This window comes from Vulpes vulpes, chromosome 1 (assembly GCF_048418805.1).
Source record: "Vulpes vulpes isolate BD-2025 chromosome 1, VulVul3, whole genome shotgun sequence".
In the NCBI taxonomy this organism is placed as follows: domain Eukaryota; kingdom Metazoa; phylum Chordata; class Mammalia; order Carnivora; family Canidae; genus Vulpes; species Vulpes vulpes.
The window spans coordinates 112981229-113125407 of NC_132780.1; the positions used below are offsets into that span (position 1 = coordinate 112981229).

Below are 144179 nucleotides of genomic sequence, written 5' to 3' on the forward strand. Positions count from 1 at the left end.
AAGGAAATCTGTTTAACCCAGTATTTTCTAAACCTAGCCTGACCACAGCATTCCCCAGTTTTAGCCCAAATAGGCCATGGTTTTCATTTATTCACTTTCAAAATTCTATCATATTAATTAGCACTACTTTTCACTAATTTTTATTAGCTATTATGATGGGGTTACTCTATGCAGAGCACTCACCTAAACACAGACAATACGAAGAGGGAGAAGGCATGAAGCCTAAACTCAGTTGCAATAAATAAAGGGAGAGAGAAGATGCATGATAACACTGCAAACTGCAGAGTCAGACTAGAGTTTAAACTTCAGCTCTGCCACTTAAGAATTTTGCAACCTTGCACTCAATACTTAAATGATTTTTATATTAATGTCTTCATCTGTAAAATAAGGGTAGTAATGTGTACTTCATATCATTGTTGTAAGGATTATGTATTGTGTATCACATATTTAATACAGTATATACTACATAGTAGTGTTCAATAAATGGCACCGATAATGACAATAAAATGGAGAAAGAGGACAAGAGAAAGAGGGCAATTGGATGGAGGCAAAGGGATAACATAACAGATTTTGTTAAAGGCCAAATTAATTATGTAGGTGTTCTGATCAACTGTGAGAAAGATCAACTAAGATGGATGAAATAAATTAACCCAAAAAACCAACTTAGAAGTTATGCAGAAATTTGTGGTTGTATTAACAGTCTGCCATCTGTATCTTTTCCTGTTTGAATGCAAAAGCTAATGCTAATAATATTCAATTGCTACAATGTTTACATTTATTATCATATAATTTGTGATATGATGTGACTCTTGAAATAATCAGGCACTGAAATTTAATTTCTATTACATAGATGAAGAAGCTCCAGAGAAGAAAATAGCCAGTCAGAAACACAGAATCTCCTAGTTCCTGACATGGATTTACCCATTAGACTTCACTAATTCGAGGATCTCCTTCTAGCCCCAGAACACAGGTACATTACTATACTTGATTCTCTTATCTATGGACAAAATGGCATGACTTTCAATCCATTTGGTAATATAATTTGCTTTAAAGCATTACAACTAATTAGCTTTGTAAATAGTAAGAATATCTACAGGGGTCAGCAAATGTTTTCTATAAAGATCTAGATAGTAAATATTTTAAGCTTTGCAGGCCATATGGTCTCTGTCACAAATACTGAACTCTGCCATTTTAGCAAAAGAGCACACACGCACATGCACATACACTTACACATACACACACCACAAGCTGTTGTTATCATCTTAAGCTTTTAAAAAATGGTTTAACTGCCCAATGCCTTTATTTCTTTCAAGGAATATGTTGTTGATATATTGTTGCATTTTTGAAGTTAATGAATATTCACTGCCCCTATGACTACATGAATGCTCTTCCTTGTTTTAATTTCAGTTGTTTTATTATAATACATCTAAGAAAGCTTTATATATATATATATATTAGTCCTTCCTGGATTTACTAAACTTCTTACACTGTGGATTGATGTCTTTCATTAGTTTTGGAAAATTCTTGGCTATTCTTTCATCAAAAATTGCTTCTTTCCATTTTCTTTTTATCTCTTCTTCACCTAGGATTCTACTTACACCTATGTTGGACCTTTTCACATATCCTATAGTCTTTTACCTTTTCTTTTGTGTTTTCTACCTTTCAATCCCTCTTTAAGTTTGATACTTTTTCTGGTCCTGTATTTCTGTTTTCTAAAACTCTTTTCTTTTATACCAAATGTACAGTTATATCACTTTTTAAATATCAGTGCCCAATAATAATAATAAACTGATAATCTGTGGATCTATTTATGTTGTTTTTCTCTATAGATTTTCAGTCTATTCATTCTTCCTTTCCAGACTGCATGGCTATTTTGAATAAATAATAGAAGAAGAGAGAAAATGGAATAATGTAGGGACTTTGGGGTTTTTATCTTTTTTCAAAGGGAATTTAATCGTTTTCTGAAAGGCATATTATTTTTTTGAAAGGCATATTATGATCTAAAACTATGGACAATATAGATTAAGACTCAGAGATATGTTAGCCAAACAAAACACAAGCCAAGTTAATTATATACTAACTCCCTAGCCATCACTAGATGAGGTTGCTTTGGGAGATTTGAATATTCAGAGCTCACAGTTTCCCCACACATGAGACAAATGCATTCCCTCAGGAAGACAAAGACTCTCAGGCAGAAAGCCATATATATATATCTTCAACATGTAGAAGTAAGTGGACTGGGTAATTGGTGTCACAACAAAGGTGTATGCTATGACTTCTTCCTAAGATCTTGGGTCCTCAAGTTCTTTTTGTTTAGAACCTACTTCCTTCCTGGACTTTCAAAAGTGTATTGTTTTCTTATGTCTTATGTTATCTATTCATGTATTTATTCCTACTTTATTTATTTATTTATTTATTTATTTTTTATATTCCTACTTTAATAATTTTCTTGGTAGGAAAGAAAAAAATGCAGCCACAATAACCAGAAGTAGAAGCCAGGTATTCCTTTTGTGCTTAATTTAAAATAGAAACAGTGAAACAGAAGCTTTAGGATACCACGAGATGTGTCCATGATGCCTTCTATAAAGTAATCCTCAAAACACTATATTTGAGGCTCAAAAAAAAATGAAAAATTGGAGAAAATTCCAAATACTTTGAAATCAGCTAGCACACTTCTAGGTAGCACATGGGCTAGGGAAGGAATCAAGAAGGAAATTGGAAAGCGGTTTGAGTCAAATAAGAATGAAGATGAATTAAAATTCGTAGAATGCAGGGATGGCTGGGTGGCTCAGCAGTTGAGTGTCTGCCTTTAGCTCACGTCATGAACCCAGGGTCCTAGGATCAAGTCCCACACTGGGCTTCCCACAAGGAGAAGCCTGCTTCTCCCTCTGCCTGTGTCTCTGCCTCTCTCTGTGTGTCTCTCATGAATAAATAAATAAAATCTAAAAAAATAAAAATTAGAATGCAGCTAAAGCATTGCTTAGAAGGAAAATTATAGCACCTAATGATTATATAAGAGAAGAGGAAACATTTCAAATCAATCCTTAAGATTAGAAAATTAAAACTTAAAACAAGAAACATCGGAGGATAAGTAAATGAGTAGAAAGCAGAAAAACAATAGAGAGTACCAAAAATATAAACAAACCAAAAACTGCTTTTTTGGAAAGATCAGTAAAACTGACAAATACCAGACTGCCTAAATAGAAAAAAAAAAAATATATATATATATATATATAACTAATATCAGGAATAAGAGAGGTAATATCATTACAGATTCTACATATGCTGAAAAGAAAATCATGAGATTTCACACAACTTTATGCTCATAAATTTAACTTACAAGAAATGGAAAAATTCTTTGAAATAAACATATAAAAAACTAAGCCAAATAGCCTCCTGTCTACTAAATAGATTTATTTTACAGAAAAAAAACTTGTCCACAAAGAAAACTGCACTCAGAAGACCTTATTAATTAATTCTCTAAATAATTAAGAAGGAAATAATAGAAATTCTACAATAAGAACAGAATCATCTGATATCCAACCAAAGACAGTAAAGCGAAGGAAAACTATAAGACCAATATTTTTCATGTGTATAAGTATTTAAATTATTTTTAAAATTTAGTAAATCAAACCCTGCAATATATAAATCATATGCAACTGGGGTTTATCCTGAGAATGCAAAATTGGTTTAACATTTAAAAATTAGTCAGTAAAATTAATCAGATTTAAAGCTAATCAAAGAAAAACCATTTGATCCTTTAATGAAATGCAGAATAAGTATTTGACAACCTCAAACATCCATTCCTAACAAAAACTCCCAGCACAAAAAGAATACAAGGAATCCTCCCCAATTTAGTATGGATATCTACAAAAAACATGCAACTAGGGATACCTGGGTGGCTCAGTTGGTTAAGTGTCTGCCTTTGGCTCAGGCCCCGATCTCATGGTCCTCAGGTCTAGCTGGGTCAGGGTCCATGCTCAGCAGGGAGCTTTCTTCTTCCTCTCCCTCTTCCCATCTCCCCCCAGCCCCACTCATGTTCTCTCTCTCTCTCTCTCAAATAAATAGAAAATAAATAAATAAATAAATAAATAAATAAATAAATAAATAAAATATTTAAAAACAAAAACCATGGAACTAATACCATACTTAATCTTGAAACACTGAATACTTTTCCCCTGTGATGAGGAAAAATAGAAAAATGTTTTTTCTTACCAGTCCTATTCAACACTGTCCTAGCCAGTACAATAAGGCAGAGACAGAAAGGCAAATAGACAGATAGATAACACATATAGATAAATTGCATCCAGGTTGGAAAGCAGAGTAAGATTGTCTTTATTCACAGACAACATGATTGTCTATGCAGAAAATTCTATGGAATGTACAAAAGCACTACGAGAAATAATAAGTGAGTTTATCAAGTTTGCAGAATAAAATGCTATAAAAATCAGTTATTTTCCTACATACTAGTAAAAAATTAGAAATTTCAATTTTAAAATACCATTTACAGTAGTATCAAAAATATATGAAATACTTAAGGATAGATCAAACAAAATATATTTAAGACCTGTTCATTGCAAACTATAATATACTGTTGAGAGAAATTAAAGAAATAAAGGGAACTATACCATGTTCCTGTGTCAAAAAACTGAATGTTTTTATTACCAATATTTTACAAATTGAAGCATAGATGCAACACAATCCCATCCTAAACCCCAACAGCATTTTCTAAGAAACTGACAAGCTAGTTTTAAAATTCATGTGGCAATGCAAAAAAGTAGAGAATAATTAAAATAACTTTAAAAGGACTTTCTGGTATTAAGACTTCTTCAAGTTATATAATCAAGACAGTGCAGAATTGCCATGAAAATAGATCAGTGGAACAAAATAGAGTCCAGAAATAGTCACACTCCTATATAGAAAACTGATTTTTGACAAAGGCAAGATCAATTGAATGGAGAATGAATAGCCTTTCAACAAACAGTGCTTGGATAATTAGATATGCTTATGCCAAAATGAAAACAAACAAGCAAAATAGGACAAAACCAAAAGCAACAGAAAAAACTTTATACCTATACGTAAAAAAACTAAAAAATAAACCTAAGTGCAAAACTTAAAATATAAAACTCTTGAAAGAAGACACAGAAGAAAATGTCTATGAATTTGGATTAGGCTCAGACTTTTTCAAAATGACATTGAAAGTATCATTGACAGAACACAATAATACACAAGTTAGATTTTATCACAATAAAAACTTCTGTTTTCTGGAAGGTGCAGTTAACAGAATGAGAATGTAAGCCACAGACTGGGAGAAAGTATTTGCAAATCCTACATTTGCTAAAGTACTTCTATCCAGAATATATTTATAAAAGCTCCAAACTTAATAATAATAAAACAATGGCTCAATAAAAAATGAACCAAAGATTTGAACAGACACTTCACCAAAGCAAAAAACACATGAAAAGATGCTCATTTTTTCTCTCCTTAACTTGTCATTAAGGAAATACAAATTAAAACCAGAGTAATATACCACTGTTCACTTACTAAATTGGCTAAAATTAAAACACTGACCCTATCAAGTATTGGCAAGCATGTAGAGGAACTGGAGCTATTATATATTACAGTATAAAATTGTTTAATCACTTTGGAAAATAGTTTTGACATTTCTTAAAACCTTGGGCATACACTTAGCATATCATCGTGGCGTTCTAATCCTAGATATGTAACCAAGAGAAATAAAGGACTTTCCATACAGACTTAAGAGTGAATGCTCATGCATTCATGTATCTGTAATTGTAGTTGTAATACTCACGTGTGTATAATTTACAAAAACTAGAAATCGTTCAAATATCTGTCACAGGTGAATAGATGAACAAGGTATTGTATATTGGTACTATGAAATACTAATCAGTGATAAAAAGAGTGAACTGTTTATATATGCAATAACATGGATGAATCTCAATATAATTATACTGAATGACAGAAACAATTCTAAAATAGGCAAATGGAAGATCAGTTGTTGCCTGAAGACAGAGAGATGGGAAGAACGGAAGTAATGACAAAAGGGCATGAGGGAACTTTTGCAGGTGATGAGTAGGTTGGCTATCCTGATTGTACTGGTGGTTTCATGGGCGTATTCATATGTCTAAACTTATAAAATTGAATGTTTTAAATGTGTGTAGTTCACTTTGTACCTATTATCCTTCAATAAAACTGCTTCATGAATGGAATAACAAATGTAATTAACAAATTACATATCATACATATACATATATATATTATACATACACACACGCACCCTAGAATATTATTCAGCTTTGAAATAGATGGACGTTCTGACACATGCTGCAATATGGATGAATCTTGAGGACTTTATGCAAAGAAAAAAAAAAGCCAGTCACAAAAAGATAAATACTGTTTAAATGTACTTATATTAGGTATCTAGAGTAGTCAAATTCATAGAAATAGGAAGTAGAATGATGGTTGCCATGGCTGAGGGGAGAGGGAAATGGGGAGTCATTGCTTAATGGGTAGAGTTTCAGTTTTGTGAAACGAAGGAGTTCTAGAGACCAGTTGTACAACATTGTGAATATATTTAACACTACTGAGCCATATACACTTAGAAATGGTTAAGATAATCAATTTTGTTATGTGTTATTTTGTACCAAAATTTTTAAAAACTGCCTTAAGAAAAGTTGAGGGAGTTCAAGGCATCCATTCACGCATCCTTGGGGACAGATGTGAGGCTCTACCTGCCACACTCACCATGGGTCTGTAGTGAACACCCATGGAGGCATAATGTGAAGTAATCTCATTTAAGGCTGTTGCAGTGGGATAGACTTTTTCTAGACTTTAATATAAGCATTAACAAATGAAGGAAGAATAATTTCTGTGCAAAGAAAACCTTTACAAAAATGTTGCTTGGATGACTTACTATATTTTGTACACAGCCCCATGCAGTCCATTTCATTGTCATATTTATTTGTTGTCTTTCCCAAGATAGAAAAAAAGTTAGTAGGTAGATAGTGAAAGTCAAGAGAGGGATCTTTAGACTCAAAATGGGGGCCTTTACTTTTTACCCAAGATCATACCAAGAACCAAGGTGTATTATGAACTGGACTTTAAATGCTAAAATTTGACAAGGGACAGGATATTGTAGGTGTAGGAAGCAATGGTCAAATCACGGCTTTAAAATAAGAATAGCAAAAAATACAATATTTTTTTCAAATATTCACATTATTAGTTTTCCAGCTTTTCAGATCTCTGCTGAAATGTCATCTCGTCAGGCAGGACTTCTGATGTCACCCTGCATGATGTTTATCCCTAACCCTCTTGCTCTATCACCTTACCCAACTTTGCTTTTTCCTTGGAGCTTTGTCAGCACCTGATTTACATTATGCAATAATGGAGTGTTTGTTTGTTTACCATGTTGCCCGAAGTAAAATGATATCCATGAGTGCAGAGACATTGTCCAGATGTCTTATTCACACAATGTCTTCCTAGGCTAAAACAATGCTTGGCATATAGAACCGACTGAAAAAGTATATATTTGTTGAATGACTAGAGTAGCAAAAATACATTGGATTTGTACATCTCTCTTGTTACCACTGTGCTATGAGGGGGCTTAGGAGCCAATCAATGAACTAAATCCTATCCTGCCATTTCTCACCCCAAACCCAGAGCATCTTATGGGTAACAGACACGATCTAACATGATCATTCGGAGTCAAGCCCATACTTCATTTTTGTTCTTTTTATGTGTTCTCTATCCCAGGCTGATGAAAATGTCCCTTAAAACTCACATCCTAGAAAGATTCCCCATTATAGGCATTCTGGATATTCTTGTAAATAAAAAAAGACATCAGTGGAAAATAATTAAATTTGCATCTCTGGACCAATAGACTTGTTTTAACTTCTATCATAAAAGTAGCTCCTGGAAAAAAAAATCCACTAGGACTTATGCAAGTCACTACAAGGAAACTTCACACTGAATGAAATTCTTAGATAAAATAAAGTCTTCATTAGGATGGCCAGGGAGCTGACAAGGCTCTATAATGCTTAGTGTATAGAAAGAGATATGGTATCTGCTAGGTGGGTTTCCTGAATTATGGCACAAACAGGAACCAAGCACCCTCCCTTTGCCTTTCCTCTGGCCCATCCCCGGGATCTCTCCTCCACTCTGGACAAGCAGGGTGATTGTTCCAGCCTCCAGACTTCCAGGTAGCTTGGAGTTGAAGAACTTATGTGGGTCCCATAAGCATGAGTCTGATAGTGATATCTTGGTCTCATAAAATTTTAATAAAATCTGTGATCACCTCTATAAACCATAGAAGAAGGTAGTCTTGGAGCAACTTCTCATAACTTAGTTGAGTATAAAGCAATTAGAAGGAACGTGTGCTTATACCACTTCACAGCCACACCTCAAAATGTTGCTAACCTGGAATTAACCACAGCTCACCATGCTCAGTCATCCCCTAATATTACAGGTGCCAGAGATTTAAAATTCCTTAAGAGACAACAACAAAAAGGAGGACAGATAAGAACCAATTTGTCGGGGCAAAATGCACCTTCAAATGCAGATATCACAGTGCACAGGAGCCGAAAGGACTAAAATTAATGAGATGCTTATATCCTTGTCCAACTGACAAAAAGAAAGGGAAGTTCTAGAGGTTAAATGCTTCTTCCATTTTCTGAAAGGAGACAGAGTTAGAATAAACTTGTGTCCCCAAACCCCCATTTCAGTACTTTTTCTACAGTTACAAAGAACATTCTGGATTTGTGGTGTTTAAATATTTTCATATTTTGCAGAAGAACCCCTTCCTCAAGTAAATTCCAATTCAAGGCTTGATGTCAGCAACAGAGGGGAGAGCTGGTGACCCAGTAAGAAAACTGGGGAGCTGTACTCCCAGGGCCCCAGCTCTGATTTTCCTATGCACAGTTGAAGATCAGAGGGAACATCTAGGAAAGAATTGTGAAGTTGTTGACATCTGTCTTTAGTGCCTACAGCTCTATTGTTCAATTTTTTCTTTTCTCTCCTCAGAGTCTAGCCTGTCCCTGTTCTAATGACCTGAGCCCCTCCCTCTGCATATTCATATTCTCTCTCTCATTTGCAGCTGAAAGCAGTCATTGGTACATTGCTTTAAAACTTTTCACACCAATATTTACCCAATAACAGTTCAATTTGCTTTCTGTTGGCTTCATTTTCTCTGAAATTGAAGATAGAAGCTCCCCTCCAATTGAACATTTCCAACAATTGGGAACAGGTTGGGGTAAATCATTTAGGCAACAGAGGTCTGAGCTCCTGGGTGAAGGCGAGCTGTCTAACGAGCTTCTGTTACTGGAGGCTTCCTGGGTAGCAATCAAGACATGCTCTATAATATTTTTTCAGCTCTCCCTGCCTGGGTTGTAAAGCTCACTCTACTACTTACTTACTATGCAATGTTAAGTAGATTGCTGAACTGCTCTTAGTATCAATTTTCTAATCTGCCACTTAAGCTTGAGAGTTCTACCTCAGGGGTGCCCGGCTGGCTCAGTGGGTAGAGCGTGAGACTCTTGGTCTCAGGGTCACAAGTTTAAGTCTCCCATGTTGGGGCTAGAATTTACTAAAAATAAAGTAAAACTACATACAAAAAAAAAAAGACTTCTACCTCAGACGCCTGTTAAGAAACATGAAAGGTGATAAAGATTACAGTATATCTTGCAATTGTTAGGGCAGCAAACATTGATTCCATTCTCCACTCCCTTCTCCCCTTTGGGAGAAATTGATGGAGGTGAAATTGGCCGTGACTTCTGATGATTTATTCCTAGCAGCTGATGGAAGGGAAGGTGCCGCCAGCTTTTGGAAGTGAAAACTATTCTTCCCAAAGACTCATCTACCCTGCTAGGCCCTTCCCAGGTCTTCCCAGTATTTGCTCTGCTCCTGCTTTGCCTTCTAGTGCAGAGTGGTTTATTCATTCAACAAATGCATAGTACTGGTTACACACACACACACACACACACACACACACTAAATAAAATACAGGTTCATCCCCCAAGAAATCTATAGTTCAGTTACGATTCTGAATAGAAAAAAGCTACACACTTTTCCCTTAACCACACCTATGTAAAAGTTTCACAAATATATACAGGGTCAGGGGTCAGGGAGCTGTTGATTAGTAGAAGGTCACAGTATGACAGTAGAATTATATCAATAATCACAGATTTGTCTGTAAAAGAGGTAGGTGCATATCATGTTCATCTTAGTTTAATGAACAGCAGCATACAGTTCATCCTGTAAAAAGGACATTTATTCTTATCCTTTTTGTGTTCTAAAATAACTTTTCAGAAATTGAAAAGAAAAAACTATAGTAGATGGAAGCCTGGGACCAATGCAGTGATTTCAGTGTCGAGAATAGACAAATAAAGCTACAAATTTTCCTGTATCGGTCGTACATCACCTGAAAAGAGGGTGCCTATTAGTCTCCTACCTAATACCTTTTCCCCTTCCCTGACTCTGCTTTATTCTGTGAGAAATATTTTCGAGGGGATCCCTGGGTGGCGCAGCGGTTTGGCGCCTGCCTTTGGCCCAGGGCGCGATCCTGGAGACCCGGGATCGAATCCCACGTCGGGCTCCCTGCATGGAGCCTGCTTCTCCCTCTGCCTGTGTCTCTGCCTCTCTCTCTCTCTCACTGTGTGCCTATCATAAATAAATAAAATTAAAAAAAAAAAAAAGAAATATTTTCGAGGTTCTTCTGCCCCCAAGCTTCTGGGTAAACTCAGCCAATTGGAAGGCATTGGCCAAGGACTGAAGGACAGTACAAGCAGGTAAGCTGTCGTGTTTCTCTTCCTTCTCCATAGCATGTGGCGCCTTTGGCAGTGGCTACGTCTCCTCTGTGACAGCATCACCAACTGCATTCCAGTTGCTGTAGGACCACAGTCCACCTCCTTGTCTGGCTAGCAGGTGATGGGAGCTCCCTGCTGCCACTAAACCTCTCCGTTGTCTTGCCATCTGCCTTTTGGCTTCCTAGAGATTCTATCATCTGTGTAACCAATTCCTGATATTAAATTTCTTGTTTGAAATGTTTACAGTGATAGCTGTGTTCCTGTTTTGACTTTGCCTTATACAGAGGGCTCGTCCTAATATAAATAGGCCATACATTCAGATGTGCATTGTGTGTGTTTATATATTGTAGAAACAAAAATTAACTTATATATGATACCCAACATTAACTGGTATACAGTAGCTATTAATGTGAATTGCTTGCAAATTAACTGGTCATGCTATTAGGGGAAATCACATAAAAGGTGATTCAAATATGGAAAATTCATAGTAACTATACATATTTTATGACTTAAAAACCATTTATGCCCTTCACTGTTTTTGACAGTAATACACATTATACATGTATCAGAAAAACAATGTTCAAAGTTTCGTTTGACAAAGTATATAAGCTAAACATAGATATTTCCCTTCATTCTTCATGAATGAAGATAGTAATCTTCTCACTACTTAAATATGTATATATCGCTTGTCATGCAGGAGCTCCCTTCCCACAAAATCCTGGCCCTAACCCTAACCCTACATCTAAGAAGTGGCTTCTGGAACACTCAATAAGAGAAGTTGAGAAGCAGCCTAATTATCCTGGAGAAGACCCCAAACATTTATGAATTGATAGTATTTCTGAAAATTAGTGTGAAGGTAGAGACAGAGAAGGACCAATTGAAATAATAAATACATAAATAAGTAGATAGATAATAAAATGTTATTCATATTTTGTTTGGCAATGGTTGATATTTTCATGGCATTATATCAGCACTCTTTAAGAGTTTATAAAGCAAGTGAGAAAATAAAATTTGCAAAAAGACATCATGATATTTAATAAGATGCACAGTGACTGGAGGGAGTTCATAGCAGTAGAAGCTGGAGAGATCTGGGAAGCTTCAGGAAGGAAGCGATCCTTCAGCTGGGTCTTGGCGAATGGCTGGCAGGTTGATCTCTCCCACATGCTGTTCTCCCCTTTGCACTGAACTACCGTGTTTCTGCTTTTATCGGCCTGATATGCTGAGCTTTTACCTAAGATTTATTATGTATGTAAGAGCAGGTGGATTCTTTGATATGCAACATTCCTGTGAAATACAAACACTCTGAGTCATGGAAACAATTAGAAAATAAAACTTTAAAATACCTTACAATGGAAGAATAGGAAAAGAAGTTAGAGAAACAGTTTTAGCAAAGTGCTTAGAATAAAAAAACCCATATTTTGGGGAGGATTAATCAGTGATACAGTAAAGTAAATGAAGAACATAGGAGGCTGTTACAAGAATTAACATGTGAGATAAAAACACATATGACAGTGGTCACCATGCAAAGAAGCAATGGGCACTTGACACCTAGTAAAGAACACATTTTTACAAAACAATGGAGTCTTGATTAAGAACACGAATAATGCTGGGGCCCCTGGGTGGGGCAGTCGGTTAAATATCCAACTCTTTATTTTGGTTCAGGTCACGATCTCAGGATTTGTGATATCAAGTCCCGCATCGAGTTCTGCATTCAGTGCAGAGTCAGCTGTCCCTCTCCCTGCTCCTCCCGCCACTCTCTCTCTCTCTCTCTCTAAAATAAATTAAAACAAATCTTTCAAGTTTTTCCCTCTGTCTCTGCTCCTCCCCATGCTCACTTGCTGTCTCTAATATATATAAATAATTTTTTTAAAAAAAGAATATAAATAATGCTAACATACATTAATGTTTTAAAAGAAAAGAAAGCTACCACAATCACTCCAAAGTTTCCAGTCAGGACACCTAGAGAAATAGTCACACCACTTACAGAAACAGTTAAGGTAGAACAAGGAAGGGAGTTAGAGAAACGATTGACTTGGTAGGTACATAGACTCTGAGATAACAGCAAATACCCCAATCAAATGCCCAGCAAGATGGGAAATTTCAAGCCTATAAAACCTTCAGACTGGATTGAGTATTTGCCAAAGGTACATTAAACCTAATTAGAGGTATATCACATTCTTGTCCAGCTAATTAGTTTGTCAAATACCTTAGATGGAAGAAAAAATAATTCACATAAAAATGTCCATTTAAAATGGTTTCTAATACACCAATGAGGAGGAAGCTCAAAATTATGATTTATTCATATAATTGAAGGTAATGAAATGATTTTGTTCAGATAAGGTGAAGAAATTTAGGATTTCCAGAGCAGTAGCCAAGTAAGATTTGTTGGCTTCATCCATAATCTTCTACATGGGAGTCTCTTTTGGAGAAAATTTACGCTTCTTCCTCCTAATGCCTTTATAAAAGACTGGAGTTCATTTCACTACTTCCCCTTTGGCAGATTTAATTTTATTTTGTAGTTAACAATAACTAGTTTGGGAATTATACTGTGGTGTCTCTTGGTTTTGAATTTTCATTGAGTCTTTTTATGAAAAATTACAAACTCCTCAGAGGGACCGCTGTGGTTTGTTGCCATGGATAATTGTCTCTAAATAAACTCAGGGTAGTTAAGTGGATATGAACAGATGGAAATAAATTGATGGAAGTTGACTATTGTGCCTCTTGGCTCCTGTTGATTTGTCACCAGCAGCACATCTTTTTGTCTTGTCATGCCTGGCATTTTACGCATTTGAACTTTAACAAAGTCATCCAGATTCCTCCTCAGAGCCTGCATAAAAGTGAGCTCGAGGCTTGAGCCCTCAACCAACCTGACCAGAGCCATGGTAGAAACCAGTGGCCTAATCACAGTTCTTGAAGCCCTACAGAAAGGAAGTTAACCCATATTGGTATAGTTGCCTATCCTTGGCTGTGTTCAACTAACTTCAGTTGGAAATGCAAGCAAACTCTGTTTAGCATCACCATTTCTCCACGTTGACTTTACACACAGGGAACATAAAGCCAGGGGAAAGGAGATGATTCAGCTTAGTGTCTAGTCATTCACTGAACTAATTCCACAACTAGTTATTAAGTGCCAACCTTAAGCTAACGAGTGTTCTGGACACTGGGAAGATCACAGTGACAAGGCACAGGCTCTGCCCCAGTGGATCTCACAACTTAGTAGGGGAGAGAGACAAGTCATCAGGAAATTAAAATGCAACATGATAAGCATAAGGTCAGAGTAATAATATGGGAGCTCATAGGAGGGACACTTAAAGCAGTCTTGGTGAGTGGCAAAATAGTTTCCTAAGGAAGAAACATCTTCATTGTGATTTGAAAGATGAGTAAATGGTCAGGAAAACAACTCTCTGTCAAACTTATTGGCTATCCAATCAAGCCTGGTCCTTGGGTAGTTTCTGTATAAACCAATAAATGTTTCTAACACCATGATAGAAGTTTCAGGAGGATACCAGAGAAATAAAAATACCAAGATTCCTGCCCACAAAAGATGGCAGTTTTGTTGGAGAATATGGAATCAAAGCAATCAGAACCAATAAGGAAATAATTTAGAAGAATATTTAATTACAAACAAAGATACCTGATATAATAATATTGTTGTAGGAGAAATCCTCAGAGTTGTTCAACAGCCTTCGGTAAGACGGTGGAATTAAGCTGAGGCTTGAAAGATGGACAGGTGATACAGCTGAGGCTTTGCATCTTCTCTTTCGGATATCACAAATCTCATCTCAAGTTACAGGTAGGTTCTACTGTAATGTTAATTCTGAAATTTTTTTCAGAACAGGGCGCTTGAAAGGAATTTGGCATTTGTGAACACTGTACATGAAAAATAGCTTTAAGATTGCTTGAAATATAGGGGCACCTGTGTGGCTCAGCGGTTGAGCTTCTGCCTTTGGCTCAGTTCATGATCCCGGGGTCCTGAGATCAAGTCCTGCAAGGGTGCCTGCTTCTCCCTCTGCCTGTGTCTCTGCCTCTCTCTGTGTGTCTCTCATGGATAAATAAATAAAATCTTTTAAAAAATATTGCTTGAAATATCAAATGATGTGGGAAGACCAAGAATTCAGCAGTAAGATTCAGTTGAAAATCACCCAGAGTGGCTGCTGCAGATGGTGAGCTTCCCACATGAAGGGTTGGGCCCTCTGCCGCCCAGTCTCACCCATGATGACTCATGGAGCCAGAGGACACCAGCCACGGCAGCTCCGGCTTGGTTCCTTGGGGTTCTGACCCTCTCTACCTGGGAATATCATTTTAGAATTAAAAAACCATAATATTTAAGTGTTAATATTTTGCTCAATGCATACCAAAACTGAAATAGTATTTTGTGTACTGTTGATCAATTGATCAGTTTTACAGCACCACATGGTTATTTTACAGCTTATTTTGAAAACGAGAAACAAAGAGCTGGAGTGGACAGGTATTATATAATCCACAATGTTTGCAAGTACTATAAGTAAAATATGTTTTGTTATAATATAAAAAGATCTTGGGGATTCCTGGGTGGCTCAGTGGTTTAGGCTTAGTGGTTTAGCACCTGCCTTGGGCCCAGGGCGTAATCCTGGAGTCCCGGGATCGAGTCCCACATTGGGCTCCCCGCATGGAGCCTGGTTTTCCCTCTGCCTGTGTCTCTGCCTCTCTCTCTCTCTCTCTCTGTGTGTGTCTCTCATGAATAAATAAATAAAATCTTTTAGAAAAAAAATATATAAAGATCTTCCGGGGCTGGAAGGACAGCAGAGGCCAGGCACCTGCATGCACCCACTGCCAGGCGGCCCAGGAGGAAGGTCTACTCCTTGGAGGAGGCCACGAAGGAGGAGGCCAAGAGGGAATCCATGAGATTGTCAGTACCTGCTTCTGCAAAAGTGGAAATGAAACCCAAAAAGGCAGCAGGAAAGGTTGAATCTTCAGACAAAAAAGTGCAAAAGGGTAAGGGGATGCAGAGGGCAAACAGGAGGAAGTGACTAACCAAAAAATGAAAAGAGACTTCTCTGCAGAGAATGGAGAAGCTCAAAAGGAGAGTCAGTCTCTGATGAAGCAGAAGAGAAAGAAGCCAAGTCTGACTAACATCCTATTTCATGTCTTATCGGTGCTCCCTGTTTCAGGAATATTTTTATCAACTGTTTTGTAAATGCAAGTTTTAGTAGCTCTAGATACTTTTTTAAGAAGCAGAGAATCCAACCTCATCCCATTGTTTAAGTGTAAATTTTTTTTTTTAAAGAGGTAAAATCATTTGCTGGTTGTTTATTTTGTGGCACAACCAGAAAATTGTAGGATATGGAATACCAGAGGTTTTTGATTGTCTTGGGTGTCAGCTTAACATTCCATAGATGGGGGTAGTTTTTTATCCTGTAACACAAAGCATACTAACTGGCGATTCAGAGCCAGTCGTGCATTTAATATGTCTTGAATATTTTAAATTACTTTTATTCCTGTGTTATTTTTGGTAGATCGTTTCCTAAAGAAAACCACTCCTTGATCTTGGCTCTCCCTGTGAGAATTTCGTGCACTCTGTTACATCTTTGATCGGTGGCCCGCTTTTCCCAGTGACTTTGTTCGTGTGCTGGAAAAGGTTGAAAATTTGAACATGTAGTATATGTGATAATAAATTGTGAATTAGTGGGGCTTAACGCTTGGCAGTATTGATGCTCGATGTCCTGTTAGGGAAGATTTGCCTCCAAATTTTAAGTTAGAAAGTCACTGGACTAACTGTTTAGAAAAGAATCACAGCCACATGGTTCTTTTGATGTAAGCACGGGTGTTAAACATTGTGCACAAATTGAAATCTCTGCGTTCTGATCCTCAGAATGACCAATAACACCTCAATTATGAAAGAAAACAACAACAAAAAGATCTGAAGTTTACTGCGATGCCTGTGAAATTAGCTAAATGAGCCAAGTAAGATGGAAGAGACCATCTATAGAAGAGGTAATATTACTAAATATGTGGGAGAATAATCGGATTTGTTCACGAAAGTAAAAGTAAACTTTGGAATAATTTTAAAAGTATTAGTATTTTTTTTTTTTTGGAAAAAACACATCGCACTACATATTTAGGAAGTATACATTTGTATTGATGGTGGCATTGTAAACATCCCCTTCCAGCTCTACTTTCAAATATCCATGTGGAATCTGACCACTTGCCATAAACCTCTCAGCTACCACCATGGTCCAAGCCACTGCCACCTCTTTCCTGTGATATTATAACCCTTCCTAACTGGTCCCTCTGCCTTTATTCTTACCCCATCACAGCCAATGCAGTAGCAAGACTAATTCTGTTAACAAGTCAATCCATATCATTTCTCTGTTTAAGACTCTCCAGTAGGGGCGCCTGGTGGCTCAGTGGGCTAAGGGGCGGCCTTGGGTTCAGGTCATGATCTCAGGGTCCTGGGACGGAGCCTCTGCATCACATAGGGCCCCTACTCAGCGAGGAGGCTGCTTCTCCCTCTCCCTCTGCCCCTCCCCTGCTGGTGAGCTGTCTCCCTCTCTGTCTCAAATAAATAAATAAATAAATAAATAAATAAATAAATAAATAAAACCTTTAAAAAATAAAAATCAAAATAAATCTCTCCAAGAGCTCCCTATTTCATCTAGAGTTTAAAAATTGAGAGGCCTTACCGAATTTGTCAAAGCCGTAGAAGATCTGGACTCTGTTACCTGTCTAATCTCTCCACTGTTCCATCCACACGGACTGCTTGCTCTTCCCAGGACCAGAACTGTGCTGGGCATGTCTCTGCCCAAGGCCAGCTATTCCCTCACCTTTTCAAGTCTTTGTTCAAATGTCACCTTCTCATAGGACCTCTTAGACCATCCCTATCATGACATCGGCCACCCTCTACATTCTCCAGGCTGTTCCCTGCTTTACTTTTCTTCAATGCACTCATCACTTTCAAGCATCCAACATAATTTTCTCATTTAATTTATTTCCTGTGTTCTTTCCCTGTGGATATAAGCTGGTGAGGGCAGGAATTTCCATCTGTTGATGCCTATATTTTATTGCCTAGAATAGTGCCTGAGATATAGTAGTCATTCCATAAATATTTATTCAGTGATGGGATAAGCTATTTATCTTAGCATTATTTGAAAGAGTGAAAGATTGAAAACCACTTACAGGTTCAACAAAGGATTAGCTAAATGAATAATGATACTTTGCAATAGAATATCAAATGCCCATTACAATAATTATATTAACTGCTTCCTTTGTATAAATGTTTACAGTATGGGAGGGGGGAGCACCTGGGGGCCTCAATCAGTTACGCCTCTAACTCTTGATTTAGGCTCAGGTCATGATCTCAGAGTCTGCACTGTGCATGGAGCCTGCTTAAGATTCTCTCTCTCCCTCTCCCTCTGCCCCTCTCCATATGTTTGCATACAGGTGCCCCCCCCAAATGAGATAAATGTTTATAATAAAATCATTTTAAAAGTAGAAGACAAAACAGTCAGAACAACCACATCAAATTGCCTCTGAATATGTTAATATGATGGGTACATTTTGGGTTTTTAAATAATAATGTCTTAATGACCATGAAATGTTTTAAAGTAAAATTGAGCTGTATTGGAATACTGAAAACAGTACTAGAGTTATATTTTTATCTAGTTGGATTCATTGTCACTTCTTGGAATTTAAAATAATAAAAAATCCAATTATATTCCGTTGACTAAAACTAACAGCTTCATTTCTGAAAGCAGAAAATTAATTGATTTATTCAAAAATACATTGATGAAATAAAACTTCTCTGTCCTGGGATACTGAGTTCAACTACTATGAAGTTTAATTTTACTCTGTAAATTATGAACATAGAGTTTTCCTATTGATACAAAAGTAGGAAGGTGCCATTATGTTGATAGTACATTTACATTCTTTGAATTTAAAGTAGCTTAGGGAAATTCAGGATTTTCAAATATCTTGATGTAAAACCTTATGTAACAAAGCCTGAACATCAACAAGGGAGTTCAGGGCTTTAGAAGAAACACTGCTCATGAGATAAAAGTTCCCAGGATGGAGAAAGGCTGATATATTGCCAGGTAAATTTATGTTTAACACATAGGTGAAGATATTTTTTGGCTTTGTTACAATTACTGCCATATCCTCAATCTTCTCTAAAAGCCTGCAACACCTACAGTCATGTATTAACACCATTGCAGAACCAGGTGCATCCTTGGAACAATGCAGGGCAGAAAATAGAAAACAATCATGGGAGACACACTGGACCTGTGGCTGTACATACTCCTGCACACCTCAGGAAGGTGACCTTTGGCCAGGGAAGACCTGAGGGACCCTGGACCCTCCTCCCATGTGGGCAGAGACAATGCAGGTATGGACACTTCAGTCATACATAGTTCCTTTCTGATCCTCAAGGTTAGATCTTAATATGGTTAATACAAATTCATTAGACATCACACATGGCGGTTAGTTGTTTTTTTTTTAATTTTTATTTACTTATGATAGGCACACAGTGAGAGAGAGAGAGAGAGGCAGAGACACAGGCAGAGGGAAAAGCAGGCTCCATGCACCGGGAGCCCGACGTGGGATTCGATCCCGGATCTCTAGGATCGCGCCCTGGGCCAAAGGCAGGCGCTAAACCGCTGTGCCACCCCAGGATCCCAGCAGTTAGTTTTTTATACACAAAAAAAAGTACAAATAAGTGAGTAATTGCATCACCTGGGTGGCTCGGTTGGTTGAGTGTCAGTCAGACTGATTTTTGGCTCAGTCATGATCTCAGGGTTGTGAGATGTGGCCCTGCATCAGACTCTGCATAGGATGTGGAACCTGCTTGAGATTCTCTCTCTCTCTCTTCCTCTGACCCTTTCCCAACTCTCCTTAACTAGAAAAAAAAATTTTTTAGGTGAGTAATTAATATAATTAAATGAGTGAAAAAATAAATGAGAAAATGAGAAGAAAAGAGGAGGGAACAAAAAGCAAAAAAAAAAAAAAAAAGAAGAAGTAGTACCATCCCTAAATTTGAAAATCAAGAAAAAGAAAATAAATGACTGTAAAATATTGGAATGAAATAGGTAGATAAAAAGGATTTTGGAAAAGGGAAAAATTGAACCAAGCTGGGTGTCTGGGAATGGAAACCAAAGGGAACAAAAGAAAAAGCCCAGGGGCACCTGGTTGGCTCAGTAGGTAAAGCATGCAGCTCTTGATCTCAGGGGTGGGAGTTCAAGCCCCACATTGGGCATAGAGTTTACTTATTAAAAAAAAAAAAGTCTAGTTGTTGGAAGATATCTAGTTCCCCCAACAACAGCATGTCTAGGTTTTCTCAAAATTATGGAGGAATCACACATGCAGAGGGAAGGATGTCTTCAGCCTAGAGGGGATAAGAGAGCTGTCAGTGGGAAGAAAAACATAAAATATTGCTTTTAAAGGTATCCAGTGATACTTGTTCTCTTAACACTCTGTATATTTAGGGTCAATCTTGCTGAAAGAATATTTCACTAATATTATGTTATATGCTGTACAACAAAACACGACTTCATATTTTAAAAATCACATATTACATCTTGAGGCAGATATCAAAGAATTCAACTCTTTTATGAAGGGCATTATTATTTTTCCATTTAAAGGCTAATATTTAAACTGACTAGTTTTAGGGGCACCTGGGTGGCTCAATCAGTTGAGTGCTCAGATCATGATCTCAGAGTCCTGAGATTCAGCCCTGTGTTGGGCTCCATGCCCAGCAAGGGATCTGCTGGAGATTCTCTTTCTCCCTCTGCCCATCCCCTCCCTACTCTAAAATAAATAAGTAAAACTAAAAAATAAAAAACAAAAACAAACAGACTCATTTTAAAGAGGTTACATCCTTTGATGGAGGTTAAAAGTCTTGTTCTAAAAAAAATTCTTGAGATTAGTTGCATAACATTGTGATCATACCTAACCCTGATGAACTATACACTTCAAAATGTCTAAAATGGGGGCACCTGGGTGGCTCAGTGGTTGAGCGTCTGTCTTGGCTCAGGTTGTGATCTCGGAGTCCTGGGATCAAGTCCTGCATCAGGTTCCCCATGGGGAGCCTGCTTCTCCCTCTGCCTCTTTCTCTATGTCTCTCATAAATAAATAAATAAAATCTTTAAAAAGTAAATGTATAAAATAAAACGTTTAAAATGGTACATTCTATTATATATATTTTATAATTTTTTTAAATAAAAAAAAAACTTAGATCCTAGACCAAGATGGTAATGGTTCAGAGAGCAAGCACTTGCTTATACAAATTTATAATAAATTTAAGTTGCAAAATCTAAACACCTCTCCTAAAGCAATGCTTTTACATTTGTAAATACCTTAAAATTAGGCAATATAGGGAATTGTGAATGTAATAAGATAGTTGCCTAGGAGATCAAATTCTCTAAGCCAAAACAGAGCCTGCATCTAGAAGCCACTAACTACTGGTAGCTTGATAAATAAATGTCCACAAGACTTCAAACCTTAAAAATTCTTGGGATCCCTGGGTGGCGCAGGGGTTTGGCGCCTGCCTTTGGCCCAGGGCGCGATCCTGGAGACCCGGGATCGAATCCCACGTCGGGCTCCCGGTGCATGGAGTCTGCTTCTCCCTCTGCCTGTATCTCTGCCTTGTCTCTGCCTCTCTCTCTCTGTATGACTATCATAAATAAATAATAATAAAAAAAATTTTTGAAAAAAAAATTCTTGATTTTTGTGGTTTATCTCTAAGACCCAAATGCTAGAAATTCTGTGCATGCATATCTTGTATTCTACTCTCTATCCCCAGCGCTTTTTATTCCCTTTTTGTTAACCTATAACATCCAGGCATCTCCTACTTCTCTTCTCAAGGACCTAGGCAAGTACCTACAGCTCTTTGCTTCTTTCTGCCTTCGTCAATCATTGGGTCTCAGTTTAATTTCTCTGTTGTTTAAAAACATGTCACCAGTCAAATACTTAATTGGCAAAATGCAGCAGAAGCTTAATTGTGGAGAAAAAAATGATACCCTGAACTTCAGAGCAAATCAGTACGTTATGTGGACTGAACATAGGAAAATTCTCCTTTATAGAGCCCCCCTAGGACAACTGAGGTCTTGATGCTACCTATACACCAGGGCATGAAAAGGTTCAGCACCAATGAGGGAGAATTTCACACCATGAGAGAGGACGTTTGACAGATTTAGACAGAAAATAGGCAACTGTCAGTCCTGTCTCGCTCCCTTTCAGGGAGCCCTGCCCTGACTAGCCCAGGGAGTAGTAATAGATGCACCCATCAGGGAGAGAGCAGAGGCCTCTAATCTGTATCATGTAGATTATAAAGGGCAGGCACTTGCACTTTGTGTTGGTTTTTATGTGATGGAAACATTTAAATTATAAGGACTTATATTTGCCCTATCTCAGCCTTTTAAGAAATACAGGCTCACGAGTATCTCATTTATATATCACTGAGTGTGGTGGTTTGCAAGTGAAAGAAGCAAAATCCAGCCTGGCCCTCTTTATTACAAAAGCTGCCAATTCCAATGTCTAAGAAGGGGCTAAGTGGGGACCACTAACTCTTTTAAAGCATAGAGTGGGAAGTGCCATATGGGGAGAAAGTCTAGGGTCGGCAGATCTTCTGGCTTGCCAGGGGAAGCAGAGATATCTGCATTGTAACATGACATATTCTGACTTTCAAAGGTTGGCAACTAATTCAAATTTTTCAACACTCTGTGAAGGCCAAACTCCAAATAGTCATGGGCTATATTCAGCTTGCGGGTCCTCAAGTGGTGACCTCAGCTTTACATACCAAAGATTGAACAGCCAGAGGAGGGGCTGGGAGGGCGAGATAAGAAAGAAGGAGCTTTGGATATCTGTCCTATGGAATGGAAATTTGGAAAGAGATGCTTAAGGGGAAATTTTAGGAACTCTTCCAGGGTGATGAGTGGTATGACCGCATTGTAAACTGAAACACCTTCAGTGCTTTAAAAACCGGATTTGTACTTCTTTTTCTTTGGGATGTGGTAACATGCTAGTATTGGCTGTAAAGTAAAAGGGAACCAGCCTGGCTATATATGCTTACATTTATAAATGATAAATATTGTATAGCCAAGTTTTTGTGAAAAGATCATATTGGATTTCATGTCAGAGTTTATGATAAAATCACAGCTCTCAGGGATTTAGTGAGGCCTTCAAAGCCATTTAAATGCAGCAGAATGGTGTAATGCATCGCCAGGTTATTACCATTTCCAGCCAGCACCTTAACCCCAATGCAGAGGATAAGTGCAAAAAGATGGACTGAAACAATTCCAAAACACCTGCCGGTTTTCTGATGTCCGCCAGACACACATGTGCATACGTGTGTCACCGAAAAGGTATTTGCAACCAGAGTCTTCAATTTACCTCCAAACAGGGGCAGAAATCTTTATCATCTAATCAAACCACTAGAATAGATTTTTTTAAATAATAAATTTATTTTTTATTGGTGTTCAATTTGCCAACATACAGAATAACACCCAGTGCTCATCCTGTCAAGTGTCCCCCTAGAATAGATTTTAAAATCGGTCCTTAAATAGAGTGTCGTCAGAGAAGGCCACAACTGACACTGTCAGCTAGTTTACTCATTTAAATGCAGTTTTTAAATTTAGTTCTAGCAGTCTCCATAACACTATAAATATTGCTTGTAAAATCTGCAATCTACATCATGTTAAGTGAGAGAATGTAGTTTACAGAGGACAGCTTTGAAGTTAGCAAGACCAAGGTTAGATGGTGACCCTTCTACCTACTCACTGTGTGGCATCAGGTACCTAATTTAACCTACCTAGGAAAGGCATTTCCAGCTCTTTGAGATGGGGATACTACTCCCTACCTGATTAAGTTGTTAAAAATATTAAAATACATCTTAAAGTATCCAGCAGAGTGGAAACAATGAAATGTCTTCTGCCATTTTCTCTTAAAAATTAAGCTATTGCTTAAATCCAGCTTCACTGATTTCTAGAATCAGCTTTGGGTAGCTAGCTGTGAGGGGCTGAGTGTTCCCTAGGGGCAACAGCTAATTCAGGAAGTGAGAGTTAAACGCTAATAAGCTGATCAGAACTAACGGGACCAAGGGGACAAAAATAAAAAGATTGGACTCCAGGGCCTGCACAAGTGAAGATCTCTTAAAAGCTCCAAGCTTCAGGTTAGAACAATGAAGGACCACCCATTAAGTAGGAATGGACCAGAAGTAGATCAATTCTTTTTTTTTTTTTTAATTATTTTATTTATGATAGGCACACAGTGAGAGAGAGAGAGAGAGAGAGGCAGAGACACAGGCAGAGGGAGAAGCAGGCTCCATGCACCAGGAGCCCGACGTGGGATTCGATCCCGGGTCTCCAGGATCGCGCCCTGGGCCAAAGGCAGGCGCTAAACCGCTGCACCACCCAGGGATCCCCCAAGTAGATCAATTCTTGATGTAACTAAAGCCTATCACTGAATTAACTCAATTCCTGAGAATAGGTTAAGAGAATCTTAGCTTTTTATTATTCCAAACAGATTTTTTTTTTTGTGGATAGATAGATGATGATGATAGATAGATAGATAGATAGATAGATAGATGATAGATAGATAATCTCCTCTATGGATGTGGATATCATTACTCTAGTTTGCAAATTTCTAGTTTTTCATGTATACTATCTAGCACTCAATCAAAAATAATCATGGGTATGAAGAATCAGAATCCTATGAAAGAAAAAAGGCAAAGGGTAGCAATGATCTACAAGGGCTTAAGAGAGAAAGTTAAGTAACTTGGGAACAGTTTGATCCTTTCTGGTCTTGTTTTTAAAGCAGGGCTGCCTCATGGACATGTGACCTGAACAATGACTCGGGGCCCAGGGCTTATAGAGGCCCTCGGCTTGGCGTAGCCCTCGACTCTCACTAATTTGAACGTCTTCATGACTTTGAACATGGGACCTGGCATTTCCATTTTGCACTGTGTTCTGCAAATTATATAATTGCTATTTAGCTGTGTTAGGGTGGTACCAAAGAAGTGTACTCCACCCCAGTGCCCTGTGAATAATCAAATTTTCCAGTCAAATTTTCCAATCAGGACTATGCCCATCCCTGTGTGAGTAACAGGCTTTGCTCCTTTTAATATACTCAGATGATTATCTCTCCAGCTTTAGGTAGTTTACTTACATGCATGTACTACTATTCTTCTTGTACTCAAAGGGAACCTTTGGGGAATCCCTGGGTGGCTCAGTGGTTTAACACCTGCCTTTGGCCCTAGGCGTGATCTTGGGGTCCCGGGATCGAATCCCACCCACATCAGGCTTCCTGCATGGAGCCTGCTTCTCCCTCTGCCTGTGTCTCTGCCTCTGTGTGTGTGTGTGTGTGTGTGTGTGTGTGTGTGTCTCATGGATAAATAAATAAAATCTTCAAAAAAAATAAAAGATTCCCAGAATTCTCTCCCTATGCAACTCTCTCCTGTTCCATGCCCACCTTACAAACTCAGGGAGTCTATCTGGGCTCCCCATCCTGTGTCATGGCCTGGAAACTCTCAAGGAATCCGGGGTAATCATAGGGTCACCTTTCATGTTTCACATCTTATAGGAAGCATCTTCCCTGTCCTTCATTGCCTGATGCCCTGGGTCTTAAAAACAATTACATATCTTGTCTAGTTTTGTTGTTATTTCAAGTGGAATGATTTATCCCATCCTGTTAGTCCATTTTGGTTCCAAGCAGGAGTTCATAGTATTTTTTATATAGCCCCCAGATTGACACATCCCCAGTGTTCATCAGCAATAAATCCATAAATAAACTGTGATATGCTCATGAAATTAAATGCTATTACTGAAATAAAAATAAATGAAATATAATCACATTCAGCAATAAAGATGAATTTCACAGTGTTGAACAAAAGAAATCAGACATAAAATAATGTATGCTGTGTGACTCCAAAAACAAGCAAAACTAAGCCATTCTATCAGAAGTCAGGATAGTGGTTATCTGCAAAAAGAAGGGTGGGCGCGTTGTGACCTGGAGGGGACTCACAGGAAGCTCTGTGCCCTGTTATGTTCTCTACTTGGGTGATGATTATGAGGTGATTCTTTGTATTAATTACTGCTGTGCAATGTTTAGTGCACTTTTCTGTATTCATGATAAAGCATAGCACAGATGATATGAAAGTAACAGTAAAAGGAAACACATAACAAACAACAATAATATGTATTACTTTCACAAAATTCCGAATCCCAATGAGCACATTTGGAAAACATTTTTGTCAAGAGGTGTGTAACATCTTTGCCAGGAATATTCTAAAATTCCTGAGACGAAAGCTGTAAAATGACTTATTGAAGCAGAGTGGTTTTTGACATTGATATACATTGTTATGAAGTATGCTATATGTCAAGAAATCTCTCTGCTAAAACAAGCGACATTTCACCAAATTGTTTCCTTGTTTATGGAGATTTTAAAGTGTATTTATTTGCAATCATTTCCATTAGAATATTTTATGATGTATGGGTCCATTAAAATATTTAGTAAATGAACTAATACCTTACTTCTGGATTATTGATAGGTAGTTTGACATTCCCTTTGAAGTTCACAGGTACTGCTAAGAATAATTCTGTAGCCAGTTCAGCTCTGATGCCCAGATCCATCCACATCTGCAGCTTATGTGGCAGGGCTGGCGGCTAATAGAAAACATCGGCTCCGGCTTTATTCTACTATCAAATCATATGTGATAATGTCATGACCAGTAAGTTTTTGTTTTCAGATATGTGTTTGTACTGACAGTGCACCTAAAAAGTGAAATAGATATGAAGAACAAGAGAAATTCTAAATTCTCACCCTTCAGGAGTTTTGATATTATCAATTTGCCTTTGTCGCGCCTATAAAAAAAAAATCATACAAAAATAAATCTCTTTTTTTTATTACCATTATCCTTTGCATATAGAAGATGAAAACAGATCCTACACAAGCAAATTAGTGACAATACTAACTCAAATTATTTTGGTCTTGATAAGATGAGATATTTGGATTTGTATTATTTTGGGTTTTCAAAAAGATAACGTGTAATCCCCACTGTCTTTCCACTACAGATAATGAAACAGTTTGAGATGAGAGTAAAGGGAGGATATTTGAAACTAGAAACTCAGAATTGGACTATTCACCCCACCTCTTCTAGCTGTCACCTTAATTAAATTGCTAAATTTATTTAATAGGGCTATCATTATTTCCATCTATGAAATGATGAGAATTTTGACAACTATCTCACTGGGCAGTTAGGACTATAAGATGAGATGTTCTGTGGCTGAAAATGTGTGAATAGCACCTAGTCCACAAGCCCCTTGTGTTACGAAGTGTAAACTGAGACTCAGAGAAGTTAAGCGACCCACCCAAGGTCATGATTGATCAAATCCCTGGCATCTGTGTTCCCTTTTACTAAGTAAATTAAATCCCTCCTTCACATTCCATCATTGTACTGTCCCTGCCCCATGCCCTGCAGACTCCAGCTCCTGAGCTCAGAGAATAAGGTATTCTGAGTGGTGTGAGTGGAGGAGGCTTTCTGATGGGAAGGCTAGAGTCATTAACAGCACGGTTTGAATTTTCACTAAATAATGGGGCTGGATCGATGCCGGCAAACATCATATTCACTCTGAGTCTTCACAGCCTTTAATCATAACTGACTTATCATGAGCAAAATCTCTTCAACCACATTCTGTCACACAATTTACTCATATTTACTTGATGTGATTCTCAGCAATAAGAGGCAAACAACCTATTTTTTAACATAGATGGTGGAATTTTATTTATTTATTTATTTATTTATTTATTTATTTATTTATTTATATTTCAGTATGGTTGACACATAATGTTACATTAGTTTCAGGTGTACAACATAGTGATTCAACAGCTCTATACGTTATGCTATGCTTGCCACAGGTATAGCGATCGTAGAATTTGAATTGTTAGTTTCCAAATGTCCAATGGGGTCTAGATCTACTGGAAGCTCCATCCCAGCTTTTCATCCCAAGAGTCTTTACTTATTCACAATAAACAATAAACTTACTTCACAACTCACTCTCCCCACCCCCAAACACACACACTTCACATGTGGAAATATTTTTGGGTAATGAAGTAAGGCCACCAGGTGGAATGAAAAGGAGATCAGCGTTGATTAAAAATATATATGAGAGCTCTTTACAAGTTATGAGGTGTTGTATAAATTTAAGCATCTATTGAAATGGGGAAAGAAATCTATTGATTTGGATTATAAAACATTGTGTTGACTGTCTACTTCTATACTGTAGGCTATGGGAGGTGAAAAAATTAAAGTTCCATAAGAGAGAGGCTCTAACTTCATAGAACTCATAATCTCATTATGGAGAAATATGTATATCCATAAAATATCAGCAATTCTAGGCATTTTATGATCAAAGATGGTCTTACTTAGAATAGGAACTTAAGGAATTATGGGCTGGAGGAAATGTGACTTGAACTGGAATTATGCTTATGGCTCTGTTCTCTGACTCATGGAGGAAATCTGACTTGCAAGAAGAGAATATAAGACCAACAACCAGAAAAAAGCAGAGAGGCAAAATGGCAACAAAGAGAGAACCCTGACAGCATTCAAATCCCCATTTCTAATCCCTAGATTAGAAATGGCCTTTGTCCTCACCCTTTGTCTCACCCTTTTGTCCTCACCCAACATTTTTTTCTCATTACTTATGTTCCGATAAGATTTTTTTTGTTGGATTTTAATAACCAAGAGTGCTGAGTTGGGTTTTGGTAGCCAGGAGTGCTGTTCTTCATATACTTTCTCACTCCAAATTTTCTAACATGATATCCACCATTTTTTCCTCTTGAAGCCTAACTAAAAAAAAACAAAATCTTTTTTTCTTTTTAAAATTTTATTTATTTATTCATGAGAGACACACAGAGATAGGCAGAGACACAGACAGAGGAAGAAGCAGGCTCCTTGCAGAGAGCCCAATGTGGGACTTGATTCTGAAACTCCAGGATCATGACCTGGGCCAAAGGCTGATGCTCAGCCACTTGAGCCACCCCGGTGTCCCAAAAAGGCAGAACCTTTGCTGTTATAACATATTCTTTTGATTTATCAAGTAAGAGAAGAGTAGAAACAATAGTCAATTCTTAAATAAAATGAAAGAAAATGGACGCACAGACGTGTGTTCAATAAAGCTTTCTTTCTTGTTCACTCCCCACAGTCAGAGTCTTGTCAGGAAAACTATTGCTCTTTTGAGTATGAATTTCAAATTTCTCAAATTGATGATGTCATGACCCCAAAATAAAAATACCATTCCCTCTGGGCTGCCTGTTGGGAACGAAGTCATAGAGACAAAGGGTGACCAAGGTACTGAATCAATATAGACAGCTTCCAATGAAAAAACTATAAAATAATTTCAGAAATATGTGCTGAGTCCTTATTAAACCTGCACTTGAGGATTCTGTGACACTGTGGAGTTTGATACTTCTGTGGTTAGCTAACTCAGCCCAGGACACACTTACCTATAACCATAGCCCTAAATCCTCCTTAGTAATAATAAGGCCATGATCTTCAGATTGTGATGGTCTCAATAGAATCCTATAAAGTCCCAGACCTATTAAAACAGAAGTGTTCTCTCTGCAAGAGCTAAGGCAAATAGAGCTAAGAGGCACACCTTTTATTTTAGACCAGCTGCTAACTTTGATTCTCATCTCAGTGTTATAGTTACTAGATGTCAAAAACATTTGCTCCATGTTTGCTTCCTTCCCACTACTAAAATTTGAAAAGGAAATTCATGTTTTTCTTATCCAGACTTGGAAAAAAGGGTATAGAAATAAAGAAATATGACTGCCTTTCCCTATTAAGAGTAAAGTAAGGGAGTGAAACAGTGATTACATCTTCTAATCCTTCTTGTGCAGGGCCCATCTGAGAGTGTATCATCCTGAATTCAGTTGCTGATCCCCAGAGAAATGATCAGCAATGGCACCCAGTAAAGATTTGTTCTATTTAAGTGGCAAAAATGCTGATGAGAGGAAAATTTTTATGACTAAATACAATAATTTGATTTAATAATTATTTTTGAAGGAAAATTATTAACTGAGTGGTGTGAGGAAATGGAAAAGTCTGAAACATGGTCTCTACCCTCGAACATAATATAACTGGGAGAAAGGAAAAAGCCAAAACATCTAAGGAATGATAAGAGATAGTGTATAATCAGCTTCATGGAAAAGCTGAATACATAATCATGAATAAATACTGGCAATATACATTTTAGAATTTTTAACTTCTCTGGGTTTCAGTGATTTCACTGATAAGATGCCAGCAATAACCTGCCCAAAGTCAGGATTAAATGGGCTAAGGTATAAACTGCTGATGACGTTTCGATATACAACAGATCCTCAATATGCGTACTATTATTGCTCATTGACTTTGTAACACACTATGCTATCACCCCTAAGCAATTGAATGTGAAAACTCTAACTCTGTTAAAGTAAGATTATTGTTCAATAGAGTAAAGATTATTGCACTGGACAATCTATGTTAAAAGAAATAAGACATAGACTCAGAAACTTAAATGTAGTCGAATAAATTTCTGACTGTAGAGAAGAGAACAGAGAGTGAGTTGATCCATATTTCAGGGTTTAAAGAACCTGAAAGAAGTCAATTAACTGATCAGAAACAGATTAACTAGGATATGCTTAAAATGAACACAGCTGGTGTTCAATAAATATTTGTTGTGGGAATAAAACAAAGAATGAGACAAGAGACCTTCCTGAATGTGGAACCAATGATTTGAGGGGCTACTTGAATTTCAGTCCAGGCAAATAACAAACCAGTAGCTGCAGCCCCTCACATTTGATGGCTGAGGTTGCCCCTGAGAAATACACGAAGTAAGGAAGAGAATGCACTAGCTTAGGCAACATCGCTTCAGAAGACATAACCTGGTTCATCTTCAAAACAGGTGACAAATCTAAGACACTTGTCTAAAAATTCTGGCATCGTCACTGTCTGCGTGTGGGGCTACAGAGCCCAGCCAGGAGGTATAGGGCTTGTCTCAGTCACTAAACAGAGAGAGTAGGCCTTAGATTTGTATGTAGAAAGATCTTATGAGAGGAGGTATTGGAAATGGAATGAGAAGTCTGATCATTATTTTAAGCTCAGTGAAGCAGAATGGGATAACAAGACTGGTGTTTGTCATTTTAGATGTTTGTCTTTGCAAGACTTTTTTTTAGATTCACAACGTTATTTGTGACAATGTAAGCAATTCTTACCAGTTGCACCTTAATCTGAACTACGGATCAACGGTACAGACCTAACCATGAATTTTCCTCTCGGTATCTTTTTTAAATGAAATTAGAAACCTTGATTGAAGCTGCTTGGAAAAATAGGTGAAGTAGTATTTTTAGATGGTAAATTTGGGTGAGATGAGATTTTAAAAATATGAATCTGGTATTGTTATGTAATCATTTGATTCAGGAGAGTTCAACCTTCCTTGTTTACTTCCTTTTTATTTTGCCTGTAAGTCAGTAAGTAAAAAAAAAAAAAAAGTAAAATGGAAGTAAGAGAAAAAACATTTAAATAGTAAGATAATTCCATTCACCATTACACCCTTGTAATCTGTGCTAGTTAAATACAGTGAAAACAAAAACTATGAAATGTGTGGCTTGCTAATCTCTGTTATCTAACGTATAGCCCAAGATCTCCCAGTTAGTGGGAAGGCAAGGGCAGAGAGATGGAAGGACAAGCAATGGGATCAAACTAAAATAGTCAAGAAGGGCAGGGCTGTGGGTAGCTCTGCAAACTGGAGGCAGACCTTTCACACCCACCTGACCCTTTGTGGGAGATATGGTCACAGATATATCTCAACTGAAGATTCAGGCCTTCTAAGCAAACTCCAACCTGCCAACCAGCAGCAATTTATCCTCATAGAGAAGAGGTACAAAGTCTTGTAAAATGAGCACTTTTTCTTTTTCTTTAAAAAAAATATTTTCGATTCAATAATGGACAAATGCCAAGGAAGTCACTAAATTCCTTTCATCTAGTTAAAGTGTTTAGAACCTCAATTAGCCTAATACGTGGAAGTCTCAAATTTTAGAATCAAACCAATACAGATTACGTGAGACTTTTGCAATTTTGTGTCAAGTCCGTGAGCTTCAGTTGCTTCATCTCTACCTGGAGGATAAAAACTAGCCAGCTTGAAGATATGCTGAGAGTTTGAAATGAGATAACACGTGTACCTACTTAGAATACTGTCTGCCAAAAAGTAAGGACTCAGTAGAGGTAACTGTAATTATTATTTATACTTCTCTTAAAATATGTATTTTTAAGCTTTGTTTCTAGATCTCATCTGAAGCTAGGACAGGTTGTAGCAGAGACACAGACTTTCACATCTACAGCTTCAATTATCAAGGAACTAATTACATATTTCTAGACTTACATGGCACATGGCCTTTACTTACTACCACCTTGAATTTTAAAGGTATTACATTAACATGAGCAAAGCAACATTGATTTCTAACAAGTTTACTATAATCACACACTTGAGTCCTATGTAAACACAAGTAAATATGTAAATGATGTGTTATTATCCCAAAGGGAAAAATAAGAAGTGATAGATTGAATTTTCAAGTACTTGTTTATTTTCAAATGACAAAAAATTTAAGCCACAATATTTAAATAACTGTTAAAAAAAAAAAGAAGAAGGCCAGATCATTCAATCATTAGACATCACGCTGGATACTGTTAGACAAAATCCAAGGACATATTTTCAAGTCATAAATATTAATAAGCCAGGTTTGACTTCAATTTTTAACGTGATTGAATCAGCCAGATGTTCTTCCATTTATTTCTGTTATTTTGATTTCTGCACAGGTATTCATTCTACCATAAAAAAAATGCCTTCAAAGATTGTGAAAATATCACTAGAAATTGAAAGATAGAAATAAATGGAATGCAGAATGATTCCTGATCCTTTTATTGGCTCCCATCTACTTTGGCTCTATTAAAAATCCCATCCAGATGTCAACATTTAATTTTGAGAAGGTATGCGAAACAGTAGGTCAGGTAAAGGAACCACTGAAGGACCTGATGATATTCAGTCTCCATTACTGTACTGTCCTTGTCTCTCTCCAGCAAGCATAGAGAATCAGCAGCCCTGGCTAAATATTGTACCCCCCGCCCCGCCGCCACCCCAACATCCATACACTGCATGAAGGAAAAGAACGTCATTATGGTATTTGTTGAAATGCAACACAACTTTCAAAACTCGGTGTTGAAAGATGCAGTAATTACTGACCAAGCATGTCTCCTGTTTGGTTTTTCTTGTTCCTTTATGTGCAGGAACTCATCTCTCTGTGACGGGCCTTGACTGTGTTTGTCTTCTTTACCTCTCTCTCTCTATCCAGACAAATTAACAAGAGAAGAACAAACAGAAGTAACAGTAACATATACATGGGAGACACTCAGGGAAATGAGTGACTCTCAGGGAAGTGGCTTAGAATTCTGTGTTGAATGCCATCTTCAGCTAAATCAAAGAAAGAAGGAGTTACGGAAAGGTGATTGGGAAAATGTATGGCAACCAGGAGCAAGGCTGTGCATGCAGATTTAAGCTGCTGCCTTCTCTGACTCTAAGATTCTGTGATTGGCAATCATCCTTCTCTTCCATATCCTTACAAATGAAGACCCTTACAAAGGGGAGAGAGCCTTATGAAAGGGTAACTTCTATTCTGTTTGCAGAGCTTCTCCTGCGTCTGTTCTTTCTCAAAATATTCCTTCTGCCAAAAATGTATATTTGGGGGTGGCATACTCTAGTCCCCTACACTCGGAGTTTGGGATGGCCTATTCTGGTCTCCTACATTTTCATGAGATAAAAATCAAAACATGACAGATGGGGAAAGGCAGTGACCGGAAGAAAAAATATTGATTACAGGCAGGATAAGGACCAAAAGCAAATGGTTACAACAGAAACAAGTACACATTACAAGGACTCAATATATAGTTATAGAATGGATATTTCATTTTGATCTCACTAGTAACCCAATAAAATATGGTTTTTTATTCCTCATAAATAAACAGAAAAATTGATCTTGGAATAGATTGTGTAAATTGTCCCGCAGCAGAAAAGTAGCAAATTGGAATGAAAACTAACATCGATTTGGAAACAAAGCACACATTCTTGCCAGGATGTCACACTTGCCTTCCCACTGGTCTCTTTCTGTGTATGTATAGTTTGCTCACTCACTCTCCATTTTAACATTATTTCTATCTCCTTTGTCTCTTACTCCCTTAAAAAAAAAACACTATGCAAATGTTTAAAAATTTGCTGTGATTATAATAACTTTTTATGTTCTTTGGTTCTTATTTTAAAAAGAGATTGAAGGACATAGGAGAAAATGTTAAATTTCTTTTATGAAAGAAATAGAGTAAGACCAAGACCCTATAATTTTTTTTTTTCTCCCCTGTGGATCAAGTCAATGAAAAAAAAAAATGTCTAACCCTTCCTCTAACCTAAAACAATGCCTCACATTTTACTGCTACCAGCACTTCAAATCAAAGCAGCTCACATGTTTGAATGTTTATACTCAAGTAACTAACAATATAAAAGGAAATACAACAGATGTAGGAACAGACAAGATAAAGCCATTTTTAGCTAATTACTTTTTTAAGTGGACACTTATTTTTAAGCCCATTCTGCTGCATTTATCCTGGTCACCCCAAAGGCAAGGAAAGAAGGAAGAAAAAAGGAAGCAGGAGCCATCAGAGGAGAGACAACAGATAAAAGTCTTAGGTCAGATGAGGATGGGGCAGGGTGTTGGGGGGGGAGTCGAGAATGGACTTGAGAAAATAATACTTTATATAAGGAGGATTCAGATATATACTTTTTTTTTTTCTCAGAAAGATGTAAGGGGAGAACACAGAGCCCCAAAGCATCATAAGTCTCCTGCCTCCGCAGGAAATCCATTTCTGTCGGCAGAGCTTCCTCTTTACAATTTACCCTTGGTGACGAAGGTCTGCACATCTGAGCCAGACTTCACCTGTACTTTTCTGCTTCCTCTACTTCCCGCAGGTGAGAGATACATGAAAGGATGAAAACCATAGAGACGGTTCAGCTCGCCTTTACTCTAGTTTGTAATGCTTCCCTTCACTTCTTCCTTCGAAACTGAATTAGGAACTCACCTCTTTCCAGAAGTTTTCCTTGATGAGGTACACTCCATTCTAGTCTGTCCTTCTGCACGTCCTCCCTCACATTTGTTTAGTCCATTTGTGCTAGATAATTTAGAATGTTTTAATATAGGATCGTAACACCAGCAGGGCACTTAGGGTGGGATTTAAGTTCCTTTCTGGTAATCTTTCTTATTTTGATCAAATAGGGACTGGAGAGGTTAGGCAGCTTGGAATAGTCACACAGTCAATTAAAGGAAAATTTATGGCACCCAATCCCCATGCGAGGACCCCTTCTACTATATTACATTGTTTGACTTATTTATTCTTCTGAAATAATTAATGACTGCATTATATTTTGGAGATTTGAAAAGAATCCTTTCATCATTTTTTTAAGATTTTATTTATTTATTCATGAGAGATACACAGAGAGAAGCAGAGACATAGGCAGAGGGAAAAGCAGGCTCATTGTGGGGAGACCGATGTGGGACTCGATCCCAGTACCCTGGGATGATGACCTGAGCAGACACCCAAACACTGAGCCACCCAGGTGCCCCTCCTTTTGTCATTATTAAGCTTTGTGCACTTAAATAGCCCTGCATTCTATTTGGTATAAAATTTCATACTTAATGCAAAATTCCATGTTTCAAGTATAGCTGAGAATCCTAGCATCCACAAAGCCAAAAATTCCAATAACACTATTTCCTCCAAACTCTCGTTAGAAGAAAACATTCAAGACATATATTTGTCTTAGATAAAATAACACATACACATACAGAATTAAAGGACCTTACACCCTCCCCAATCTGAAAAAAATCTTAAATTGAAATATTCTTTACCTTGACTTCACAAAAAGACCATTCTCAGCCCTTTGCTAACAACCATAGCTATGACTACCAAAATTTATAGAGCACTCCTGTGTGCTGCTATGCACTATGCTAGTCATTGAGGGAAGAAGGGGAAAAGAGAGAGGAGGGTGGGGGAAGAGAAGAAGGAGGGGGAGGAAAGGGAGGAAAAGGAAAGATATAGATTTGCTGGTTAGTGGACAGAGGGACATATAATCAGATTTTTCATAGAATACGGAAAGCAGGGATGCCTGGGTGGCTCAGCAGTTGAGCGTCTCTGCCTTTGGCTCAGATCATGATCCTGGGGTCCTGGGATTGAGTCCTGCATCAGGTTCTTTGCGAGGATCCTGCTTCTCCCTCTGTCTGTGTCTCTGCCTCTCTCTGGGTGTCTCTCATGAATAAATAAATAAAATCTTAAAAAAAAAATAATACAGAAAGTGATGGCACTGAGTCAACGGTACCCTCCGTGCCGTTGATATGTCAGTAGAGCACTCAGTCCAATCTGAGTAGTCAGAGAGAGGGGCGTTCTGGAGGACTGCACAGAATTCTTAAAGGAAAAGGGAAAGAAAAGTAGGAAGGGCATCCTACACCAAGCAAAGAACTGGAATAACGTGTCGTATGCAGCGAGCCAGCAGCGATTTGAAGTTACTGGAATATAGCATGTAAGAGCAGTGGTTTGAGGTTTGGGAAACAGATTTGAGCAAGTTCTAGAGGGCCCTTCCTTAGCTTTGAGAGTATTACGTGGAATTAATGGGAATATCTGCACTCATCTCTTTGTTACCTTATAATTATTGTATAAAGAGTTGTTTCTATTTCCCCAGCTTTCCATCACCATCAGCACTTCTCATAAAAAAATTAAAGTGAAAAAAAATTACAGTGAACATATAGGAGATGTGGCTAATCTTCAGATTCTTTCAAAGAGAACTGTCATTAAATGCATGCATTAAATGTTTTTATTTTTAATTAATTAATTAATTAATTTTTTGCATTAAATGTTTTTAGATGGAAGACTTAACCCAGAAAGATATGGAAACCCAAGTGACTATTCCTAACAGCCAAAGTGACTATTTATATGTCTCCCACAGAGAAACCAATTTCGACCTTGTAAACATAGTGGTCAATATTTCTTTTGGTCACAATGAAACCTGGCAATGTCTTGCTTTTTCAGTTGCTTTTTTTAATGAACAAATCTCAGCTAAAGCTTTTGGAAAGTTAGAGAGGTCCCTCCCAACTATGAGGCAGCCATGTAGGCCTGGAGCCCTCTGTTTTTTTGTCTGTTTGTTTTGTTTTTTATTATGTATGTATGTATGTATGTATGTATTTATTTATTTTTATTTTTTTTTATTGGAGTTCAATTTGCCAACATATAACACCCAGTGCTCATCCCAACAAGTGGCCCCCTCAGTGCCCATCACCCAGTCACCCCATCCCCCCGCCCACCTCCCCTTCCACTACCCCTTGTTCGTTTCCCAGAGTTAGGAGTCTCTCATGGTCTGTCACCCTCTCTGATATTTTCACTCATTTTCTCTCCTTTCCCTTTATTCCCTTTCACTAATTCGTATATTCCCCAAACGAATGAGACCATATAATGTTTGTCCTTCTCCGATTGACTTACTTCACTCAGCATAATACCCTCCAGTTCCAACCACATCGAAGCAAATGGTGGGTATTCGTCATTTGTAATGGCTGAGGAATATTCCATTGGATACATAGACCACATCTTCTTTATCCATTCATCTGTCGATGGACACCGAGGCTCCTTCCATAGTTTGGCTATTGTGGACATTGCTGCTATAAACATCGGGGTGCAGGTGTCCCGGTGTTTCACTGCATCTGTATCTTTGGGGTAAATCCCCAGCAGTGCAATTGCTGGGTCGTAGGAGCCCTCTGTTCTTGATCCTCTTCTAGGCCCAATGATTATTTTCAGCCTTTGTAAAATGTGCAATCAACAAAACCCAAATCAAGAGACTCCACAGCAAGCACCTGATCTCAAGGGGTCTACGATTTCTTTCCACTCCACAAAGAGGACTCCTTTCAAATCCTCTATTCCATATCACACGTGCAATCTCAGGCCTCTTCGTGTGTTCACTTCTTCGGCTTTCCTGAGGAACATGCCCTGCTCCTGCCATGCTGGGATAACTAAACACATTTTCCTTCAAAAGGCCACTTTTTTCTAAGCTCCAAGCTTTATCCCAATCAGCACCCATCAACTTTTGAGTATTTCTGGATGTTGAGGCCTGGGCTGGTGGGACCCACCAATGCAAGAAGGAATCGCGGCCCGGCTCACCCCGAGGTCCTGATCAGGTTCGGGGAGACCAGACTAAGGGACGTGCAACGGCTGGAAACAGTGGGAGACGGGGTGTAATTAAGTGCTGAATGTAACACTGACTGTAAGTGCACAGTTCCTCACTAATTACCAATTGCTTTAAGGAATTAATACTTAACTTCGGGGATTTCAATCACAATTTCTTTATAAGGCATTAATTCTTGTAACCAGCAATTCGATTCATTTCAAACCCTAGTTTTAGCGCATTATCAGCATTGTTCTCAGAAATGTGGCTCTTTGTTTTTTTTTTTTTTTTTTTTCTTTTTTCCATTAAGCAATTAATTTAAGTCCTGATTGTTCTGACCTCCAGGGCCTGTTCGGGGGTGCTTACTCCTCAGACATAATTTAATTTTTCAAATGAATTTTATTTTTATTTTTATTTTTGGCTGGCGTGGGATTCCGAGGGGAAGAAATCTGCTTTCTCCTCAGAAGCAGGAAAACAGGAGACCCTTGGGTTCCTTGTAGACCCACTCTCCCCTCCAGTGCTGGGCTTCCTGCCAGGCTTCTTACCCTGTTTTCCTTTTTTTTTTTTTTTTTTTTTTTTTAAGATTTTATTTATTTATTCATGAGAGAGAGAGAGAGAGAGAGAGGCAGAGAGACACAGGCAGAGAGTGAAGCAGGCCCCATGCAGGGAGCCCGACGTGGGACTCGATCCCAGGTCTCCAGGATCATGCCCTGGGCCAAAGGCAGGTGCTGAACCGCCAAGCTACCCAGGGATCCCCCTACCCTGTTTTCCTTAATTCTCTTTTATCTCCTGTCCTTTCCCTCTTCCTGCCTCCCCTGCTCCCCCCCACCCCCCACCCCTTCTCCTAACTTGTGTTGGTCTGGCGGTACCATCTGCAGAGAGGATTTCCTCAGCTGGCACCCCTTCGGATGATGGGGAATGCTAACCCTGCCTCTCCTGCCAGCAGGTTGGAGATGGGCCCAGCAGGGATTACAGCCTCCGAGCACAAACTCAGTTCATCTTTTGAGGCAGCCAGCAGGTGCGCTAGAAGGATTGCAAACATATTTTTCAAATGTGCTTCCAGACAGAGGCCTCACTGCCTCCTCAGATCTTCCCCGAGCTTTCCTGGGCATTTACCTGCTTCCCTGGGAAGGCATGCAGGGCCCTGGCAAGCGACCGCAGGCAGGCATAACCGTATCCAAACCTGCTTTTTGCTTCCCTCTAACCCATAAAGAACTGGCCACTAATGTGCATGACATGACACTTACCTCCTTATCTGCAGGTGGTAGGGAGTCAGAGGCAAGTGCAAGTTACTTCCCTTCCTGAGTTCCAAGCCCTCCTCTATGAGAAAGTGACACCCCCACGATGGCTGCCTGTAGGGATTCACATGGCATGAAGGCCTGGACTTCCTGGCTTCCAGTCCCTGTTCTGCCTCTTGGCTGGAGGGCCAAAGCAGGTTGTCTAACTTCTCTGTGTTTCAAGTTCCTCTTCTGTCAAACTGGAAGAATAAGAGTAGTTCCCTCCCAGACTTTGTATCTCAATCGGTTGAATCCTGTAATCCATATACCAAACACTCCAAGGGTATTGACGTTTGTTGTTTAAAGTAACCCGCACACGGTAGACACTCTGTAAATGTAACCTTGTCTTTCTGTTCATTTGTACCTAGTGAGTGGAGGGTAAACTGCCACAGTGTCAACTGGGATGTGTGGCTTCTTGTGGCCAGAGCAGGACAAGTTCCAGCCCTGCTCTACCATTCAAAGGCACTGTATTTACCATCAGTAGAAAAATATGTTCTGTGGCCTGATAAACCATGGCAATGTGCACTGAAGGATTCCCAAAGAGGGCCCTGGAAACACTGAAAGGTGGTCAAAATAGGACAAAAATAAGTGCCACCATCAAAAGCATTTTTGCAGTGCTCCATGAGCTCTTGCATGGACTGCACAATTAGGAAATTTTGATCTGATGAAAACAAAAATACCCAAGAATACCCTAACAATTTATTATTTTCTTATGTTTAGATTTTATTATTTATTCATGAAAGACACACAGAGAGAGAGGCAGAGACATAGGCAAGGGGAGAAGCAAGCTTGGGGCCCAATGCAGGACTTGATCCCAGGACCCCGGAATCACGCCCTGAGCCAAAGACAGATGTTCAACCACTGAGCCACCCAGGCGTCCCTACTCTAACAATTTAGAAGGAGGACATGGGGCCAAATGGATTCGGAAAGGCTCTGCCATTGTGCCACCTTCGACAGGTCAATAGAAAATAAAATTGGGGAAATGGACAGAAGAAGATAGTTTTTCAACCTAGAAGGAGGGTTCAAGAATGGTTTTGACTATGAGAACATTATTAGATGGACAAAACTGATGGTAGGGAACTAACACTACAACCCCCAGGAAGTGTCCCACACTCTGATTGCTGAAGTTTAGAGGAGCAGCTTCTTTTCTAAATGAAACTCATCAAGACCTAAATGGCTCAGATGATGATGGTGATGGTAACGATGAGGCTGATAGATGGCTGATGTGTATCAAGTCCTGGTATACATCAGGCATAGTCCAAAAGAGGTTACATACATTATCTCACCAAATCCTCTCAAATGACCTCGTTGAATCCTATTACAACCTTAATGAGCAGAAACTATATTTCTTTCCATTTCACGAAAGAAGTTATTCAGAAAGTTAAGGAACAAGCAGCCAGAGGGTGATCCCTGCTAGTAAGAAGGCAGACGATGCAAATCCAAAAGCACTTTGCAATGAACTTTGAAAGCAATTGAGTTAGGTCAGATTTTGTCGGTAGCTGGAGTTGCCTGTAATATAAAAGTCTGAACACTCATTAATTTTTATGGTAGTGGTATGAACTTAAATACCAACTACCTCCTTATTTGCAAAGTCATATAATTCTGCTCTGAGGAGCCAAAGACTAAGAAAACTCATGCGCTGCCACAAACAACCAGTTTCATTTATGCTGCACCAGATCCTTCCAATCCAATTGTAAACCAGGAATCCTTTCGCAATAGACAAGATCAGCATACAGTTTAATCATTCCTTTCCTTTTATTAAAAAAACAAGTGACCAGGCTACTGGCCAGTTTACACAACAGGTACCATGGCCTTCAAATTCCTCACTGCCTTCTGGTTATCAAGAGAGTTAATTATTATCAAACCCCTAGCTCTCAGAAGGAGGCCAAAAGTCACCTTTCTCCAAAGCCTTGGCACAGAAAATAATGTAGGAGAAAAGTGGAAGTTTTGTTCTGACCCAAGCTCCTGAGGCTGTAGAATTATAGATACATTTAGGAAACCAGATAAAACTTATAAGAAAAGTTGCTACATGGGGCTTGAGTGGGGAGGAAGGACATGATAGAGAGTAAATTACTTAAGAACCACAAAGGAAGATCATTCCGAGTAGATGATCAGCTATTTCTAAGGCCAAATGATAGAGCTTGAGTAATGTGTGTTAGAACATTGCTTAATGAAGAGCTAATCTAATAAGATCGATTGCTCTCTTACTGTGCCTAGAATCTTAAAAGATACCCTGGCAGTGACTGAAGGAGAAATGTCCATAAAAGATCTGAATGCATTGGAATTAATGTCTTATGGAATCCCTTCCATGCCCAGACTGTTCGAGAGCATAGGATAAGGGCAAGGTGCACCTGTCCACATATGCAAGGATATGAAGAGAGAGAAAGTAGAGAGGGAAAGAGATGATAAAATAATGCATTTCAAAGGAAAGCCAATAGTCAAAATATTTTTTACTTTATAAAATCATTTGATTTTTTTTCCCCTAAAGCCAAATGGAGGGTGAATTGTGATTTCACAAAGATTAAAGTAAAAGTAATCATGGTGGCCTATATCATTCTCACAGATGGCTCTCCTGACTCTGAACATATGGACTGGTGTGGATTTAATAGATTGCAGGGGAATTCTAATTTATAAGCCCAATTTGTTCAGATGAATTAGGGGGAAAAAAAAGAAACTTGTGCAGAAATATCTCTCAGTGTAGTGGAGTCAAAAAATAAAGAACTTTGTGGTGAAGCTGATAACATTTATAAAGATTTTACTATAAAGTACTGATTCCATAAGCTACGCTCAAAAAAAAAAAGGCAAAGAAAAAAACCATTTTAATTCATGAACAGAGGCGTATCTAACATAAAAGCACAATAGTATCACATACAACTTAAAATTCCAAAGTGGGGCAGCGCTGGTGGCCCAGGGGTTTAGCGCCGCCTTGGGCCCAGGGTGTGATCCTGGAGACCCGGGACCGAGTCCCACGTCGGGCTCCCTGCATGGAGCCTGCTTCTCCCTCTGCCTGTGTCTCTGCCTCTCTCTGTGTGTGTCTCTCATGAATAAATAAATAAATAAATAAATAAATAAATAAATATCTATAAAATAAAATAAAATAAAATAAAATTCCAAAGCGTGGTAATAATTGTTTTCTGGCAAGAAGAGCCACAGAATGTGGACTGGGTTTGCCACAAGCCCAGTTGCCTGCATGACCTGGAAAGCCTATGTATCCCATACCAGACTCTGAGAAAAAGGAAAAGCTTCTCTTAATCGACAACTTCCCATTATCTCCTTTTGCAACGGTGATTACATTCGGTTTATATGTTATGAGTGTGATGAAGCTGAGATTTACTGCCTGAATAATAGATCAAAGCAAATCAGTAAATAATTAGTTGATTCAGCAAAGGGCTGCTTATCTGAATGACTTGGTTTATGGCACGTTAAGGAACAAAAAACCTTTGACTTAAGCTTTTGGAATAAAGAAAAGGAAAACTATACTGAGTGCAGTGTATCAGTAAAAAGGAAGTCAACTACGTCTAGTCTTTTTTCTTGCAAAATACTCCTCTTTCTGCCTTAGTACGAAACTTCCTAATCTGAGAATCTATTGCCCCTTTCTGCATATGTTCCTCTGGAGGCTGCATATTCATTTTCTGGGTATTAGATACCCTATTTACCACAGCCTGTAGCCCGGAGACATTTTCTGTGCAGGTGGTTCCCCTCCCCTTTCAGTGAAGAATTTTATAGTGAAAATTACTGATAAAGCAAGTGAGTGACAGACCCCTGTTGGGCAGCCAGTGATCCCTACACATTTAGATTTTGTATTATTATTATTTAGCATATTAAGTGCCCGGTCTATCATCATCATGGGTGACATCTCAGGGGGTAGCAGGGCATTCGGCTTTGGAGGACACAGTTTAATATCAGGTTGAAAATGGTTAACAACAGGCTGAAGGTCTAACGAAAACACATTTAAAAAGTCAACCAGAGGGATTTTTATTTTAATGAAAAAGAATAATGAAAAGCCCTCTGCAGGGAGAGCAAATTTGACAAGGTTATTTAAACATATATGTGGGCTTTAATGTTTCAAAAGTGGTTTTTAAAAATAATGGGATTTAATCTAATTTGTGAGTTTGGGCCGGAGTCTCTGGGTGGCTATAAGGTAGTCTTGGAAAGCGAGACTCCCTTGCCCAAAAATGAGAGTTTAGGATAGGTGCGAGGATGCCTGAGCTGGCTAGGGACTTAGAGGTTCTCTAACCTGACCCCTTCATTCATTGGACAAGACATTGAAGCCCAGAAATGTGAAATGAGTTCCCCAAGGCCATGGGGTTACGTGACAGCTGCACGGAGAGGGACCATATGAGCACTGATGACTCCACATCTGTTAGTAACTTCACGGTCTCTATCTGTGATCCTCACAATGGACCGCGAGCAAGTATTGTCAGTTTATAGGCAAAGAAATGCAAACTCAGAGGAAATACATAATTTGCCAAAGGCCACAGAAGTAGGACAAGGTGAAGCGCAGACTGAACTTGTATGATCCTAGGCCGCGTCTCCACTGCTCACTGGGGCAGAAGGCCGCATTCTCTGCTGCTTTCCACAGGCCTTCGCGGAGTCTCAGCAGATCTACCAGGTTCTGTCCACCAAACTGGTCCTGTTTCCAGTTACTGCCAAGCCCTTGACGTAATATCTTAAACTTACTCTGGTTTCCAATTCAGCCCCAACTCTCCAGATATTAGATCCTCCTCCCTCCAACTCCTGTCAGGATGACTCCCATCCCTTTCCTCGTTCAGGTCCAGCTCCTGAGACCCCCTGTCAGGCCAGTGCCCCCGGCTCAGACTCAACTGAGGGCCACGTCCCATGGAAATAAAATCTACCCAAACCAAATGGGAGAGGTCATGGAAAACAAAGTGTGGCCTAAACCACGCTGTCTGGGGCTGGTCAGATCTTCAGCCATGACCCATCTGATAAGTAATTTAAGAACCAACGAGAAAGAACCAAGGCTAGTTTTTCAAAGTGAGTTACTAAAGAAAAGACAAAGAGGCAACTATAAGTACCCCAGGAAGAGAATCAAGGAGAAAGGAAGGATCTGGGACAGATCTGGCAATCCAGGGACTCAGCTATCAATTGTATCAGCAGATCCTAGGCTGAGTAATAGAACATAATCCTAAACCTTGTCCTGGGGGCAGAGTGGGGCAGAAGGTCCTGACCCCAGGATCATGCCCTGAGCCTAAGGCAGATGCTCAACCACTGAGCCACCCTGATGCCCCAGAAGCTCCTACTTTGAGGACGGCAGCTTCAGGGAAATGGCAGCAGGGACCCTCGCTGGCCCCAGCAGTGAGGAGCTGGAGCAAGTAGAGTCAGGGGACCCGAGGCCTGGCTTGACACATCATCCCCCACCCCTCTCATGATGGCATGGAGGGACAAGAGTGAGGGAGTCCCTTACCTTTATCAGTTGCAGTTGTTTCTGTGATTGACTTAGTCAATTAACTTAGAGGCTTAATCTTTTGTTTTGGTTACAGTTAATCTCTTTTGCTTCTAAGCACGTTCTTATTTCCTGCAGACGCTGAACAAGTCATGGCAGAGTTACCTTGGCCCCTGAGCCCCTTTCCTGGTCCATGTGGTATCTGTGTGCTGAATATGGCCTCCCACTCCTCCTGCCTTTGTATTAATGGCAGACACCCCAAGGAAGCTGTGGACATGGTTAATCATTGCACTTAGCTGCATAAAAGCCTAGAATTTGGGGCAACCTGGGTGGCTCAGCAGATTAGCACCACTTTTGGCCCAGAGCATGATCCTGGAGACCCGGGATCATGTCCCATGTCGGTCTCCCTGCATGGAGCCTGCTTCTCCCTCTGCCTATGTCTCTGCCTCTTTCTCTCTGTGTGTCTCTCATGAATAAATAAATAAAAAAAGAATCTTAAAAAAAAAAAAAAAAGCCTAGAGTTCCCTGTGGCTCTGTGGATAATGCTCTCCAGAGCCCTGTTTCAATTCTTCTTCTCCTTCTCTTTCTTCTTCTCCTTCTCCTTCTCCTTCTCCTTCTCCTTCTTCTTCTTCTTCTTCTTCTTCTTCTTCTTCTTCTTCTTCTTCTTCTTTTTCTTCTTCTTCTTCTTCTTTCTTCGATTTTTATCTATTTGTTTGAGAAAGAGAGAGAGAGAGAGAGAGGAGACAGAGAAAGCATAAGCAGGGCAGAGGGAGAGAAGGATCCCAGGACCATGACCCAAGCTGAAGGCAGATGCTTAACCAACTGAGCCACCCAGGTGCCCCTTGATTCTTCTCTTCTTTTATATTGCAATGTTGAATTGAGTATCATCTCCCTCATTACTTGAAAAGGCACCGGGACAGCATGTTGCATTGTCAGATGTGGATTACCTGACCTAGTTTAAATTCAAGCAAATCTAGTCCATGATCCATCCCTCATAGTGCCATCACAGTCCAGGCACAGCTCATGTGATTGCCTCTCCCATCTACAGGTGAGACCAGTTGCAGATGGTCAGAGCTGATAGGACCAGCTCCCCCACTTTCTCTCCTTATCAGCACCATTTGTGTAAGGGAGAATCATAGTTTTTGAATTTTCCCCCATTATAGCCTCAACCCACCCTTTTCTATCACTGTTATATTGCAAGAGCCTTTTCACCTTGTTCAGCCTCAGGTTTGTTACCTCCTAAAAGATGTGTGTGTATGTGTATATATATACATACACATCTCAAAACATTGTTGTGAAGAACAAATAAGAATTTGTTTGCAGCTGTGGTTTCAGCTCTGAGGTTCTCTAGTGTAATGGTGTCACTAATAAGTCAGGGTTCTCCGGGAAAACAGAGCCAACAAAATGTTTATACACATTATATTTCTTAATTTATTTTAAGGATAATTATTATTAAGGCCAGTGAGCCCCAATATCTACAAAGTGAGTCGACGAGCAGGAGATTCAGGAGAACTGATGGTTCTGGGTTAAAGGCCTGGAACCCAGAGAGATGATGACAGGGTTCCAGTCCCAAGGCCGGTAGGCTCAAGGCTCAGGAAGAGATGGGATTCCAGTTCAAATCTGAAAGCAGGAAAAAGCCAATGCCCCAGTTCAAAGGCAGTCAGGCAGAAAAGATTTTTTGTTGCTCAGGGGGGGGGGATCAGCCTTTTTATTTCTATTCAGGTTTTCAACTGATTACATGAAACTCATTCATGTTAAGGAGGGCCAATAGCTACTCCAATGTTAATCTCACCCAGAAACATCTTCACAGAAACACTAAGAATAAAGTTGGATCAAATACGTGGGCACTCTGTGGCCCAGTTAAGCAGACACATAAAATTAACCATCACACCTAGTCAAACATACTAAATGTGAGCCAACTTAGCCCAACAAGTACATGGCAATAAATTCACATGTATATTTCTGGTCTTTATGATTAATTTTTATGTCAGGTAGATCATACAATATAATTTGTAATTAAAATACACAATGTGCCTGAAAACCACCATTAATATGGCATATATCATAAAAATATGAGAGCTTCCAATAGACTTCAAGAAACCAGATCTTAATAAAACTAGTTTTCATTCTTAGATAAGTAGATCAAGAATTAAATTAAGGAAAAAAAAAGAATTAAATTAAGGGCAAAACAGTATTCCTGTAGTACAAAGTTTACAGAATCAAAGAAACAACTCTAAAAATAAATAAATAAATAAATAGATAGATAGATAGATAGATAGGATAAATAGATAAATAAATAAATAAATAAATAACTTTGTCTCTAATCTATTAAATTCCCCCTAATTTAAATAAGATCTACTTATAGCATACTGCATAAGTGACCCAGGAACTATAATTTGCTCAGTTTTTCAAAAAGCTTTTTGATAAGTTTTCTTATAATAGATAACTAAAAGAAAGAAGTTATCAGAGGATAAAGGACAAGCTCCTGCCAAAAGCTGCCATGAAAAGTCATAGCAGCAGTCTTCATGAACAGCTCTGACCGAGAAGGAGTAATTAGACACCAGGGGTCTAGCATTAGTCCTGGCATTGTTCAATACAACATGTTTAATGCAAAGGAGGAGAAACTAGGAGGTGAGTTGGTAGAGATATAATCTGACTGCCAAATCTACCAATGACTCTTCTTTTGATAAGTGATGGTACCCGGCCAAGAGCCATAAAAGTTATCACATGGATTTAGCACTTAGGGATTTCAGCAAAATTGAAAGCACTAGAAAGTCAACTTATACCAATAGGCCAGCCTAAGTTAGGTCAAACTGCTCTGAAATCTCTTTTGAGAAATGAACTGGTTAAAAGAATATCTAATATCTACATGAACAGACAAGAGATAAGACAAGAATGCAGTTGTAACATAAACCAGTTGTTCAGATAAGAAATGTAACGGGTTATTCATGAATTTCTTTGAAATTATGGTAACAAAGACAACCACTTGTTGATTTTGGAAGGATTCAGTACTTCCTGGTTCCAATTTGAAGAAGGAGTAGGGGATCCCTGGGTGGCTCAACAGTTTAGAGCCTGCCTTCGGCCCAGGGTGTGATCCTGGAGACCCGATATCAAGTCCCACGTCGGGCTCCCTGCATAGAGCCTGCTTCTCCCTCTGCCTGTGTCTCTGCCTATGTCTCTCATAAATAAATAAAATCTTTAAAAAAAAAAAAAAAAGAAGCAGGAGTCACTTTAGAGATGGATTCAGAAAGAAGGGAAATAATTTTTCGATATCAAGAAACAAAATCTCTCCTCTAAAACTGTACTGTAGGAAAGTTACTCAGTGATTGTTGGATATTCTGATTAGCCTGCACTGCTCTAGGCCTTACCAGCCTATGACCCCAAAGAATTCACCTTAGCACTGATACACGATTTTTCATAGCTAATAATTGTCACTCACCTAACTGCCTCAAAAATTTCAAGGTTTCTTAGGGTGCTGGATATAAGACTAGCATCATTCCTTTCTTGTTTTCTTATCTCGCTCCCCCATGATATCTTTGCCTAAGAGCCAGTCGACGTGCACACTTCCCCCCCAGGACTGGTGCCTGGATGCTGCAGGAGAACCCTTCATGGCTAATGTCTCCTTGGCACTTCTCAAACTGCTTAACCCTAATGAACTCCTACAATCTCATGAGTGTTTAGGGAAGGTTGCATTTTCCAAAACTACCATTACCTCTGGTCCCACATGCTCTTCCATGATTTTGCCACTCCCCCATCAAGAAGTAGATTCTTTTATTTATTTATTTATTTATTTATTTATTTATTTATTTATTTTAGATTCTTTTTTCCATCTCCTTGAACCTGAGTGGCTTATGGATGTTTCAAGCAATAGAGCGAGGCAGCAGTGATGCTATGTGACTTTGAAGACTAGATCACAGATAGGACATAGCTTTCTCCTGGCTCTTGGCTCTTTAGACCTGGGCACTTGGAACCCAGCCATCATGTTGTGAGGAAGCACAAGTCACATGAAGAGGCCATGTGCTTCCACCAGCAGCCCTAGCTGAGCTGTCAATCTACAACCAGCATCAATTGCTAGATGAGCAAAAAGAGAGACCTTTAGGGCCATTCCAACTCTCATATTTAGAGATGCTCCAGCTGAGAGGTAGTTGAGCAGCAATGAGTTATTCCTGCCAAACTCTGCCCAAATTGCCAAGAAAGTGAACAAAAGAAATGCCATCACTGCTTTAAGCCACTATTTTGGGGCAGTTTGTCATTCAGTTCTCCATGGTTAAAACAATCACACATATTTCAACACAGAACTGAGGCAAATATCAATGTCCTCAACTCTATGTGGACCTTTGGACATAAATTCTAAGCATATGCCTACCCAAATACTAAAACTCCCTTCATGATCGTATGCTTCTCAGCTTCTACTGTAGACACTTCTAAATAAGACGCAGCTGACCTTCCTTGGCCAGGTACCACACTGCCTTCCTCATCTCGCTATGTCTTCCCAAGGAAACATTAACCCTACATTTTCTCCTAGCATGTACCTCTCCTGCATGCAATTTGACTCACGTAAATAGTTGCCTGGAGATTAGTGGTAGGGGTGAGGAACTGTTCCATAATTTCAGATGAAATAATCAGATTGATTCAAAACCCCCCACTTCAGGCCCAAACTTACTTCTGCTATTTTGTACAAAACACCTCTGAAAAGGAAATCTTCTAAGAGGCTGTGATTTCATTCTCCACTGTAGTAACATCATTTTACATGGGGTAAAGTGACCAGGAAATACAAATATGAAAAAAAAAAAGAGATCTTGGAGAGAGAAAACTTTCTGGTCAGAAATGTACATTATGAAAATTATGGGCTATGATAGAAGAAAACTCAGAAATTTTATTGGCACTTAGGAAGCTCTCATACTACCACTTAGTGAGTTGATGTGGGAGAGTTATAGAACAAACTTGTTATGCTTTAAGAAAAAGCACCAGCAAGAGGATCCTAGAGTAGACAATTAAAGAAGAGCTGAAAGAGTATTTCAGATAAGGGAACAGGAAGTGAACAAATCTCTTGCTAAGCAATGAATGGCATCTAAAATCAAGTGAAAAGCTGTGTGTAAACCTTCATCCTACCCCATAAGACTGTGCATGCCCTTTATAGCAAAGGACTCTTCAACACAAAAGTCACATTTCAAGGTAGTTAGCTGAGATAGTAAGAATTTGAGGTAGGCACAATAATTTTATATATTCCTTTTTGTTACCCTTATTCTGCTAAGTATTGGAAAATTATAGACTTATATTCTAAATGAAAACAAATTTGAAAAACATACATAAATGCAATGCTTTCTGATGTCTTATAAGTCCATTTTAATAGTTCCATTTGAGGCTATGTTTGGCTTCTTTATTTCTAAAAAAATTATGTTTTAATTTTAATATCTAATTACAGCTAATCATAACTGTAGCTTCCAGCTATTTAGAGCTCAATGCAGCAAGTTGTCCTACAAATTGCTAACAGTATCTTACTTCAACTTCAAATAACCCTTTGAGGGAAATAGTATTATTATTATTATTTATTGTCTCTGCACCAAACATCTTAAATAACTTGCTCAATACCACAGCTGGTAGAACCAATCCCACAAGGCAGGTGTGCCTGGCCCACAAACCTATATTCTGGAGTCCTGTGACAATATTCTCCTGCATACAACCCTGTGAACTGCAGTATCAAAACTTCTTTTAAAATGTCCTTCACACCTCAGTTTTTTAGGGCTAAGAAGACACTATGGCTGAATCCAATTCTGACTTTTCAATTCTTCTCTGTCCCTCTCCGAGAAGCAGCCAGTTCTCTTCTCTCTCCCTTGTAAAAACCACACAGCCTTCTGCCTCAGTGGTCTTGATCTTCCTAGGTTATAGGAGTGTGATCTGGGACTCAGGATTCAAGGAGTATAAGGAAAAGGAATTTATTACTGAGGGGAAAAAATATATTACTTCCATGCCAACTCTTACCACAGCCACATGCCTCAAAACTCTACCAACCTCCAAACTTCTCTTGCTTTATTTATCTTCTTAAGAAAATATTCAAAATATGTGCAAGCCAGTGCAATGGCACTGCATTTTACTTTCCTCTTATTTAGAAGTTCAGGGAATTTGGCTTTTAGAAAGGGAAGTAATGGTAGGCACATTCCGAACATAGAAACATCTAACTGGTTTGGGCAGAAAAGACATTCTAGTCTGTTGAATACTCAGCTACAGAATCACTGAGAGCCGGCCTTACGAGATCAGCAGTGCCAGAGACTTGAAATTAATGCAAATGTACATTTTACACATTATCAGGGTGACCACTGGGTCTTTATCTTATCTATTAGCCAGGACAATTCATCCTTAATATGCTGTATATTTTTACGATTGGAAATTATATTATTTAATGTACTCTCAGGCAACATTTGTAGAATGGCTACTTTAATCATTAAGATATAACTAAGAATGGAAATTCACACATAGAATAATATTAATATTATCAAGCAACCTGTTCAGATTTTCATGTCAAGAATAGCCTCTCCAATTAATAGACTTGTTTATGTTGACCTGTCAATCAGCATTCTTGTTCAATGTCAGATATAGACGAGATATTAGTCTTCACTCTCATCAATAATTAGTAAAGAAATAACATTGTTACTCTAGTTCTATATTGATTGCCTTGACTAAAAGAATTAGTCTATTGCTTAACACCATGTTTTGGCTTTGGCGAAAATTATTTTTTTCTCTGAAACACCAATGTCAGATTTCCCCACATCCTTCCAGTAGATGAAAGGGAGACCCTTTATCCTTCTAAATCCCATCCTAAGTCTAAAAGCTTTGACTCAAACTCCAAGGGGGGTGGGTTTCAAAATTCAAAACCTTTAAAATAAAGCCATGTTTCATGAGAAAGACAATAAATACTTGAGGGGGGAAAAAAAAAACCTTCCACTGAATCTAATTTACAATCCAGTCACACATGAACTGCCAGTGTCACTTAGTTAAGAACTAAACACGACCTTGAGGGGTCACTGGTTTAGTGTTTTTTAAATGCTGTTTCAAATCCACTGATTTTCCCTCTTCTCTTATGCCTTATTTTTCCCAATATCAAAAAAAGCCAAAGAATTCCCCAGCTTAATAATGACTTGGTTAAGAAGTATTTTATTCAAATATTCAAAATTTTGAGTGGGAGGAAATTTTACTTTTCTTTCATGTAATCTTTTGCAGTTGGTGTCCTGGCAAATGTTTAACGAGCAGCTCTCAGGAAAAAGAAATGTGTGCATATACATGTGCACATAATTTCACTACACATTTTAATGATATAAAAGATGTGTAGCACACAATTTACAAAAAATAAGGACATATGAAATACTATTGATTATAAATTCCATTTAGCCAATTGATCCTCAGAAAATGCTTTCATTGATTTTCGTCCATTATTTTTATTATTTTTTTATTTTTTAAATAGTTTTCACCCATTTTTATCCATAGCCAACCTATAGTGCAATTTAACCATGATTGGACAAATGGGATTGCATCCCAATCTGGGAATTCTTTTCTCAAAAACCTTATTGTCATTAAATGTGATATGTGATGTGCGATTAAGCCAATTCTCACTTTTGTACAAATGCTAACCATTAAATGGAAACCTCTTTCAGCCTCAGCACCAGACATGACATACTTTTAACTTTAGTCCTCATTATTAACATTTTCTTCCTCCCTTTCTTAAATCTAGACAATCAATGAAACAGTAAATCAGACCTTTATCATAGCATATGCTGATTTCCATAGGATAAATACTCTAACTGGCCTCCAGCTACCAACATGACATCATTAATTCAGATGGGAAAGATGTGTGCAGTGGCACACTGTTAGGTAGCATTTCCCCACTCAAAGGTGCAAATGACCTTAAGATGTCAGTAAAATAATTAGAGAGTTATGTGGCTTGAGAATTTATTACCTTTGTTTTTGCTATGATTTATTTAATTTTAACTCTATATAATTCCATTTTGAGTAATGAAATTATGATCAACAGCTGGTCTGTAAAAACTGGTAAACCTGTATCAGCTGGGGTCAGCATACATTGTTTAAACGCAGTTGCCTGGAGACTGTTCTTTTTGTTTTAGTTTCTAAAGAAACAAATCATTATCATTAAGGCCACCTCTATACCAAAGTCAGACCAAAGCAGAAAGGAACTGCCAGGGGACTAAATTTAGTGAACAAAAAGTCACAGCCTTGTATGTGGTTATGAATTTTTTTTTAACCTTAATCACTTAGAGTCCTTTTCCCTTATTCAGTTCTTTGTGGATATGAAAAATAAATGAATTTTGACATATATATAAAAAAATCTGCTCCTTACTAAGCTAATATCTGTTTGGCTCTGATAGGTAGAGTTCTTCAAATATGGTTTTATTTGTCATTCTCCAATGTGAAAAATCCTAAAAGAAGAAGATACAGATAAGCAATTTGAATTTCAGAAGATGAATGATATTTGAAAGGGAGTCGGGGAGAATGTTTAATGATTTAATAGGAAAACATCTTCATTTCCATCTAATCACAGCGTAGATGCAGGCAGTGCTCATTCCTCAGAAACAAGCAGCCTCCAGGCTGACAGACCCACAATTCCAGAAACCCTTGTACTCTTCTCCTGCCACCTGATCCGATAAAAGCCCTCCAGATTCCTGGGACTCTGCTCCATGAGACAGGGAGTTGAGATGACTGCCTTTTAAACTCTAGCGCTGCAGCTATGCTCAGAAGAACTTCGGAAGGACTCGTTAACACATCAGGTTAACATCCCATCTGGCTGCTAAGGTATGCAGAGAATGCTCTTCTGTATTTACTGTGCAGACTCTCAGAACCTCCATTAAGAAAGTACATACTCAAGACTGAATTTTCACACTTAACTCTGGCCAAGTTCCTGGGCGATAAGCTAAGCACTAATTTTAGGTAAATGCCTTTATTTCTTTGACTTTATTTGACTGCAGGTACATGGTTTCTCTGGGACCTTCTTTGCATGTAAAATGCTGTCTCTGTTTGCAAGCCATTTCTAGTCTTTATCTTAACTTTCTGTGTTTTGGTCTTTGTGTATGTGGCCAATCCCTCTTCCTTGACTGTAATCTCTTTGAGCTCAGGAGGGACGGTGCCTTATTCTTCCTCATAAGATCTGCCTCTAGTGGTCTTAGTGAAGCGTATTGTGCAAATCATGTTCAATGTTCCGTCAAATATCTTATAGGACCCACATAAGGCAAAGCTTGAGGTCTTTGTCTTCTATTTTAAAAGTGCACAAGAGGGAGCCTGGGTGGCTCAGTGGTTGAACATCTGCCCTCAGCTCAGGGTGTGATGCTGTAGTCTTGGGATCGAGTCCCACATCGGGCTCCCCACAGGGAGCCTGCTTCTCCCTCTGCTGTGTCTTTGCCTCTCTCTCTGTGCCTTTCATGAATAAATAAATAAAATCCTTTTTAAAAAAAAAGTGCAAAAGACTAAAGAATACCAGACTCATTAGCTCCTTTTATGCCTAGGTAAAACAAGTACACCAATCAAGCAAATAAATTTTGTGTTTATGTAAAGGAATTTTCCCCATAACGAATAGACTTTTTTTTTTTCCTTTTAATTTGATAAGAAGGTGGAGCACAGTATCAAGAACCAGAAATTTCCAGCAGGTCAGTTGCAAGTCTCACAAAGTTATAGGAAAACATAAATCACCCTTATAATTTAAGAGAGTGAATTTTCTTTTTTAGATGGTATTGCCACTGATTAATTCAGGAGGTGTTTTAGAGATGTTTACTTCTTTTCTTTTAGCTTATATTCTGAAGAAAAGGGTGCTTTCTGAAGAAAAATTGTTAACACAAGCTCTTGACGGTTCTCATGTGTCTTACATGAAGCGCTAAGGACACAAAGATTAGGAAAATATTGGACCTACCTTTAATGAATGAACCACGGTCAAATGGAAAAAGAACTTTGTCTCTGACTGGGAAGAAGCCACCAACATTTCTGGGTCAAGTTGGTAGAAAAGCAACCCACAGTGTATTGAACATTTATTCTGTGCTTGACACTGGCCAGGTACCGTGGACATATTTTCTCATTTCCTACTGTGCTTATTGTGTGCTATACCATTACCGTGTTAGCTCACATGGCTGTGGGTCTTACCTTCCCAGGGAGCTTATAAACCTCGGTCTTTAAATTCTTTATGCTGCCGTGGTACCTTTGCAAAGTATGTAAAATCTGGATGGAACATTTTCCATACTGAATTTTATTTTTTACTGTTCAAGAATTGCTTCCTTTACTTCCTTTAGTTTTCTATTTTTTTTTTTTTTGGTCTTGTGTCTATTTTTATTTGGCTCTATAGTCTCCTTATCAATTCTATGCCAGAGTCTCCTTCTAAAGCCTCAATATCCCACCCATTTTCTCTATGTCACTAATACCTGTGCATTCATATGCACTGTCATGTTGTGTCCACCAGCATTCCTATAATACCAGATATACATTTTTTATACCTATTTGACCTTCTCTCTATATTTTTTTATATTTTATTTTATTTTATTTTATTTTATTTTATTTTTTTATATTTTAAATTCAAAGAATACTAAATAAAATATTTTAGGGGCAATCTAATAGTTGTGTGAGCCTACTACATCAGAAATATTACATAATAAATTAGCTTTTGCTACTATAATAAACTTGCATATCAAACTACCCCAAACTCAGTGACTTATGAGTATTTATTTAATTTTCTTGCCACTGGATCTACAAGTTGGCTGGGCCATCCCTGATTCAAGGTAGTTTGGATTTTTTTAAGACTTCCCCACATATATTCACTCTGGATCATTCTAGGTTGAGAGACAATGACTTCCCAGGGCATGTTCTTTTTATGACAGTTCATAGCAGTGAAAGAGTAAACTCCAAGATCTCTTAAGGCCTTAGCTGAAACTGGCACACTACTACATCTGCCCGTATTCCATCCATCAAAATGATCCACATGATGAAGCCCAGATCAATGGGCAGGAAGTATATGTCACTTACCCTTATGCAATGCAAGACACAGGGTAGAAGAGAATAAAGACTGGGGAACAATCTAATCCACAATACATGGTTTAATCTCATTTAATCTCCATATAGGGAGGTGTTAGTACCCCAACTATAATCTTGAGTAAACTGGGGCCCTGATAAATTAAATAAAAAGATCCAAGTCACACAGCAAATGAAAGCATAAGCAAGAATTTGAATAAGGTGTAGTTTTTACTTCATAGGCCCCATACTATTGTCATGACAGTAGCAGTCTCTCTTTTATAACATTCATATTCCTAGTTTTTTAAAAAAGAGAAAAGTTGCGATTTTGCAGGTGGAGTCTTTTTGCTATAAAATGGATAAAGATACAAAAACAAATGAAGGTACTCATGGTTGATAGCACCAATTACTCCTCTGTTCTTAGCCCTAGAAAAGAAATGAAATTGGCCTCAAAGTGACTCTCCTTTTCGTTGTTAAATAAATTATCTATTGTGGCTGCAGTCACTGGACTCCGTATAACATATGCTGTTAATTAGCCATGTGTGGTGGCTTAAAATAAAGTCTTTCATGAGGCTTGTAAAGTTAATTTAACTTTCTCTTTCTAGCTAAAGAGGGACCTATAAAGACTGACTGTCATAATAATGATGGTAATTTTAATGCAGTTCTTCTGAAAACAATGAGAATCAATAGAAGATGCATTTTGGAACAGATTTGATTTTCATTAATATTCTGTGAATTTAAAAAATATTCTATGAATTTAGGGATAAATCTGTTATGATCAGTAGTTTGTGTTGGATGACCCATAAAGTGAGAGGGTCATCTTGGGCCAAGGCATCCACTCCAAGTAATTTCCCCCCATAGACAGCTTATGCCCCTGAATTTGACTTTTTTTTTTTTCTGACTTTGACTCTTAAGCAACACTCTATAATGCACTGTTTTTCAGATTTGTCAAATCTTACAGATCATCTTGGGGTACTTATTGAAACTGCAGATTACCAAGTAACTTTCCTGGATGATCTGACTCAGTAGATAGAGTACATTCTGGAAATCTAAATTTTTATACATGATGATTCCCATGATCAAATAAGTATGGGGTGGGGAGAGGTTAATGCATTTTTTAAAACTGTGTATTTTTTTTGACAAAACTGTGTATCTTTAAGGAAGAAATTATATCAACTTTCTACAATCTCTTTCAGAGGATGGGCGTAGAGAAAATATTTCTCTTTCTACGATGCAGAAATGTAGTCTATATCAAGTTGAGACAGTTCTCTAGTCATCGTTTACTATAAAATAGTAAACGAGAAAAGGAAAAAACTATCAACTAATATCTTTCATGAACATATATGGAAAAAATCCTCAACAAAATATTAGCAAATCAAATCTAATAATATATCAAAAGAATAATACACCACAGCCAAGTGGGATTTATCTCAGGTATGCAAGGCTGATTAAACTTTTGAAAATCAATGTAACCCATTACATCAATAGACAAAGAGAGAGAGAGAGAGAGAGAGAGAGAGAGATCATATGATGATATAAATAAATATTAAAAAACTACTTGACAAAATCTAGTATCCATTCATGTTAAGAACTCTCAGTAAACTATGAACAGAGAGGAAACTTTCTCAACATGATACAGACTACAAAAATTAAAAACACAATACCATTTATATTAGTACCGCCAAAAATGAAATACTTAGGTGTAAATATAACAGAATAAATACAAGATCTGCATGAGGAAAACCATGAAACTCTAATGAAAGAAATCAAAGAACGAATAAATAGACATTCCATATTCATAGATGTGAAGACTCAACCTGTCAAGATGTCAGTTCTTCCCAATTTGATCTATAGACCCACTCAAAATCCTAGCAGATTATTTAATGGACATAGACAAACTGTTCTGAAGTTTCTAGGGGGAGGCAAAAGACCCAAAATATCCAATGCAATATGGGAGGAGAACAAAGTTGGAGGACTCAACTTCAAGGATTACTATAAAGCTCCAGTAATCAAGATAGTGTGGTATTGAGGGAAAAAAGTAGATGAGTTGGTCATTGGAACAGAATAGTGAGCCCAGAAGTAGACACCCATAGATACAGTCAACTGATCTTTGACAAAGGAGCAAAGGCAATACAATGGAGCAAAGAGGGTCTCTTCAACAGGAGAACAACATGAGCAAATAAATGAATGTAGACATAGACTCTACACCCTTCACAAAAATTAACTTAAAATGTATCACAGACCTAAATTTAAAATGCAAATTTATAAAACTCCTAGAAGATAACATAAGAGAAAATATAACTGACCTTAGATATAGTCATGACTTTTTAGATATAACACTAAAGACATGATCTATGCAAGAAATAAATTGAACGTCATTAAAGTCAAAAACTTCTGCACTATAAAAGACAATATCAAGAGAATGAGAAGACAAGCCACAGACTGGGAGAAGATATTTGCAAAAGACACATTTGATAGAGGACTGTTACCCAAAATACACAAATAACTCATAAAACTCAACAATAAGAAAACAAGCAACCCAATTAAAAATAGGCCGAAGATTTTAACAGTCACCTCACCTGAGAAGATACAAGGATGACAAAAAATATACATATAAAAAGATGCTCCCATGAAAATACATAATCAAGGAAATGTAGATTAAAGTAACAGTGAGATACGGCTACACACTTACTAGAATGTCCAAAATCCAGAACATTGACAATATCAAGTGCTATCAAGGATGTAGAACAATAGAAATAGAAACTCACATTCACTGTTGGTAGAAACAAAATAATACAGCCACTTTGGAAGATAGATTAATGTTTTTTTATACAACTAAACATACTTTTACCATATGATCCATCAATCATGCCCCTTGGTATTTACCCAAAGAAGTTGAAAACTTATGTTCACATGAAAGCCTGCACACAGATATTTATAGAGCTTTATTCATAACTGCCAAAACTTGGAAGCAACCAAGATGCCCTTCAGTGGGTGAATGGATAAACAAATGGTGGTATATCCAAACAATTCATTACTATTCAGCTCTAAAAAGAAATGAATTTTCAAGCATGAAAAGATGTGGAGGATCCTTAAATGCACCAAGTTAAAGAAGCCAATCTGAAAAGGCTACATGCTGCATGATTCCAACAAGATGACATTCTGGAAAAAGCAAAAATTTGGGGACAGTAAAAACATCAGTGGTTGTTGGAGATAGAAGTGGGAGGAGAGATAAATAGGCAAAGCACAGAGGATTTTTCAGGCAGTGAAAATACTCTGAGACTATAATGATGGATCTATGTCATTATACATTTGTCCAAACCCATAGAATCTACAACACCAAGAGTGAACTTTACGGTTAGCAATGGACTTCAGGTAACTATGACATGTCAGGGTAGGTATATCCTTCATAAAAATGCACCGTTCTGATGGGGAATGTTGATAATGAGAGAGGCTATACATGTGTGGGAAATACCTGTACCTGCCTCTCAATTTTAATGTAAACCTAAAATAGGTCATAAAAGAATAAAACCAAATAATACTTAAAAACTAAAAGAGAAAACTAAAACTAAATAAAAAACTAAGTAGTTATAATTTGTGTTGAAGGTTGTTCCTCACAACATTTGAAATTTTCAGGAAAGCTGATACTTTAAAAAAATTATCTCTATTTTCTAACAGATGAATTTTGAATTATAATTAAATTCTTATAATTCTATTTGGGGGAAGTGATAGAATATTCAAATTCTGAAAGAAAGTTTTTCCTTTTATCCAAATGCTTGAACTCTCTCAAACTTCATCCTCTCCATTTTTCAGGGTTTTTTTTTTCTCTCTTCTATTGTTTGATCCTTTATTTTATTTTTTTAGGTAAGCTCTACACCCAACATGGGACTCGAACTCAGAATCCTGAGATCAGCAGTCACGTTCTCTACTGACTGAGCCAGCCAGGCACCCCTCTGTTGCTTGATCCTTTATATCGTGGCCTAGATTCTCCTGCAGCATCACTCTGATTCCTCTCCAAGGCACATGGATGCGAGTAGCCATATATGGTTGGTCTCTGTCCTGTGCAGCACATCCCTTCTTCAGATAACAGCAACTGCCTTTCACTGAATTCTCTTTCAATAAATTGGGGCCATGAGCTTCTTATACTGGTTATTAACTCAGAACTAATGGAGAAACAGGAAAACCTGATGGAATGACAGATAGTTCCTTACCTGCAAAAGTTCTATATCTGCAAAAGAGGTATCAGAAAAATACTATAATTATGTCAGGATTATATAGAGATTAAATCTAAGGTAGAGCTCCGACTCAATTTATTTTTAAATCTCATGGCTATTTGTGGACTGCGTGTCTACTGAATGCCAGTTTGAAATGATATTACATATCTTCCGTTAGCCGTAATTGTAGAAAGTACTTGAATTTGGCTTGTTTTATAAAATGCTGATCAAAATAATCATTTTAGGTATGCATTCAGCTAGAATTTGGCCACACCTTAGTATGTGTCTGGTGAATGGCAAATTAGCCCGAATGACAGGAAGCTGAAAATCTATTTCCTATCTTGGGTACTGATTGGCTGCCACTGTGGTCAAGTCCTTCAACTTTTTCTGCCTCAATTTTTTTGCCTGCAACAGAAATGAGCTGATGTAAAACACGTTTTCTATGAAACAGCTGTCTTCAAAATTCTAAGCATAATCATTTGTGATTGTTATCCAGGCAGTTTAGAAGCAACTGAAAAAGTCAGTCTTATCCTTCCATTTTTAGCAGAAGCAACACAAATTAGTAACGAGATGTCCAAGAAGGAATCTTGATGGTATATCTTTTTTTCATTCTTTTTATGCTCCAAAAGATCTTTCTTCCTTCTCATTATACCAAGAATTTATAGAGAATAGGACATTCTTTAACACTTTGCATCAGAATAAAAGAGATTGCCAAATCTTTAAATAATCCTGAAGAGTATAACCCCAGTACCTGTATCGTTGTGGCCATGGATATATCGTGTGGCAACCAACAGCATCTGCCACACAATTACTAAGTTTCATTGTGTTTTTTTCCCTCTAATACTGAGAGAAAATCGGTAGGTTTCATTCACTGGCTATTTATGTGTTGATGCTCTCTCCTTACTTAGGAAAACATACACAATTACATAGAATAAAAAAAATGTAAATTAAGCAAGTAAAAAAAATTAGAGAAAATAGAAGGGAAAATAAGGTAAAACCAGAAAGTAAGTTATTGTATACAAGGCCATCCTTGATCTTGTACATTTGTTAAAAATGGGACAACAGTTTGCCTCTGAGATTCCTAACAGCTACCCATTGGTCTGACTTTTGCTCCCTAAAGCTACATATAATAAATCAAGTCCCTTTTCCACAAGGAAGTCCCTCAAATATGCAGAAAAAAAGTATCTGAGTCAGAATGAATAATATTACCTATTGCCCAGAAAACATTATTAATTTACTTCACCTTTGTATGAAAATTCTAGTCTGTTCTATGCTAATGGACTCTATGGGACTTGACTGCCTAACCTCATTCCATTTAAGGTGGGTTTTTTTTGGGGGGGTTTTTTTGTTTGTTTGTTTGTTTTTTTAAGTAGAACCCATTTTTACATGGAATTGAGCCATTCATGGGTGAATAGTGGAATTGACTATAACAAGGCCATGGCAGTAGCCAAGTCCACCTTCAAAACTTTCTATCCTGACCTGGGTAAAATCAGGACTCATTTTGACATTTCCTTCTAGCAACCTACATAGCCTGCATGGATTGAGAGTCATTTTGCTTTCAGGGACTTGAATAGTTATTGATCTTCTTTCCTAGCTTGATAGAATTCCATTGAAACTATTTAACATCCTTTTTTTTTTTTTTTAAATCTGGCGAAGGGAATTATGTACAGGGACTGGATGTTAGTATGATCTAGCTCTGATATCTGTCATGCTAACAATGTCAACACGGTAGTTCAATGCATTCGACTGTTAGGTGTGCTGTGACTTTCTCTCACACTACTCCACGTATGTTCCCCGCAAAGCCTACCATCTAGTGAAGAAGACATGGTTGACAAAAACTCACCTTCAGAAAGTGTGCAAGAGTGTCTGAACTCTTGTGTTCAAACCTCCATTGAACAAACTGCGAATATTTGAGCAAAAACAAAAACAAAAACAAAAAAACTATGAAATCTTTTAATCTATGGTCATTTGAATAAGATCCTCACTCAGATTTTAAGTTGTACAAAGTTTTAGAATATATTCAAGCCTGTCCACAATCCCACCCACCTACTACCATTGTAGGCAGGAATCAACCAGTGTGAACCAGTGATTCACAAATTTCTGACTCCAGCGATTCACAAATATCAATCTGAACCACATACCACCTGGCAACTTTAATAGGTTTAAATGTCCCTCGAATACAGGTGGCAATTATGCCTTACCCAGCTGTGATCTTTATCTAATTCATCACCACATTCCTCTCAGAGATCATTTGATTAGGCATTCTAGAAAGATTCAAGATGAACCAAAGACCTCAGAGATCAGAGGTAAATATGCCCCCACAATTGTGTCCAAAGTTAATAGAGTTCAGGAATCCTAAGAGATAAAAATATCGGTATGCCTGTATTGTGAACTAACAACAAGCCTTCTTAGCACCTTATTATCATAATAACTTTAGCATCAAAGGTTTCACAATGATGTCTCTTGAGATTTATTTTCACCTCTGACCTCTCAGAAGTAAGTGGCTCAGTGTTATAAAATCATTTTTTGATAGGCAGAGTGGTGATGGTACCCACAGTAAGTAAGGCAGTACTCAGCTGTCTTGGCAACAACATACAAAGGGAGCCCAGAATTCAAGTACTGCTCTTGCCTCCTGTTTTTGGTCCTGGTCCCCTGGTCCTACTCAGCCATGCAATTACCAGAACATTAAGATGCCAGTTCTTCATACTGACAAATAAACATAATGCTTTGAGATATAGTTACTATACCTCTGACCAAGAGAATAGGAGGCTTTTAATATTCATCCAAAATACCTGGAAAAATCCTACAAGTGAAAAGACTGAAAAGGAATAAAATAAAGCAATCAGAACTCCAGGAAAAGAAATATAACTTTACAAGAAAGGCATGGTCCAAGTAAAAGGAAAACTACAATACAACAGCATGAGTTTGGGTGATTGGTGAAATATATATCAAAAAACAAACAAACCTGAAATTGATACCAAGAGCAGTATATTTTGTGAGTCTGTGACACTGGAACTGTAGAAAAAGATATGCAACCCTTATAAGTGATTTGGGGATATAGTGAGAAATTTTTACTTCTTTTTAGGATGTAAGCACACTTTCCCATTATACATTTTAAGATCAATCTAGGGACAAATTGCAGAAGTCATCGAGCTTGACTGTGAGTAGGTCATTGTAAGTTTCTAGGTAAAAGTGTTGAGAATAGGCCAAGGGACAATGTCCTCATGTTCTAGGGTGAAGACCAAAGTATTCTATATGACTGATGTAATCAGAAATAAATATTTAAATTGATGTGAATAGAAATGGAAGTGCAGGAACAGAGAATTGTAAAATACATTCAGCAATAAGCTGGAGCCAGTGATGGGTAAACGAGAACATTTATATTTCACATAGTAGGAGGCAAATCTAAAAATAATTTCTAAAGTTAGTACATTGAGCAGTAGTTTTGGCAGCATGGTTAATAGAGTTACAGAGGCAACCACCAGATGAACCAAGTAGAGAAATGGTAGGAGGTGATTGCTTTGGGGGAGAGCAGCTAGGAACAGAGGACAGCATAGGGGACTATTGTTTTATGATACAAAATTGTCTGTATTATTTGTATTTACATACCCACAGAACTATATGTTTTCAGCAAATCTTTGGCTATTTATTCTGTACATTCAACAGAAATCCAGGTAAGCAAGCCCCACTGAAGTAGAAATAGAACACCGAAGACCACTTCCTGAAAGTTCTAGGTACATCTATAACATTTATGTGAAGTGTGTGGTTGGGTTATTTCATTTAAAAAAAAAACTCATAGATTTTTTATTTTTAATAAAGACAGAGTTAATTTTAGTTTGAAGTTAGATGTTCCACTGCATTTCATATAAAACTTTCAAGATCTACAGATCAATCTGTGCTTCCAACTACCCCCGCAGAGCCTCTCTGCAATGAAATGTGACTCCACTTTACTAAAATTCTGACAAAGAATGTATTTAAGAATATAAAGATAGTGTTATCACTCTTTCTTTATTTAGCACATGGACTCTTAAAGATTCAGATTTCTTTTGGTTTGTTATTAATTGATCTTAATTCTAAGTGGAGGTGGTTGTAAAAGTGCAGTTATTTCTCTCAAAATAAGTGACTTCTGATAAGGTCACATGTTCAATGGAGAATGTAGGCCTCAAATACAAGTGATTTGACTCAAAATCAGTGTTTGATTTGCTAGATCTAGACCCACAACTGTAATATCTACCCTTTATTGAACACGATGTGGTAAGCTGTATATACAGCTCATTTATTTCTTACCTTGTACTATTATTAAACCCATTTTACCATTAATAAAACTGAGGAACAGAGAAATTCATTCACCTTACAAACTTGGCTAGCAAGCGATAAACCTAGGATTTGAACCCAGAGTTCACCTACATGACATACGGTTAGATCAGTAAGGACCTATGAAATCACTTAGTCTAGCTGCTTCATTTTATAATGGGATAGAGCCTGGATCACAGAAGAAAATTAACTTGTCCAAAATTACACAGCTGGTTAGTAACAGAGCCAAGACTAGAACCCACGTATTCTGGCTTTCAGTCCAATTCTTTTTCAACCACAGAAGGTCAGAAAATGTTAAACTTTTGAGACTCTGTAGCCCATCTGGGGTTTCATTGAAGTGCCAGAATTGTAAGTCTCAATACTAAGCTAACTTAGTATCTAAAGATATTTAATACCACCACACTTTCACATTTGGCACAGCCATGAGATTTCATGGAAAATCACTGCACCAAATGGTACTACAGCCTTCCATATACAATAGCACCACACACACGTGAAAAAATTCCATTTTCCCAGCTTAGTAGGGAAAAAAATCATATTATTTGGTGTTTGGATGTTTTCAGTCTTTTTTTTAAATTTTTTTAAATATTTTTTTAAATTTTTTATTTATTTATGATAGTCACAGAGAGAGAGAGAGAGGGCAGAGACACAGGCAGAGGGAGAAGCAGGCTCCATGCACCGGGAGCCTGATGTGGGATTCGATCCGGGGTCTCCAGGATCGCGCCCTGGGCCAAACGCCGCTGCCAAACCACTGCGCCACCCAGGGGTCCCCGGATGTTTTCAGTCTTAAAGAAACACTTCTTGGAATTTACTAATGGTTGGAACCAAAAGTGAAACTTGGAGGGGGAAATTCCTCCACAGGAAAATTAAAACACAAAGTCAAAAATTGAATCCAGGCATTTTGCATTGACTCCTAGTTCATGATGCCCTGAAACTGATGGTTAATTCAATAACACAGCTCACATTTGTGGCTTAATTTACTCAAATATGATGTTACCATATCAGTAAAAAAAAATCATGAAGTCTTCCATATTTATACATAAGAATTTGAAACATCAAAAACAGCAAATAAACACAAGGGACTCACAGTGATTACACTTTCAAAAACATCCTTAAATGGGTCTCTATTGGCAGTGTTAACCACTGCAATGCCCACACAAACTTCCACTGCAAGAAAAGATTTGTGGACAGTTTGCAATTAATTTAATAGTGACAGTAAAGTAAGATTTTGGAAAAACTACTCTTTGATTAAAAAGAAAGAAAGAAAGAGACAAAGAGAGAAAGAGAAGAAGAAAGAAGAAAAAGAAAGAAAGAAAGAAAGAAAGAAAGAAAGAAAGAAAGAAAGAAAGAAAAGAAAGAAAGAAAAAAGAAAAAGAAAGAAGAAAGAAAGAAAGAAAGAAAGAAAGAAAGAAAGAAAGAAAGAAGAAAGAAAGAAAAGAAAAGGAGAATGCAATGAAATTAAAAGAGATTTCATGCAATTGTCTCTCTGTTCTGGGGACAAACGCATTCGGATTTGGGGAGATAGTGGGAGAAACACGCATGAAGACTTCCTGAGCAAATTATTTACATAAAGCTGTTTTCCCTTCAAAAATATCTGCTAGGCTTTGGATTATGCTACTGAACATTTACAGCTCAGATGTCCATGTATCTGCTACAGATTGCTTGAAGGAAAAAAAAAGAAAAGAGACTGACAAGGCTGGATATGCCTCCAAGAAAGCAAAACAAAGGTATTTCTATACTTGATTCAAACACAACCTCATGGAACATAAAATATCAGATGGTGTCAAGTAGCCTTCTTAAAAAGTCTAGGTACACCTAATACTTCCAAAAGCACCGGTTCGTAAAATATTATTTCTTCTTTATTATAGCATCCTACGCTTTTATCTTGTGGCCTGATTAAAATCATGTTTGAGATACCTGGCTATGTGGAAGGATCTTAATAAAAGTGCCTTAAGTTGGCTTAAACAGTAAACCAACAAAAGAAGCCATTTACTGCTTCCTAATCGAGCCTTCAATTTTGTGGATATCGACTTTTAAATAGTAGGATGCCCTGTGAAGTGTTCCCTTCAGCTCAGGAAAAAGAAAAAAAAAAAAATCTATTGCTATTCTAACTGTATCCATCCAAGTGAAGTAATAATTATTGAAAGCAGGCAGTGGGAACTAGTTGTTCACGCCAAATTTGGTCCATGGAAAAATATTTTATTGGGTCCATAGTCTCCAGTTCACCATTGGCCTCACCAAATCCAGTCCATACTTCCACGCCCTGTGCCTGCTGCCCATGGACATTTTCATTAGGGATTCAGGTGAGCAGTGTGCAGATCTCTTTCTCTGAGTTCTAGATTTAAATATCTTTGATAAATGTAGGTACGAAAAGATATTTTTAAATTCAGGGAAAATGGTCAAGGAGATGAAATGTTAAGCCTCTATGCTTATGCACCTTTTAGGTAGGTTTTCCTTTCTGTCTCAAAATACCTAGATCCCAGGGCCCTTGATTTTGGCCTTTCCTGACTCTGAAATTCCATATAAAACTTAATGGACCATTGTCCTAATTCCTAAGCAAACTAAACCCCTGGTTTCCAAAATCTACTCAAATTGATAAATTAATATACAAGATATCAATACATTGATGTTCTCATTCAGATAACTTAATTGAAGTAGAACAGGGAAACTTTCAAAACACACATCATTATCCCAAAGGAGTTCCAGAATTTTGGAAATTGTGGCAGACCAGAAAAGGAAATACTTTGTCATAAGAAGCCAGCCTACCCACTGGCCAGTCTGCTTAGGTGAGGTGCAAGAAGAACATTTCACAATAATCACTTTATGCTAATGATGACGCAGCAGACCAAATAGTTTGTTCATATGAGCAAACCAGAAATTTCCTCAGGATAATTTCATTAAAAAAATAAAATAAAATAAAGAGACTTCTACTACAACAGTTACCAGATGACTTACTTCTAGCCCATATTTGGTGACAGGGTCTTCTCATGTTTCTGCAACAAATAGAAATTCCTGCAAGGATATCAGTGTGTTTGGTGGGGAAGAGAGGGCAATGAGCAGGCAAGTTCCTAAACTTGAGGGTTACAGTTCTTTCACACCAATAAAGAAAAAAATAATACTATTCCAGATACATGTTACTATAAAGACCACACATTTCTTTGAATAAACTACTGGCCAATGAAAGAAGTGTTCGTTCACAGTAGGAGAACCAAGTCTTTATATCATGTTGCAATTTGTTTAGTTTTTCAAATATTCCATAACTGACAAGACCATGTGAAGCTCTACTGTGTGTGTGACTACACAGTGCTAGATGCTGAGGGCAGGTGTTTTTCCCAGAGGAATTTACACTCTCCTTGGGGAAACAAGATTATATTTGGAAACAATATTATTCGGTAAGCAGGTGCTTATTTTGTGAAATGAGGAGCTGCTGAGGTTCAAAGATGAAAAGAATTAATGTGGCCTGGAACATGCATTTGCCTACACTAAAAGTTGAGGACTGACAGTTCAATACATGTATAAGAGAGTGATCAGCAGCTACAAGAAGCCTTGAACCCAGAGTTCATGAATTGTTTTTTATCCATGGCTCTACCCTTGGCCCCGTGACTTCTATCTCAACCGGAGGTTCCAGTTCTGTTTCTCCTGGTCTCCCATCCCCATGTAGCATTTTCATCCTTGACACAGGCTCCACACCTAGATGTCCACTGTTTTCTACAAGGCCTGAGTAGAACTAATAGTAAGTAACTTTTATATCTAGTCGTTGTACATGTATTGCAATATAATCATCCCGTGCTATATCCAATTTACGGTTATTGAAACTTTAAGCAGATAAAGGATTTGCTTAAGGTAATGGAGCTGGAAAGAGACAGACTTAAGACTTAAACCCACATCTCTTTTGATTATAAAAGACACCTTTTTTTTTCTATTGTATTATGACACCCTCCTGTCAATATGAAAGACACATTATTTCATTGTTCCTCCAAATTCCAACCCCAAAGTCCCCTTCATGTAAAAAGGAGTATGCAACAATCCAGAGTGGACTGGAGATGTAGCCAGAAGTGATACCAAATTTTATCTTTAAAATGTGCACAAATTGTGCTTCCTATTCAGTAACACACTCCTATTTGTTTTATTATACAAATAATTTTATGTCTTTATGTAAATGAATGTCCTGGAGCATATGACATGTTCATACTGTGGCTTGGCATAACTCCTAGAGATCCCCTTAAAGACCCCAATTTCAGAATTACGATCATTGGTAGTATGTGGAAATAGGAAAAATTGTAATTCGAGGTGAAAAGAAAGTACTTCTTCAGTATGGGTTTTCATAAACTAGAAACAACCACCTTACACAAACCCTTCCAGAGTCTGCAAAAGTGGACGGAAACGCTTCCTGTTTTTATTAGTCAAGCAGAACCTAGATTCTAAAATCTGCTAAAGACATTAAGGAAAGATCTAAACCAGCAAACTGAATAAGCAAACTCCAGGAGCCCAAAGATGCTCCTCTGAGGAGAGCCAGCCTCAGGTCCGACCAGTAAAAGCAACCACGCCCAGAAATGCAGAGACACCATAGGGACCGAGGGCTTCTGGACAAGCACCAGCAGTGTCCGCAGAGGCACTCCACCAGAGAAAATATCCACGTGGCTATGGGGTATTTGGAAAATTTTCAGCTGCATTTGGAAAATACCAATTAGAACTCAGTGAGATCCCACTTCATATCAACCAGAATGACTAAAATTAGGTAGACTAATAATACCAAGGCGGACTGTGGTGAACACGCATACTGGCTGTGTAAATGAGGAAAACTGCTTGGTGAGAACTATGAACGCTGAACCTTTGACCTTGTCACTGCACTCCTGGGTATCCCTCCTGCCGCAATTCATTAATATGTTTACCAAAGGGATGCCCAGTAATGCTCCTGTTCCTACTATTCATAGTAACACTAAACTGTGCAGTGTTACAAATGTTCATCAAAAGTAGAACAGATACAAAACGGTGGCCCATCTACATAAGGAATTCTATAAAATAATGAAAATAAATGAACTGCTGCTGTGCACAACCACACAGATGAATCTTACACACACACAGTTTGATTAAAATAAGAGGGACGTGGCTAGCTCAGTGGTTGAGCATCTGCCTTTGGCTCAGGTCGTGATCCCTGGATTCTGGGATCGAGTCCTTCATTGGGCTCCCTGCATGGAGCCTGCTTCTCCCTCTACCTATGTCTCTGCTTCTCTCTCTGTGTCTTTCATGAATCAATCAATCAATCGTATAAAATAAGACAGTTAAAAAAAAAACACATATTGTATGAGTCCATTTATAAAAAGTTCAAAGACATACTAGCCTAATTGTGAGATTAGAATTAGGGAGAACTTTTATGGAGTTTCTTTTGGAGAGGGTGGGGGACAGGGAGGAATTTCTGCTGTGATAGCAATGCTATTTCCTGATGAGATTTGTGTTGAATCGATATGCTATTTTGCATATATTAAGATGTACATTTATGATTTGTACACTTTTTTATAGATATGCTGTACTTCAATTAAATTTACTTAAAATGAGTAACTTTGCAGAAAATTTTAACAGAATATGAAGCACTGTATGTTCTCATATTCTTGTAATTGACTGATGAAAAGTTTATTAAGTTACCAATGAAATTGTTGACTGACTAAAAATATAGAACATAAGTGGGAAGCGAGGCTTTTGGATAAAAATAATATGAAATTTGATATTACTGAACATTAAATTTGGCTCTGAGTGTCATGACTGCCAAGAGAGAAATGGAAACATGATGGTTTATATATTTGCATTTTTTGAAAAATGTTCACAAAGCATACCAATTCATCAGAAAGGATGATGGCATTAATTCCAGAACAAATTTATCATATTATTAATATATCTTGAACATGAAGTGTTCCAAAGCTTCAAGAGCAAGATCCATTGCTTTCTCATGATTAAAAATTTTCAACATACTGATGTCATATGAGATAAAGGATTGGGGAATATTTTTATCAAAATGATCTTGAACTTGGTAGCTATCAATATTCAGAAAGCAATCTATATTTCTTGAGTATCATTATATTCTAACCACACTATCGAAAACCATGGCAAATGCAGATAAGTATTAGTTATCACCTTTGTCCTCCGTGAGTGTTTAATTGACACAATAGGAATTAATTAAAAAAAACAAAAACAAAACAGACCCTGTCTATATCATGACCATCTTAATACTGTATAACAACCACTAAGTCTCTGCAGCATTCAGTGTAAGCACTAATTTAACTCACAAATCTGCAGGCCAAGTGGCCATTGTATGACCCGAGATGACTTGCTGGAGATGTCTGGTAATTATTCAAAGATGACCCTCTCACCAATTCCAACTCTTGATTTTCTCACCTCTGTAAAAACCTTCCCCTTGCATCTGGACTGGACTTAAAATTTCCTCCTCCTTCTCCTCCTCCTCCTCCTCCTCCTCCTCCTCTTCTTCTTCTTTTTCTTCTTCTTCTTCTTCTTCTTCTTCTTCTTCTTCTTCTTCTTCTTCTTCTTCTTTCTTCTTCTTCTTCTTCTTCTTCTTCTTCTTCTTCTTCTTCTTCTTCTTCTTCTTTTTGCTTTTAGAAACATTTCTCAATTCATAAGAGTTTGCAAAGAAATGTACAGAACAATGCCATATACCCCTCTCCAGCCTACCCCAATATTAATACCTTATCCAAATATAGTTTAATATTTAACCCAAAAAATCAACATTAATACAATCTATACAGCTTATTCACATTTACTGGTTGCACATGCATTGTGTGTGTGTTTATGTGTGTATATAGCTCTGCACAATTTTATCAAATGTGTTGCCTTATATAACCACCACTGCAATCAAGATATTCAAATGTAACATCACAAGACCCCCTCATGTTACTCCCCCCGTAGACCTACCAATCTCATTTTTTCCTAGTTCCCAATCACTAACCACCATTATTCTTCATTTCTGTAATAATGCTATTTTACAAATAATACATACATGGAATCATGAAGTGTTTATCCTGTTGGAATTAGCCTTTTTCACTCAGCAGAATTCTCTTGAGGACCATCTGAGTTATTGTGTGTGTGAGTAATGTGTTCCTTTTCATTATTGAATCACATCCCATGATATGGATGTACTAGTTTGTTTAACCACTGACCTATTGAAGGACATTTGGATACCTTCAAGTCTGGAATATTATTAAAAGAAGTAGCTAGGGATATTTGTGCACAAGTTTCCCTGTAAAGGTCATTTTTCAGGTATAAATGTCCACAATATAATTGCTAGGTCTTGCGGTAGGTCCACTTCTAGTTTGGAAAGAAACTGCCAAACTATTTTCTAGAGACACTATAATATTTAACTCTCCAACCAACAATGTAGGAGTGATCTTTCTCTACATGCTTGCCAGCATTCAGTGTTAACTATTTTTCGTTTCAGCCGTTCTGCTAATATGAAGTACTATCTTACTAGCACTTTAATTTACATTTCTCTAATGGCTAATGATGGACACCTTTGCATGTGCTTGTCATTTATATATATATATGCTGCTTAGCAAAAGTGTCTGTGTAAATGCTTTTTTCTACCATTTTCAATTGATTTTTTTATACTGCTCACCCCTCAAAACTTCCCCAGAAGTAACCCTCATCTTGAATTTGTCTAATAGCCACTCCAAGTGATTCTGATGCACGCCAACATTTAAAAATAGAGCCCAGGGATAGAAAGAAGAGAGGGAGAGTCTGGGTAGACAGCCAGATGACCTGCTCTGAATCATTCAAAGGTCATCATCACTAAGGGATTGGATATGGGAAGATAAGTGGATAGAAATGGGTTTTAGGAGGAAAGTGAAAAGATCCAAAGATAATTGTGATTCCCTTTGTGTTGTTATTCAGCCAACTGTGCTGCTACTGAAAATCACCCTTCGGAAGCTGCTCCTCGAGGTGGCTCTCCCGGGGACCTGGCCATGTTGGGCCATGATTTTGCTGAAGGTCTGAACCTGAACCAAATAGTCTTTCAAGGTCTTTTCTGTCTCAATGGTTATGACAGCCATGGAAAATTGGAGTAGAGGGTGTACTGAGCCAGAGCTGTTAGTGAAAACTGATTGCTGCCAAAACTGGCACATTAACCTTAGAGTCACCTCACACTCTGTTGAATCTTACTTTGCTCCTACAATAAGAGAAACTTAGACCTTCCACTGAAAACTTCACTTACGTTCCCAGCTGTGAAGGAATCAAGAGAAAGGAAGGGGTGAACTCAGACATTTCCTTCAAATGTCACAAGAAACAGAGTGGAACTTTGGACTGCAGGAGGGTGAGTGAGCCAACTGCTGCTCTGGTCTTGGACAATTAGTAACCAAGAGAGCCCCCTGTGCACTAGACATGCCCACCCCTCAGAGTCGGCTTCGGTTGCATGAAGTAGTAATAAACTGGGCAGTTTCCTAGAGCACTCTAGCAGTTTCCTAGAGCTGGTCTGGAGAGTCTCCTGGTGGTATTTTAAACAGCTGATGTGGATTTCATCTAAAGATGCTAACCAGCAGGGCTTAGATCTGCTATTTCCTTTGTCAGCTCCCTTTCTGGTTCTACTGGAGTCAGAATTTGATGCCCAGAGCAGATGGGACTCACCTAGGCAGGCTTGGGAGGGTTCTCAGCAATTCACAGGCAGTTATATGTTTTTGTCGTGTTTTTCTTACACATTTCAGTCAGGTAGGAAAAAATGACCTTTTAGGAGGCCAACTCTCCTAAAGACAGTGTAGACCAGATGTCCCTCCTGAACAGTAATCCCCAGTCGAACCAAACATACTTCAGAAGTTATTTCAGCAGAGATTTAGAATAGAGCAAATCCCCAAGCCTGAGGGAACAGTATATCAAAGTTTAATGAGAAGTATGAGAAGTTAAGGCATCTTTTTTTATTAAATTTATGCTTGAAAATGTTTTGATGAGTCCAGTGTTTTTTTTTTTTTTTAATAGCCTCCTGGCTTCATCCAACCAGCCGCCACGTTGACCAAGTTCAGCATGATTGCCACAAGAGAAGAAATGCCTCTAGCTATCAACAGCATTAATTAACTCTGACTATAAATTTTCAGGCAAAAGTTATCATCATCATGTAGGGCAACAACTTTTGTTTCTCTTTAAGGACAAATCATGCCGCTGCTGAGGGAAATGTAAATCTAATCCATTGATGTGAACATTGCTTAGTGTCAGAAAGTACTGAAAGGGAAAGAAAAAGTGTACAGACAAAAGATAAGGGGAAAAGGCAAAGCAGAGACAAGAGAAGAGAATCGATTTTAACATTGGAGACTTATATTAAATAAATTATCAGTTTCCAGGAGCCTTGCAAATCTCCACAAATTTAACGGGCCTATGCTATGTATCTCAGTAGAAAACCATACCCCTCTGATGTCAAGATTTCATTAGAATATCAATTATCTGTCATCTGCCTCATCATAAAGAAAAAAATGGAACTGCTTACTACAAACACATTAAATGCATGGGTATCACTGGGGAGGAAGAGAGAAGGTTGTTTGGGCAGACATGTTAGCCATTGATCGGAATCTAAGAAGCAATTCTTCCTCCAAGTCAGAAAAGACAGCTGAAAGGATGAGAGACAAGAAAGGTGAGAAGTGATGCGCTCTCAACACAATGACATTAAGGAGAGTGGTTGTGGCATATGATCCTCTGTTCAACAGGAAGAGCAACTCACATCATGGCTTCGGGAAGACAGATCTCCGGAAGAGATCTGGCTCAAGGAGGCAGGCTCTGGGTTGGAAGCCCTGACAGAGAAGGGTGATGGGCATCTGCCTTCACTACTAAATTCCTGGCACATAGAACAGGGCCTGGCATGCCATAAGTATGCAGCGGGGAGAGGGGGACTGGTTTGACCTAGACAAAGCTGAGAAATAATTCCTCTAAAAGTCAGCCCATAGCACCTGGGTGGCTCAGTCGGTTAAGAGTCTGACTCTTGATTTTGGTTCAGGTCACCATCTCAGGGGGGTGAGATTGAGCCCCCCATTGGGCTCCATGCTGGTTGTAGAGCCTGCTTAAGATTCCTTCTCTCTCCTTCTCCCTCTGCACACCCCACCCTGCTCAAACTCTTTTGCTCTCTCAAAAAAAAAAAATTAAAAATTAGCCTATACTCATGAGTCCTGGGGAGCTTGAAAAAGGGATAGAAGAAGTAAAAAAAAAAAAAAAAAAAGAACTCCATGCTATTCAGGAAAAGAAATTAAGAGTTACTGATTATAAAGTGATTTGAATAGATTTTACAGACTGAAGACCCGTAGGTGTAATTAATGTCTTCCTGCATTTAGTGTTTCAAATACTATATATAGGCATACATATACACAATATATACCACTTATATATTATAATATGTATTGTATACAATATTAGAGTATTTGCTTATTCTCCTTCTATAATAAAGAGTATTAATTACATTAGAGTCTTTTTGTTAATTAAACTTAACATTATTTTGTGGAAAGACTGCTTGTTCTTTGTTTCAAATGTTACCTACTTTGGGGAGACCTGATTCCTTCACCCTGAAATACCCCATGGAACAGACTGCCTGGAGAAATTGATATACAGTTAAATGGATTACAATGCTAAAAACAGAAATTTAAAAACGTGGTGCCAAGGGAAATTAAATAGAGCTGAAAGTGAAGACAGGGTAACTGAACAGAATCCCTAGGTCATGACCAGCAAGTGCACAGGTTCACCACCGCCCTTACATTCTTACTAGTGGGAGAGTAAGCAGTGGGTCACAGCACTCTTCCCTGGAAGCTTGATTGAATGCTGACACCTAACTCCCCAGCCAGAGCTCCAGACCCCCATAAAGAATTGATAAAGGCTGCTATGCAGAATGAAACTCCGTCCCAATCCAAGACTTGCACCTTGAGATATAAATAGATACTAAAACAAAACAGAACAAAACGAAACTCAACAACAACAGTGACAACAAAAACCCCACAAATTTGGCCTTACGCTTCTTAATAGCCTAAGGGAAAAAAAAAGAGTAAGGTATACAGTTTTTACTGGTGAGATGAAAGCTGTCCCTATGGAAGCAGCACTTTTTCTAATACTTTTTTCTATAAAAGAGATTTCTCATGTAAGCTTTTTGTTTTTTTAAAGATTTTATTTATTTATTCATGAGAGACACACACACACACACACACAGGTGCAGAGACACAGGCAGAGGGAGAAGGAGAAGCAGGCTCCATGCAGGGAGCCTGACATGGGACTCCATCCTGGGTCTCCAGGATCACACCCTGGGTCAAAGGCGGCGCTAAACCGCTGAGCCACCCGGGCTGCCCTCATGTAAGCTTTTTAGAGATGCAATATTCTCAAAATATTTCCTTAGGAAATGTAACAGCTCTCATGTTTTCCTGGAGCATCACTCAGCGAACCCAAAAGAGAACACTGATGCCCGATTTGCTGCAGGCACTCGCCTAAGAGGATGACATTTTGTCCTCTGGATCTGGAGGCTGTCCAGACCCAAGAAGAGAGCAGAGAAGATTTAGAGAAATGACTGGCTTCTGTGTCCTTCACCACTTCTCTCACCATACCCTTGATACCAGTTTGAAGTTGCCATATCTGAAAAGGGCAACTTTCTGTGTTTTTATTCTTCCTAGACATCAGGTTGATATTCTTTTATGGAAAATAAAGAGCACAATCAAAATTCCTCAAGGAATTTTGCCCTTGGAGGAAGGTGGGCGATGAAAAACTTTATTGATTTTAAAAGGATTATTGAATACCCAAGTCAGACAAAGACAAATAGTACATGATCTCATTTATATGCGCAACATCTAAAAAAGCCGAACTCATTGAGACGGAGCAGAACGGTGGTGGTTGCCAGGGGCTGAGGGTGGGGGAAAACAGGGAGGTACTGGTCAAAGGGTACAAACTTCCAGTAATAAGATGAACAAGTTCTGGGAATCTGATTACAGCATGGGGACTAGAGTTCATAATACTGCATTGTATTCTTAAAAGTTGCTAAGGGAGTAAATCTTAAATATACTCACCACAAAAAAGAACTGGTAATTATGTGAGGTGATGGAGGTATCAACCAACGCTACTAGGGCAATCGTTTCACAACATAAAAGTGTATCAAGTCAACACACTATACATATTAACTTATATAATGCTAAGTGTCAGTTAGTCAACAAAATCTGGGGATATAAATGAAGGTAATGAGAGCTGGCATGTTGGAATAGATGTTTCTTCTCATTATATGCATGTTTACATACACGCATGTGTATATTGATATATATATATATACAAAAATATACACACACTTCGAAATAACATGTACAAACTTAACTGTTTTTCATTCCACAATATAGTGAACATTTTCTCCTATCTTCGACAACATGGTTTTTAACAGTTACATTAATATTCCAGTGTAGATGCGCTATAATTTATTTACTCAAAGCTATATTGTTGAAAACCGCATTTTTGTTCTTACGCATTGTTGTAGTAACATGTATATGCCTGGTTATTTCCTTAAGAAATTATCCTAAGTGTGTAAGAAGTAAAATTGCTGATTAACAGCATGCAAATAATTTCAAGTTTTTAAATTCACATCCTTACACATTCTTCAAAACCTGCAGCACACATCCTGGTCTCTGCCTCCTTCCTGACCACTTTCCACCCCGCCCCCTGTGTACCTTGTAGCTGCGTCTACATGCTATACATATAATACAGCGATGTATCCTTATTTCTAAATGCTGCTCTCCTCTCTCCTACCAGAGTGTGAGTTCATTTAGTTAGTAACACCCATGTCTCATTTTTCTCTGTATCTCTAGCACAATGTCTGACACAGAAAGTGTCATTTAATAAGCACATTTTGGAAGGAGGAAGGATGAATGAATGAACAAACATAATAAATGAAAGTTTGAGTCAAGAACACTATTTGGCCTTTTTGGCCACTGAATTGAGGTCTTCCATTATCCCTATGTGGAAAGTTCTTATCCCCTATTTTGTGAAGGAAAAGATAATTTTTCTCGCTTCTCTTCAAATTGCTCCAATTCACCTGTCCTCCCAGTTGGCTCAGTGACAGAACATTTCGTCTCAAAGCTCAGAACACTTTTTAATGCATAGGACTAGACTCAGTCAAAAATCAATGTCAATGCAGGATCTGGGCACAGTAGCCAAGTAAGTAGAAATGGTGTCCTCATGCATGATGATATAATAGGATTTCTCTGACCATCACACTCCTCTTTGGGGAAAAGTAGTGAGATTCCCTTGTACTGGTTGTAATCTTTTATTCCCTTCCTTCAATTTTTTAAAAATTTTACTGTTTTGGGGCGTGTTTTTTTTAAGATTTTATTTATTTATTCATGAGAGACACACTGAGAGAGGCAGAGACATAGGCAGAAGGAGAAGCAGGCTCCCTGTGGGGAGCCCGATGAGGGACTGGATCCCAGGATCACACCCTGAGCCGAAGGCAGCTGCTCAACCACTGAGCAACCCAGGCATCGCTCCCTTTCCTCAGTTGTAAAGGCTCACTCTGTAAATATGATAAGAAATTTAATTATTCCTTAAGGAGAAATACATACTATTTCAATGAACATATTGAGTGCCCACTTTTCACATGCATTATTTTGTATGATAATTTAAGAAACCAAGAAGAAATTGTTGTTCCCAATTGAAAGGCAAGAAATAAAATTACCTCAGCTATTTGGAGCATACCCAAACCCCCAGTACACAGATTCTTCCCCTTATCATGCCAGAAGCTGTGGAAAAACAGAAACATGGGTTTTGTTCTCTGGGATCAAAAGACAAATTTATCCATCTCTGTGATCTCCTCTGCCTGACAGAGGCATCCCTGCCTCATCTTAAGATAAGGAAAGGGATGATACAGTTGGCCTCTTAATCTCTCCATTTTTCTGCATCACTGGCAGATTTCCTCGCATAACCCTGTCCCTTTCTATATGTACAGAGCAAGCATTAGCATCAGGATCACATGAGGAAACTCGCTATGGTCAGCAGAAGCTCAAGATCAGCCCCTATGCTAAGTGGTTGTCATGGATTTTCACGTCTGGGTTGTCAAATCTCCAAATACCTGCAGATTTGGACAGCCTGTGTGCTGACCCTGGAGGGCCAAAGGGCCAGAGTGGTGAATGCAGAAAAGGCAAATGGGACAAGTGAAAGTGTTTCAGGGCTCTGGAAAGATTAGCTTCTCTACCCCACAGAGGAAATTTCAAACATTTGGAGGGGCTGACGGACTTCATTTTCAAGAATGACTAGAGCAAATATAGAGAAACGTCTGACCTTTTTCAAACATCTCATTCTTCATATAAAGAAAATACTAACAATCATTGCGTTTGAATCTAGGTTTATAGTTAGCAAAAAGTGGATGTCATTTCAGACCTTAATATTCCAGGATACAGCTACTGCAAACAGACATTTTTGATGGGATAAGTAGAAAGGGACCAGAAGCACAGAATGAAGTATTTTTGGGGAATCTCTGTGCTCTGAGTCAGTGAAGGAAATGCTTGGCAAAGCATGTTACACCATATCGAACCTGCTGGAAATCATCTTTAGTTGTTTTGCAAGGCCCATTTGCAACCTGGTTATTCTTCTGTTCAGAACTACCTGTAAAAAGCAGTTTACCCATCTCCATTTCAGTTAATAAGTTAGAACTTCTGGAATTTATATGTGATTTAATCCTGTGACACCACGAGGGTCTTACTATCAATGGGCTCATTCTGTTTCTTTTCCCAAAGTCAGTACGAACAATATTAATCCTGGCCATCATCTAAATCCTAAAATGATGCTTGAAGAAATGACATCTGGCTTCCTCTGAAGTTAGAATATACTGTAGAGCCACTTCCCAAAAGTATTTAAAACTTGACTCCAAAGAAATAAGATAATGTTCACGCTCTTTTTTTAATATACTCTTTGAACCCTACTAGTCCTACCTCCTCAATTTCCCAACATAGAGATATTTTATATATCATTTGCCCCACTTGCCAAATACCAGAATGGTTTAGAATCTTCTAGAACTTTGCTACTCAAAATACAATCCACACATCAGCAGCATCTTGTAGACAGGGGAGGAGGGCTTGTTAGAGATGTGGGCCTCACCCCTATGATCTGCTGAATCAGAATCTGCATTTTAACAAGACCCAAGGTGATCATATGCATATTCAAATTTGAGAAACATGCTTTAGAATCAAAATAAGTATCTTAATCATTTTGGACTGTTATAACAGAATACCAGAGACCTGGGTGGCTTAAAGAACAAACATTTACTTCTCAAGTTTCTAGAAGCTGGAAAGTCCAAGATGAAGAGACTGGAAGATCCAGTGTCTGGTGAGGGATGGGTTCCTGGTTTGCAGATGGCCATCTTTTAGTTACACCCTCACACAGCAGAGAGCAGAGAGCATGCAAGCTCTTGTGTCTCTTTTACTAGGGCACTAAACTCCATTCATTAGGGTTCCACCCTCATGACCTAATTACCTCCCAAAGGCCTCATGTCCTAAAGCCATCACACTGGGGACTAGGATTTCTTCTTTTTTTAAAATATTTTATTTATTAATGAGAGACACATAGAGGTAGAGACATAGGCAGAGGGAGAAGCAGGCTCCCTCCGGGGACCCTGATGCTGGACTCCATCCTAGCCAGGTGCCTGAGATCATGACCTGAGCCAAAGGCAGACGCTCAACCACTGAGCCACCCAGGCGTCCCTGGGGATTAGGATTTCAACCTATGAATTTGGGAGTGGTGGGGATACAAACATCAAGACCACAAAAATAGGTAAATAAATCCCACTGTCTCTTTGGCTAGGCTTCAGTGAGATAAAAACAAATACGTGAAAGTCTATAAAGACAAATAAGAACTGGTTTCACAGGAAAATGAAGTGAAAGCGGACTCCGTGGTGTGATTTAATATTCTCCAAGAACAATGAAACAACAGTTTTTCCACTGGAACAAACCTAAGTCAATAGCCGTCCTATGTATTTGCCATTTTACAAACCTACTATGCCATTACAACAGAAAACAACGAATGTACTATTCTAAAACCTACTATGGTCTCTGCAGAAATCTTTCCTTGTGCCTGTCTCTGTGTTAGGGATTTTGTGTGAATTACCTCGTTCAGTCTTATTCAAATAATTATTCTGCAGTACTCCAGTTTTATATCCCTATTTCTTCTCAGGACTGGGCATCTACCAAAAAATACATATGTGGGATCCCTGGGTGGCACAGCGGTTTAGCGCCTGCCTTTGGCCCAGGGCGCGATCCTGGAGACCCGGGATCGAATCCCATGTCGGGCTCCCGGTGCATGGAGCCTGCTTCTCCCTCTGCCTGTGTCTCTGCCTCTCTCTCTCTCTCTCTCTGTGTGACTATCATAAATAAATAAAAATTTTAAAAAAAGAAAGAAAAATAAATAAATAAATAAATAAATAAATAAATAAATAAATAAAATCTTAAAAAAAAAAAATACATATGTAACTCAGAACCAAATTGAATGGAAATGGATGAGTAGGAAACCAAGAAAAATGTCCAAGGCCTCTGGCTCCGTATTGACAGCTACTGTTGGTAGAGACTGCACATTTCAGGGAGGCAACTCAGAGGGCTCCTGGTTGTAAAAAAAGCAAATACCAATAGATCAAGTTCAAAAGGCCTCCAAAAACAAAGAAGTGTGGATCAAGTGGATCCTGTCAATCCCAGGATCAGAAAAGGCAAGAACAAAGGAATAAGCTAGAGTGGGAATGTGAATCTTGTGGTAAGAGTATAGGGGCCTCCTAGATTCAGGGAGAAATCTGATTGGAAGTTTCCAGAGCATGATGTTGAGGCAAAGCTGGGAAGTCCTCTTGCTTTGGCCATAGCTCCCTGTTTGTAATGGCCTCCATCCTGCCTTCAGCCATAACCTGATAAAAGGCACCATCTGATAAAAAAGTGGACTCTGGTAAAACACTATTTGTGGCATTGCTCATCCTGTGTAATTCAGTCTTAACCTACATCAACCTTAGTTGCATGAGTCCTCGGAAGTCTGGGTTTTGAACTACAGTTTGTGCCAAACAACGTTAAGGGCTCAGATACGTGCAGGCACACACACGCTTTAAAATATATAGTTAATTGTATTTTTGTAGTTATAATTCTCCTCACTGCCAGGTGCTCTAAGGAAAATTATGCTCAGATGATATGATAAGTGTTAATGACAGCTGGGCTGGCTGACTTACCACTTCTATAAATATTACCTTCTGGTAATGCTGATTCTCTGGGCACAAATATTTTTTAAAGAACTGAGGGCTGGGATTTTGGGAAAAAAAAGTTTGTATTTTTACATGTCCTTATGGTTTTAGGTATGCATAGTTAATAAGAATGAGCTTTTTAAATTCTAGCAGCTATCCTTTTAAAGAGAAAATATTGAAATCTCTTTTTCTTATTTTAACTGGGTTTGGTCTGTATCTGCTGTGCATGAAAAGTCAAGAAGACTTTTTTTTTTTTTTTTTTTACTATTAATACCTTATGGAACCATGTAAATAAATACAGGAGAAAATTAATATGTCCCGCCTGCAAAATAGCATCACTGACTATTGAGTTCGTTAGGGGGAGAAAACTTGTCTGGGATTAGATCCACTATGGAGATGCCAGGAAGAATCCAAGAAAACCCTCAGAATTGCAGCTTAAGATCTACGTACATTTTGACTTATCAGTTCTCATATCAATTAGCAATATATCCTGCAATAATAATGAAAACTCTGGCAGATAATTTTTAGGCATGTTTACATGGCTTGCTAGTTGGTTTGTGTACAACATCTCATTTAATCACTACTGCTGTAGGGTTGCTACCCTGGGCGTAGAAACTAACATTCTTATTTGGTGGTCCCATGCACTGGAGCCCAGAGAGTTTATTTCCCAGCATGACACAGGTAAGAAATGATGGAGCCTAAATTCAAGTCCAGGAAGGGTGACTCGGAGCCCAAGCCCTCAGCCATCATGCTATGTTGATCTGAAAGGAGGAAAGGGGTTTCCCAGACTCCATTCCAGGACTTCAAAGAAACAGATAGCAGGGGAAGCTTCCGGAGGTCCACTAGATGAAGACAGTGGGTGAGGAGCTCTCTTCAACACCAGATCCCCCCACATGCTCAACCACTTGAAAGGGAAACCAGAACCCAGATACTCACTTTTTCTTAGGAGGATTAATTTGTTGTGGGTTCAGTGCAGAACAAGGGAAACAATAGTGACTGTTTCTAAACATGGGCACAGCTGTGCTAAGAATAGCCCACTTGGCAGCTCTCTGTTTTCCAGAAAACTGAAACAGGAAAAAGAGAAAAACCTGGAACAGAAGGACAACAAAGACAATTAAAAGCGGCCTTCCTGGCATCAGGAACTCAAATTGGACTATCTCAAAAATGGAAGATGTTCTAAGACCTGCTAATAGAGCAAAAACACCAGGAAAGTGTTTTTTGAAAAGCAAGACCTGAAAGCATCCCTAAGTATGTTCTGGGAATAATTGACATCTTTATGCTACACTTGTTTTATTTTACAACCTATACACCTCCTATCTTCCTAGCTAATTATCAGCTACTCAAGGTCAGGGAGACAGTTACATGCATTTTGCTATCTTTCATCCGATGCCAACAGGCGAAAGGAAAAGCACAGGAGGTGGTCTCTCTTCTCCCATCTTCCCTCCCACACCCTACTCTGCTCGGTCGTTGCTGGCAGCATATTCCAACAGAAATAAGATTAAACCGCACGTATAAATGAGAGCAACTTATATGGCCTTTACCATTCTAGGTATCAAAATCTGACTCCACCAGTCAGAGAAGCGTCTCCAGTTTCAGTTTCTATATGAAACAAGATTCGAAGTTATCTTTAATTTAAGTCTCCGGTGAGATGACTGAAGATGATGTGGCTTCGTTGAGTGGGATTACACATTCTGACACGTATCCCAAATTCTCTGTATAGATGAATCACTATAAAGAATGTCCAGAGGGTTCCTAGTCACTAAGAAACTTAAGGAAATGGCTCTGGATCACCCTACACTTTTTGCCTTTGGAGTGCTCGGGCTACTGTACTGTGCCTCATGTTGGCTTCTCTCGAGCTATCCATGCTAGCATGGGTGCTTCTCACGCCTCAGGAAATTTCGAGCATAAGCCCAGGTAACCCCCAACACCAGCAAGAATTAAAAGGCACCGCATCAACCAACCACTTCTTCCCATGGACATTTGGGACACCCATTCCATTCGGAATAAATGCTACCCCTGAAACTGGGGTGTCTCTGGTCCCATGGCCTTGGCAAGACAGACTGAAGTTATTGCAACATTTGTTCATTTTCACAAATCCAGGTTATTCTATTTTGCCATGATCTCTGTATCACACCTGCTCTGGACTCATTACCAAACTCACCCTTCACTTTTGTACTTTCCAGAAGCACAGTCATTATCTTCTGTGAAACATGCTACTTTCCTCCAGGAAGTTTAGAAAATATCGGTTGGTGACTTATTTTCCTAGTTAGCTTACTTGAATACCAAACAAAATTAAGAATCCCGCCTCAGTCTTAGGGGCTATAAATCTTAATTCTGTGGGACGGTGGAGATGTTACTTAACTCCTCTTTACCTGTGCCTTTATCTGAAATGTGTATGAAAGCGGTTACTTCAGAGAGTCAATGGGAAGATAACACATATCAGGTGCCTAACTATATAGGGTCTTACGCATGGTGAATGGTCAGTAACAGTGAGGCATTATTATTATCTTTCCTTCTAACCCCTTAATGCTTGAGCGGCATTTATCATATCCCTCTTGGTCAGCATCATGAACCTTCCTGGGTACCATCTCAAAAAGGTGACCCTGGAGTCAGTTGCTTCATACAAAGGTATGGGAGAGAATCACTGGAGACACGATACTGTGATGTCCCACTAAGTGTCCCTAACACACCATTTCCCTTTACAGAACTTTATTCACCTCTCTTCATTCTGAAGTTGACCCCACCTATCTCCATCCTTTTTTTTTTTTTTTTTTTTTCTGTGCTCAGTGCAGCTTGAAGCAATCCCATCAACAGGTTTTTAGTCTTGCTCTATCAGGTATGATTTATTGTATCTCTGCAGGGCCTGGGTTAAAATAGTATAAATGTGATTAGCTATGAACAAAAGCAATACACGATAAAGAATGACACAGCCACTGTCTTGTCCTTCAGGGCATTAAGGGTGATCACATTTTCCTATTTCATTGGGGGAAAAGCTCATTGTGCTGAAGGTATTAGGGCAATGTGATTAAATGTTACTGTGCATAATTTGATATTAGGTATTACCTGGATAATACCTATGTCTTCCTGACACTGAAGCTAAACCATTTGCAAACATTAATGTTGTGCAGTTGAATGCAAACCATTTTTCTTTGTGTCTCCTTGGCTATAGTGAAGTTAAAATGATAATAATAATCATAAAATATGTTTTGTTTGCAACACAAATGATTAGCAGTAAAGACGAATAATAACTTTTATTAAAAATTAGAGTAAATAACAGATGGCTGAACCCTTGGATACCCCAATAGAGAAAAATCTGTGGTGTTCTAGCTTGAGCACTTTGGGAAATGTGTATGGTACTCACTTTCTGGTAACAGCATGCGGCATTGTTAAGCTTGATTAAGCAAATTTAATTAGCATTAGTCGATGCATTTTCATAAGTGGATAAAATATATTCCAGCTTAGGCATAACTGTTAATATTTAATTTATGAGATAAAAGTTAAAATGTAACCATAAAATATTAAAATTGCAATAAGCCACATTTAAGGGAACCGATCTTTTGGTTAACTTTCCTCAATTATTTTTTAACTCTACAATTTAAAGGAAATTGCCTTAGCGTTTTTCTGTTTCTTTGATTTTTTTGCTATACTATAACAGATGGTAGAAGTAAAAACGAGCCATGCATTCCCAGCTGAGGGTACCTAAATTCCTAAATGACCTAGGACCATGTTACTCTATAATCAGACTTTCCAACAGTCTTCAAACCTGGGTTTTTTTTGTTGTATCAGACTTACTGATTTAGGGTCCTTGAGACTAAAGACAGGAGGAAAATCTAAAATCAAGATTTTACCTTAGAAAATAAAATGACTTTAGGGGGACACCTGGGGGGCTCAGTCGGGTAAGCATCTGACTCTTGGTTTCAGCTCAGGTCACGATCTCAGGGTTGTGAGATCAAGCCAAAGTTGGGCTCCATGCTCAGTGGGGAGTCTGCTTGAGACTCTCTCCCTCTGCCTCCCCTTTCTCTCTCTGCCTCTCTGCTCCCCTCTCCACTTGCATGTTCTCTCTCTCTTTCTCTCTCTCTAAAATAAATAAATAAAAACTTCAGAAACAAAAGAAAAGAAAATGACTTTAGGAATGCAATTTTAATGATAAATTAATTAATCTAAAAATTCAGAAACTATTCAAACAAGATATTCTCAGTGTTGGAGGAAATCAGATCCCAATCTTACTTGAGATTTTTCAAATCTAAATTAATACTTTTAATGCAAGTCACTAATGATTAACTAGACCCAGGGCCTCCTGCTCTGCACAATTGGCATTCCTGAGAAGTATTGCAGCCTGATAAGTATGGGCACAAGATTTGAAGGAGTTTTGTAGAACTTGGATATCACAGTCAACCATGCTAGGAGAAAGGTTTACAAAAACATTGTTTTATAACTTTGTTTAAAATTGTTCTCTCTCTGACTCCTGTTTTCTCAGACTCTCTTTTTCTATGTTTCTCTCTTCCAGGTCAGCTACTCTGAAGTTTAAAGAAAGCTGGTTTAATGAAGTTTGTATGTGTGTGTATGTGTGTGCATGGGTGTGTAGCCAGGGATAGGCAGGAGGAGCATTTGAGCTCAGCTGCTTTATAGGAAAATAGGAGTATCAACCATTATCGATCCTATCCCCAAAAGAAAGTTATCAAGTCTTTGATATCTAAAAACAAGATATCTTGTTAAGCAACAAGATATCTAAAAAATGGTAGCCACAGACATTATTCCCAAGAACTTTCCTTGCCACATAGGAGCCCCTCCCCACCAGAGCAGAACGTGAGACATTACACCTTACAGGTTATTGACTAAGGATATAGGGAAGAAGGGAGTGTGAAAAAAGGAAAAAGTTATATAGTTTAATGGTGAGGAGACGAGCATAAAGTCAGAATGGGTGAGGTACCCTCATTCAGAACACTTGTTTCATTTATTCATTCAGTTAATATTCATATGCCAGGCACTGTGTTAACTGCACAGGTTGTAATGAGGGAAACTCACACAGTCATTACTCTTCATGGAAACTTTGGATGAAAAGCTTACCAGAGGAAAGAGACAGGAAAATCCCACCAAGTCTTTCATTTTCTGGCTTCTTTCCGCCTTTTGTCTTATGTCCCATCACTCCTGACTCAACACACTTGTCCCATCCAAACTAATGAAGCTTCATCAGGTACATAACCATACTTTCTTGATTTTATCACCTCCTCTGGGAAGCTCTTTGATTTCACTTTTCTGGTTTGGTGCAAAACACACAAGATATTACCCTCTTCTGTGGATAAATATAAAATACCACACACATGTATATATCTTTATGTATATATATACTACTTTTCTTCTCTAAATTCCTTTAAAAGACATCTGATAGTATAGGATAGTATTCCATTTTAGTTTGTCTATTATAATTTTGACTGTCTTTGTATTTTTTAGCAATTGTTCTGGTAACTGAAAAATACATACTTAACTTTCATACTCTATTTAGCATCCTATTTTGCTATTTCAATTGTAATATAAAAATCTTACCATTATCCAAGCCCTATTATTCTTCCTTTTTTATGATATAGCTGTCATATATATTGTATTTGTGTACATTGAAAACCCCATCAGACAATATTATTCTTTTTGCTCTCAACTGCAAAATGTACTTTAAAGAACTCAAGAGATTTTCCTACTATGTTTACTAAATCTGTTTTCTCTTCTGTTGTTCTTGATGTTCCAAAATTTTCATCAGTTTCTATATTTTTTTGGTCAAATTTTCCATTTGGTTCTTCTTTATATTATATATTTCCTTGTCAACCCTTTTAATTTTAACTTATCTCTTCAAGAATGTTTGTAGTTACTCTTTCAAACATTTTATAATTGGTGCTTTAAAGTCTTTGTCTGATAATTCCTATCTTGCCATTGGCTTCTGTTAGTCATCTTTCCCCATGACAGTTGAGATTTTTTTTGGTGGTCTTCACATGCAGAATGGTTTTTTATTGTATTTTAGATGTTTTTAATAGTCCCTTATGAAAATTTATACCTTGTTTCATCTGTATGGGAAATATTGGTTGGTTTGGGTTTTTGTTGTTGTTATTTTTTGTTTTTTGCAGGCACTTGACCTGATCAGTTTAATTCCATGAGGTCCTCATGGCCTATAGTTCCAAACTCAATTCAATTATCAATGTCTGTGCAGTTAGGGCTGTCAGATGAAGTACAGGCTGCCAAATATTGCATGAGATATACATATACTAAAAAAAATATATATGTATATATACTTGTTTATCTGAAATTCAAATTCAAGTGGCATACTGTATTTGTTATTTGCTAAATCTAGCAACTCTATTTGTAGCACTATTGGGATTTGTCCTACATGTTAGCTACCCAGTAGTGGTCTGTTTCTGATTTCTCAAATAAGAGAACTACCTTTGAGAAATATCTATATGTCTATATCTTAGTTCTCAAAACCTTCGGTGTGCTATAATGATCAGGCCCCTACAAAAGCAGATCAAGGAGAAGCTCAGGAGTACATCTTCTCATGATCCCCCCTGTCTGCTATTTCTACAGTTTCTGATTTTCTGTGGCTCCTCTTTTCCATCCCTTGACCAGAGACTTCCCACATCTATCATTGTACTACATCCTGTCCCACATGCAGGGAGGCCACAGAGACAGGAAGGTAAAAACCAGCAGGCTTTGGCCATGTCCTCATGAAGCCATAGTTTCACCAAAAGGAGAGGAAGGTAACTTTTCCTAGCAAGCCCCTGCCTGCACTGCACAAGAGCCTGGTCCTGGGGATTTGAGAACAGAGTAAACAAAGAGGGAAAAAAAAAAAAAAAAAACTGGGCACTATAGCCTGACTGTGTCAAACCAAAATTCATATGCTGAAATCCTAACTTTCAAGATGAGGTATTAGAAGATTTCTAGGGTGATATAGGAACCTTGGGGAGGTAAGTCATGAGGGCAGAGCCTCATGAATAGGATTGGTGCCCATATAAAAGAGACACTAGAGAGCTCCCTTATCTCTTCCTCCATGTGAGGACACAGAGAGAAGTCAGTGGTCTGTATCCTGGAAGAGGGCCTTCATCAGAAACTAAATCTGCTGGTGCATTGATCCTGGACTTCCCAGTCTCCAGAACTGTGAGAAATAAATTTCTGCTTTTTATAAGTTGCCCAGTCTTCAGTATTTTTGTTACAGAAGCCCAAATGGACAAGACACTGGGGATTTCCTTCCACTCTCTCTGAGCTTTAACATTTTCATTTTCTACTCCTCAAGCCAAAACTCGAGGATCTCTCCTAGATCCTTCTCTTTATATCCTACAGGGTTCATGTCAGGATTTCAGATTGCTACTAGGAGATACTAGAGGGAAAGAATGGCAGACTCTCAGTAGTACTTCAGAATCTGGTACTCTTTCCTGATTGACATGCTAATATTTACTTTTCAGAGTTCTCTTCAAGTAAAGCTACCCGTCCTTTCTCTCAGGTTTTCATAGCTGTATTCAGTGGAAGAAGAATTTTAACATATTTATTCCATCTTACCTAGAAACAGAGCCTTCAGTGTTAAATCTTGGAAGCCTTAAATATTCAAGATGGTGGTCTGTGGCAGAAAGAAGGTGAGGCAGGGAACTACCTAGAAGAAGTCTGGGAAGAGACCATGCTAAGGTAGGACATGGAAGTCATTCTTGGAAAAAAAAATGGAGCACTGATAACTTTAGCTACTTCTGGAACTCTTAGCAACATTTGGTCACTAGATCCTCCTTTAGATCAGGCTCTTCTTAGATACGAAAAAAATCACTGAGATTACCCAAAGCCTTTAGAAACTCGTCTCTGGTTTGAGTAAAGTGTTGACACACAATCAGGTGCCATGTTTTGATAGATGATATAGATAGATAGATAGATAGATAGATAGATAGATAGATAGATGCTATTTTTATACACATCAAAAATCTGTACAGTAGCTATTACAGTCCATTTTATAGTTGAAGGAAACACATGGTTTAACAGGGTAAATGATTTACCCAAAAATATATAGCCATGAAGAAGTAAAGCTTGAATTTTGGATCCAAATTTTTCTTTAAATCAAATCTATGTTCTTTTGTTAACCAATGCTTTCTTCTTGTCAGCAGACCTTAGCAGCTACAACAGATAAAGGGAAGACCCTTTATTGTTAGAAGTCTGTGCAGGACTAAAGCAAGACAAATTTAGAGTCCCAACAACCCAAAGATGAATGAAAAAGAATGAACACACTTTTAACTCCCTACTCAATGTTCATATCATATCTCCACCTTCCAAGAAAGAGATGAAATGCTTGGTTGATGACTGAAGGAATAAACAAGTGAAGCAAATATCTACATTTCATGAACAACCAATCTCCGAATACATGTCAACAAGTACAAGGTCATTTATCTGGCAATTATGCAATTAAAATGCATCATTCTTTAAAAAAGCATTATAACTGCTGCGAGCATATTTGACATTTCTAGCAAGTGTTAATAAAAGGTAAGGACCAATGTAAATAAAACTGTATTAAAATAAAAATCAAATTAAAATTCTAGAGATGCAGAGCATCTGGAAATGAGCTCTTTGCAGGACTCAAAGTTAACAAATAGAATTCTAAATGTACCCAAGTGTTTTTAAATCTTTTAACAAGAATTCTGCATTCCACTTTTTTAAGACAGAGCAAACTCTTTTTTAATTCAATCAAATTGAGAGTCATTTTCTTTTCTGTGCTAAACATGCAATAAAGACATTCACCATTCAATGTATTTTGGGAAAGAGAACCTGAAAATATACATGCATTTAAATAAAAATGCATGAATGATCTGACCCATGTTCCTACATCATACAGGGAGGCCAGGGAGTCCACACTTTAGGGTTAGCATTAATGCGTCTTTGGTGCTCCTGTTCCTTTGCACTGCAGTGATTCAGGATGGGGTTAGTCCAGATCATATTTACAGCAATAAAATTCTTTTTATTGAAGACCTAGTCATCCTTTATTTCTGTGGCAGTTAGTCAGTACCACCCCATGTGTTTGAGAATGGGATATTGTTACAAAAATTACTCAGCAGCAGTAGGCAGTGTAAATTCACTCTCAAGAACTGCTGGCACACAGTGAACATGGCCTCTAATGAACGAATCTTCATGCCTGGCTTCTGAGGACATATGAAATAATCCATCTGCCTGTTTTTTAAGGTTCTTAAAAAGAAGGAGGGAAGAAAAACACTAACATTTTATGAAGCTTTACTATGCACTGTGGTCAGTGGAAGTACCTCATTTAAACCTGACAATTAAGCCCTTGTACAGATGAGGAAACTGAGCCCCCGTGCTGTTCAGATAATAGAACAAGAGATTTCCATCCCATCTTTACATAAAGAAAACTGAAGGTCCGTAGCTGTGGTGTAGTGTGCTTCTGTCTGCCTGTGACATTCTAAATGTTGGCAGGTGTTAACACTCCAACCTATGAACTTACTCTACCCCCAAGTAAAGCACACTGTACTGAAGTCCTACAAAGAAATAGGACCAATAAGATGGAGGAAAGCTGGGGATAGGGTGGGGGAGACAGGATGAGAGAGAGAGAGAAGGAGAAAATGAGAGAGAGAGAGAGAATAGGAAATTGACTCACTTGATTCTGGACACTGACAAGTTCCAAGGTCTGTGGTCAGCAAGCTGGAGAGCTAAGGAGTAGTGGCAGTCTGAAGGCCAGCAGGTTCTAGACCCTGACAGAAACTACATTTCAATTCAAGTTAGAAGACAGAAAAAAGCTAATGTCTCAGCTCAAAGGCAGGCAGGCAGGCAGGCAGGAGGGATTCCCTTTCACTCAGTCTTTTTGTCCTATTCAGGCCTTCAACTGATAGTGTGAGGTCCACCCACATTAGGGGAGTACTCTGCTCTATCCAGCCGACTGATTCAAATGTTAACTGCATCCAGAAACACCCTCACAAACATACCTAGAAAAATGCTGGGCCGAATATCCGGGGTCTCTGTGGTCTAGTCAAGTTGACACATAAAATTAACCATCGCACACATCCTAGATGTGTGGGGCCACTGTCATTACACTGTATCCTTTCAGGCACAGTTCCAAACTGTTGAATTTACTGATAATATGAACAACTGTATGGAAGTATTATGGGTTTTATTGCAACCTGCCTCAACACTAACAGACTGTCTTAAATGTGGTGGTTACCATAACCTACAGTGGTGCCTACTAGCAGTGGCAGATTTAGCATTTAAGGAGTTTAAAATCTATCCTGCAGGAATGCACAAGGCTGTTTACAATACATGTGAAGTTTCCGATTTTATTTGTAATAATGAAAATTAAAGCAAAGTAAATGAATGAAATATAGTGCAGCTATATCATGGGGATACTATCTAGTCATCAAAATAATTCAGTCTGTTTTTATTGGCACACAAAATGTTTATGATGAATTGTATGATTATATTTTTATATATATTTTAGATATGTATATGCACAGATAAAAATCTGGAGGCTAACAGATTGCAATGGTTTTCCCTGGGGAGTAGGAGGAAGTGTGCTGTCATTATTGTGAGAAGGGACAATTCCTGCCATGTGGCTGGGACTTGAGAGTGACCTCTGGGAGATGGGAGTGATCCATTGCTGACAGTCAGCAAGAAAATGGGAACATCATTCCTATGACCACAAGGAACTGTATTCAGCTAGTGGACTGAATGGATTTGAGAGGATTCTGAGCTACAGATGTGAATGCAGTCAGGCTGATACCTTGACTTCTGCCTTGCACAGGACCCTGAGCAGAGCACCCAGCTGTCCTGTACCTGGACTTCTAACCTATATATCTGTTCAGTAGTAAATGCTAGTTTTTGCTGCCAAATGTATAAAAACTTGTTACACAGCAATAGAAAACTAATATAATCATTTAGCATAATATAGAAACACTTGTGCATTCTCAGTGAAAAAAAACACCCTATAATACAATAAATAGTGGGAAAGATAGATTTTCAAAATAATCACTTAATTTACCATGTTAAATCATGTTATTAAAATGTGTTCCTGAGCAGAGCTTTACTTCACATATCACCCAAAAGAAAGGAAAAAGGAAAGGGAGGGGAAAGGAGGGGAGGGAAGGGGAGAGGAGGGAAGGGAAAGAAGGAAGGAAAGAGGGAAGGAAGGAAGGAAGGAAGGAAGGAAGGAAGGAAGGAAGGAAGGAAAAGAAAAAGAAGAAAGAGAAAAAGAAAAAGAAAAGAAATCTTAAATCCACACAGGTTTCAAATCATTTTTAGCTTTAAAAATATGTATGAATATCTTCAATTAAGTGACATGCAGGACCAAATAAAAGATATGATTAAGGATTAATACACTGTGATGAAATAAATGAAAAACTTTCAATGTTTCAAAAACACTGACTTTTATTTCAAAACACCTCAATATATCAAAACAAACTGTGGAGTACAGCCTGACAATTCTCCATAATGGGATTCTGATTTTCTTCCCAACCTGTGACCTGACCTCTCCTATTCACCTCATCTGCTTATTGTTTTCCTCCATTTGGTCAAGATGCCCCCTCAATCTGCCTCGCAGGTGGAAGTCTTACCAGCCAAGCAAGACATCACTCAATTCCACTATGAAGTCTGCCCTCCTTCTTACTTATTCACTGCCAACGGAACTGATCTCACACTCCTCACATTCCAAATGACTTGTTGATTTTATTATGGTAGAACATACTGTCATCTGCTTTGTTTTAGATTTATATATGCACTGATGTCACCATCACTAGGCTGTGGGTTCCAAAATGTCAGGGACTGTCCTTTCCCTGATTCACAGTGCCTGGTGGAGGGCTATACATTTAGTTTATGATCAAAAAGTGATAACTTGGTTTTTTTTAAACTTCCATTATACCAATGTACACACATCATAATGTACATAATTTTAATTTAGGAAAGGCTGAGTCAAAATAAAAGGCTGATGAGAAACAGAGGGAGAAATCTAGGTTCTTAAAAATGAGGTGAATGATTCTCCTCAGAGATTGGACAGATCATAACAATTGCTAAGTGAAATTGGGAGCACAATAAAAAAGATTCAGGACAGGAAGAAGGTCATATCTAAGACCTAGAAATAAAGCACACTATATATAATATTCATTACACCTCTACAGTTTCTGCTGTAACGTTTTACATTATTCAAGTCTTTTTATCGCTGCTTATGACAATATTTGCCTCCCTTATGAATTCATTTTCAATACAGTCTTGTACTGTGGTTGAATTTGAAAGATATTCTAATTTAAGATTATCAGAATTGGACAGAGGACTATATTGACTGAATAACAGGAAGTTTTATGCATATGGAATTCCAAATGCCTCAAACATAACTAAAATCACTGCAAGCCCAAGGGAAACATAAAATATTATGTACTAGTAACAGTTTATGATCTCTAGTTCACATGCAGTTATTTTACACTTTCTGAAAATAATATTGATGTACTTGTGTAAAATACAAATAATATAAAATGCTGGTTAAGACATTCCATTCATTTAGTTAACTATCTACTGAGTACACAGCATATACAAGATTTAGTGCAGTGTTCTAAAAATGATACAAATATAAGGATATAAATACAAGGAGGTGAGATAGGAGAAAAGAAACAGAAAGTTAATTTATTTAATGCTCTCTCTATGCTAGGCCCTGCCTTGGAATAGTAACAATAACAACTAACACCTACTGAGTGAGTGCTTATTACCTCTAGATGTAATCGTGAGTGTTCATATGGATTGCATCATTCAATCTTTAGAACAAATCTATGAGTTTAGTATTATTATTCTTCCAGTTTTTAAGTGAGGAAATTGGTCCATAGCAATTAAGGAATCTGCTAATTGTTGTAAAGCCAGACATTTCAAAGGTGAAACTTGAGCTTAACAGTCATTTTGTACTTAATGTCTACATTATGTACTTCTTGGTGAGTCCCATCATCTCCATTTTACAGAGCAGGAATTGGAGGTTCTGGGGATTAAGGGGGTTTCCCAACATCATATCCCTGATCAATGACAGCATTCAAAATCAGATCTGTCTGATTCCAGATCCTTTGCCAATTCCTCTATCAGCTCCCAAACTACATGAGATAAAATATTAATGAAATCCATTCAAACTATATTCCATCCTTTCTATTATTTAAATCCAAATGCATTTCTTCCTGATGGTGTGACATTAGGTGAGTCATTTAATTTCTGTCTGCTTTAGTTCCCACATCTATATAATGAGTGTAAAACAATACTTCATGCCTACAGTATTTGGGGGGGGGTGTTTGAATATGATAGGTAATACAATTGAGTAGTATCCATCACAAATTTATTATCATTGTTATGATTATCATTATTATTACTAATATTATTATTTGTAAATCATTTTACTTAGATAAGGATCATATATGACAACCACTACTATACATTGAGGCCTAAGCTAAGATATTCAGAGAATGAGGAACACTTCTTGTTTAGATGACCCAGAGGGTTTCCCTGAGTAGGATGATATTAGAGCTAAGCTGTGAAGGTAGCCAGAACTTCAACAGGTGAGAAGTGCATCTTTTGAAGGATGAAACAAGTTTACCTGGAACAGTATGAACAAAAGTCTGGAGATAGGATGTAATCCATTTGACATGTAGGGAAGAATTAGAAGAAAGAGCTGGGAAGGTGAGTTGATATAAAGCCCATGAATGTAGAGCCTGTGCCTCTAGAACTGTGCTATTTAATACAGCAGCTGTGAGACACAGGTGTCTCCTGAAATGTGGCTAGAGAGACTAAGCAACTGAATTTTAAATTTTACTTCATTTCAATTAATTAAAATTTAAATCTAAAAACTGATACTCGATTCAGTTATGGAAAAATTTTAAGCATGTTTGGAGCAACTTAGATGTGTAGGCCTACTTTTCCAACTGTCTATCTTATGAAATCTAAATACCAATTAAGGATTTTCAATGAAAATTTACCATCTGAATGAAGATGTGATGTAAGTATAAAATATATACTGATATATACTGGATTCCTGAAATGTATTTAAAAAGAATGTAAAAGATCTTATTAACAATCTTAATATTAATTACATTTTGACATTTTGTATATGTTGGATTAAATCAATGTATTATTTAAATTAAGTTTACCCATTTGTTTTTACTTTTTTTTTAATGCAGCTACTAAAGAATTTTAAATTATGCATTGACTCACATTATATTTCTGTTGGAAATGCTCTAACCTGTTCCTGGCGCACAGTAGGCACTCAATAAAATACTTACTAACCAACTGTAATAGGAACCAGATTGTAACCTCAGAGTCAGGCTGAAAATGTTGTATTTTATTCAACAGATAAGAGAACCACTGAAACTTCTCAGTAGGGGAAGTGATATGCTCAGAGTACTATTTTAGGAGGCTCCATCTGGAAGAATAATTAAAACAGAGGAGAAACTAAAGTTAGGTTAGAAGTATATTGCAATAATAAAGTAGAACCCGAAGCCCCTCAAATCCTTCCAAAGCAGCTCAGCTCAGCAGCTTGATGTTGTGTAAATGTTCAGTGTTTCTCATGAGAATGCTCAACACTTGCAAATAAAAGGCAATTCCTTGAGTCAAACCTTACTCCTGGATGTACCTAATTTCATCATTTTTACTTTTAAAGAGAATCAAACTCAGAATCGGTGTAGTTATCTCTGTAGACAGCCATGCAGGATGAAACTCCCTTTATTATAGTAACGGTCCACCAAATACAGCTTCATTATATAATTTTGAAATAAGTGCAGATGAAACTACATGCATGAAGAGCCCTAAATATCACTGTATTCTCCATCCAGTGACCAGAGTTTTCTTTCGATCACATGTCTGTGTCATTCCATGTGAGAAATGTTAACAACATAGCATTACCTACAGGATGAAACCCAAATTCAATTAGCAGTCCCTAACTAATCCCATTTAGCCTCAACTGTCTCCAGTGTCCTCCACTGAACACTAACTCATTCAGGCCCCTGTCAGTGAGAGACAGGATCCAACCCAAACTAGTCTAGGAATTTGTTGGTCCCACGATAGGAAATTATCAATAGAGATCCAGACTCATGAATATATGGAGATTCTGTTGCTCTCTGGTGCTTACCTCCTTCTCTCCTGCTGCAGAATGACTTCTTTTATGCAGCAGAATGAGAGTCCACCATCAACCCCCACCTCACTTTCTTCCAATCTTTGCATTAACCAAAAATGCAAAGCACCTTTTCTCGCACCCTAAACAAAGGAATGTTACCACATGGAGAGTGTGTACCATGTGGCAGCCACCATTCTACATGCTTTATCTATATTAAGTGATTACATCCTCACAAAAAGCTTATCATCATCATCCCTATTTTGGAGATAGGGAGACTAAAGCACAGAGAGGTAAAGTAATTTGCTCGAGATCACTCAGTTAAGGAGTAGCAAGATTGGAATTTGAAGCCAAAGAGGCAGACCCTGGTATCCAAGCAGCTCTACAAGGATCACGGTGGTCAGAGGAAAAGAAATTTTGATTGGCTATGCCTGAGTCATTGGTCCACCCCCATGACAGAGTGAGGGAGTACTGTGATAAACAACCCCACCAGAATCACAGAACATGATTGGAGTAGGAGAAATGGGGGGTGCCGGCAGGTCAAAACGGGACAGGGCATAGTACATGTTCTATATTCCAATCACAGTGGACAGGACAGGTCAGCTTTTTAAAAATTCACCTTGCGTTCTTTGTTGTTGTTGTTGCCTCCATAAGCTGTCATTCTTTCCATTCTCACCTCCCACCCGTCTTCTGGGAGAACTGCTATTTATCAATCTATGAGGCCAAGCCCAATCAATGAACTATCTCCTTAGCAACATTTCTTTGATCCTCATAGGCAGAACAAATCACTAGCTTCTCTGGGTTCCTGTGGTGTTCCAAGCAGCCCAGGATCAGTAGGGTGGACAGAGGTTCTCTGTAGAAGCCTTGTCTCTCCTCCTTTCAAAGGAGCCTGTGGTAGCAAGAAACTTGCTTTTAAGGAATTTGTCTGCGACATACCATGCTCAGGGGATATCCTCATTATGGTGCTCATTTCATTGATTTCCAGGTCTGTGTTTTAACATCTGTTGCTCTCATGAGACTTTGAGCTTCTTAGAATGGGGATTATGACCTAAATCTCCTTGATGTTGAAAGAAGTTCTGCCACAGTGGGGACTTAGTGGGTCTATTTCCTGAGTTGAAGAAATAGAGAGAAAGAGGAAAACAGAAAGAAAGGGAAAGAGGGATGAAAGAAGGAGGGAGAAAGAGAAAAAAAAGAAAAGAACATTGAGGTTATTCCAATGTCTACATTTTTTTCTTGGGAAAGGGTAAATAGGAAATAACATGCTCAACTCAGACTTAAGCCAAATAACTGGGTGATGGGCACTGAGGAGGGCACTTGATGGGATGAGCACTGGGTTGTTATGTTGGCAAACTGAACTTCAAAAAAAATAAAAATAAGAAGGATTGATGGAGGAATAAATTAACCCTGAAAATTTAAAAAAAGACTTAAGTCAAATAACCTCTTCCTAAATTTATAATGGTAAAAAATCAAATAAATTAATGAAACAATGAAAGAAAATTGGCCAGGAAAGAAAAATCCTCAAAGAACAAACTTTTCCCTTAAGACCTTGGGCACATTTGCCTTTAATACATATGACAACTTGAAGTTATTGTGATAATGCAAGAAAATTGGGTTGATTGAAGTAAATCTTCCCCTTATCAGGCCCAGAAAAGTAGTTTAGAATAGAGAACTGCTCATTCAATCATTTTGTCCTAACCTAAATCTAGCCTCCAAAGAGAAGAGGGCTGACATTGCACAGTGATTGAAATTGGCATTGAACTTGGCCCTGACTCTGTTGCCTGGTTTCTACTTTTCCTCTTCCCTGGACACAGTGGTGTGGTTAGAAGAAACTGATGGCTGTACCTCTAGAGATCACTGACTCACATGTGTATTTTCCTTGACACGTGTTTCAAGAGAGACCAATTCTGACTCTGCAGGACAAATTGTGACAGACAATTTGCTAGGAGTAATGTCTGTATCTTTTTCCAAAAGGAAGTAAATGCAAGTAATTAACACATAAGAGTGGTTAAAACATTAACTTTGCAGCAGGATGATTTGGATTCAAATCCTGGATCTTCCATTTTACTGACTATGTGACCCAAGACAAGCTATTCTAATCAATCTGTGCCTCAATTTCCTCAACTATACACAGAGATAATAGCTCTTAGCTCATACAGTTGTGAGAATTATATGAACTGGTTTTGTGTTTTTTTCTTTTTTTAAAGTATTGTGCCTAGCACACAGAAGTCACTATATGTTTGTTAAAGAAATAAAGTAAATTCAGCAAATACAGGGTATATAAGTACTTTGGAAACATTACCTAAAGTTACTGAGTAAAGACAAATCCAAACAACAACAACAAATACATCTTACAATCTATCAGGTATATATGAAGTAACAGGGAATACATTTCAGATTCCTTGAAAAATTTAAATAATGTGAACCCAAGAATTTTATGGGGTTTTTCTTTAGTCAATGGACTATTGCATTATAAAGTATTCCATGAAATAAACTTCAAAAACCCTAATGATTCTTAGTATAGCCAGAGTGTCTTCCCTGAAATTTAATGTTTCTAACAACCCATGAAATATTGCTTAAAACTTTTTAAGTAAACTGTTAATTATATTCAAAGCATTCTAGGAGGGCAGTGCCATATACCATCACAGAGAAGAAAAATTGTAAGTTCTATAAATACCACAAAAGTATGAAAGTGCCAGGAGATCAATAAGTGTTATGCCCTCTAAACTCTATCATTTTCTCCTCAGATCATATCTTTATCAGATGTCTGCCTCTGTCGACGAACAAAAGATTACAGTATTCAGTTTTTAAAGAACAAATAAACCTAATAGAGAAATTTTGATGACTGTGCCTCACAATGACCTTACTGGTTGGTTGTTTGCATGCTGCTTATTTTTAAAATAGTGAATGGGACCAAATTTCAAAGTAAATTTTGAATCAGATCAACACTAAATGAAAAGGGCTGGCAACAGGACACCATGTCTACCTGCTTTAACCAAAGTTTCATTGTAAATTCTCAGCTGTTTGCCATGCTGAGTAGATGTTTGGAGAAGCCCTCCAAAGTTCAGAGATTTGTATCCTCTTCCTTGTATTTTTGGGAACATATCTGAAAAATTCAAATACTACTAAAAAAAAATCATCACATGATTAGTGAGGCCAAAAATATTAGGTTGGAAAAGCAGGTCCATGTTACTATAAAATGAATAAAAAATGGTTTTCCCTCTGCCACAAAAGCTTAAAGAGAGTGAAATGGTCTTCATTGTCAAATGCCCAAAACATCACAGTGCAGTCATCTCCTAACCCTATTCTCCCACCAGTATCCTCTCTTCCCCCAACAGGCATCAAGAGCCAGGTTAGTTCATGTTGTTGTCACATAGGCTCTCTCTGGGCTTAACTGTTGAAGAGGAGAATTGTGCAGCCAAGGGAATATGAAGAAAACTTTATAAAAGAAAGGATGTTGAGTGAAAATCCTAAGCATACCTAAAGCCTAAACTCACTGATTTGGTCACAAAATGAGCTTAAGGGAAAAGGGAAATTTATTGGAAACATGCAGGGTTATCTCCTGAAATCCAAGGTCAAAATATGCAGCTGGGCCTTTGAGAGACTAGGACCAAGAACTGGAAAGTCAGAAGGAGCCAACACAGCTGTTATTTCAAACATGTTTGTTTTCTTAGGGAAAGAAGATCTAACATATCTTTCTCTCTGCAGATGACTTCATTTTTCAATCTCGACATGTCCAAATACAAGGTATATAACTCTGCTTCCTAATTCTGCTTATAAATTAACCACCTGACTAACATCCTCATAAATTCCTGGGGAGAGAATCTGATTCGAGAAGACAAGCTTCCAGTTTGGTTCTCTTGGCCATTGGATTATGAAAGTAGCGCAAGATGAGGGTCATGGCAATAGTCTATACCAAGTGTTGGCAAATTTTTTTTCTATGAAGGGCCATATAGTAAATACTTTAGGCTTTGTTTTCTGTCAAAACTATTCTCTTCTGAAGTTATAGCACAAAAACAGCCACAAGCAATGCATAAATGAATAGGTATGGCTGAGTTCCAATAAAACTTTATTTACAAAAATGGGTTTTGAGCCAGACTTCTTTCACAGGCTGTAATTTGCCGACTCCTGGTCTATAGTTATACGGTAAGCAGGAAAGGTTTTTAAGAAAGTGCTGGGGCAGGTTGGAAAGGGTAATCATCCCTAATATACACACTGAGCACTGAGCATTGGAAGCAGAGCCCCATAAATAGTTGAGGGAACCTAAAGCCTGGCTGCAATTGTCAACTGCCAAGTTATAAAGCACCAGCATCATATTCAGAAAAGGGCTTTCATCCTAGCAATAAAATCCCCGCCCTGAGAACATGCCTCAGAATAGTTAGGGAAGAGATTTTTCAGAAGGCAAATGGCCATTTCAGCAGACTGGACTGGAATAGAGAACACCATACAATTGTAGAAGGGACAGGTTTTCGGAAATACATGCCCGATAAACTCATATCCAGCTACAGCATATCCAGCTATGTGGGGAGTTATATATATTGTAGGGAAAGCGGTAGATAAATTCACAAGGTGAAGTTGGAAAACAATGCAGTAGGCAATTTTAAAGTCTTATTTGGAGCTAGGGAGGAAAAGATGACATAAATATTACATGAAGTAGTAGGCTGAAATGTCCATTTCAGCAAACCAGAAACTCACTGTCTAATAGCACTGAAACCAGGTGTGATAAGTATGAAAGAGAGACAGGTGCCCCACTGGAGCAGGCACCCCAACTGCAATTGGAAAAGCTAAAGAAATAAAAGACATGTTTGTTCAATACTTTCCCTAAGCAACTAGCATGACCCGAGGGTTTCTGCAGGAGTGGATATGCTTTCTTTGGCACTTTGCAGCCCAGATATGGTCAGAAAGATCCAGCTCTGCAATCACTGGAAGAGGATGATCACAGACAGATTTCAGTGACCTCTCTTGGCAGCAGTTTTTCTCTGTGCCCTCAATGGCTTCAATCGGTTCTCTGGTTTGCAGTTAGCTCCTTGGCAGAACCACTCTTCCTCTCTCCGCCATATTGATAGGCTAGAAAAGACAGGGTGCTAAGAACTACTGAAGCAAGTGGATATTCCAAGTATTTTTAGAATATTAAGTACTTTATATTAAAAATCACAAATTAAAAACCAATGGCTTCCAAATATAGTTCCATAATCTGGAGGCAATATAACATAATGGCTAAAAGCAAGCCCAAGTTTTGTGTCTGAGTTACTTATCCTCTCTCAGCCTCATCTTCCTCATCTGAAAAATGGGAATAAGAGTAATTACTGCCTCATAGAAATGTGTTTCTTAAATGAGATAAAATGCATAAAGAGCTGAGCTAATTCATGCTTGTCATAAATGTTAGTTGTTATTATGATATTATCATTAACAACTGGATAGCTAGAGAGGAGTGAAATAGATATAAAACTATCACTGTGACATATGTAAGACAATCAGGGCTCAGAAATGTTGCAGGGCATTTTGTTATTCCTTGAGCTAGTGCTTACAAAACTCCAGAGTGTTGGCTATTTTGGCCAGAAGGAAAATGGTGATAACTAGCTTCATTTGTCATGGTCTTAAATGCTCTCCTTTACTTGGTAAGTTCCATTTTACCATGCCATAGGATTCCTTTGGAGCTAAAGAACGTTCAATCGCTCCTTCATTATTCAGTAAATACATCTTCTATGGGCCACCCTATACCACACACTTGAGATGTATAATCACGGCAGAAACTCTGGCCTCGTCCTCCTGGGGGACTAATGTCTCATGTACTGGTATGTCCTGTTTGCAGAGTACCTTGGAGCTCATCTGTTTACTGGGAAAAAATGTTTACTTTTTTCCCAATAAAAATAAGAAGGTGTTTACTTACTCAGCTGTTTACTGCAAAGATGTTGCAGTGAGTATTTATATTTCAAACCACAAATTCAGGAGGGACCAAAAGGAGATAACTTTACTTGTCTACAAATGAACTTAGTTTCTATCTTGAGAGCTCATTCTGTTAGGTAATAAAAGATAATCTTGGTTAGTTTGGAGTGAAGTCCCCATCATCTCATGGTTTCCTCTTTCACTGTCTTCCAGGGAGTTTCATCTCCTTCCCTGGACTTCACAGCATTGAGCTATCTGGGTAGGAGAGTTCTCTGGTCCCTACGAGCCATCTCTCCACTCTGGCATCTGAAAGATTTATCATCACATTATCTCCTCCCTCGCCACTGCTATGCCCTTACACCAACAACTGCAGGATCACCCACTTTTCCATCTGATAGACACCTGCACAGTCATCTTTCCCTTGAGACCTCATCGAGTCGATCAGTTTGCCCCCTCAGCTACTGTTTGCATCCTTCCCAGATTTACAAGAAATATTGCCTACCAATTCCAAGGCTGTCTCAGGACCTCTCTGATCATTACCCCTTGAAACTCTCTTTCCTGGAGATCTGACATCATGAAAGTACAGGAAAAACTATAAGGCTGCCATGCCCAGGGCTCCGAGATGAGTGAACACAAGTGTCTTACTCTCAGATCCCCAAATCTATATGGGAATTCTATTGATCTCGCCAACCCAAGGCAGCAGAGATAGTGTCTCCTCTCAGAGATCCATACCAGCAACACCTATTGCTTTCATTTCCTCAGTTTCACTCTATTACACTCCTCTGGAGCTCTTATCTTTCTCTCCACATCACTGAATTTTCATCTCTACTGGTACAAGAAAAACGTGTATCAAGAAGTATTCTTTTAGTTCTATTGTTTTAAAAAGGTCTTTAGCTTCTGAAGCTCCAAAGTCAATAAATAAATAACTTAAAAATTTTTTATCCACTGTGTAATGCAAGTCTTATATTTAGATTTCTAGATATCCCAATGAAACAGTAATATAGGGCAAAATAAATTTCCAAGAATGAAAGAAGAGCAAAATCTTATTCTGCTAGTATTAAGGAGCAAAGCCCGCTACAAGGGAATGGAGTGTCTTTGAAAATATCCACAGCAACAGGAACCAGGTCCACATCTTCAAATCAAGTTCATAAGAAGATGTTTCCTCAACACGTACTCTAGATCTTAAGTGCAGTCTGTGCCAACTCTTACGTGTTGATTTGTGTCTCCCAGAAAGGTATGTTGAAATCCTTACCCTGATATCTGTACATATTATCTTATTTGGAAAAAAGGTTCTTTGCAGATGTAACCAAGTTAAGATGAGGTCACAGAGGCAGTCTCTAATCCCGAATGACTGTTGTCCTTATAAGAAGAGAATAGACACAGAAACACAGGTGCCCTAAGGGAGAACACCACGTGATAATGGAAGCAGAGATTGGTGTGCCAAAGCTGCCATCCAAAAAATGTGACCCATCGACAGCCACCACCAGAAGTTAGAAAGAGACAAGGAACAGTTCTCCCTTAGAGCACTTAGAAGGAGCCTAACCCTCCTGACACACTGATTTCAGGCATCTGGCCTCCAGAGCTGTAAGGCAATACATTGCTGTTCTTTTAAATCTGCACTTCAAGAGTCGCTCATTTGAAAGGCTATAAGGTACAAAGAAATTGGCTCATACCATCTAAATTCTCTTGACACTTACTAATTTCCAGAAGACTGGAAAAAAGCTCTAGACAAAGTCAGCAAGCTGATCTAATGATCTGTCCTCGGGGCTACATTGCTGGAATCCTATGTGGAGTCTCAAGACATCTGAGGAAGACAAGTGGGGAAGCAGAGCCAGCTCTAGAATGCAGCTGAGTTGCTTTGGGTAGCCACGGTTCTGATGCCTGTGAGAAGGTGGGGAGACTGTAGCAGCAAGGGTGGATCTAAAATGCAACATAGAGGGAATGGCCAGAATAAATAATGCATAACCATAAAATAAATAAAAATTGCAGACCAAAAAGAGAAAACAGGTTTAGGAGGCAAATCCTCCAAATATTCTTTGAGACCAGTGTCTGTTAGGAAGAGACTTCGCTTGAGCCTGCCAGGTGAAGGCAGCTGTGGGGCACCTGAGTCCTTTCCGACAGCCCCATTGGCTGAGTTCCTCCATTCATTGACGGCCTCTTCGCTTCTCTCAGATTCACAACCGGACCTTTGGCTCATAGGATTACACAATCCTGAGAAAATTTTCTCCTGTTTCCTGAGCCCCAAAGACTCATCTCTACAAGAATTTCAAGTTCTTTATTAATTTTCTGTGAGAGATATACCGCAAAATGATGCTTTCTCTTCCTACTGGGAAAAACTACTTGAGAAAATGAAATAAATTTCCAAAGCTATTAGTGAATACAAAACTAAAACACAGGAAATTACATGGCTTTAAGGAATTTTTCATCAGCCTATAACATTCTGATGAATTATCTCTCTCTGCCAAGATATATCTGCCAAGAGAACAGTAATAGTTGTGATAGACCCCCCAAGGTCCCTTCCATGAAAGCCCTCCCCTGACTCCCACTTGCCAATATTGGATACAGAACCTTTTTAAAGCCTATTTCCTTCCCTCTGTTTCATATAGGCTTTGAGAAATGATAAAGATATTTTTAATTGCACTTATTTTTAAAGCATTATATTTGGAATATGTCAAACACATACGCATCGATAATGAGAGTACAACTCTCCAGACTTAGTTACGTTGTGCTTTATGACCTCATACATGCTCTTTGGATCCATTACATTCTTGGGACCAGTTCTCTTTTTCCAAAATGTAACCATTAAATATGGGGAGGGGAAATAAAGAGGACAATCTTGAGGGGGAATTTTCATCTAACTACTGTAGCTTGATGGGTCACCTTTTCCATTCTACAGAAAATTCTTTTTAAAAAACCAGAGCTGGCCACCAGGAATTTGAATGCACTCTCTTTAAGATGGCTCCAAATAGAGCTTGGTTAAGCCTTATTTTCAGCTTGGATTAAGGGAGTCATTTTCTTCACGAGAATTAAGAAATGTTGGAGAACCTAGATGCTCAGTCATGGATCCTTTCTTGACCTTTCTTCTCTTTTTAAGCCCCCTACATAGGTACTCCCATCACAGTAAATACGATCTATATGCAGATGGATTCCAAATACATTGCACTATGTCCAATCTCTCCAATAAAGTCAGACTTCCATATCCAACTCTTCCATTTTCATTTGATTATTGCCCTGCAATTCAACTTCATCCTTCCAATCAGAAACCTTGGTCCACAGATACTCTGCCTACTAAAGCTGTACTTATTCTGATATTTTCTATATCAATAAATGATACCTCCATCCATCTATTTTACCTAAAACCCAGATAGCATCCATAAGCAATTCCTGTCAATTATATTTCCAAAATATATCCTCCTCCATGGTTACTTCCTTTCTCTGTGACACCATCACCTGGACTTCTATTATAGCCTCTTCTTACCTTATAGTCTATTTTCCACTTATTCACCACAATGATCTTTTTTAAAAAAAGATTCTATTTATTTGAGAGAGAATATAAGGGGGGGGGGCAGATGGATAGGTAGACTCCCCACTAAGTGAGGAGCCCAACATGGGGCTCAGTCTTAAGACCTGAGCCAAAGTCAGACACCTGTGACCTGAGCCAAAGTCAGACACCTAACCAACTGAGCTACCCAGGTGCCCCAATGATCTTCTTTAAATTTAAAACATATGTTATTACTAAAACCCTCCAGTTGCTTGCCTTTGTCCCTAAAATAAAATCCTATGACTTAAGCCTTACTTGACTTGGCCTCTATCTCTCTGAAAGAAACTCCTTTAACACTTCTATTCTTGGCTACAATGAGTTTATTTCTGCCTCAGGACATTGATACATGCAGATTCCTTTACCAAGAATGTCCTTGCAATGTGGTTTGTATGTTTGGTTTTTCTGTTTTTGGTTTTTAATAGCTCATCATTTTTGTCTCAGTAAACTTGTAACTTTCCCAGAAGTACTTTTCTTGCTCACCTTTCTAAGGTAGTTTCTTTCTTCTTTTTTTTTTTTTAAAGATTTTATTTATTTATTCATGACAGTCACAGAGAGAGAGAGAGAGAGAGAGAGAGAGGCAGAGACATAGGCAGAGGGAGAAGCAGGCTCCATGCACCGGGAGCCCGACGTGGGATTCGATCCCGGGTCCCCAGGATCGCGCCCTGGGCCAAAGGCAGGCGCCAAACCGCTGCGCCACCCAGGGATCCCTCTAAGGTAGTTTCAATGACAATCTTCATCCTACCTTATCCCTACTGACTCTATGATAATATCCATCTTTTTAAATATAACATGCTGTTCTCTAACCTGTTTAATTGTTTAGTGTTTGTCATTCCTAATCTCCACTGAGCTCCATAAAGCAAGAAATCTCTCTTGCTAAATCCCTCTTTAGGGTGACATGCTAGTGCCAGTTTGTCTGGAATTTCCCCAGTTTTAGTACCAAAAGTCATATGTTTTAGGAACTGCCTAAGGCTCCAGCAGACTGGCAAGGTTGTTAGCCCTATGACTGAGTATATGCACTTAATAAATGTTTCCAAAATAAATGCTTTTAGTGATAATCTCAGTAAAAATAATTTTTGAATACTGAGTACAATAATTTCCTATCATGGAAAAAAAGCTCTATAACTTTATGAAAATTCCATGTTGCTCTAAATGTTAAATAAATTTAAAAATAATTTGCAAAGATAAAATTTAAGCTGCTTGTCTACAGTTTTACTGGGAAATGCAGGAACTAAAATACATTTGGAACAAAATATTTAAAGTTAAAATGTGATATTGGGATCAAGGAAAGCTAATGAAAAAAAAAACTAACCCGCCAAAATTTTTATATTACAATCTATATCTAGACTTGTATTTCTTTCTTTTTTTTTTTTTTAGACTTGTATTTCTTAAAATGTAGTTTGATTAAATGGTCCTATAATATCCAAGAAGGGGGAAAAAGCTAGGAATGCAAAAGATACACTATCTCCTTGGACGTTCACAACACATGTAAGTATATATGAGGACTCTGAGAGGTCAGAGAGCAAAAACTCCTTTCCAACACTAATTAACCCAGAGTTTTACATATTTGACCATGGAATGCTTTATAAAATTTGTTACATTTTAATATATTATAGCATTTAGGAATATGTTTTGGGAAATGTGGCCATAAACCACAGTACTCTAACCATTAACTGAGATCCACCATGAAATTTCAAAGCCTAATGTGCTAGATATCCAAGCTCTGTCCCAATCTGTCTTTTCATGATCTGCAGAGATTTGCAGCAGGCAAAGGAGTGCTAATGGCAGTACTGTTCCTTTAGAATGGCCTTGCTGTCAGCACTTCCAGCCCCGTGATCTGAGGTCCAAAGGGAAATTAAGGCAGCTCTTCATGAAAAGTTGGCAAAATGGAACACTCACCATCTGGAATTGATGAAAAAGGAAATGAATGCCATGGAACCTATAAGCAATTAGATTATAAAGAGGCAGATGTTTGGCTAAAGCTCTATCAAAAGGAGTTAAAAGTCAGTCTGTGAGATTGAAAAGAAGAATGAGAATATAGAGTTTACTGCTCAGTAATTAGGTTCAAAACTAGAGTAATGTGGGATGCCCGGGTGGCTCAGTGGTTGAGCATCTGCCTTTGGCTGAGGGCGTGATCCTGGGGTCCTGGGATTGAGTCCCACATTGGGTTTGCCGTGGGGAGCCTACTTCTCCCTCTGCCTATGTCTCTGCCTCTCTCTCTCTCTGTCTCTCATGAATGATTGAATGAATGGAATCTTTAAAAAAAAACTATAGTAATGTGTTAAGTTATTTTATTATTTATTAATAAAATTATTGAGTACATATTAACTGAACATCATCAAAGATTTGTGGAGGGTCACCAAAAAAGGTAGAATGGTCATTTGGAAAAATTTAGTATTCAACTTAAAAAAAAAAAAAGAGGAGAAGCAAATCAAGATATAAGTAATCTAGAAAGAAAACTAAAAACAATACTTCAAAAAAGATAAAAGTAATCTAAGGGCATCAGCTTTGGGTGGCATTTAGCAAATCAAGTTTTGATTAATAGAATACACTTACTTCAGAAATGTCAGTTGAAACAAGGCACAGTTTAAAGAATTGTACCTTGGAATGAAATAACATATGGAACGTGCAAGGAAAGTTTGTGCTGAGTGTAAACACTTCCTATTTCCAAAGGAAATACAAAAAAACTTTTTTTTTTTTTTGTCTTAAGGCTGGAGAATGAAGGATAAATAGTGGTAAACAAAGTGATTCAGGAAGCAAACTAATATTTTCAGGGAAAGCTAAGAGCTTTAAAATTCAGAATGAATAAGAGATCATTATAAATATTTTAAAGAGGAAAAGAAAAAAAAAGAACACGTGAGCTCTTTAATAAATGAGGACAATTACAACCATGATGAGTAAAATGCTGAGCCACTGAATTCATTTAATTGTCCTGTAAGTAAAAAAATCAAAAGAGGCTTTCAGGAGAGGTAAAGTGCAAATGAGGATGACATGATCCCTTTGGGGACATGAGGGGCACATACTCAATTAAGAGAGAAAAGTGATGGCCAAGAAGGGGGCAGGTGGGGTGTGCTTAGCACAAACTTCATTCATTTGGCTCCCTGAAAACTCTTAACATTTTAGTGTTGAAACTGATTCACAGTTGTCCTGTACCCTACAAACTAGGTGGAGGACAGGATTTGCTAAGCAAATCATTAGTGTAAATACAATTTAAAAAGTATTGTTTCAACAAATCTGGCAGGTACTTTCTTTGGCAACCCTTGGTTAGCCATTAGTCAGTGTTACTAATTAACCTACTCCTTCTGCCATCTGCTCTTTCTTCACCGTCTCTCCCTAAGAGAGTGCATCTATTCTTGTGACTTTCACTATCTATCACCTATTTGCTGAAGATGCGCAAACTCACGGAGCCATCTCTCAATTCTCTCCAATTTCTGGTCTCAGGATTTCAAAAATCAAATCATATTCTGTGTGCATAAGGCCAAATGCATGTGTTTTTCCTGAACAGCCCCCTGCCCTAACTTTCCTAGTTTTGTCAATAGCACCATCTTCCTTCCAACCAGTCAGTCATAATATCTTGAAGCAATTTAGAATTATATTCTTCTGTATAGCTCATATGTACTAAGTTCCCAATCTCTCCATGCCAGTAACTCCACCGAAGGCTATAGACCCATTGATTTACACTGGAATTCCACCTAGGGTCCCTAACTCCTACTCTGCCACAGTACACAGTTCTTTATCTGAAGCTTTACTGTGTCAATCTCCTGATGGAAATCTGCCACACTTTATCAGACAGTTAACAGAAGTGATAAGAGCATAGATTCTAAAGCCAGACTACTTGCATTCAGACTCTAATTCTGCAACATTTCAGCTATAAGACCTTTGGCAAATGATTCAAACTGTCTGTGCTTCACTTTTTTTCCTTTGTAAAACAGGTATAATAATATTTATACCATAGTGTTGTGATGAGGATTAAATAGGTTAATATATTAAAAGCATTTAGAACAATGCCTGTGCACGGTGTACACTATATTTACTATTCCTAGCTAAATAATAGGCATTACTACTATGACAAAACTTCTCTGTTTAATTTCCAAGGTCCCCAAAGTGAACTTCATCTCAACCTAATATAATTATTTCAGGTGGCTTTATAACATGAACTTCCATGCATTAGCCCAGGCCACTTCACCATTAGGTAAGAAGATGTTTTCCTGCCTCCATGCCTTCCCTTCAAGGAATGTCTGTGTTTCCCATCCTTCAAATCCCCCTAGCTCTTACCCTCACTACAGCACCTTCAGCCTGATTGGTTAATGTTTGCTGAGATTCCTCAAGTATTATGGGTAATGGTTTGGATTTTGTTTTTTTAGTTTTTTTTTTTTTTTGGATTTTAATTACACATTATTTTATAGTTGTATCCTTTGTATGGTTCTTGTTTTTCTTGCTATACAGCATGTGCACTTAAAAAAATAAAAGGGGGTCTGGACTAGAGTCAGATAAATTAACTCTATGATCTCAGCCAGTGATTCAAGCGCTTTGTTTCTTACTGCTTCCATTCATCAAAGTACATCATAAGCACTTAATAATTATATGATGGATAAATTAATGAATGAAGAAAAACAAAAAGGAAGAATGGAAGGCTAGATTATCGAAGAGATGCATTTCAACTAGCATGAATAATTCAAATCTGTAGCATGTTTTTTCTCTTTGCTGTATCTCAGAACAGTGCTGAGAAAAGCAAATGAATAGTGGCAGAGAAGGGATTGATTAGTGACTTTGTGATGAACAGTTTACTTATATCTCATTTAAACCCCTATGGAGCAGGTATTATTAACATCATTTTATAAAGAGAACGTTTACATTCAGAAATATGAATAAAATTAGAAAAAGTAGATTTCACTGGGGGAGTTCCAGAGCTTACTCAGATTCAAATCTGGAACATTTGGAAGAAAAAAAAACCATTTCTTTTCATTGCCCTTGATTATTTCTCTCATAGTAGCCACTCAGCAAATAATTCTGACAGTTCAATTTACTGCATACATGTAAAAATGAATCACATTTACTTTAAAATATGCAATTTTATCATGCCAGACTATATGTTCTATAATGTTCAGGGAATTAATATTTTATATTTCAGAAAAGTTAACAATTTATTCTTCATTTCCCAGTATTATCCAAATTGGTAAATGTTCAGTGGGCTTAGTAAGCTAAAAATTTGCTTTGGCTTATGCTCTTTTGTATCTTAAACCAGTTTTCTTAAGGATCTGCATCTCATTTACAGGACATCATTAATTAGGAGAGCAGCTATTGGTTAAATAAGCTGATTTTTGAGTCACAAACCTGAAACAATTCATGGGCAGATTACGAATTTAGTGATTACTGACTAAATATAGTTAAGTACAGGTTTTGAGGATATCGCCTTATTCACTCTATAAGCCACAGGTATGTTGAGACGTAGATGAGAAGAGAAACAAATGCCAGAACGTTACAAAAGAGAAATGCAGATAAGTTATACAATATATTAAAAAGAAAAGCAATAGAAGTTAGCAACAGACAGAATGATGTAAACAGAGACAGCACTGGACATGCCAGCCAACTGAGCTGTTTCCTGACTATATGACACGGGGCAATCACTTTACCTCCTCTAAGTCTCCAGTCTGACATCTATAAGATTTATTCCCTAATTTGCATGTATGCAGATACGTATATACTGTTTACTCAACTCGCTTCCATATAAAATATACTAATAATATTCCATGGATCATGTCCATTTGTTTGATTTGTAAAGTATACAGGGATATTAAATATTAAACACTAATGCTGAACACTAATATAAATATTAATTGAAAGATTAGAGTTTCTGGAAGAGAACAATTTAAAAGCTTTCTATATCAGTGAGATATTTTTAAAAACAGTACAGCCAAATACAAAGAATTCTTCACAGACATTATTAGAAGGTAATGAAATTACTTGAGAGATTGTAGTATGTTTTAAGCAAGACTTTTTGAAACAATGCTACTAAATTTTTGCAGGGGAATATTCAGTATGACATGACTGAACACTACACAGCTTGAAAACTATCCAAAAGACATCTTTACATGGTGAGAAATAAAAATAAAAAAGGAAGAATTTCATAAAATATTGTGAAACATACAGTTGGATTCAAGCTCTTTTTGACCTTCAAAAAATCTTAACGGGCATTGCCATATTGTGTCCTCAAATACAAGGAATACTCATGTAGATAATAAGAGAAAAATAATAATAAAATGCCTATGCATGCAGTGGCACAGTCAGGAAAAGCACAGAGGAATCCTCTGGACCCTACATGCCTCTTTAAGTGATATGAACTTCAATTCAAATACTAAGGAAATTAACTGAAATACTCCTCATGATTCATCTTTATATTGTTTCTCAATATAAACCACCCTATTTAATCTCATAATTTCTTCAGCCTATTCTTTTGAATATTTCCTCCTTAAAAGTAGAGAAAAAGGAGGAAATTAGTATTCATGTCGAGATCCCTCATCTACTGTCAACCCTTAAAATTACAGTAGTCCTTGAGTTCCTTCATCAGCTGGATAGCAAAGACTCATGAGTAGTAAACAAATGTTGATGGAAAATTCACAGTCATCCAGTTTATAACATTTCTACTTATCCTGGAAATCCCACCTATGCATAAAAAAATAGATACTTAAGTCTGCTTAATAAAGCTCATGGATTTTTGGTGAGGGAAACAGTGACAGGAAGATAATTTGCAGTCATTGAAATGTGGTTTTGTAATGTATCCTTACAAATTTCAAATTTTTGTTTCAAATTTTGTCTAAAGGAGAAAAGGACTAGCAGCCACCTCAAGCACAGCTGAATGCTTTAACTGTGCCCATATGGACAGAGCAGAATTATGAAGTAGCTTCAAATGGCCAGTCAATGAGAAATAGGGGAAAGAGAGGAGCAAGGACATGAGGTAAGAACAGAGTTGATAAGAACAGAGAAAGAATTGATTGGATCTCTTCCCACACATCACAGCTGAGCAACTGATGATGCCCTGTTTTCTTCCACAAGGAAAAGGCACATTTTGCTCATTACATCATCTACTGGTGGCCTGGTTGTTACTTCAAAAAAAGAAAGTGTGTTTGTATTGAAAGGAACAAGATGGATTCATGTAAGGCGAATAGTTTACCTGAGATTTTTTCCAAAGTGCATGAGGAAAGCAATATTCTGGCAGAGGTAAAACACATTAGCCAATTCAATAATTCATGATTTAAAGACTTAAACATAGGGCACCTTGGTGGCTCAGTGGGTTAAGTGTCTGACTCCTGATTTCGGCTCAGGTCATGATGGCAGGGTCATGGGATGGAGTCCTTTGCTCTGTGCTGAGCATAGAGCCTGCTTAGGATTCTCTCTCCCTCTCCCTCTGCCTCTTCCTTCTCCCTCTTTCTAAAATAAATAAGTTAATTCTTTAAAAAAATAGACTTAAACATGATGTTCTTAGCACCATTTACACAGATGAGCATATCAGTTCTGTGACATCTTTGTTGAAAAACAGCAACACCTTTTCTTTTAAGACCTTATTTTTATTTATTCATGAGAGACTTAGAGAGAGAGAGGCAGAGACACAGGCAGAGGGAGAAGCAGGCTCCATGCAGGGAGCCTGATGCAGGACTCGATCCCAAGACCTCAGGATCACAACCTGAGCCAGAGGCAGACGCTCAACCACTGAGCCACCCAGGTGCCCCACAACACTTTTTTTAACTCTTATACTAAGTCCTCCTATTACAGCTTCCTGCCCATCTATAGTTTTCACTTTACTTAAACTGTGACTTGAAATTGTCTAGAATAGCATTCTCTTCATCTGATCGTAAGAACCCCCAGGACAGCTTCCTCAGCCCCATTACAAAGCTACTCAATCAGAAACTACCAGAGAATTTTCAATTTCCACATAAATTTGATGATCAATAAATTTGAGCTGCCAGCAAACATTTCTGTGACCTTTCCTGACCTTGATGCTGTATCTTGCTGTCCCTTCTCCTAACATGTACGTATAAAGGTGAGGGAGCCAAAAAGCATATCACTTTAATTTAAATCAGTTATCTATGCTATAGGAATAATTCTATCACTGTTTTCCTCACACCATGTAATGTCAAAGAATCTTAGTGTTGGAGTTTTGGGGGCCTTTTTCTAATGGATATAAGGTATAATATTATTAAATATCAAATGGCATTTTTTAACACACATCCTTCAAACCATTTAAGATAATAGGGAATGAGAAGCAACCCATGGGGAGAAGACAAACAATTACAGATCATGTTTTTCTCTTTGCTTAGCATGAGCCAGAGGGTCACAAAAGTCCATTCCATGTCATAAAGTGAAATTATGCACGGTTGATTGAGCTTAAAGTTTTATAGAAAAAGTCTGACCAACAATAATTTTAAGGAGAAAATACAGATTCCTGATACACAAATAGCCATAGATAGCTCCAGAAACTACCTGCTTCAGATGCCAGTCTGTACCTATGAAAGCCTCTAAGTCAAAACAGTAATTGTCTCTCCTAAAGATTCCTGAGGCCAAGGACTCCCTGGGTTACTGTCCTACCACCTCTCTATCATAACTTTTTCCTTGGTGTAGTGGATGTATAATCTCTTACCAAAGTTCAGAATTGACCTAGGTTTGTTTATTTGGACACACTTTCATTTTTAATTTGACAACAAAGAATTTTAGGGAAAAAAAGGGCTACAACAAGCTCTCAAATGTAACTGTGCATCTGATTTTCTGTACAAGATTTCTTCAAAGCAATCATTTAGCTTTGGCTTGGACATTTTCATCTTCAGCAAGGCAGCTTGGAGATTTTCATCTTCAGCAAGGCAGCCTATGCAGCTTTTGCCACTTTCGCCCTCTCTTTCGCGGTTGAACAAGTCTGTCTCCCTGTAACTTTTTCCTGTTGCTCCTAGTTCAATTCCCTGAAGTCACCCTGACAAAGCCTGATTCTTTTTCCATTTGCCATTTCCTACAGATAGATGCATTGGCTCAATTTGAAGCTTCTAATCTCCTGGTTCCATTTCTCCAGTAGCTTTACCTCCTTCAGCTATATGATGTTGCTTGCTGCTTACTTATCAGGCCCTAGTTTGTTTTTGTCCTAAAGATTGTGAAAACCCAATAATCCCTCCAGAGAGCTGTTGGGGGAGGTCGTTGAGACGACATGACCTCTGGTCAATGCACAAGTTGGACCCAGGCTTAACTCTTATACTAAGAGCTCTTCACCAGCTTTCCTGTCCTTGCAGCATACCTTCTGCCTACCGTTCCCACAGCTACACCATTTTCAAGGACATAGCCTTGAGAAAGCAATGTGTTATTGACACCATCTGGACTGAATCTCATAAGACCTCTGAAAACTTTTAAGATTCTGGCCAGCACACATGGAATCCACTCATGTGTGCCCAAGACAATCTTTGTATGTAAGTTCCCTTGCTTATTAAAACCTGCCACCTACCAATCTGGAATGGACAAGGTTTAAGAAAATTACTACAAGTCCCACAGAAGGGTAACTTGGAGCCACTGATGATTATCTTTTGTGGGTAATATAATCAGTTACAAATCTTCTAATTGTGCTGTCATTCATTTCTATTTCTCCATTACATCCAGGAGGCTACCATGGAATGCCTTTTCCAGAAGGAATATAGCTATAGAAAATTTAGAAAACCAGAAAGACATTATGATTGGGTGGGAATTTCTAAATCACCCAATATATTCTCAGGTGGACCTTTTAAAAACTCAAACTTCAATAGTATTTATCCAAATCCCTCGTGCTACTGCAAGTTTTCTAAAAAAAAAAAAAAAATCTCAATGCAGTGCCATTTGTTCATCAAAATAGACAAAAAGGGGCTGAAACCTTCTTAAACAGCAAGCATGGAAAGCAGAAGTGGATTGCAGTTGTGATTATCAGCAAACCAAAGACTCCTGAAAGCAATATGGTGTGCTTTCCAAACCCATGCCAGGAGCTGGCATTAGCAGGTAATGAAAACAAGATTTCTAGATAAATATAGAATTTAGAACCAAGTATCTCACTACTTTCACATGTGACAATTTGTTCTCATAACCAAGGAAACAAACTCCAGCTGGCAGTGAGTAGAGGACCAGGCAGGTGGAGAAGAACTTAATGGTTCCTTCAGGTGGGTCTCTTCCTGGCATCAAGTTCACACATTTCAGCGGGCTTTGAAGATTTCCCAAGTTCCCAGAATCTGGGGCTCCAATTCAGAAAGCCGGTTCATCCATTATTCATCATTACTTCACACCAAATTTCTAAATTAGTATCTGACCTGGAAAAAGAAAAGCCTACTCCTTTAAATTTGAGGAGTTGTGCAATAATGTGATGGAAGGTAACACAATGTGACAGATCAAAGGAAGGGCACCAGTTGAGATTTTGAAACTCAATTTGAGATTTCTTTTTTAACCCACACATAAAAAATCTAGTCGCCAACCATTCCTAAATGCCCCAATCTCCATCTGTCAAAATGATAATTATTAAGGGAAAAAATTGCATTAGAACCTGTTGTAAATTCCCACCATGCTTTGTAATACAAAGTTTGACATTCTTTCCTCTGACTTACTATGGACAGGAGCTGGGTTCTTATAATTTGGGTTTAAAGAGAAAGCCATTTCACTAAGATAAATGAAAAATGAGACCAGACCAAGCTAATCCCCTGGTGCAAATATCCCATTTCTTTCTTTTGGTCCTAAGAAGTATATTTCAAGGAAGTCTAATAGTCATATAACCAACGCCATTAGGTGGTTTTTCAGCTGGATTTGTTTCTATGACAGGGTCATGCTCAGCCTGTAGCAGCACAAGTAATAAGCGAAATGCAAATGTTCGAAGTATTTGCCGTTCCAAGTCAAAGAGAGTCTATTTACAGAGTGGAAAGCTGGAATGTGGAGCTCAGAAGAAAAGAGGGCTCTCTGAGCCTGTAGAACCTAAGATTGCTATTGTCATTTCAAATAATAGGACCACACACAAGTGTGTTAATTGCCAGAAGGCAGGTCTGAGAGGTCCTCTTAATTAGGATGAATGGTTTCCACCCAAATTTTTCAGCTTACCGTCAGGGTTTCCATTGCATTCACTGAAGCTGGCTCATTTAAGAGCCAGGTTTGAAAGTGGTGTGCAGCGAATGTAAATGATCCCAAGCTGAGGGACCTCTGCAGGCAGACCCAGGTAGTCTTATTACCAATGCTAATAACACTCAGCTTGTCAAGTGTTGGGCTGCACGTGTCCTGGGTTTTGACATCTCTGCATTTCTGCACATTGTGTACAGATGTGCTAAGGGTCTTGACTCACAGGGAGAATATCAACACCGAGTCTTAACAGCAGAACAGAAAGTCATGCCCACTGTGCAGTAAACATAGTGGTGTGTGTGCTGTGTAGACGAGTGGTAATGTCCATTGTATCCTGTCTACCACACTAGGGCCTGCATGAATGAATGACAGGAAGTCAGATGAAGAGTCAGCTAAGTTGTCTAAATAAAACATACAGCCAAAGTGATGGAAATAAAGCAGACCCAGTGGCAATTCCTCAGCTGGAGCCTGCTACTTTCTTTAAAATGAATGTATAAATAACCATGTGAAACAAATACTGTGTTTTCCTTAATAGGTGAAGTTAAACCACAAATAATAGATAGGTTCCTTTTATACCTGTTCAGTGAAATCGGTTTCACCGAAGTGCCTAACTTACCACTGACATGATTAGAACACTATATTTCTAGCATAATTGTGGGTAGAAGGGGTGATACGAAAAATATAAATATCACAGAATCTTTGCCTTTGAAGGGCTCAAAAACATTATTTATGCCATATGTACTGACTAAGCAGTCATGGGCAAAGCAATGTCCTGGTTTCTGGAGACAAAGGAAAAAGAAAGTTAGAAAGTGAGAGCCATCCTCATCTCCCTGGCACCCTCCCCAGGGGGCGGGAAAGAGATGACTAATTACAACTCGGTGTGGGAAGTGGAACCTGAGGTCAGGGAAGAAATGTGTCCTTTGGGTGGAGGCTTTGGGTTTTGTCTTCAAATGAACCAGATTTCAAATTATGGCTCTGCTGCTTACTACCCAAGTCCTTTGGACAAGGTGCAGTTGTCTCACGTTTAAAATAGTGATGGCAAAACTCAACCCCTGAATTGTTGTGAGCATAAGGGGAAATACTACATATAAAGCACTTGAAAGAGGACCTGTCCCTGTTAATATGTACATACAGTGTTTCCATCCTATCAGAAAGAATAATCTCCACACTCAACATTCCAAGAGAGTCTTTAAAAAATGACTGATGTAGACATCTCCCTGAGAAAAGAATATTGCCAATTTCCATTAGGAAATATGATAGGGTTGGAAGTTAAGAAGCTCTGAGCCATCTCATACACAAACCAGACCAATGATTCCCACTCAGGAGTCCTGAAGCTACATGGGTTGTCAAGATGGGCATGGGGGCATTCAGCTATTTCAAATCTTTTTGTACCTTTTTTATTTTGGTTAGATACCAAACATACAAAAAAAGTTATAAGGAACTCATGCACGCATTTTGTCTCATTTCACTAATGGTTTATATTTTGACCCATTTGCTTTATCATTCTGGATCATTCCAGAGTAGGTTGGAGATATAATGTCCCTCCTCTTCCTCTATACTTCAGTATGTATTTCCTAGGAACTAGGACATTCTCTTGCACAGCCATAGTACAATGATCAAAATCAAGAAACTTAACATTCATACTTTACTATCACCTAATCAATACTCCATATTCAATTTTCAACAATTGTTTCAATAATGTCCCTTAACTACTTCATTTTTCCTTGTCCAGAATCCAGTTCAGGATCACACGTTGCATTTATTATCTCTTTTGTCTCCTTTAATCTGGGAAACCTCTTCAACTTTCTACTTTGAAAATAGTTATTTTTGTCAAATATGTCTCAGTTTGATTTATTTGATGTTTCTCCATAATTCAACATAGGTTGGATATTTGGGGCAGGAATAAGAGAACTGGTATTATTTCTTCTTCATGTATCATATCAGGAGACACATGAAATTTGTTCTAATACTGAACACCCAGTTTTGTTTGATCACTTAGGTAAATGATACATGCCAGATTTCCTCCCCAAAAAGTTTTATTTTTTTCTTTGTAACAAACAAACAAACAAAAACTTGTGGGGAGATAGTTATTCTGATACTTATCAAATTTTTCCTCACTAATTTTAGCATCCATAGATGATTGCTAACTTCATTAACTGCCATTCTACAGTCAGAAAGAGCTTTCTCTTCTTCACCTTTTATTTAATTACTCATTGATGTAAATATGAATTCATGTACTCTTATTTAATGAGCTATTACTATTATTATTTTTAATGCTTAGATTGTTCCAGGTTTGGCTAGTGAGTCTTCTTAAGATGGACCATGTGATCTTTTAATATACCTGTAATCTTTAAGCCCTCCCTCACTTTCTGGCACATGGATGTTCCAGATTCTTCTTGTATTCTTCATGACTCAGGCATAGAGTCAGTCATTTTTTCACAAAGTCCTATTTCTTGTTAATGTATAATTGTATTGAGCAACCGATATTTGGCACTACTTGTGTTCCTTATTACAGTTGTGTCATTGTTTCTAGGTTCTTTCAGCAGAAGACAGTGCTAGAAAAAAAAAACATGTGGGTGTGTATATATAAAATTTATAAAATAATAGAAATATGTATCTATTCAAAATTACGGATTCACCCTATATCATCAATTCCAATCCAAATCACAGTATACATTCAAATCTTACCCCTTTAAATATTTGTAAATCTATCATTAACTGACTGTAATTTTTATTCTCCTGTCCTTACTCATTTCCTCAATCCTAGAATTCACAGAAAGCAGTTTCAGAATTGTTTAATCATAGCACTACAAAAAGGAAACCTACCAATTAGTTCAGTATTTGCAGGAAGGGGTAGGTAAAGTCTATATATAATGAAATGCATAACTCTTAAGTGTATAATTTGATGACTTTTGACAATGCACATATTCATGTAACCCTACACCCCACCAATTTATAAAATGTTTCCATCACTTCAGAAAGATCTTTGTGCTTCTTCCAAATCAATCTCCCATTCCCAGAGCAACCTCTTTTCTGCTTTTATTTACCATAAGTTGTTTTTTTATTCTAGAACTTCACATAAAAAAAAATTTGCAAGATATACACTCTCCTGTATCTAGCTTCCTTTGCTCAGCATTTCCATGAGATTCATACATGTAGTAGATTATATTAGCAGTTTATTCCCAGGTAGTATTCCATTTTATGGTCATACTATAATTTGTTTCTCAAGTCTCCTGTTAATGAGTATCTGGAGTATTTCCAGTTTGGGTCTAGGATGAAGAAAGCCACTATGAACACTTACGTACAAGTCTTATTTTGAAAATATGTTTATTTGGAGAAAGAGAAAAGGAATTGCTAAGTCATAGAGTAGGAGTGTTTAACTCCATAGGAAACTACCTTATCTTTTTGCCAAAATTGTTGTATCATTGAGCACTCAAAAGATGGTTCTATTCATTCCATCTATTTTCTCACCAAATTCTATTTCATCTAAATTGATATTGTCAGTTCTTTTCATTTTAACCATTACAGTATGGGTATGCAGAATTACCTCATTGTAGGGTGCCTGGATGACTCAATCGGTTAAAAATCTGCCTTCAGCTCAGGTCATGATCCCAGGGTCCCAGGATTAAGCCCTAAGTAGAGCTTTCTGCTCAGTGGGGAGCCTGCTTCTCCCTCCCTCTCTATGACTTCCCCTCCTTATGCTCTCTATCTGTCAAATAAGTAAAATCTTTAAAAAAATTTTTATCTCATTGTGGTTCCAATGCTCATGGCTCTAAGAACTAATGATGATGACCACTACTTTGAGTACCTATGTCCATTCATATACCTCCGTTTTGAAGCATCCATTCAAGTCTTTTGCTTGTTGTCTGTTGGATTGTCTTGGAATTGTATCATAGTAATATTATTTTGTATTCTAGATATAAGTCCTCTCTGAAATATGTTTAACAAATATTTTTTCCCAATGTTTAGATTATTTATTTGCTTTAATGTGTCTTTTGATGAACATATATTTATAAAGTTGATGAAGTCTAATTTATGATTTTTCCTTTATGTTTATTGCTTCTGTGTCTGGTCTAAAAAGAACACTTATTCACCCCAGGATTGCTAAGATTTTTTTGAATGTTTTCTCCTAGAGTATTTACAATTTTAACTTTTCCATTTAGTTACATGATCCATTTAAATTAATTTTTATATTTTGTGAGACATAGGGATCGAGGTTCTATTTATTGTTTTTAATATTGATATCCATTTTTTCCAGCAGTATTTGTTGAAGAGAATTTCCTTTCATTATTGAATTGCTTTGTATATTTATTAAAAAATTATTGAACATGGGTCTTTTGGGGGTTCTCTATACATGTTCAGTTTTCACTAGTTTTATTGTTGACTGTGATACCAGTACAACACTGGCTTAATTACTGTATCCTGATAATGACACCTGAAGACAAAATGTAGGTTCTCTACATCTGCTCTTCTTTCACAGGACTTATTGCATTTCAAAACAACTTTATAGCTATCTGATCAATACTATTTAAAACAAACAAAAAAGCCCACTAGAAATAAACTTCTACTTATAGTCATGATATAATAGTGAGGATCAATTTGTCCCCCTACTGAAAACAAATACAAAATATAAAATATAAGATAAAAGTTTTCAAGGGGTACCTCAGTGGCTTAGTGGTTGAGTGTCTGCCTTTGGCTCAGGTTGTGATCCCGTGGTCCTGGGATTCTCACATCAGGCTCCCCATAGGGAGCCTGCTTTTCCCTTTGCCTATGTCTCTGCCTCTCTCTGTGTCTCTCATGAATAAATAAATAAAACCTTTAAAAAAAGATAAAAATTTTCAAGAAATTAAACATCGAGCAATGAAGGACAGCGATCCCTGAAAAATGATAAATGAGGTAAACCCTAAATTGCTCCAGCTGGCTACCTTGAGTGTCCAGGCTACAATGCAGTGAGAGGACCACCTTAATTGAGATAATGGTGTGAGAATCAGGGGAGACAGAGACATCTAGAGCACACAGAGAGTGCTGGAGGGAAGAGCACTGGGAGAGACCTCTAGAGACTTGCTAAGGGTCCCCTTCAAGTATTCTACAGAATATTCATCAGTGCATCATGTAAGGAAACTAACAAAGGCTGGAGAAAGTTTCCAAAGGATGAAACAGAACAATCCTCAGAGTCTGCATAGGAATGAGAGTAATACCTCTTCCCACTAGCCAGACTATAAAACCTTCATGTGAACTTTAGAAAGAGTAAGACCAGAGATTCCTGGATAGTTGAGCGTCTGTCTGCCTTTGGCTCAAGGTGTGATCCTGGAGTTCTGGGATCGAGTCCCACATTGGGCTCCCTGCATGGAGCCTGCTTCTCCCTCTACCTCTGTCTCTGCCTCTCTCTCTGTGTGTGTCTCTCATGAATAAATAAATAAAATCTTAAAAAGGAAAGAAAGAAAGAAAGAAAGAAAGAAAGAAAGAAAGAAAGAAAGAAAGAAAGAAAGAAAGAAAGACCTGCTTCATTAGTGAGGAATTCTAGATTCAATACTGTTCTGGTCTACCTAAGAAATTGAAGAAATGAGAACCAAAAGGATCAACTTGTTTCCAGCTAACTTAACTTCACCTCAGAACAGAGTTTGAGAATATTTTTAGGAATACAAAAATATCCAGCATCCAACAAGTAAAAAAATCACAATGTCTGAAATCTCATCAGAAGTTACATGACATCCAAGAAACAGAAAAATATGACCCATAATAAGGAGAAAGCCAGAACTGACATTGACATTAGAATTATCAGCAAGAATAATAAAATAGTTATTATAATTGTATCCTAACTATTCAATAAACTAGAGAAAAGACTGATCATGATAAATAGAGACAAAGATATTAAATGACTAAAATCTAACATGTTGGGGTGAAAACTACAATGTTTACAGTGAGCTGTGAGACAAATTTCAGTAACCTAAAACAAGTGTAATCAGAGTCAAAAAAGGAAGGAAGAGAGAGGAGGGAGTAAAAAAAAATGTGTAGACCTAATGGCCAACGTTTTCCAAATGTTTAAATCCACCAATCTAAGAACCTTGATGAAACCAAAACAATAACATAAAAATATGAAAAGAATTACCTTATCACATTTTAAACAAATTGCTTAAAATTTGTAATAAAGAGAAAATCTTAAAATCATCCTGAGAAATATGACACAATACATAAAGTGGAAAATACTTTGAAATGCTTTTAAAAAACCCTTATCAATCTATCAATCATATCTATATGGATAGATGTGATCTAGATATGATCTATCCATATAGATATGATTGATAGATTTATAGGGTATTAATATATATATAATTGAAAATTTCTTCAAAAAATAAAAGCAACTGTCTAATGATGAAAAACACACACGTACATACACACCAAACAAATTCCAACAGACAGGTATTTGACAAAATATTGGACCAGTACACTCTCAAAATTATTAAAGTCATCAGAAATAATGAAAGTGTGAGTGTTGCCACTGAGAGAGTCTAAGGAGACATAATAACAAAATGTACTATGGTATCCAGGGTGGGGCCCTGGAACAAAATAGGGCACTACATAAAAACAAAGAAAATATGAATAAACTTTATATCATGATAACATATGATAATTTCTCCATGAACTGTCATAAATGTATCATACTAAGGTAAAATGTTAATAATAGAGAACACTGGGTGTAGGATCAACAGGAACTCTTTAAAAGGCAAAGTCTATGAAATATGAAGGCAAAATAAAAACCTTTTCAGACACAAAACACTAAAATAATATGTTACCAGCAGACCCATATGACAAAAAAATTTTAAAGAAATCCTCCATGAAGAAGGAAAATGATACAGTATGGAAATAGGGATCTATGCAAAGAAATGGAGAAAACCAGAAATGATAACTCTATGTAAATAAAATTTTTCTTGTTATTTGAAGCTCTTTAAAAGATAATTGACTGTTTTTCTAAAAGATTTAGTTGATTTATTTGAGAAAGAAAGAGTAAAGGAGGGGCAGGAGAAGGAGAGAGAGAATCTCAAGCTGACTCCCTGCTGAGCATGGAGCCTGACACAGAGCTTAATCTCATGACCCTGAGATCATGACCTGAGCCCAAACCAAGACCTGGAGGCTTAACCAGCTGAGCACCCAGCACCCCAAAGATAACTGACTATTTTGAAAGCTAATTGAAGAAAAATAACAATATAATATCAAAATTATAACATAAGGAGAAGTAAAATATATCACATCAATAGCTCAGAGACCAAGAGGAGAGAAATAAAAGGACTACTGTAAGGTTACTGAGACTCTGTTTTCCTCTTTGCCCTTCAAATTGATTAAATCTTTACTGTTTTGTTAAGGCCATCTAGTAATTTTTTCCATTTTAAATATTGCATTTTTAAGTGCCAGAATTTCCATTGCATTCTTTTCTAGGCTAAAATTTCTCATGTATTCATTCATTATGGCCATTGTTTCTTTATATCTTTTTCATATTTGTAAAAGATACTTTAAAGTCTAGTAATTTCAACACCTGGTTCTACTGACTGTTATTTTCCTTCACCATGGATACTGTTTTACTATTTTCTTCTTTCCTAATATGTCTGGTTTTTTTTTTCTATTTCACACTAGATGTTGTGGGTAATACATTGTAGAGATTGGTCTCATTATCCTTTGAAAAGGGTTGATTTTGTTATTGGAGGCAGTCACCTTGACTAAATTAAAATTCCAATCTGTGCCCTCCTGTGATCATCTTTTAGTCTTCTAGCTATTTTGCTTGTTTCCCCAATCATAATTTTATAGTCTTTCCTGGGCATCTGCATTTTAGGAATCAGCCAAAATTTGAGCAAAGTTTATGCACTTTGGGTTTCATCCCTTATGAAAACCTCCTTTCCTAAGATTTTTCTTCCTAATTTCCCACTACTCTGGCAATACTGAATTCCATCCTTTGGCTCCTCAAGCCAGTACAACTGTACCTTGCAGTGTGAGTTTTAGTCCCACCCTGACACTCCGGTGAAAAACCACATAAAAATCAAACTCATCCAGTTCAGTGTGTTTCTGTCAAGGGTCAACCCTGCTACAGTTTTTGGCTTTTTGTCACTCACCATTGCCTTCAAATAGTTGTTTATGTGTTTGGGTTTAAAAAAATTGTCTTGGGATCCCTGGGTGGCGCAGCGGTTTGGTGCCTGCCTTTGGCCCAGGGCGCGATCCTGGAGACCCGGGATCAAATCCCACGTCGGGCTCCCGGTGCATGGAGCCTGCTTCTCCCTCTGCCTCTCTGTGTGTGTGTGTGTGTGTGTGTGTGTGTGACTATCATAAATAAATAAAAATTTTAAAAAAATTGTCTTGAGGTTATAATTGTTATCTGTGAGAAGTACCAACTAGAAGTATAGACTAACTCAAGCTACTCTAACATTATTGAAAACATAACCACTCCAATATGTTTCAAATTTGTTGAAAGCACACATTTTCTACCAGAGGATTATATGGGAGAGTTGGAAGTGTTTTTTTATTTTTTAAGCTGAAATTTTATGAATTGGGCAGCCCAGGTGGCTCAGCCACCTTCAGCCCAGCGTGTGATCCTGGAGACCCAGGATCGAGTCATATGTCAGGATCCCTGCATGGAGCCTGTTTCTCCTGTGATCCTCCTGTGATCATCTTTTAGTCTTCTAGCTATTTTGCTTGTTTCCCCAATCATAATTTTATAGTCTTTCCTGGGCATCTGCATTTTAGGATGCAGTGTCTCCTGTGTCTCTGCTTCCTCCTGTGTCTCTGCTTCTCTCTCTCTCTCTCTCATGAATAAATAATAAAATCTTTAAAAAAATGTTGAAATTTTATGAATTAAATATATATAACCTTGCATTATGACCTGTTGATCTCATCCATCTTCCAGTATTTATTCAAAATATTTATTGTCAACTATGTACCAGTCACTCCTGTAAGCACTAGGGATATAATAGCAAATGAGATAAAGCCATGATATATATAACTTATATTGACCAGCCATAGTGTTAAATTTTAACCTAAAATAATGCTATTAGGATAAGTTGATAAAATAAAAAGTTATCAGGCAATAGGACGGGTGGAACTATTAGAGAAGACGGGTGGCTGATTAGAGAAGAACTCTTCAGGATAGATAACATATAAGCTAAAAGTTACATTAAATGATTAGAAAGATAAGGAAATCTAAAGACAGGCTTCTCAACCTTGGCAATATTGACATTTGGGGAAGATATAACCATTTTATGCATTGCAAGGTGTTTAGCAGTATCCCTAGTCTCTACCCAATAGATGCCAGTAGCATCCCCACCCCCAGTCAGGATGGTAAGCAATGTCTGCAGACATTGCCAAATGTCTATTAGGGTGCACAGTCCCTCTGAGTTGAGAATCACTAATCTACATAAGGAATAACCCAGGCATAAGTTGTAGCACAAGCAAAACTTTTGAGGCAGGAACAAGTTCGGGGACTCAAAGAAGAAAAAGAAAAAGAACAGTAGAGCTGACAGCTCGTAAGGAAGAACATGGTCAAGATAGGCTCAGAAAGGCAAGGGGAAGACCATATAATTGCTTAGTTTAATAGAAGAAGAAAATGAATTATTATTCACAGAATGCACTTTGATTGAAAATAATTATATATATAATTTTTTTATATGTGCATATATGAATATAAAATTCTAAATTTTGCAATTTTAAATTAATATTGGTATCCATGAGGATTGACATGTTTTTTTAAAAAGTCCATGTTGGTTAAATATATGTGGACTATTTTAGATTGCAGAAGATGTGGCCTGGGGGCAAGGAGTTACAGTGTAAAATTCAGAAAGCTGGTACATACAGGAATTTGCCTCATTTTCTACAGATGCTGTTTTCTGCCATATAAAAATCCCACATAATTTTACATACAAAGCAGCACATGGTGACAAATTCTCCATAGCCAATATTTAAAGAGTCATTTCCTTGGTTAAGATCAGGGTCATTCCAGTAACATAAAGAGAGATATATGAAATACCTAATTTGGATCCAAATCATCTTTTGATAGGCATTGTATGGTTTAAAAGTTTAAAAAACTTGAAGATCATAACGATGAGAGTTAAAGAAGAAAAGAAAAAAAAGAATAATCTATTACTAGTATTTCTTAATCCGAAAATAATCTCCAATTCCATTCACTCCTAGAAAATAAATTTCTAGTTTATTCTGTTTTGCCTTGTATTGATAACAGCCTTTACGGGCAGGATTCTTTGTTTAAAAAAGAAATTCTACTTTTGCGGAAATACTGACAGATTGCAGATTATTTTCAGTTAGTGAATTCTATTACAAATCTCAGTCTTTGCCTTCACTCTATAAGATTTCAAGTTCAAGTAGTATAGATATCAATGCATTTTCTCATCTGTTAAATGTAAAGAACTTGTTGGAGAATGCTAAAATGCTATTATAAGCAATTCTATGGATATGTTCCAGCATGTATAGTAACAAGATATTTTTCCAAATCCCTTTATCTTATGTAGAAAGGATGACATGGGTTTTTCCACATCTTAGTGGTATTAAGATGTCAGTCAGCATCAAATGCTATTTTAAATTTCTAGTATCCATTTTCTGGCTTGAATTCCCTTAATGCTGTATATTTAGGGTGCATCTGAACATGTAGTCTTATGAGCTTCTAACAGACTAAAAGGAAATACCATACATTTATTTATAGCCTTATCAAAATACTTGTCAAATATAAAACAAAAAATAAGAATGATTTGTGGCTTGATGAAGCCATATACTTTACACATAATAGGCACTTAAATATGCTTGAATGAATGAAATAAGTGTTTTAGAGTTGCAAAGTTTCTTAAAAACCATCCAGTTCAACCCTTTCAACTTATTAAAAAAAATCCTAAGGTTAACAACATATTTGGTCCAAAGAAATTAATTTTCCCAATGCTTTAATAATAGAAGTATCTGATAACCCTTCTGACTACTTTCGCTTATATTAATGTTTTTTAACATAGTTATATCCAACTATCCACACATACCCATTCATAGAGTAATATAAAAAAGTCACATAAAAATTGTTATAAAATTTGTATTAAAAAATTCATGAACATTTCCTAACTCCTAGGCATGGCCCTTAGATACTGTTGATACAGAAGGGAATAAGATAATAGCTTTTATGTTTCAGGAGCTTACAGTCTAGCAGAGAGGAATATATGTAAGAATGAATTAGAGACTAGTGAATACTATGACAGAGAAAGAAACAATTTTATGAGTACCCAGAAAACAGATACATTGGCTCCACCTGGAAAATGTAGGAACTGCTCTTAAGAAGGTGAATTTTGGTTGGATCTCAAGGTCGAGGGTTGAATGAGAGAATTATAGAGCCAAAACATGAAAACATTCTAGCAGAGGAACGTGCACCTACAAGCTCCAACGCGGGAAAGCTCAGAACATTTTTGAGGCGCACGGAGTACAGGTGGAGGAGAGGCATAATTGAGACAGGATGTGTGCATCCAAGCTAGACTGTAGAGAGTCTGGTAAGGAGCCAGACTTCAGAAAAATATATCAAAGGATATCTCAGCAGCATAACACAAACAGCTTTGTGGTTTGAAAGCTATCAGCTGACAGTGAGAAGGATGGATTAGAGATAACAGACAGAGAGAGGAGTTAAGAGGTTAATGCAAGAGTCCAGGTGAAAGAGGGCAAGGGTCTGGACAAAGACAGTGTCAGAGAGGATAGAGAAGGGAAACCTAGCCCCAGAAGCTGATTGGAAAAGATGAAAGTAATGAAGGTCTGAGGGTTTTCTGGGACAACTACGTGGATTAATTTTCTTTGCTGACATTCTTGAAAATATTATAAATTAACTGCTATATTCTGAGTAAAAGCTAAAATCCTTACAATGCCCTCTCAGCCTGTGTGATACGGTTCCTGCTACCTCTCTGACCTCGTCCCCCTCAGTAGCAGCTCTACTCTAGCCACACTGGCCTCTGTGCTTTCCCTCAGGAGTGCAAGGCGCTCTCACCCTTGGGGAGTCCCCAACTCCACTGCTGAAAACCATAGCCCTTAAACTCCACATATGAGTGAAATCCTATAATAGAGGAAGGGAGGCAAAAATAAAACAAGGCAAAATCACAGAGGGAGACAAGCCAAGAGACTCTTAGCCATAGGAAACAAACTGAGGGTTGCTGGAGGGACAGAGGTCAGGGAATGGGGTCACTGGGTGATGAGCATTAAGGAGGGCACGGGATGTAATGAGCAGTGAGTGTTATACAAGTGAGGAATCACTGACCTTCTACCTCTGAAACTAATAATGCACTATATGTTAATTAATTGAATTTAAATAAAATTAAATCACAAATTAAAACGAACAAACGAAAGAACTACCACTCTTTCATTTGTTGTTACTCCCTATTTCTCCTCCCTGATTTAAGTTTCTCTTTCTGTGTGGCACCTATCATCCATTCCCATAATTTTATGTACATTTATAATTATTGCCTTTCTCTCCCTACCAGGTTGCTAACACTAAGAGGACCAGGGTTATTGTCAGTTTTTACTCCCCCGACCACCCAGCTTATATCTCCCCCATTGCCCAATAGATGTTCAGTAAATATTTGTTGAATAAAATACTGTGGGCAGGCATGAAAGAATGATTGATTAATATTGTCTTAAGTAAAGACATTAATAAATGTAAAATTTTTAAGCCGTGTTTCTAAATCTGACAATTTACATCTTTATTCCAGAAAAAGGTGCAGGAAGGAAAGCATTTGCCACTGACCTTCTTCACTGAATTCCAGACAATGTGTTTGGTGATTCTATTTTTGGTTTAGTTGAGGTTTTCGCCCTCTGTCTCTTACATGTTCTTAGAATATGAAAAATTTTGAGTAGGCTTACACCATTCATATTAAAGGATTTTATTTTTTATTGTTATGGAGTCTGTCTTACATCTTTACCCTTCATAGTATTATTAAATTATACCTCTGATCTCTATATAAAGCCATTCCTATTTCCACCCCAGAAATTTTTCAGGAGCTCATTCTCCCTCCTTCACGTCACTACCCCTGTATCTACTCTCTGGAAATCTAAATGAAGGCAGATCTTCATTTATTCCCCTACTAGTGTCCTTTTCCATCTAAACCCCTACATCTGATCTCATGGCTACTCTTACATCTTCAGAATAAAGGAAAGAAAGGGCTATGATAAAAGATAATACATCTTATAACCTTATTTAAATGACTCAGGATATAACCATTTTAATTTAAAATTGAAACAAAGCATGTTATTATAGAGTTAAAATAAGAAAAAAAACTGCGCACCTGGGTAGTTTAGTAGTTTGGGCAGCCAACTCTTGATTTTGGCTCATGATCTTGGGGTTGTGGGATTGAGCCCCATGTGGGGCTCTGTGCTCAGCAGGGAGTCTGCTTGTGTTTCTCTCTCCTTCTCCCCTAGTCTCTCTCTTAATAAATAAATAAATAAATAAATAAATAAATAAATAAATATCTTTTTAAAAGGGAAGAAAAAAACAATTTATTATTATTATTTTAGATTTTATTTACTTATTCATGAGAGACAGAGAGAGAGAGAGAGGCAGAGACACAGGCAGAGAGAGAAGTAGACTCCTCACAGGGAGCCTGATGCGGGACTCGATCCCTGGACTGGGATCACACCCTGAACCAAAGGCAGATGTTCAACTACTGAGCCACCCAGGCATCCCCAAAACCCATAATATTAAGCTAATATTCTGTTCAGGGCCCTAAAGCTAAGCCCTTTTCTACATGTTATGTTTCTACTTTGCACAGATCTCTAAAGCTAGGTGTAATTCACCCCCTTCCTTATAGCTGAAGATACTTAGGCTAAGAGAGGTCCAGTGACTTGCCCCTGGATGCACAGCTACTATGTGGCAAGGTAAGAATTTGGTTTTTTTTGTTTTTTTTTTAATTTTTATTTATTTATGATAGTCACACACAGAGAGAGAGAGGCAGAGACACAGGCAGAGGGAGAAGCAGGCTCCATGCACCGGGAGCCCGACGTGGGATTCGATCCCGGGTCTCCAGGATTGCGCCCTGGGCCAAAGGCAGGCGCCAAACCCCTGTGCCACCCAGGGATCCCCGCAAGGTAAGAATTTGAATGCAACTCCGATGCTAAGATCTATATAGTTCTTTTCTTGGGGGATAGGGAAAAACATCCTGATAAAAGAATTAAACTAAATTATCCCTAAAATCGCTTTCAGCACTAATATTCTATGGGTCTAGAAATCCATGCAGTGATATCTGCCTATGACCACAGTAACTTCGAAGCAACCTCAAATTTATATTCATTTTAGTCTAAAAACTGAGATTAAGCAAAGATAAGCAAAATCATCTGAAAATCTCTAAGACAACAAAAGCATGACTCAAGCTAGACTAGCAAAAGGTCCAATTCTTAAATACTCTCCACCTCATCCCAAGTCTATTCATGACAAGTGTTTGGAGGTGAAGTGACAAAATTTAGACAAATGGACAAGCCATGGTTTAACTTAATATTGTATCAAATATCAACAGTATGCATAGTATAAACTTGGATATTCACAGCATGCCTTGTCATCAGAAAAGCATGCTATTATTACCAAATTAAGACACGTTAAGTATGCTTGCGCCCCGCCCTTCAGCTTCAAAGCTGAGTTGCTGAGGATCAAGACACCAAGGAACATTACAGTCGTTGGTAATCCCAGTTAACCCATGCAGCCGAGGCCCCATCCATATATGGCAAAGGCATGCCCTGTGGTTTTCAGCCAAGGGGCTCTGCAGAGAAAGCAGGCTCTGAGAGCCCCACAGGTCACGAACATTGAGCTCCACATGGGCAAGAGAGCAAATGGCTCATTCTTCTCATTTGCCAAATGTGCTTATCATGAAGTAAGGGATAAAGTTCCCTCTGGGACAACGCCCACACCATAATCAACCCTAATAAATCCCAAGGTAAAGAAAAGTGTGGAATGTTTGATCTTGAAGAGCTGTTGCGCTGATGTAAGGTAGTTTCCTGAACCAGGTGGCCATCAGAGAGTAAGTGGCCCATTTATAGGCAGAGTGAAGGTGAGGAAGATTTGGGTCTCCAGTTGTCTTTCTTTCCATCCCTTCCTGAGACTGATATTACAGGATGGTTAAGAGCTCTGAATCAGACTGTGACCGTCCTGCTTTGAAATCCTGCTTATGCTTTATGTTAACTTTCTCTGGGAATCTAGGTCACTTGATTTGAGCCTCAGCGCTGAGGATTGAATAGGACACTGCATGACATGCATTGCCACCTGGCCTCACACAAAGTAGGTGTTTAATCAATGCTAGCTATTATATAAATTATATTATTTATTTTCAATATCAAATACAAGATATATATCATATGAGTTACCATTAATAACAAGTAGGGATGAAAATAAGAAGAGAGGGCTCTTTTAAGTAGTTTATACATTTGTGCCTTTGGGGCATCACCTTATTCCATATGCATGGTTTGGGACTCCTGGTCTGTCCCCCCACGTGACTATGAATATTTGATTCAGCATTTTGTCATTAACTAGCATCACTCCTCTCTGGAGGCAGCCTCCAGGGTTGACCTGCACTGGGATCTTGACCTGCCTCGAGACCTGCAGAAGGTCCAATTGGTTTCAATTTCAGTAATTTCAATTTCAATTAAATTAAATTAAATGCCAATGAAAGTAATTGGAAGGATTTAGGTTTGTAGAATGCACTGACTAGATTTATTGAACAATCCTAACATGTGGCACGACCTGAAAGGTAAGACAAGTGAGGTTTGGCAGACATACCTTCTCTTTCCTTCTCCAAAACCCTGCTCCCCTCTTCTGGGTCTACCTATCCATGTCTCACACTGTATCAGACACCCCTGCCTTCCATGAACATTTGCAACTTCCCTGGACTCAGGTCACTGACTTTGTCCAAACAAAACATCCCTAGTCTGAAAAGGAGCCTACTGACTCCCATTCAGATGCAGAATTATGTGTGACCCTTCCCAGGGACATTTGCATTCAAAAGGAGTTGAGAGTTTAACAAAGAAAATTCACCTTCAGTTGTAGAATTTTAAGTAAGAAAAGGAAGATATATATTTGGAAGCCTAGGTTTTTCCAGATCTTCCCAGATGATGTCATTTCAAGATCTGCAAACTCTGTTGATGGAAAATATTAGGTAAAGATTTCTTTAAAGAGATTGTAAACTTAAAAGGAAATCACCCTTTTAACTTAATTTGCTTAATTCTCTCCTGAGAGAAACGAAGGCTATCAGGCATCTATCTCAAAAACAGTAAAAGAGGCCTTCTCCATTCCACAGGATGACGGCTCAGGTGTCTATACGGGTATCATTTAGTCCAACAATTGAGCACCTGCTATGCACAAAATATGCTACTGGACAACACAGGAATAGAAAGATTTAAGTTTTTTTAGTCCAATGCCAAGCACTCAGCCACTTCTCTGTCAGAATTAACCTTATTTGTCTATTTGTCCCTAAATTTCTTCCTTTATTGCTCAACACTAGGATACACCGCTTGACTTAATTAGGTTGTGTTAATTAACTTAATTGTGTTCCTGACTGCCTTCTCCATTAGATGAGATCCCTCTCCAGAGAACGGACCATTTTTCTGGACATTTCTGTATGTCCCAACTCTTAATAACAGTTCCTGATCCTGAGTAAGGAACCCTAGACACCAACGTCTAAAAATCCCAACTCTACAGCCACACCCTAAAGCTGTTAACCAAGTCCTCTAGGTTCAAAGGCATACTTCCAAACTGAAAAAATTCAGTTATTGTAATGCAGGACCGGAGCCAAAATAGAAAGTTATCACATATTATTTATTGTCTATATGTTTCATATCAAAATTTGAGACACATTATTGAAAATTATTTTCCATATCTCTAAATTAATATTTAAGATCATGTGATAATATAAAATTACATCGCATGGTTACTCTTTCTTATAACAAAATTATATGAAATGCAAAATTCAATTATATAGCCACTTAAAAATAGGTTAAATTTTAGTTATTCACTACTAGTAGGATTGACAATATCTTAGTAGATGTAGTAAAAGCTTTATTTTTTTTTAAAGTTTTGTTTCCTGAAAATAATGGCAAGTCTGTGATTTTTTTACTTGGATTATGCACATTTTAAAGATACATGTGTTTCTGATGTCCCAAAGTTATTATTTAGAAAAAAGCCAACGTGCTCTCATAGCATTTGTACATAACAATGAGGCAATGAATTCTCATAATTTCTTTGTGTCTGGAATCCTAATGTCTTCATGCCAAACATCTTTATATCATCTTAACATCTTAGCCATTGCAGCTCTGTAGTCTTTTTATTTGCCTTTTTCTGCTCACAAACTCTCATTAAAATATAATTTTAGAACATGTTTATTTAAAAAATCATTTCCTTAAAAGTAAGGAAATCTTCTTTGAATTTACCCCCCAAAAATAAATAAATAAATAAAGTCTCCCTTTTTCTACCTGTAAGTTAATAGAGCCCAAAATAAATCGATTTTTCTTTGTCTGAGTATATAAAGGCATATCAAATTCCCAATGAAAGCAATAAAATTTATCTCGCTTCTACAATGTGCACAATATCACTTGTGATTACTGGTTATTTTTTTAAATAGGATATTCCTTTTACCTAGTGCCTTGAAAGCACACGTTTTCTTGAATTTTACCTTCATTTTGACATTAAAATGAAATATAATTTCCTTTTGAACACCCTTCAAAGAATGCTAGCAATGTAGGCAAGTAACTGCTTTCAATTACACTTGGCAATATTTGCCATCCTTATCACCTTGAATCTGTGACTCAGCTTTGCCTTGCTCAGGCAAATGCAACAATTGCTCTAGCATTTAATATGAGGGAGTTGTTCGGAGAGAGCATGATTAGGAAAGCACGCAGGGTTCCTATATATGGTTTTGTGAATGCTCTAGTTCTCTTCAACCTCTGACTTGAGTCATTCCTCTTTATTGCTAAATTTTGAAGTTTCCTGGGGCATTTTGATGTTTTAAGGTAGTAAGGTAGGATGCTTAAAGTCAGGACTATCCTGGAAAATTTGGGGATCTGATTTAAGAACAGCAACCCAAAAACAAGAATAAGTAAGGGATATAGAGACATCTTCACAATAGCAGCTAAGATAACTCAGAGCTAGCCACTGAGTTTAGATTCCATCTTCAGAAAAAAAGAAGCACCATGAACTTCTTGAAAAATAATAAATATCCACAGGTAATGCTTATCTGCCAACTACCTATTGCCAACTGGCTATGTTATTTGCAGGGGGAAGAGTATTATTATTCAAAAAGTATGAATTTGTCCTTTCCAGTGGAGTAGTGACTGATTGTTTCAATGTTCTTTTACTTTTTGGTTGCAGCTACATATTAATGAAATATAATAGAGGGCAGCCCGGGTGGCTCAGAGGTTTAGTGCTGTCTTCAGCCCAGGGTGGGATCCTGGAGACCCGGGATCGAGTCCCATGTCAGGCTCCCTGCTTGGAGCCTGCTTCTCCCTCTGCCTTTGTCTCTGCGTCTCTCTCTCTCTCTCTCTCTCTCTCTCTCTCTCTGTGTGTGTGTCTCATGAATAAATAAATAAAATCTTTTAAAAAAAATGAAATATAATAGAGTTTAAGGTAGTACATTAAAGAGGAAAATAGTACGTATGTGCCTATGGACTCCCCAAGTCATTTAATGCCAGCTTTTGACCAAAGAGCTACGATTTTCTGATAGCTCTCTACATCACATGACTTGAATTGAAGTTTCTGTCAAAGTATATGTTAGTATCATACAGATTCAATAGTATTTCTTCCATTTGGAGAGAGCAGGACATCCTTGGGAGACATTAGCACCACTCTGAAATTTAGGGTTCAGAAATGAAGCAAAAATGTAGCCATTTGGTGTGGGGCTGCTATTAAGAGGAGCAGAACTGAGCTAACAGCTCACCTCATCCGCCACCAGAAGAGACTGGGGAGGGGAGGGCTGCTCTGGTTTGGGCATGGAAGACTAAAAAGAAACACATTGGATTCTCCGCATTCTAACATTATAGAAGCAAAATTCATGAAAGCTTGATTTTCGACTGGGTTCTGCCATGGGCTGGTTTTAAGACCTTGTAAACTACTTTATTCAACAATCATTTATGGAACATCAGTCTTGTGCCAGACACTGCTCAGTGCTGGAGATAGAAGCAAACAAAAGACATAGAGTCTCCGCCCTGGTAAAGCTTAACAATCTAGCAGGGCTGGCAAATGTTAAATATAACCCTATAATGTGCAGTAACTACTTAAACAAAAGGAGTCAGGGATTCTAACAGGGCGACTGGGAGGCAGAGGAGGCCTGAGAAAGTGTTTAAGCCAAGAGGTCTTCATCTTGGGCACTGCAATCACCTGGTGGGGCTTTAAAAACTATGAGTGTGCCCGGCCCTCCACCGGATCAAAGGAAATTGAATCTAGGAACAAGGTGCAGGTAGCATTATTCAGTAAAATCTCACCAAAGTGATTATAATTTGTGGTCCGCCTTGAGGACCAGAGATTTCAGCCAACATTGGAAGGTGCAAAGAGGCTGAGTAGAGAGTGGAGGGCAAAGTTTTCAAGGCAGGAAGAATGGTATTTGTCAAAGCACTGGAAAGAGTCAGCCACATTAGGAATTAAAAGGAAGGTGCTAGGAGATCAGTTCAGCGGGGATGTTAGTTCTGGGCTCCTCTGTAAGCAACTTGAAGGGTTTGGGACTTTATCCTAAGTGCAGTGGAAAACTAGGAGACAGAACTGACATGACAAGTTTTTAAGGATTGCTGTGGCTCCTCCCAATAGAAAGCACTGGAAGGGTCAAAAGAGGAATGGGAGACTAAGGACGTAAGGGGAAAGGGCGATGGTTTGCACTGGGCCCCTAGCAATGGAGGGGAAGAGAGAATTATTTTGAGCGATTTCACAAGTAGAACTGACATTTTGATGAATTACATAAAGGAGGGTGAGGGAGAAGTGTGAAAGAACATTCCCGGGCTTCTGGTTTGAACAGCTGGGCAAAAGCACGCACATTTGCCGAGCCGTGTGACACTGGAGAAGAAAAGGGGTTTGCACCTGTAGATCTGAAGTGCTTGTGAAACACCCAAGTAAGCACTTGATTGGGTCTTCAGGGGAAAGTCCAGACAGGCCAATTTGGAAGTCAGCCGCAAATAGAAAGTACCTGAAGCCATGTGTGACAGGAGACCTAGGCGAGAGCATGGAATGGAAGGGCTCAGCGGGTCCCAGTCCCAGTCTCATAATGTACCATGAAAGGATTGGCTGTGATCAGTGGTTCGCAAACTTCTGTGCGCTCAGAATCACCCAGAGGACTTGCTAACATGTGAGTTGTTGCACTCACTTCCTAAAATCTGAGATTCTGTGGATCTGGGGTGAGGACTGTGAATCTGTATCTCTAACAAGTTTCCCTGGTGATATTTATGCTGCTAATAGGGGCCATACTTGAAAACTAGATGATCTAAGATTTCCCTGCCTTCTCTAATATTCTACTGTTACAGCGCCTTACCATCTGCAGAAATTCACATGAAAACCGGTACCAATGCCAGATAGAGATTTTATTATCGCAAAATGAAAGTATTGTAAAATGAAAACAGAGAGATCTGTTTGTGATCCTGGGAATAGTTAAGAGCTATTCTGTGCCTTCATAATTTGTGTTCTTTTTAAGGTTGGACAGATCGGACAATTGACAAATACTTAGTGAGCATCTTCTTCATGCAAAGCATTTTGCAGCAAAATAATTTGCAATTCTCTTAAAATTAAGTGCACACATCTCCTGTGGGTATTGTAGCAGTTTTTGAAAAACCTATGGAAATTGAGAGAATTCAGTCCTGCAAGCATCATTTTCCTCTACGTAGTCAAAAGAATCTTGAAGTATGATGATAAGAGGTGAGTAACACAGACCACAATATAGGCATTTTGTTTCTTGGGCACACAGAACCAAGATTGTGAGAATATCGTTTTATTTTACTTTTATTTCACCTCATTCAGACTTATTGTTAAGAAAACAAACAGCTCATTACTTAAAAGAAGATTTAAAGTGCATTATTCTTATTAGTTACTGGCAACCGACTTTGAAAAAATAACACATCCCCTTCCTAGATTCTTCCCCTGTCACATCATCAGAGAATGTGGATTGGACATTGTTCATAGAATTGTCAAAGTTGGTAAGTCATTTGGCCTCAGCTTACCATCTTCTGGGGATGGCTCACCGATTAGTAAAGCTGATGCTTCAAAAAGGAGACAGTAAACAAACTTTCCAAAACCTCTTGAGAGAACTTCCTATTTTTTCAATCTTTAAAACACCACAGTGATAATATCTATGCAGATATAATCACAAACCCTTTCTCTCCAACCCTATTTCCTAACAAGTTGTGCTTGTGTTTTACGAGTTGTGTTTGGTGGCTGAAAGAGGTGAGGGGCTCATTCTATGAAAACTGAAACAGATCAAAGTGTTTTAGAACCTTGTGAAAGTGAATAGCAACTCCCCTGTTTGGGCTAGGCATTTGCTGTGATTTTTAAAATGTCACCAAATAAAAGTTTCAAGCTACCCAGAAACAAAACCCAAAGGATATCTTTCTCATTCCTCTGTTCCCTACCCAAGACACTCAAAGAACATTTGCCTTGCTTCCAGCCCTTAGCCAAAAATGGGCTTTACTTCAAACATCTTAAGTCCAGAGCCATATGTTGATAAACTTGCTTGGACAAAAGATGCATCCCAGAGACAAGTTCTGATGCATCAATAGCAGATGTTTCAAGGATAGTGTTTATCTGCCACTTTTCTTACCTCCTAATGACAGAGGTCATGATCATTAGATGATATCCAGCCACTACTCTTAACTACATTTTTTTTATTGGAGTTCAATTTGCCAACATATAGCATAACACCCAGTGCTCATCCCATCAAGTGCCCCCCTCAGTGCCCATCACCCAGTCACCCTCACCCCCCCCACCCACCTCCCTTTCCACCACCCCTTGTTCGTTTCCCAGAGTTAGGAGTCTCTCATTTGAGGTGGGTTCAGTGTGACATCCAAACACAACCTCCTAAACTCAGTTAAGACATTACAGGACAGCTTCTCTGTATTCTCTAATAGAAACATTAAACTGCAAAGAAGCAGAATTTCTGGACAACGAGGATCTTATCATGGGAGTTCTGCAAGATCACTCATCCTCTTACTGAAAAACAAAGGAAGGGGCATACTATGTTGGTGTGACCTAATGATTCTTTTTTTGTGTGTGTGACAATGATTCTTAATCCATTTGTTTCTCGTGGGGGAAAAAAGTGTCACTTTTTTATGGGTCTTCAGTCTATTAATGTTAATTATAGTTTCTTTAGTCCCATAAAGGGGAATTTGACTGAGGTTTCCTATTACATAATGGCTGACAATGGTATTGAAACATAAAGAGCAGGATGTTTTGAATCAAAATAATGGAAATAAGCGAATAAGAATATCTATTTATATGTGATATGTAAATGGGAGCGATAATGGTTTTTTGAAATGACCAATTAGGTAGCTGTGTTCTTTTGAGGCCCTAAGAAAGAGATGTCAAGACAGTTAGACATGCAAGAGATTTATTAGTATTATAGAGTTCCCACTTCCCACTCTGACCTAATCTACCCAGCCCCCACTCCTGTCTTGTCTAGTAGTATTCTTTCTAGCAATCACATTTCAGGTAGAAAGAAGAGTATTGTTTTAGCTCCATTGGTAATAATACAACTAATATTCATTGAGCTTTTACCAAGTTCTTGGCACAATTAGCTATACACTTTATATGCACTGTCACTCAATTCTCACAACAAACCTATATGGTGTGGAAGTGAGTGGTCTATTATTATCCTAATTTAAAAAAAATTTTTTTAAAGATTTTATTCATTTACTCATGAGAGACATACAAAGAGAGTCAGAGACATAGGCAGAGAGAGAAGCGGGCTCCCTGCAAGAAGCTCGATGCAGGACTCCATCCTGGTCCCTGGGATCACGCCCTGAGCTGAAGGCACACACTCAACTATTGAGCCACCCAGGCGTCCTTTATTATCCTCATTTAATAGATGGTGGCAGGGTTCAGAGGGAGGGGACATTTATTTAAGCAATTTACCCAAAAGTACACCTAATAAATGTTAGGGCTGAGATTTTAGTCTGGTATCATAACCCATTTCCTTAAACTGAATTGCATCCCCCAAACAAATTTTAAAAATCAGTGCATTGATAAATACCCTTTTATTGTGCATATTGTGTGTTCTTTAGTATCCTCTCTAGGCCACAGGATAATAAAGAACAGTGATCCCTGGTCTCTGACTTTACAATGCAATAATGGAATCAGGAAGACAAATATTTTACAGATAAATGATATGACTACATATAATATATATAAGAGACTGTAATTAGTATATAATATGTAATATAATGGAAGTGGAACTGCTTTGGATCATGCATAGAGTTTAAATAGGCAAAAAGTAGCAGGTAAGGTCTTACAGCCCAAGAGAAAAACAGGGCATGACATATTCCCAGGCAGGACCATGAGAAGCTGAAATCATCAGTCTGGCAGCACATCCATCCACATATATAGAAGGTTTGGATGAGAAAGTCAGGTGCTCCATCAATGTTCACAGAGTCAGTGAGTCAAGGCATAAGTGGATGAATAAATGACAATCATATTTCCAAAATTACAAAGATACCAGTTGATAACACTAAATTCTCTCTTTAAATTCAATTTCTTCCCTTGTTAGCATGCCTTTAAATTTAATGATAAAATGTGAAAAAACTGCAATAGAAACTACTTCTCTGAGGCACACTTTGTATTCTGACTAGGTTTACTCTAAAACACCCCTACAAATCGGATAACTAAAAGAAAACGCCACTTTCCACAACTAATGAATTGTTGAAAACTACATGTGAAACTAATAATGTACTACATCTTGGCTAATTGAATTCAGATTTTTAAAAAGCGCTACTTTAGTTATCTACTTTTATGAAATTTCTCTGATTTCAGTCACACTATGGTTTTAGTTTAAAAAAAAAAAAGAAAAAAAAACCTCATTAACAGCAACGCTTACGGAAGCTGAATCTTAGAAAAATTCTCTTGAAGCATAGACAACATTAGAGAAGTATGAAAAGCATAAAGGAACAAGATGAATTCACATTTGGGTAGGAAAAGAAACCTGAACACTAAGTTTGTTCTTTTAAATAAACTGAGTAAAATTTCCTATTTATATGTGGGAAGTTAATGGCAACTTGATAGGTCAATTTAAAATTTCTAATGTGAAGCGTTGTTCCAGGCTTGAAAGGAATTGGGGTCAGAGAATACAGACTCTTTCTTTATCAAGCCATAGATCATGCAATGACAGCCCATGTGAACACAGAGCGCATCTTCAGAATCTCAAGGCTGTAGGAAGGTCAGCATGTGGCACTGTGTTCTTTGTTTCCTCTTAGCTTAGAAACTTTTGTGTGTAACACTGTGAGAAAAAAAGTGCAGATGACCTCTATCATGAGGAAAAAATTCTCTTGGTCTTTTTGAAATAATCATTACCCTTCAATTTATGCTAATTGTTTTGTGAACTCTCCACTCTCACACATAAAATATCCCGCAAAAATTGATACAGGTGAAAAGAAAATGTAAACCTCACCCTTTCCCACCTTTTGAAGTTAATGACAGGGAATGAATGCAATTAATGAATTAGGAAATCTGGTAAAAGAACTCCATAACCAGTCAAACTCAGGCTTTTCAGGGCTGAGCTGTCAACTGCAGTGTCTTGTCACCGGCCTGTCAACAAGGATTCCCATGACAACGTGAGACAGCAATTCTCTGTCTTTAAATTAAGAAAAAAATTAAAGCAATTTAGTGGCTACACAAATTATGTGTTTTTCTTTGTTTTTGTTGTTGGGTTTTTTTAAACCAGAAAAGTTCCAATGGCTCTTCGGATCGATGAGAAGATTTATATATAATGCTGTCTCCCAAAGTGTGTCAAATTAAGCAGTTCCATGGGGTGTTCACAGCTGCAACGGGAAGAAATGACCCTGTGATTAAAGGCTGGATGGCTAAAATGTCTTTACTATTGGGATTCTCTGACTTTCATATGTCGATGTGCATTATTAATATCAAGAGGGAATAGTATGTGGCATTTTCCCAATTTGCTTAACTATAGTACTCATTTTAATAGGGCAAAGGGTAAATTTCCAGGAAGTCTGATTTAAGTGTTTAAAAAAAAGAGAAGGGGAGAAGGAAAACCTTAAACCACTAAAGATAAAGCAGCTCATTTTGAGCCCACTCAAACAATGTGAGGTTTTGTTTTCTTTTTTTTTTAAACTGAAACTACAAATTCTTCGATGTCAAGGTACATTCGAGTTTGAAAAATAGGATTTTTTTCAGGAACCATGTTGTTCCAGCTTTCTTTTTAATTTCCTTAAAATCCTGCAAGTAATGAAATATTTTTCTGCAAGTAGAACTTTGTGTGGAAGTTAAAGCATGACAGAATTTAATGTGACATATTTTTAAAATGTAATTATTTGAAAGAAAAATGCATGAAATGGGGAAAAAACACCATAAAGCATGAATAAATCAGAACTTGAAAAAGAATCTGGATTTTTATCACCCTTAAACTTCTTCTTTTCCAAAGAAATCATTTAAAAAAAAAGAAAAATTTTAATAATTATTTTCACCAATTATTAAGGAATAGAAATTAGAAGTGTACTTGACTATAATCTGGCCACAGATATTGACTGTCCTTTGAAAATGTTCATCTCTGAATTTGGTGTCTTATGTTTTCTGTAAAATGAGATTCAACAACATCTATGGATACATACACTGTTTTAAGAAAAAAATATGCATAGCTTATCTCTTTAAAATGTTCAATTATATCACAGAATTTTCATGAAGGTACTTTTTTGTAATAAAATTTTGAATATTTTGCAATCATATTCAAACATAAACAGTCAACTACTATTCAAAAAACAGTAGCTTCCAAAAATGACTTCAAAGATGAAATAGGATAAATTGAACACCAATAAAAATAAATTTATAATAACAATTACATTAAATTAAATTAAAAAAAGAGATGAAATAGGAGAGATAACCCTCTTGAAAGCAACTTAGAGAAGGAGAATTTTATGGAAGAGTGGATGCAAGAGGAAAAGAAAGTGCAATGTGACCACAGGAAGCGTCGGAGAAGCTGGAAATGTCTGTGAGGAAAGGAAAAGTAACTAGGGCCTTAAAAGTTCTGCATCTTATTAGCAATGGGATAGAATATAAAGGTGCTATCAGCATAGGACAAGAACTTACAGACAGCATGTTCTTTGTGTTAACTTCAATCAAATTCAGAGCACAATATATCCCTGATGTCTTTTTTCCATATCTTCATCAGTATTCAAGAAACAAGTATTTATTTTGCAAAGCACCGTTATTTTAAAGAGAAAAGAAAGCATGAAAAATTCTATGAAAGCAAAACATTTCTTATTTTTGTGCATAAACAAACAAGGGGGAAATAAAAGAACTCAATAAATTTCCAAATGTTTGGATCTTAAAGATTTCCACAACCGTTGGAAGATGAAAAGGTGTTTTGAATATTCACAGGAAAATCCCACACCAAATATCCAAATCCTTTTTTCATTCTGACTCCTACTCTCCCCACCCACCCCACTCCATTCTTAGTGGTCCTGTATGATATTGGATAAGTACATCATTTCCTTTGTTCAGTTTTTAAAAATGAATTAAATATACTGACATTAGTTTCATAGCACACTTAACTATATGTTAAGATATCAATTCAGCTATGATTCTCCTGGTCATAAAGAATTAAAACCCTGTCCCAGGCTAACTCAGCCAAGAAAACATTTATTATCTCACATAAGAGGAATTCCAGAGGTGGGGAGATTCCAGGACTCGTTGATGCAGCAAATCAACGATAACATCCAGAGTCCAGGTTCTTTCCTCTTCTCAGTTTAGCTGTCCCCAGCATTGGCTCTACCCTTAGACACAGAGGAGTATGGAACCAGGGTTTTGGAAAACAAATCCAGACATGACAAAGTTTTGAGATGTTGTTTTCTGTTGTGTGATTATCTTAAAAGTGAGGAAAATTCATTTCAGATCCTCCTAGAAAAGTTGCATTCATATCTCATTGGCCAAAACAAAAGGGTTCAGGAGCCCTTTG

The 144179-nt window shown here is 37.9% G+C and overlaps 1 long non-coding RNA gene across 1 annotated transcript; it reads right to left on the reverse strand.

The window, feature by feature from the left end:
* Positions 1 to 77629: 77629 nt before the first annotated feature.
* On the reverse strand, positions 77630 to 117099 carry LOC140596151 (uncharacterized). The gene is made up of 3 exons (XR_011998171.1): positions 117037 to 117099; positions 82394 to 82545; positions 77630 to 77767 (listed from the first exon to the last, which is right to left on the reverse strand). It is a non-coding gene; the product is annotated as an uncharacterized lncRNA (long non-coding RNA).
* Between the last annotated feature and the right edge of the window lie 27080 nt (positions 117100 to 144179).